Raw genomic sequence first — 144,179 nt, 5'->3', positions numbered from 1 at the left:
GGAAGTCGTATCCCTGCTGGAGAGCCACATTCAGAATCTGATCCAGTCCCGGAAAGTATCCTGTCACAAGTGGGGCACTTTTGGGGTTCTTCTGTGGAAGGTTCCGGGTTTGAGGAGATGAGGAAGTGGCTCTGGTTATTTGCTTCTGTACCAGGTCGGGAGGGTAGTTACGGGATGCAAAAGCTGTTTTCAGGATGTTGGTGTATTGGTTCAAGGATTCCGGACTGGAGCAGATTCGTTTGCCACGAAGACCTAGGCTGTAGGGAAGGGACCGTTTGATGTGGAATGGGTGGCAGCTGTCATAATGGAGGTACTGTTGCTTGTTGGTGGGTTTGATGTGGACGGACGTGTGAAGCTGGCCATTGGACAGGTGGAGGTCAACGTCAAGGAAAGTGGCATGGTATTTAGAGTAGGACCAGGTGAATCTGATGGAACCAAAGGAGTTGAGTTTGGAGAGGAAATTCTGGAGTTCTTCTTCACTGTGAGTCCAGATCATGAAAATGTCATCAATAAATCTGTACCAAACTTTGGGCTGGCAGGCCTGGGTAACCAAGAAGGCTTCCTCTAAGCGACCCATGAATAGGTTGGCGTACGAGGGGGCCATCCTGGTACCCATGGCCGTTCCCTTTAATTGTTGGTATGTCTGGCCTTCGAAAGTGAAGAAGTTGTGGGTCAGGATGAAGCTGAACTAAGGTAATGAGGAAAGAGGTTTTGCGTAGGGTGGCAGGTGATCGGCGTGCAAGGAAGTGCTCCATCGCAGCTAGGCCCTGGACATGCGGAATATTTGTGTATAAGGAAGTGGCATCAATGGTTACAAGGATGGTTTCCGGGGGTAACGGATTGAGTAAGGATTCCAGGCGTTCGAGAAAGTGGTTGGTGCCTTTGATGAAGGATGGGAGACTGCATGTAATGGGTTGAAGGTGTTGATCTACGTAGGCAGAGATGCGTTCTGTGGGGGCTTGGTAACCAGCTACAATGGGACGGCCGGGATGATTGGGTTTGTGAATTTTAGGAAGAAGGTAGGGGTGCGGGGTGTTGGTGGGGTCAGGAGGTTGATGGAGTCAGGTGAAAGGTTTTGTAGGGGGCAGAGCCATGTGTGAAAGCACCCACGTGATTTACCAACTGACCTGCCTACACTGTGAAGCGTTCTATGTGGGAATGACCAGCAACAAACTGTCCATTCGCATGAATGGACACAGGCAGACAGTGTTTGTTGGTAATGAGGATCACCCTGTGGCTAAACATGCCTTGGTGCACAGCCAGCACATCTTGGCACAGTGTTACACCGTCCGGGTTATCTGGATACTTCCCACTAACACCAACCTGGCAGAACTCCGGAGATGGGAACTTTCCCTTCAGCATATCCTCTCTTCTCGCTATCCGCCAGGCCTCAATCTCCGCTAATTTCTTATTTCAATTTGCCGCCGCTCATACCTCACCTGTCTTTCAACATCATCTTTGCCTCTGTACTTCCGCCTCGACTGACATCTCTGCCCAAACTCTTTGCCTTTACAAATGTCTGCTTGTGTCTGTGTATGTGCGGATGGATATGTGTGTGTGTGTGTGTGCGAGTGTATACCTGTCCTTTTTTCCCCCTAAGGTAAGTCTTTCCGCTCCCGGGATTGGAATGACTCCTTACCCTCTCCCTTAAAACCCAAATCCTTTCGTCTTTCCCTCTCCTTCCCTCTTTCCTGATGAAGCAACCATTTGTTGCGAAAGCTTGAATTTTGTGTGTATGTATGTGTGTCTATCGACCTGCCAGCGCTTTTGTTTGGTAAGTCTCATCATCTTTCTTTTTAGATATATTTTTCCCACGTGGAATGTTTCCCTCTATTATCTTCCTTATGACAGCTACATAAAACCTGAGAGTGAACCATTTCACAGACGTGTTGGATGTATTTGAAGGAACTGGAAAACAGAATATTGAGTAACGTTTAGCCAAAACCCACAATGTAGGTGAGGCAGTGAACAAATATATTGATTACTGTTTAAAAACAAAATACACATCTATTGCATCTGTTGATTTATAACATTCCTGTTCCATTTACAAATATTTGATGTATGGCTGCAGATGCAGTCTCACTAAAACAAAAATGGAACAAATGAAGTGTTGAATGATATTTGTTTCAAGAGTTTTCTAAATGAGTGAATATAGTAGTCAAAGTGTCCAGAGATGTGTTTCAGAAGTTTTTCAGTGCGCACTAAATTTTTTGGGAGGTTCATGGTGTAATGATTTACATATGCACCCCATGATAAATGTTTGTATTTAGAATTGGCATTTTTTAAAATCACATTTGTGGACCAAAATATCCAAGGCCTAGTAATTAGTCAGCCTTTAGCCTTTTTTCATTAACACAAGTGTCATTTTTTATAAACTATTTGACATATGCCTCACCACAGTGAGGTATCATGAAAATTATTCATGAAACATGAAAATAGGCTATAATAATGCACAGATGTGCATGGTTGTTGCAACTAATAAAAAATGTATGTTTCCATAATTTCACAGCACACAAAATTATTTAGAATCATTGTTACAGCATGTAACACCCAGTGAGTCCTGATAAAATGGGGTTTCTGCAGGTCTGTCCAGATCTGTAATATCACTCATGGTGAAGAGCCGCATATTCAGCCCACTAAATGTACGAGTTGTGGGCTCAGAAAAGTAAGCTGCTAATATTGCACTCATAGTTAAAATGACAGGCAAAGAGCAAACATTGCTGTCTGCCAATACTGAGCAGCTACTCTGATTCAAGATGCTTGACTCCTCAACTGCATGACACATTTTCATGTAAAGAGCCACTTGCAGTTTTCACCACCTGTTAGGTGCTGAAGGTTCTATGTTGTCTATGATGAACTTTACACAGTGCATCCTAAATACACAACTGTCTGTGGCTCATGTGCTGTCTGTGGGTCACAGCTGAGCGTCCAGAGGAAGCTGTTTTTAGAAGTAAAAGAAGGATTTAAAATCATGTTCCTGTATTCTGATAGTATGGGATATGAGGTGTGATCAAAAGTAATGGGAATTTTTGTTTTTCTTAAAGAATCTGTATTTATTATCAACATCAACTTTGTCCCCTTCAAAGTAAACCCCCTCAGGTGTAATACACTTGTGCCAGTGCTTTTTCCAATCTTGGAAGCACTTCTGGAACTCATTTTCTGTTAGGCACTGTCCCACTGTAATTGAAGAAAACAGTGAGAAGAACCTTCACATGTCATTTTTTCGGTCTTGGCTCTTCAGGCAGTTTCCACTAGGATTATTGGGTCTTGGTTTCAACATCTTACCTGTATGCTCATGTTCATCACCTGCTACAATTTTCTTTAGAATTTATGGATCATTGCCGACTTCATTTAGGAATTCTGAGCAATGTCTTAAGGGGCTCCGGAAAGGCTCAAAATCATGAAAAGTTCAATTTTTACTTTTTTGCGTTTTCTGAATCTGCAGACTATTACCTTTTAATAGATATATAATTTATTCAATTCCGAAGACTACAACTATTTTTAAATTTTTTTTAAAATGTGTTCTACATGGGCGTGACCCACTGTGGCGCTGTTAAACTGCTGTCAAATGGTGTTATTATTAACGTCCGTGTTCATCACGTACATTTTAGTGATGTGAGATAAAGTATGTGTTGTGGCTAACCTGTGATGGTTCAATATATATCGCTGGTGTGATTGTCGATTGTTTTATGTTTATTTACAATGAAAGTGTAAATAGTGTTATATGGTCGAGAATCCTCAAGACTGTATTTGTTGGAATAGAAAACTTCACTTTGGTGTGTATGATGCTGTTGCGACTTTCAATGATGGCAACATTGTAAGGTGCAAGGTATTTAGAAATATGGGAATGAAGATAGGTTCTAACATGGTACGAGCGATGCTTGCTTTAGACAAGGAACGCCTACTGGCTGCAGACAGGGCTGTAAAGAGTCTATAAATACAAGCAAGAGTAAACAGGAGGAGGAACAAGAGGAAGCTGGAGGAGGAGTTTGCAGAGGATGAAGATAATCCATCCTATGGACCTGGAATGCACTAAAAAGTTAATCCAATCTTTGTCGCTCGATTCCCAAAACTTTTATTTTCTCATACTAATTACATGTTTTCTAAGGATCTTCCAAACATATTTGTTTCAAACTTTCAGTAAATGTTACACAGTACCTTCTGCATAATTTAACACAGCCCTTTTCCAAAAAACTGTATATTTTTGAATATATAAATAAAAAGTTGCAAAAAAATGTTGTGAATTTTCATTACAATTGAAAAAAAATCATCTTTAATAACTGAACTAAAATTTGGTAAATCCCTGTGTTAAGTTGTAGCCCATATGCCAATAAATAATCTGTAAAAAGTTCAACTTCCTACCTCAAATACTTTGTGAGGAAAGATGTAATTTATAAGCGTTATTTTAACATTGAAAGTATAGGGCGTTCCGGAACCCCTTAAGTGACATTGTTCTTGGTCAAAATTCAACAATTTCAGAACAAACTTTGCTGCTACAACTTTCATGCCAAAAACATTCAAAAAAATTGTTTCGCATGAGCCAAAGGATATACCGACATCATCTGCATCTTCTCTGCTGGTGAACCAGCAATTTTTCAGAACCCGTTTCTTTATTTCTTCCATATTTTTGACAGAAATTGATGTGTTAAGGCATCTGGGGAGGTCAATCTTCAACATCTTCTCGAGCCCCTTTGACACATTTATACCACTCGTAAATTCTTGTGTTACTCACAGTAGAGTCGCGAAAAGCCACAGTCAACATTTCGAATATGGTGCTGCACTTTATTCCACTTTTCAAGCAAAATTTAATGCAAGTTTTTTGATCCATTTTTTTCTAAAGTAAAAATTTGCTGAGCATTTGAAAATAGCTTTTCAACTGTTAACGGAAAACTAAATATCCACCAGGGGGGCTTTTAGAGGGCCAGTCCCAGGGCAGAATGTGGTGTCACTGAAGTGTCTTGCTGCTACTGGGACGCTGATCATGCAGGTTTACAACCAGCAGCTGCCAATGTCCAGCATCCTGTTGCTCATTCTTCCACACCAAGTACTGGTATAGTTTATCCCATAACGATTCCTCCATCCTAAGAAAAATATGGTCTCTGCATTTCCTTTGAAAACTGGCTGTAACATAAGCAATAATTCATTTGTAAATATTTACACTTTGTGCCCTCTACTTCACTCACTTGGTCCTTTACACTATTTATGCTTCTTTACAACCCCACTAATGTTGGGCTTACACATGGAGTCTTCGTTCACAGTGGATTCTGTTCTTTGTCAGATAGTTTCTCATTGGTATTGTATTTCTCGTTTGAACCCATAGGTTGAAGGTTAGCAGTGATGGAATTTAGGCAATATTCCGCCTCAGCTGGTAGTTATCAACAGCTGTTATGGGCAAATTCATGATGGCAACTGAGGTCAAGGTTCTTATAGTTATGAGTTGGTGACAATGTTGTGTACGATATCTTTTTACATGATTTGAAAGGTGCTCTACTGACAGGTGGCCATTTTGCACAGCTAACATTTGATCTTCACAGCTGAGCAGGATCAGGTCTAATGTGTGATTCAGACAAGTCAGGTTTTCAGTAGTTAGTTAGTTATGTGTTCCAAAGATCATTTGAAGTGATGTGGAACAAGTCAGTTAAGAAGGTATGTATACGTGATTACTGTTTACATTACTGAACACGTTTTTTTAGTCTTACTTATGCAACTTGAAATACAGGGAGTTGTCCAGAAGAACTGATTGTAGGTTAAATTTTAAACTTGCTTTGCTAAGTATCAGACATTTCATGTTATTGGGCATTTTTTGAACTCCTTTCTGAGCCACTGATAGCTTTAATAATAAGTAACAAAGGTCATTTTTTTCCTTGAGTGTTTATATCTATACGTACTGCAACAGTGCAGGTAGAATGCCTAACTCCTTAAAGGTCCTACATGATGACTGTGGGTGGAAGCCACCAATTATTTTTACTTCTTGCTTTTGGGCAATCAATACTTTAAGTGGTGAGTTATTACACAAAATTATTCCATTTTTGAGCAGGAATATGCAAAATATGTCAAGTTAATTTGTTTCCAATATTAGCAATTATACAAAGAGCAAAAGTAGCTGAAATTAATTGTTTGAGTAGCTCAGTAATATCACAGTGTAACATAACAGTCGCGGAACTCACTGCTGTAAAAGCCGTTACCGTTTGACAGATTGAGCGACACTAGCGCTCCAAGCGACGAGTAGGGTCAACGTCAGACGTGCCGTAAGCATAATGTTTGTTTTGCATCCATTTCCTACGTAATTTACGCAATATTTGAGTTATTTTCTTGTCGCCAAGGGTTTGTATAGTAGTTTCTGAGAATGATTCTAAAATATGCGCAAGTATGGACAAAAACCATGAATCGAGTGGCAAGCTACAACACATTCGTGAAGAAACACTTCGGTCGTTGGATAGAATTGCAGCTTACCACGTTGATACGAAAAGAATAGAAACACACGGATTCACACGTAAGAAGCACAGACATCTACCTTTACAAGGAAAAGCCATCGACACTCATTTATCGTTCTGTAGACCCAGTGTGTTTGTGATTGTCTTCGCCTGCTGCCACAATACGACCTTCAGCTTAATATTATTCCAAGTGGGACAAGCAACTACCAAACAGTGGGAAAATTTGTTGAAACATTATAATGAGCTGATGACATTACATTTCACCCAAAACCAAATATCTGAATAATTTTCAAGCAGTCTGTCAGTGAACAATGTGCTAACAAAATGATGTCATCACATGAAGGAAGCAAGGAAAATTAAGTGACTAACAACAGAAGTGTATGAAATACATACCAAACATTACGCTTCTGTAAGACACGAAAAACTACATGTAATCTAACCACTTCATCGTCACAGCGGTCTGTGTTGATGATTCAGACGAATCTGGCACTGATACATGAGAGTTGAACTGACTGCTTCTGTGTCATAGGACCGTTTTACAACTTTAGATGAATTGTCGAATTTTAGTGGCAGTTACCTCTTCATCGTCAGTTGAGGTAGTTTATTTGGGATGTCAAACAGTGTGGCTACTGCATTCCACACGAGTTTATTATTGTCTGCGTTCATGAACTGGTTTTGTTCGAAATGTAGCGAATAAAACGAAACATTGATCATTAATACACATGTAGTTTCCAAGTGAATCCTGACGATACAGTTTAGTAACATGATGGCATATACTTCTCAGGATACTTAGGAAACCTAAAGTAGACAGCTGTGGTGTCTTCTTCCTGTTGTTGCTGCAATTTATTGCGCTACAAACGCTCCAGCTTGCAAAAACCATTGTAGAAATCAAAACAATCAACCACTATTCGCTTTCACGATCGCGCCGAACTCAGTTTAAGTTACTGGCCGCTTGGGGCGGTGCTGGCGCGGTAGTCAACAAAATTGAGGCGAAGTGTCGCGACTGTGATGTTAGACTGTGGTAATATGCTTCTTTCAGTTCAAGTTTTTATCAATACGTACACCAAAAAATTTGGAGCATTCTACCCGATTTACTGATTGGCATGTGTTACATCAGTTGTTGGCAAGGCTCTGTCTTTTCTATGAAAGTGAACATAGTGTTTTTATTTTAATTAAGAGAGAGTCAATTTTCAGAGAACCACTAAATATTTATGTATGTTTGGCATTGCTCATTCGTTGGGGTCAATATGAAGGTTATATTGTTCTTGAAGAACCAAGTTTGCCAGGATCGCTAGTAATTCTTTTTATTACTATTACTGGTTTTGACAGATCTATGCTGTCATCATCGGATCTTGTGATATTATTATATGTACATGCTTTTTATAACACTGAAAGTTACATAGTGATGTTGCGTCGAATTCTGATAAAAACTGGCAGCAGATAACAGCATGTCACAAATAAAATACCACACAATTAAGAAATACAACTTTTGTGCCGATGTCCTAGACTTCTGTTGTTAGAATAAGTGGTGAAAATATTAGTCCTGCATTATGAAAGGTTTTATTAAACGAATCATTATTCAAAAACACACAAATTCAAGTATTCACAATCATGTGTCAAACAATAACAACAGTGCCAGAGTTTAGTCCTCCAAGCACGCGTGCGATTTTATCATCAAGGAATATCAAGAGACTTCTTTTGAAATGTTGTCATCTGGCTTTTGGCTCTTAGAATTTTTTCGGTATTACGCCATTGTCAATCAATCGAAACATAATACAACGTAATGAGAACAATCTATAGTGGGATTAACAGAAGGTACAACCAGTCTTGTAGTTTGTTGACATTATTACACTGTACTTATAAGATTTTGACATATCTTTACGTTACGCTGAGATAACAATGTTATATGCACATCAAAGAACTATTAGTCAGCGACACTGGTCAATATTCCATTTCAATCGAGAAAATTTTTGTTGCTGAGATCTGTTTGTTCATTAAGCATGATTGTGATCGTTCTTTGAAGGCGCTATATAGATTACAATTTCTGTGGCCAATTCAGTGACGGATTTATCAAGAAATCGCGTATCTGTTACAAATCACAGTGAATGAGGAGTCATAGATATTACAATAACAACTTTACAGAATCAGTCACAACTAGGAGTCGCAAGTAGCATTTAACATTATTCGTTTTTTTTGCGACACGCTACCGAGTCTGCGATTTCTGTGACAAGTCGCAACTGGAAGTCCCAAGTAGCAAACAAAAAGCGCAGTTAATATTAGATGACGTATTCCATCTGTTGACCTACGTTCATTCTTCGTTATAAGAATCTTGTGTCTCATGATATGGATGTATTCCACACTTATGGTCGAAGAAATGAACCAAGAAGCTAATTTACTCTGAGAAAAATTTTATAATCAGTTGAGAATTGGTGGAACCGAAGAATATGAATTCCGAATAAAGATCGTGCTTATAGATAGACCTATTGTGTAGCTTGGAATTTTAGTGACATATTTAAAGACACTTTCCATCACAAACGCTAATACTGCAGGGTATTTTCAATAAACAGATAATGGATGAGGCTCTGATGAGTATATAGATGCGTATTACACACCTATATCGTACAGCAACTACTGAAAATGCAATCTTTTGCGCACTTATGCTATCAATTATGGTTCTCTACTACTGCACACGCTACTGCACACGACGCGACGCGACGCACTTGCGCTGTGGCTGCCGGAGTGTGCGGATGCTCTGTGCTGACGCTGCCGGAGCTGAACTCTCGCTCGTGATCTTGTAGCGAGCGGTTGCGCGTGTTCACGCACTTGGCTACTCGCCCTGCGTGTTCTCACTCACCAGCGTTTTCTCTTTTCAGATTCGACAACAGCCTGCAAGGGCCTTTAGGGACTCGTGTGGCAAAATCGACGTGCCGTGACCCCCCCCCCCCCTCCCCCGTCTAAGAAAGCAAAAACTGTCGTGGCTTTCTAAAGAAGCAAAGTTGTGGTGTTGGGGGTTACGACATGGAGGAGGAGCCGAAACGAGACGATCGCTCCGGTGAGACGCTGCGTGTGGCAGATAGCGGTCCAAGGCAGGTTTCCCGGACGACGGCAGCGTCTGGCCCCCCACCACCGACGAAGACGACGAATGAGAATGTTGCTCGCGGCCGCCGGATGGACGCGGAAATTTCCGCGAACGGACGGCGCCACGCCCACACACTCTCAGCACGGAGACGACGCATCGAGCCGCCGAACCCCCTGACAAAGGAGGAAATTGTCGCCGCTATCGCCAGGCTGACCCCCAAGGAGAGTTGCATGCAACGCTTGGCCATGGGCACCAAAGTGGACAGGCAGGAAGTAGTTAAGAGATTTGCATATCGCAGTCGCCACGACAGCTGCCGCGCCAGCAGTCGCACCAGCCATGCCAGCTACAGAAGCCGCCACGCCCTCGCCAACATCCAGGCTGCAACACCCGACAAGCCTGCAGAGGTCGAGCAAACCTCGCGGAAGCGCCCATCCGCGGCCGTAGAGGACACTCCCTCCCCCCAGGCAAGTTCCAGTCGCACCAGGCGGAAGAAGAGGAGGGTACGTTGCAGGACGACCGCATCGCCAAGGAAGCCTGACGAAGAAGGTTTCATCGCGCCCTCCTGGCGCCACACAGCGAGAGCCAGGTCGTTCAAACTGGTGACGCCGGAGCAGGTCAAGGCTGCAAACCGGTTTGCAGATCTGCCGGAAGTAGACGAGACCGACGGGGACGGGACCACGCCGACTACGACGACGAAACCACTCCGCCGCCCGCCGCTGATTACCATCCAGTGGCTTGAGGGCGATAGTGAGCTGAGAGAGAAGCTCTACTCCGTCGTAAAACCGCGAAAGATGATCGCAGGGACCGACACTTACAAGGTCAGAGCAGAGTGCATAGAGGACCACGCAAAACTCATGCAGCTCTGAGACCGAGAAGTGGAACTGCTTCACGCAGAGAACGGAACAGCTGAAGCAGCTGAAGATCGTTTTTCGCCGCCTGCCGCTGAAGATGGAACCGGCGTTCGGCTTCCAGACCGGCACGTCGGGCTGATGAGGTTGCCCAAGACCCGCAGGGACATGCCCTTGTTCATTGTGGTATTAGTTGACAAAGTTGGCAACCGGAAAATTTTTCAGGTTGAAAACATTGCCGACTTCGACGTGAAAGTCGAGCCACTCTACGCCAAAGGGAGACGAACCCAGTGCTTCAGCTGCCAGTACATGGACCACGTGGCAAAGTTTTGCAGGATGCCTGTGCGCTGCTGCAAGTGCACCGAGGACCACGCGTCGCGGGACTGCCCCAAGAAGAAAGAAGACCGGCCGACGTGACGCAACTGCAACGTGGACCACGTCGCCTGCTATCGAGGATGTGCCGCATTCGAGCGCGGGAAGCGCGCCAGCCGCGTAAACCCGAGCCGCAGGTTCGCAGACGTCGCTAAGGGGAAGCCGACCGCCCCCTCCGAGAGGCCAGGGCCTCTCGCAGGGAGGCCACACCGGCACCGCAGCCGTCACAGCTGCCATCGCCGGTGGCACCGCCTGCAGTCGGGGAGGCCGGCTTGCCGGCCCCTGCGGCTGCGGGGAGGGGTGCCACCCGCGCAGGGCGTTCTCAGCACGCCGCTCCGCTGCCGGCTACGGGAAACGTCGCGATGGGGTCAAACCTTCCTGAAACAGCGAAGGAAGACACCACCGAGCTGGCCGCGCTTCTGCGGTCGCTCAACCAGCTGATGACTCAGCTACCGGTGCACGTGGGAGCTGTGACGACGGCCCTCCAGGCCACCACCGGGCGAAGCCAGCCTTAAATTGGATAACGACCTTATTTATGGGTTAACCATTTGCACATTCAACGCTCGGGGTCTCCACCCCCAGCAGGGTGAGTTTCGCCAATTCCTGCGGGACGAGGCGGTCGACATCTCCCTTGTGCGGGAGACCTTCCTCAAACCCAGGGTCGACGTGCGAGCAGCAAATTTTTGCTTCTACCTAGATGACAGAGGCACCCACAGGGCTGGCACTACCATTTATGTGAAGAAGTCACTGCGCCACCACCGGGTTCAACTGCTGGCGTTCAATGCGCTGGAGGCCACAGGAGTGGCCGTCAACACCACCGCGGGGAAGATTGTTTTCGTGTGGGTGTACCGGCAGCCTGGCAGATCGCTAGACGAAGCCTACTTCGACGTCCTGCTGTCGCTGGAGGGGCGAGCTTTCATAACCGGGTATTTCAATGCGAAACACACCGAATGGAACTCGCGAACTGTCAGCCGCAGCGGGCACCGCCTATCCCGCGTTGTTCACCGCAATGGCGCGATCAGCGTGGGGCCGTTTGACCCCACGATCTTCCCGTGCAGGTAAAACCGGACATGCTCGATATTGCTCTTCTGAAGGGCATCGGGCATTTCGCGACCGCCGAGACGCATAACGTTCTGTTCTCCGACCACGTACCGGTCATTTTTGGCCTCGACGTGGTCGGAGCTTCTCTTCCAGAGAGCCGTCCGAGCTATCGCAGGCTCGAGGCCGAGCGCTTTCAGACGAAAGCCCTCGAACTGCTCGAGGTCGCGCCAAACCCCGCTGAGGTAGGGGCAGACGCCACCCTAGCATTCTTCACCTGAAGAATACTCCGAGTAGCAGAGGAAGCCACGCCGAGACATCGCCAAGGACCACAAAACTTCAGCTACTGCTCCCTATCCTGGACGCGATCACCGAGAAGAACCGACTGTTTCGTGAATGGCAGCTCACTCGCCAACCAGCCACGAAGCGCCGCTTAAACAGCATGAGACGGGAAATTAAGGCAGCAGTCGAGCAACACCGGAACCAGTAGTGGGAACACCTTGTGTCTACCCTCAATCCTGAGGATGGCAGTGCATGGAGGATGGTAAAATCCTTCCTACGCCGGCGACAGCGAATACCGTCCTTAAAGGTCGGGAACGACTTCGTCAGCGACCCCGACACGAAAGCCAGCGTTCTGGCTGACGCATTTGCAGCGAACTTCACACTGGTGGCCGACGTCATCGACAACGACCACATACGGCGGGTCCACGAGCAACTACCAACGTTCCGCGCCGCAAGGGAGGAAGGCGACGTTATCGAGCCGATAACGGAGGAGGAAGTTGCTGTGCAGCTTCGCTCGCTGAACCCCAAGAAGGCTGAGGCAGCGATGGCATCACAAACCTCCTGCTGAAGAACCTTCCGCCAGGACTACACCAGCAACTTGACGATGTTTTCAACGGGATCCTCCGATCAGGTATCTACCCCTCTGCGTGGAAACACGTGGAGGTCGTGGCCATTCTGAAATCCGGCAAGGACGGTACGCCAGGCATCGAGCTACCGACCCATCAGCCTGCTCCCATTCTTCTCGAAAGTTTTCGAGAGGCTGTAGGCGAGATGACTGATGCGTCACATCACCCAGGAGGGCATCTTTCCGGACGAGCAGTTCGGGTTTCGAGAAGAACATGCCACTTCCCACCAGCTCCTGCAGGTGGTAGAACAGGCGATGAGGGCACTGGAAACAAGGGATCCTGCCTCTCCGAGACAGGTTACGCACCATCCCCAGGAAGTGCTACGAGAAAGTGGGACACTCCCACAACCAGCTCATCCGTGGACTGGGTCAACAACCTCATTACAGGCCAACCACGCGTTGGCCTGACCTGCTGAGGGATTAAGTTTCACTAATCCCCCATCAGAGTGTGTCTTTCTCTTTTTCAAGTTATACCAGCAAGGACCAGTCAACAAGTGTAGTAATATATTTTTCTCTCTTTTACAGGAACGGAAGGAATGACAAATTTCGTCCAAACTGCACCATCTCGAGCCAAGGATAGGCAGTGTCAGCGTCATGCTACTGCATGCTTGACAATCACGCTTGCGCAAGCGTTCTTGCTCAAGCGTGCACAAATTCCTTGCGCCTCCACACGACTCAAGCACGTGCGTACAAGCATCAGTATGTTTACATTGGAAAATGTCGAGCACAGACGACGATGTGCTTGCTGTTGCAGCCTTTTAGCTTGTTTTACGGAAAAAAACAAAAGAAGAAACGCGATATGTGGAGTAAAGAGTGGCTTAAGAAACGAAAATCGTATTCTCATATAAATTTACGGAGCGAATTGAAGATATATCCTCGTAATTGGCATAATTACCTCAGGAAGAATGAGGAAACGTATTTGAATTTTTTGTCGCTCGTGACGACTTGTGGCTCAACAACAGAGCATTCTAATATGCTACCATTGCAAAGGTCTACTGCAGGAAACATTCCACTTGATGCTAAACATGTGAGATAGGAATTTATGAACTATTTTGTGAATGAAGGACAGATTCCTTGACAACATTATTTAGTGCATTAGCAGTAAAGAGAAATGTGTAAGAGAACAATGTGTATTGCAATATAGTATAAACAAATAAAAGCATAGGCATTTATCTTAATTGTAAAAGTGCTACTGTAACTAAATACCACTACCAACCTATCTCACTTCCTTGTAAATTACTCGAAGAGCATCTTGGTGTCTCCAGTTCATTTAAAAAAGCTGACAAGATCAAAATACCACAGAACAGGTCTGTAAATGTCGTCTGCTGCAGCCCCTGATTTGTAAGTGTTGTCATGTTTCCTTTTTTCTCGTCTGTAATTCGTTCGTAATGTATTAATTTTCTTAATAACAGTATCTTTAGTTGTTGATGGCTCTATTTCTTTGTACTTTGTGAGAAGCACCTCATATGCCCCGTCTCTTTTCATTTTATCGTGATATTCTTATTTTTAATATTCCATAAACATGGGTGTCTTTCGTAGCACCTAATAAATTCCTCCAACACTTCCCGGTCCAACATCAGAACGAGGAAGGAAACGACACAAAATCTAAGTAAACGAGCCCTCTCCACAGTCTGAGTCCGAATGGCAAAAGTGTGCTTGTTCAAGCCTCCCTACTCTAGGCACACACAAGCAAGCATGGACACGCTTGGAGTCTTGCACAAGCACACATAATCGAAATTCGGTCAAGCGTCCATCTGCTTGTGCAAGCCTGATGCTTGCGCTAATTTACCCTACACACTGTCAAGCAAACTTGCACAAGCCCGCTTGCACAAGCATGCTTGCACAAGAGTCATTGTCAAGCATGCAGTAGCGTGTGTAGGGGCATTTAAAGGCTTGGTTTGTCCATAAAGCGTCCTGTACATTTAGAATGTCATGACATTTGTATCACTAGAACAGATAGATTTTCTTCATAAGTGCCATGGATTTGCACAGACGTTTCATAAACTTCATAATAATTTGTATTTAGTACCCTAAAAGCAGAAGAATCAGCAAAGATCAATAGCATGAGGGTGCAGAAGGCAATGGAAACCACTGTATTAAAGACACATAACGTGTATCCACAGCGCACATGGCCTGGCCTGTAATTGAAAAAGTGTAATGATGATCACTCCATTTGCAAAAGATTCCGGAATAGTCCTTCATTTGGATCTCTGAGAAGGGAATGCCAAGGGGGATGAGGATGATGGTGATGATCGGTTTGTGGGGCGTGGGTCGTCAGTGCCTGTACGAAGTCCTGCTTTTACACAGTCCAAATTTTTTACAGGCCAATCTAGGCACTGTCACCAATGATGATGATGATCATGATGATGATAACACACTCAGTCACCAGGCTGAGAAAATCCCCAATATGGCCAGGAATCAAACGTAGGACCCATGATCCAGAGGCAGGAATGCTAGCCATTAGACCATGAGCTGTGGACACCAAGGAGGAGGTAACCAAGAGAAAAAGATTGAATAAACAAAGAAAGGATGACGTCCTACGACTCGGAGTGTAGAATTTCAGAAGCTTGAACGTGGTAGCTAGAAAAACTGAAAAACGAAGTTCAAAGACTCAGTGTAGATACAGTAGGGGCCAGTAAGTGAAATGGAAGGAAGATAAGGATCTCTGGTCAGATGAGAATAGTGTAATATCAACAGCAGTAAAAAATGGTATAACGGGAATAGGATTCATTATGAATAGGAAAGCAGAACAGAGAGTGTGTTGCTGTAAACAGTTTGGTGATGGGATTGTTCTTATCAGAATCAACAGCAAGCCAACACCGACAACAATAGTTCAGGCATACATGCCGATGTTGCAAGCTGAAGATGAAGAGCTAGGGAAAATATATGAGAATACTGAAAGGGTAATACAGTATGTAAAGTGATATGAAAATCTGTCATGGGAGACTGGAATGCAGTTGTAGGTGAAGGAGTAGAAGAAATGGTTACAGGGGAATACAAGCTTGGGACAAGGAATGAGAGAGGAGGAAGATTAATTGAGTTCTGTAATAAATTTCAGCTAATAATAGTAAATACTCTGTTCAAGAATCACAAGAGGAGAAGGTGTACTTGGAAAAGGACAGGTGATACAGGAAGATTTCAGTTGGATTTCATCATATAATCTAAGGAATGACGAGATACATTTGAAGTTCTTTAAGGCTATAGATACAGCAATAAGAAATAACACAGTAGGCAATACAGATGAGCAGGAATGGACATATCTAAAAGGAGCAAAAAGATGAAAGAAAAACGTAAGTATAAAGAAGATAACTGCAAAGAAACCACAGGTAACAGAAGAAATACTTCAGTTTATCAATGCAAGAAGGAAGTACAAAAATGTTAAGGGAAATTCAGTAATACAGAAATACAAGTCGCAGCGAAATGAAATAAATAGGAAGTGCACAGAAGCTAAGATGAAATGGCTGCAGGAAAAATGTGAAGAAATCGTTGTCAGAAGAACTGATTCAGCATATAGGAAAGTTAAAAGGACCTTCGGTGAAATCAAAAGCAGCCATGGTAAAATTAAGAGTGCAATGGGAATTCCACAGTTAAATGCAGAAAAGAGAGCAGATAAGTGAAAAGAGTACACTGAAGGCCTCTATGAGGGGTAAGATTTGTCTGATGTGACAAAAGAAGAAACACAAGTTGATTTAGGAGAGATAGGTGATCCAGTATTAGAATCAGAATTTAAAAGAACTTCGAAGGCAGAAGGGTTAGATAAATTCCATCAGAGTTTCTAAAATCATTGGGAGATGTGGCAATAAAACGACTATTCAAGTTGGTGTGTAGAATATATGAGTCTGGCGACATGCCATCTGACTTTTGGACAAATATCATGCACACAATTTCGAAGACTGCGAGAGCCAACAAGAGTGAGAATTATCGCACAATCGGCTTAACAGCTCACGCATCAAAATTGCTGACAAGAATAATGTACAGAAGAATTGAAAAGAAAACTGAGGATTTAGTGGATGACAATCACTTTCGCTTTGGATAATGGAAGCAAGAATAAAGAAAAATCAGGGTAAGTCTTTCACCTTTACTGTTCAATCTATACATCAAAGAAGAAATGATTGGAATAAAACAAAGGGTCAGGAGGGGATTCAAATTCAAGGTTATAGGATATCAATGATATGATTTGCTAATGAAGTTTTGTAATTCTGCTATCTAGGCAGCAAAGTAACCAATGATAGATGGAGCAAGGAGAACATCAAAAGCAGACTAACACTGGCAATAAAGGCATTCCTAGCCAAGAGAAGTCTACTAGCATCAAACTTAGGCCTTAATTTGAGGAACAAATTCCGAGAATATATGTTTGGAGCACAGCATTGTATAGTAGCGAAAAATGAACCGTTGGAAAACCAGGAGAGAATTTTAAGCATTTGAGATATGGTGTTTCAGACGAATGTTGAAAATTAGGTGGACTGATAAGGTAAGGAATGAGGAGGTCCTGTACAGAATATGAGAGGAAAGGAATACATGGGAAATACTGACAAGGAGAAGGTACAGGATGATAGGACATGTGTTAAGACATTGGGAAATGACTTCTGTGGTACTAGACAGCACAAACTCCAGAGGAAGGCAGAGGTTGGAATACATACAACAAATAATTGAGGATGTAAGTTGCACATGCTACTCTGAGATGAAGAGGTTGGCACATGAGAGGAATTCGTGGTGGCCTGCATCAAACCTGTCAGAGGACTGGTGACTCAAAAATGAATAAAAAGAAGCATGGAATAAACCGGTTTGAATTGCAGTGAAGGGAACCAAGAAGGTGAAATTGTGAAAGCTCCTTTGTGACAAGTGTCACAGCTCAGATGCACCCTTTTTTAGTATCTGTGTTAGCCACTGTAAATTTTCGGTATTATACAGCACTTAATAGCAGTAACGTGTGTGAGGTAAAATTTGGCCGTGATAGTATTGCAAAACGATTTGATAGCAAGCCAGTGCCTTTGAAATTGTCTGAAAACACCGAATTTGCCACATATTAGCGATTATACTACATGTTTTATCGATTTTTCTGTTTTTGTGGTTCATTTTCGTCTTCTTTGTAGGCTACCGCGATGTTTTGCTTACTGGTTACAGTTTGACATATATATTCAGCGCATTTGCTTCCCACTACATTACAGTCTAAGTAAGAAGTGAATAAAAAAATCAGATCGATGGTTAAATGCACTAAAAATCCCGATGTGTCTCACATATTATAAATCTATATGACACACTGCACTCCCCTCACGCCACTACTCCCTCCACCATCAACATACAGTATATTGTGTGAGCTTATAATTGCATTGCTCCTGTAAGATTTATTTTAGCTCTTCAGTGTTGGAGCATTTAACAGCATCAGGGGAAATGACCATCACATATGGATGACATCTTATGTATTATGCTTTTATTATGATTGTTAGTCAAATAGTTAAGAAAATAAACTGAAAGTAAATTTCAACAAAGCAGCTATTTTTGTAATTTGGTTATACTGTGTGTGTGTGTGTGTGTGTGTGTGTGTGTGTGTGTCTTTTTTTGTCTGATTTTTGTTTCTCATTATTATGATTCACATTCAGTCTGTTGTTATCTTATTGACTTACTTCCAAAGCAGAATTATGTGAGACTGCCAGTGTTGTGATAAAAATAAACAAAACAATTGTTCCATTTCAGACTTGTGCAGACAATGTATTTAAGATAAAAGCTGAAATTTCACTCAGTGCAAAGTATTTTCCAGCTGTCGTTTATTTCACATATCTTCATTTTACATTTGTATATTCCTGTTAGCATATATTTAAGTTCCTGTTTACTTTCAATTTTCTATACTCTAAAAATTTTGTGCTCTCTCTCTCTCTCTCTCAATCACTCATACATGCACATAAACAAATTCAGTTTTGCTTCTCTGTTTTGTAAAATATTCTATCCTACCAAGAGTGGAATATTTCATGAACATTTTGCTTGCGAATAAAACATGCAACTGTTTCTTCTTGTTACATAGTACCACATGAGAAGTATAATTAAGTTTAAAATAAAGCAGCCACAAATTAAGCTGGTGTGAGCTATCAGAAATGTATAAAGAGGAAAAAAGCAACTTCTACATTTTTTCTGAGGTTCACAACTGTCAAAAGAAATGCTCATTTTTCGAGCTATGGATCTAAATAGCCTTTTATGTGCATCACTAACACGAAATGACATATTTTGCACAGACTTTAACAGATTTAAAACATTTATTCTAAATGCCACCAGAACAGCACAGTATGTCTGCTTCCACGTATTTCTCTTTGCCCCTGTAGGAAAAACAGTAATTCACATTGAAATGATCATTAAATGGACGCCCTAGCTGCAAACAGGCGTTGATATACTTCATTGGGGACATGTTGAAAATGTGTTCCCTGACTGGGACTCGAACCCAAGCTCCTGCTTACATGGTAGACGCTCTACCCATCTGAGCCACCGAGGGCACAGAGGATAGTGCGCCTGCAGGGACTTATCCCTTGCACGCTCCCTGTGAGACCCACATTCCCAACATGTCCACACCACTACATTCGTAGTGTGCCAAATAGATGTTTGCCCATCATACTCATTACTCATGGCAGATTAATCTACCAAGTTCTGTACGATTTAGATTTAAGTATTTAAATATTATAAAATATTGTAAACGAATTGTGGCCATGTTTAGCGATTATTTTGACTACTGTGGTGTCATGTGACCCGACTCAGGACTGTGGATATGAGCGGGAAAATCGGGGTCTTTTGTCGTGGGCCGTTGTGGTAGTGAGTTGGGAGCGGCAAAGTGCCGCGAGTGCAAGCATGGATGCCAGGGTATGCGAAGGAACAAAGTGAAAGTGTGTGGGTGTGAGACAAACAGTGTACGAATTGCACCGATGATTATTTGTGAACTTAAAAATGCATGGCCACAACGTTAAAGTGTTTCTTTTGAATAAATAAGTTTCAATCTGAACGTGTATAGTTCAATTCACTGCTCTTCAAAAGCCAGCCAATATCAGACTCAATAATAGGGGCGATAATGCAACCGTTTACTACCAACCCCCTTTACAGATGAGCCACATGAAAAATAGGTAGTAAACGATCCCAAGTTCAGTTGCAAGCGATACATACAATGATTCCCTTAGTAAAGAATCACCATGGAATCACTGCGTGTAACAGAAGTGACAGCAAAAACACTTTCATGGAAATGTCCAACTGAATTTGCCTTAAACACACCATCAACTTCTGGCGTGGTGATGTTGGTTGTCTGAACCTCGAGGCCTTTTTTGTAATCGTGGACTAGATCTTATTTAGCAAGAAATGTATAGTGTATGGAACTCTTCGTCACTGTCTCTCCATTTCAATATATTTCTACCCTACATCCTCCCCAGCTGCATTTCTTCTTCTACATCAAGTACTATCGCAATCACTGCCAAACTTCTTAAATTAAATTTAGGTATCTTCACACTTCCGATAGCTCCTTCGTCAGTCGTCACACAAACTACAAATAAACAAAGCCACACTGGTGAGAACCTTCTGTGACGTCTCAGGACGTTAATTTGACGTTCGGGGTAGTGCAAATGCTCGGACGATCTTGTCGCAATTGACGTTCCGTGACGTGACAGAGACGTTCTGTTAAGTGTGAATCGACCTACACGTGTAATATTATAAATTACGAACTCTGCAGGAGGCATAAACAAACGGCGATATCCTGACGTCTCGTGACAATCCCACGGCATTACACTATCAAATTTCTTTGTCCAATATGTTTGCCAAATATCAATGTCAAAGAAATTTGATGGTGTAATAGGGAACTTTGTCAAAAGTCGTCAAATATTTGATCAAATCTAGGGCATTGATCAAAGAAGTCGCTTGTCTTCTGTTCATGTTACAACGTGGAGCGCTAGCATTGCTGCAGTGTTCTGTCATCTGTAGTGTTTTTATAAACATTGCCAGTAAATACAATTGGTGAGTAGTAACAACTACAAAATTAATAGAGATGTATAAAGCCGATGAGGCGCTTTACAACGTCAGGCACCCTGAATACAAAAACTGATTAAGAAGATTGGAGACCTAACCTAAAACCTCTTCTGTAGCAAGGAATCGGAGTGTTACAGTGAACCTGTCTTCTGCAGATATAGCAGTTCTTAAGTGAGTATTGTGCTTTGTGATATTAGTATACACTTCACTGAGCACATACAGAAATGTATGCTCATCCATTCTTAAGTAATAGATGTATGACTTGACGTCCTCCAGTATAAGCTCACATAACAAGTTTTGTTGAATGTTTTTATCATGTCGTCGTAAAATCCATGGCTTCACATTTCCTTTTTTTCCCCCGCTTCTCTTCCGCATGTGCACACAGTACAATTGTGGTACATGCAACTGCTGTTGACAAGTTTTTGTCAGCCATCTTGAGCTTTGACGAAAAATATTATGACAGTGTAAAACCGCTTTTTAGCGCCACATCAAAAATCTTTGTTTAGTGACAGTTTATATTCTACTATAGGAATAAATATAAAACCATGAGGAAAGTTAAAATGATAAAACACTGTATGCTGTCAGTCTACAATTGAGCATGGAATGTCATTCCATAAATTTAAGATGTAAATAACAGAAATTAAGAAATAATGTAAAGCCTGGAGGAAGTGTCTTGTGATAGAAAAACGTTGTGTTTCACAGAAAGCAGATCTGTAATTTTCTGCTAAAGTTGTCAATATATTTGAAACAAAGTATTTAACTCAAAACTACTGACCAAATTTCCCTGCTTAGTCAGCTTCAAGTGAATATTTACATATGTTCGTACTTGTAAGGTGTTAAGAGATCTTAACACTGTCGTAAAAGAAACAGGATATCAGAGACTACTCCAAGCGCATTGCAATTTCGTAAACCATACTAAAATGCTTATTAATACTTAAAGTGCACATTTGTATGGTTCAAATGGCTCTGAGCACTATGGGACTTAACTTCTGAGGTCATCAGTGCCCTAGAACTTAGAACTAATAAGCCTAACTAACCCAAGGACATCACACACACCCATGCCCGAGGCAGGATTCGAACCTGCGACCATAGCGGTTGCACGGTTCCATACTGTAGCGCCTAGAACCGCTCGGCCACACCGGCTGGCCACATTTGTATGTTCAGATTCACACTGAAGTACCTGATATGCAGCTTTTCTATGTGGTTTTCGCAATACCAGTTTTCTTGGGGCACTAGTATTCTATTATCTCATGTTTGGTTCTTTATTATCGTTTAATGCCATTCATGCCAGAAAAAGAAAATGTGCACTTGAAACTGAACGAAGCTGAAGCTAGCCAATAGTATAGAATGAAACACTTCATTTCGAATGAATTGAGTGCCTCGGCAGAAAAGATTAATAATACCAAATTTCTCCAGGAAACCGACAAAAATAGTTTAATTAAGATGATTAATAGTTGATTGCTAATAATGTGGAAATAATATAAAATCGGAAAATTGAAACCACTAACTTATTTTAATCTTCCATGATTATGAGAATGTATATTAGTTCACTTGATGACTCCCAGTCACAGAAATGTGTTCTGTTTTCATTTGACGTGGGTTCAAAAATGGTTAAATTGGCTCTGAGCACTATGGCACTTAACTTCTGAGGTCATCAGTCCCCTAGAATTTATAACTACTTAGACCGAACTAACCTAAGGACATCACACACATCCATGCCTGAGTTAGGATTCGAATCTGCGACCGTAGCGGTCGCGCGGTTCCAGACTGAAGCGCCTAGAACCCCTCGGCCACTTCGGCCGGCATTTGACGTGGGAGCTGTAATCGAAGAGTGAACAGCCCCCCCCCCCCCACTATAACTCAGGTTGCTCTGCACATGCGCGAATCTGGCGTCTTGGACACGCCAGAAAAATTTTTCCAGGTAGCATCTGACTACTTGCTGCTGCTGTTCGTACGGTAAACAGCCACATTTCAAGTAACCAGAAGCAGGAGACTGCACTGCTCATACGCAAAATCAGCTCTGCGCATGCCCACGAGCCCGCTGGCAACTGCTCAAATGAACCTGTTGACATCATGCGTGTAACACAATCCTCATTCCAAAGATATTTCTACTCTATGAGTTTACACGACGACACACTTGCTTCACTCGTTGCATCCCGATGGTTCCTTATATGTCCGCAGGCAAGGCACCACCAGTGTGCACTTCAGCTTCGTCGTTTTGTGACTGCCGTAATCATGTGTAAAATGAAAGTTTTGGCAGCTGTACGAGTTGTGGCGGAGTTAATGCTTGTTTGCTTGAGACAAAATATTAAAAAAAAGAAACGTGCCTGGGCTCCTGACTGGATAAAGAAAAGACGTCAGCTCGATTGCTTAGGGACCTTGCTGAAAGATATTGTATTGGAAGACCATACAAGTTATTTCAATTTCTGTACTACAATTTGTGAATAGGAAGCACTGCTGTGACATTTTAAATAAATTGATATTGAATAAAGAATTTGGCATGTCCAGATTCCTGTAGCCTTTTCTCCTGTCAAAAAAGAATTGACCAACTCGATTTTAGTCTTGTAGACATGAGCTGTTCTGCAGCCAGATGTTTTGCTTGTGTGTATTTTTCTTAGTTCATTTGTGTATGTACTTCTACAATTTTAATTGAATTGATTTTGCTTTACTCAGATATTGTCTACCAATCCACATAGAAATCGCGCGTGACAGTCTCAAGTGCAGCAAAAAGCCGCCGCTTGTTTTGGTAGTCAGCATCACTAAAATCCCACTAAACACCTATGCATAGCAGTGATACCCATAGAACGAACAATTTCCTCCGTTCCTCACTTCATATTCCAGTTTGTTTCCTCTCTACCTACACACCTAACATCAATACTCACGTAACTAGTGTCGACGGAATTGGAACGAACCGAAAATGTTTAGTTTCGCCAAAAAGTTGCGCAAATGCGCGTCACGCATACACAGTGGCTGGTAGCGCAGTTGCGTGCAACACAGTGTTGTCGTGTAAACTAGGCTTTATATACGTCGATGCTGGTGTGTACATTTGTATGAAAAATGACATTTATTGGTCTCAAATTGTATGCAGCTTACACGGACAGCTTGTATATTAGAGAAGGGAGACAAAAGAGCAAAACAACACAAAAAAGAGTGTAGGTCTAACAATGTCATTACATGGTACAGAAGGTGAATTTCACACACTACACAATCGGCTCAAGAAAGAGGAATCTGCACTTTATATTTTAGAAAGACGAAGCATCATTTTTTTCATTTGTTACATCAAATTGCATTCAGAAATACTAAAAATAACTCAATTTTATGAGCAGCCATCACATCCCATGAAAAATTGGTTTGTTGAAGGTTAAGTTTAGTTCCTAAACCAGTGCAAATTTTTGAGTAGTAGTCTTATCTCCCTCAATACCTTCAAAATTTATAGATTTTCTCTATATCTTGTATTTTCCTTTTAATCGTTCAAGTGCCTTATTTCTACTGGGCTCAGGATTAGCTAGTGAAACTACATACATATTGACCACCAGTGCTTGCAAAACTGTTTCACACACAATCCAGTGTGCTTGGGGTCATGTGATCAACAACAGATGGATGACATCAACCATCAAAACTTTCTTCAAAAATGGTTCAAATGGCTCTGAGCACTATGGGACTTAACATCTGAGGTCATCAGTCCCATAGAACTTAGAACTACTTAAACCTAACTAACATAAGAACGTCACACACATCCATGCCCAAGGCAGGATTTGAACTTGCGACTGTAACGGTCATGCGGTTCCAGGCTGAAGCGCCTAGAACCGCTTGGCCACACCGGCTGTCAAATTTCCTTCCCAAGAAACCTTGATAGTGCTGTGACATGATGTGACAGGGTGGCAAATGTGGACACTGCCATTTGAAATGTATTCTAGAACTTTTTGACAGCACAGAAGGTTACACAACATGACGTGACGATCTGTATGAATTGGTCTTGATGTCATTTGTCCATTGTTGATCACATTACGTTCCCAAGCTCATTTCCTACCGATACATGGCCATGTGCAGGTCTGCATATTTCGTTTTGTCATGGTTTTCATGGTAGATATGACTTGTTTGTAGTTAGTTATTTGTTATAAATTGTTTCGTTTCGTTATTTCTTTTGTTAACATTTATAATAAAAGATGAAAGATTAATTGAAGCAGTGAGGAATAGCAGTCTAAATTGAATGACATGAACATGCTAAATTATTTTCCCCCCCACTTCGTTAATGAAGTGGGCTTTTGTACATACCGTTACTGCATTTAATATTTCACAATGAAATGGACTGCAGTATATCTGTAACTTGAAGTGGAAAAAGTACTGTGAATAGAATCACATTGATTAGTAGGTGTGATTTATTTTAATGTTGTCAGGCATTCGTTGTGTTTTGTAAAGCAATAGGTTCAAATCTTCAGACAATGCGAGCTGTTTGTTTAAATATGTTTCAAAAATGATTCAAATGGCTCTGAGCACTATGGGACTCAACTGCTGAGGTCATTAGTCCCCTAGAACTTAGAATTAGTTAAACCTAACTAACCTAAGGACATCACAAACATCCATGCCCGAGGCAGGATTCGAACCTGCGACCGTAGCGAAATATGTTTCTGTGGCAGGCTTATTAATTGCTAAGTAGCTCTCTGGATTGTGTGTGAAGCAGTTTCGCAAGCATTGGTGGTCAATATTTATGTAGTTTCACTAGCTAACCGTCACCCTAGTAGAAATAAGTCATTTGAACTATTAAAAGGCAAATACAAGACGTAAAAAAATCTATAAATCTTAAAGGGAAGGGTATGACTACTGTATAAAAATTTGCATTGGATTAGGAACTAAACTGAACTGTAAACAAACCAATTTTTCATGGGATGTGATGGCAGCTCATAACACTGAGTTCTTTTTAGTAATTCTGAATGCGAATTTGATGCAACAAATGAAAAAAAAGATGCTTCGAGTTTCTAAAATATAAAGTGCAAATTCCTCTTTCTCAAGCTGATTGTGTAGTGTGTGAAATTCCCCTTCTGTACCACGTAATGACTTTTTTTGGACCTACACTCTTTTTTGGTGTTGTTTTGCGCTTCTGTCTTCCTTCTCTAATATACAAGCTATCCAAGCAAGCTGCATACCATTTGAGTCCAAAACATCTCATCTTCATACTAACGAACACTCCAGCATCCATGTACATAAGCTACCACATTGTGTATGTGAACTCTGCGTATAGAAACAGTTGAAAACCATCTACTAAAGATAGCAGTTCCCACGAAAAAGAAAACGGTTGCCATGCGAGTTAAGATCACGTGACTTAAACGGACTTGGCAGCCGTGATGTGACAGACAGTGTGAATAGACCTTGACATGATGTTTCCATGATGTTATGGTGCTGTGATGGCACACGCGGATTGGTATTTAATATTCCTTTCTCTACCCTATGTAATATCATTAAAGATTCCTTCATGCTTTTGGTGTTATGACTTAGTTTTGTAGATGTGCACTAAATGAAGATTTACATTTCACACTAATTTCTGTGTGCTCTCTGAATGTGGTGGAGAAACATCTACCAATTTGCCCCATTTTCGGGTTCGCCACATTGTATTTTTTCAGCCCCTGACAGTGTAAATGGTTTTGTTTTGTTGTCTGTGTCTTATTATTGTCCCTACTTCGTTGTTTGTGTGGAACAAAGCAATTCTCAGCATCCTGAACGTAATCCACTAAATTTTAACATGAAAAGGAGATATTAGCTTGGTCACGATGGTAATGGGACAGGGCAGTAGCAGAATAATAACAATAACAACTGGTGGAATTCCCAAATCTGAAATGGTAATTTGCCAAACATGAGCAACAGTCACTTGCAAGAAGGTCCTGTACGAAACCATACAACTGACACAAGCTGGTGAACACAAAATCCTGTTGCAAACATCACTGAGATGGTGGAAGGGCTCACATTACGCCCTCCAATGACAGTCATGAGATGGAGTGGGGGCATAAAAGAAATTCAGTAAACCTATTGTGATATAACAATGACTCAAATGTTAGAGATAAATTAACTGCAGCCCGCTATCAAAGCCATGATCACAGCAAAGAAATAGTTCAAGTTACTGTATATGCTATCATGGGGAAAGTACAGGCTACAATTGTTCTGAACACAGGTGCTATGGCGAATGTTGTGTCAGACAATTTGTGAGATCACAACGAGATTAATGTAACCCTCCACAGATTTGCAAGATTATTGGAGCAGTGTCAGGTCACAAAATGTCAAAACACAGACACAGATTGACGTTGTAATAGGAAATGTAGCCATAGTCTTTCCATTTCTGATAATTGTATGTGGACTCATTCCAATGTTCAAATGTGTGTGAATTCCTAAGGGACCAAACTGCTGAGGTCATTGGTCCCTAGACTTACACATTATTTAAAGTAACTTAATCTAACTTATGCTAAGAACAAAACACACACCCATGCCCAAGAGAGAAGTGAACTGATTGTAGAATGTATACTTGGCATAGAATTCTTAAAGGAGAAAAGTAAAGTTATCGACTTCTCCACAGGATATGCTTTCTGAATATCGATGTCAAAAATATTGCTGTTGACCTAGTAAAAACAAAAACTGAGCATGGTAAACACTGCAAAAGGTTAACCCGAGAATTTAGATGAACAGTTGCAGAAGTTTTATGGCATTAAGTACCTTACCAGCATCAATTTGGAACTTCATGTTGACAGGCGAGCCTGTCAAAAGAATCTAGGAAATACACTACTTTCATATTTGGAGGAAGATGTTATTAAATTTGTGTATTCCCATTTAATTGTTTTCATTATTGCCTTGGACACAGCCTTAGGACTTGACCTACTAGAAAAAGTAACTTTTGAGTTTTACGTTTACTTACGCTTTTATTACTTACTCACTGGACAAACGCTGAACAAGAAGTACAGAATCACACAGTCTGAGAGTAGCCTGGGTCCGAGGCAGTAGTTGTCATTAGAAGGCAGCCAGCACAATATGTGGATTATGTGGAGCATAAAAAAAATTGTTCAAATGGCTCTGAGCACTATGGGACATAACATCTATGGTCATCAGTCCCCTAGAACTTAGAACTACTTAAACCTAACTAACCTAAGGACATCACACAACACCCAGTCATCACGAGGCAGAGAAAATCCCTGACCCCACCGGGAATCGAACCCGGGTGTGGGAAGCGAGAACGCTACCGCACGACCACGAGCTGCGGACTATGTGGAGCATCAACAAGGACTACTGCTTCTGGCGAAGCGCCTGCTTATGTCAGGCAGGTCAGCCATGGGATCCCACTGGTGATGTGGCAATCACCTCAAGGGTGTGGCTTCATTCTGGCATTTATTTTGTGGCAGCCACTAGCAGCACCATCGACAGTGTGGGTGGCAAATAAAGATCGATTTCAGGCAGTTGTGCTGACTCAATCTTACTGTCTGAGCCATTTACACCACCTCCCCTAGTGACAGTACATAGGAGCAGAATCAACCCAACACTAGCATCTGTGGTGACATAGTGGTGGGACAGCTATCAGCATGGGGGCCGGGAAGCCTCAGCAGGTTCAAGTACAGGACAGTCTGCATCTCTATGTTGATAATCCTAGGACTGTCTAGAACAGGCACCGCTGTGGATGGAGCGACCAATGGGGATGAGGCCATCTCTGTTGGAACTGGAACAGACAGATGGGGTACCATGGTGCACTCCATGATTCCTGGGACGCTGAAGGCACAGTGAGGGTGAAGTGTGGATAGCGGTTGAAGAGGCAGGAAAGATGAGGTGGCAATGCATCTAGGGCTGGGACACTGACTGCAGCTGCTGGTTCTGTTGGTGCCATCAAAGATGGCCCCCAGTGGAGACCTTTCATACATCTGGCAACTGTGAAAGCCATGGACTGTAGCAGGAACTCAGGATGGACAGAGAGTGAACGATTGCATCCACATCAGGGCGCCAAGTTGGAATTGGTGACGGGTTCGAGGCGGCGGAGTCGTGCTCCTCAGCAGGGCTCTTCCTAGTGGTGGGAGGGACCCAATAGGTGGCTAAAACAGCGTGATGCCCTCATCTGTGGAAGCAGAGTGCACCATGGCTGATATCTTCTCCTTGAAAGTCCACAAAATGTGTTCCACCTCCTCATTGAATTGCAGATGGGCAGGTGGAATAGGGTGCTGAACAGGTGTGCGGTCCTTGGGGCTCGCAAGAAAGAGGCGAAATGTGCTATGGGAAATTGAAGGTCAATGTCTGAGACGATGGTCGCTGGGAGACTCTCAATAATGAAGATGTGAAACAAGGCCTGAATGACATCTTCCGACATGGAAGACGGGCGTGGGTGGACATAAGGAAACTTAGAGAACTAGTCGACCATAATGAGCCACATCCACTGAAAAAAGGTGCCACCAAAGTCAATTGAAGATGATCCCAGGAGCCTGTGTGGGACTGGGCATAAAAACCTTGGGGGCAGCTCGCTGCTGGCAGGTGCATGTGACACCAAACTGAACCACTGCCTCGGTGTCCCTGTCGATGGTCGGTAATTAGGCGTGTCAATGGGCCAGTTGCTTCATAAGCAAAACACCTGAGTGACCAGCATGTAGGAAATCAAGGAACTTAGGTTCCAGAGCTAGTGAAATAATGAACCAAAGCTGTTATTGTTCTGCGTGGAGGAGCGAATCCCGTCATGGAAGGGGAGTTGTGACCAGCGAGCGAAATATGTCTTCAGAGGACTGTGGGTGTCGGTGGGTATCTCTGAAGCCAACCATACGGAATACACTGTTGTTGGCCCTTGTCTGAGCCATGACTGCTGATGCATTGAGCAGCACCTCTTGGAGGGCCAACAATGAGTCACAGCCTAGTTGAAAAACGACTTCCTAAGCATCAAATTCACAACCTGGGACAGCCAGAGACAAGACAGACTGTCGACATTTGGATGGTGACTGGAAGGTTTGTAGAGTATGTGACATGTATAGGCAAACAGAAACAATGCCCATCTCTGAAGCCTTTGTGCCATTTTGTCTGGGAGTTCAGACCAAGGGCCAAACAATACGAGTAATGACATGTGGTCCATAATCAGCTGAATCTTCACATTGTACAGATGGCTAAGGAGCTTCTTCACAGCATAGATAACAGCTAACATCTCTTTCTCTGTGTGCAGGAATTATACTGAGTCTGGGTGAGAGTTTTGGAAATGAAAGCAATTGGGTGTTTGGAGAAATCGAGGTCCCAGTGGGAGAGCACCACGCTGACTCCATGTTGTGAGGTGTCAGTGGTGAAGAGAAGGGGCTTTCCCAGAGTGTGTGGAGTGAGGCATGGCGCCTCCCGCAGAGCCCACTTTACTGCGAGAAACGCCGCCACACACACAGGTGACCAGAGGAAGCAAGCCTCTTTCTTGCACAGGGCGTTGAATGTGGTGGTCAGCTTGGCAGCCTTGGGGATAAAACGACCATAATAGCTAATTTTCCACAGGAAGAAGTGTAGTTTAGTCAGAGTTTGGGGGCGGGGCACATTATCAACTGCCCAAATGTGGTCTATGGTCAGGTGAATCTCTTGTTTATAGAGGAGGAAACCAATATACTCCACCGAGGGCCGCCTCATACACAGGTGACCATATGAAGTGAGCCCCTTTCCTATGCATGGCGTTGATGGGGTCGTCAGCTTGCCGTCCTGCAGGATGAAACGACCATAATAGCCATCTTTCCCAGGAATGACAGTATTTCTTTCCGAGTGTGGGGTTGGTTCATGTTGTCAGTGGCCCACACATGGTTTTGGATGGATGTGTCATTTGCAGAGAAGGAAACCAAGATACTCCACCCTGGGCTGGAAAAAGTTTCTGTTACTGAGCTTAAATATGCATTGGACAGATCAGTCTTCATATAAGAGTCTCTGTCTGTTGCCTGGAGAACAGTTCTTCTAGTCGTTGAATTAGAAAAGAATCTATGCTCATCATGCATAGCCCAAAATCTCTTCACAGTGTGAGATAGTAATCCAGTTTTTTGATAACGAGCGTGGAAGAAGACTGGAAGAAACTGGGATGACCACAGCGAGGGTGACTAACCTGTCCAGTTCTGACTTCACCACATCCCAGAGGATGTGAGGAATTGAAGGCACCCATGCCAAGTGTGGGGCCAAACCTGGGTTCAAGTAAAGGTGTACCTGGTAAGATGCTACCCAGTCCAAACCTGGAGCGAACAGTTCCGAAAAGTAGGTCGTCAAATTTTCAATGCTTTCAAACTATTATCCAGGGATACCAAACGCACGTTCTAAGAAGTGAAAAACGTAAATGGTTTGAAGGCATCTAAAGCAAAAACGTTTCCTGCTGTGCCAGGAGAAACCATCAAAAATGAAAGTGGGGAAGACACAGTTCTATATGAGTTCCCCATCGAAGACACGCTCTGCCGGCCCCCCACCCCCCACCCAACCGAAACTTCATGACTGCCACAAGCCGTGACCTTCTTCTGACCAAGCGAGGTGGCTCAGTGGTAAGCACTTGGACGCCAGTTCAAACCCGCATCCAATCATCCAGATTTAGGTTCTCTGTGATTTCCCTAAATCGCTCCAGCCAAATGCCAGGATGGTTCCTTTGAAATGTCGCAGCTGGTTTCCTTTGCCATCCTTGACACAATTTAATCTTGTGTTCCACCTCTAATGATCTCTATGGTGATGGGACATTAAACTTAATCTTTCTTTCTTCTTTGACCATCCTCTCCAATGGGGACAGTAGAGGAGAGCCCAGCATCACATATTGATCAGAGAAGAATATACGCCAGTATACAACTGGAAAAGTACCTCCCATCTCACCACGTGCATTGTGAGCAGGAGCCTGGCGGGTTTTGCTGATGCCACGTTAAGTACAGTGTCAATAGTAAGGAGGAGGAGGGGGGGGGGGCATCTGGAAAAGATTAGTTACTGACGCACAAGAAACGCAGCTATAGTGCGTCCTATCAGTACACCCATATATTGATGGATAGTTTCGTGTGGCCTAATGTAAAGAACGCCTCAAGGCCAGTTCTAGGGTATGGAGGACTGCAACCAGACAGGACAGCAGGTTTTTGGGGCAGTGATATATTAAATATTAACATGGTTTCAAAAGGGTGGGCTAAACAAGACAATGAAAGTTTTGCATACATGAAAAATGCGAGAGTAAGTTGGAATTATGAATTAGTACAAATGTTAAGAGACAAGAAAGAGAGAGATATGAGCAGGAAGGCTCTTCACTTACTTTCTAAAACCAAAAAACTTATTGTAATCGATCCTAGACTGCCTATCACCATATCTTTGAAATATTATTTATGAAATTATAATTACATTTCACAAAAATAATGTACATAACTTATTTAGATGTGAAGTTATTTACAGTTAAAAAAATAGATTAGTGTGCATTTTAGTGCTTTCTATAGTTTTTGCGACCTTACATTTAAATTAAATTACCTGGGTCTGTACATATACTGCTTCAATACCATGCGATTTAACAAATTCGTTCCATTTTGAGCCTGTAAAATTGGTAGGATTGTCAGAGAGTATGGCTTTTGGCCTGTAGTCTCAAATAAAATAATCTCCTTCTATTCTCCTTATTATGGTTCCCACTGGAGGAGATATGGTAGCATACATTTTTAATTGTTTTGAAAATACGTCATATAAGGCGATTACGTATTTGACACCTCCTCTGGCGGTTGAAAACGGTCCAGCCATGTCAATAGACCAATATCTTTGGGTTTTGTTATGAAACACTTCTGGTACTAAATGTAACACTTCTGTCACTAAATGTAACTGAGTTTTCTCTTTTGATGCTGTCAATTGTCAGGGTGAGCATTCTAAAGCATTCTGTCAGGGTGAAAATATTAAATAAACTTTTCTCTCTTAACATGTGGGCAGGGTGGGTTCTTCCTTGGCTCGGGTATGAAGTAGAATGAAACAGCATTTTTACCTAAGATAACTTTTATTGAAAGTTTCGTACAACTGTATCTTACTGGATGTTCTGGTTCGGAGAACAGCAGCTGTGTCGTTTGCGTAGCCTTCTGCTGCGGCAGCGGCGGCGGCGGCGTCTGATTACGCGTAGCGGTGTGTATCTCGTGTCGCCGTCTCGCCCAGCTGACTGGAGACGCGCAGCGCGAAGTGGCCCGTTTAATTATTGCGAGCGAAGTCGTGCATCGGATGGTGATACCTTGGATGTGGCGTCCCAGTGTTTCTCTTCTCTAAGCGGCCGCGTGTGTTGTGCGTCGGCCAGCGGAGCGGCGCGGCGGGGGAAGGCCAGTGTCCCGGACTCGAACAACGGACTCCCGCTTGCCAGTCTTCGGCTGTCAAATCTTCATCCCAGCTCACAGGTGACTGCTGATGTGAGGCCGTCTCCTTCCCGTCCTCACGAGTCACCCGGATGCGTAAAATGAGACTTCAAATAACTTTTAACTACTGTCTTCTGGCGCTGAGGCTGCTGCTTGCTATTCCATTACAGCGGCGGACTTGGTGCGTCTGTGCATGATGTAGTCTCTTCTTGCATGACGGTCTTCAGCACCGAAACTGACTTAAAACAACTGCTACGCTTCTTCACTTCTTCGTCTTCTTCGTCGCACGTCTCCGTCTTCGTCTGTCGGGCCCACCGGGTCTCGCGTATTTATTCACTTCAGTTCACTGGAGGTGAACGACTTCACGGCCATTGCCTCTTCTGTCACGTTGAAAAGCTTCTCGAAGAATCTTCTTAACGTCGGTCATTGGCTCTTGGGATGTAGGCGAGGGCCTTTGCTCACATGTGACAACTGAGAAACACGTGAGCCGGTCATTGCCTCTTCTGTCACGTTCTCGAAGAATCTTCTTAACGTCGGTCATTGGCTCTTGGGATGTAGGCGAGGGCCTTTGCTCACATGCGACAACTGAGAAACACGTGAGCCGGTCGGGCGATGCCCTGACGGCTGAATCGACAGCGCCCGCTTATGTGGAACTTGCTGACTTCATGGTCATTGTCTCTTCTTTTCTGTCCGCTGTTTGCCAGTATGTAACTCTCTAAACTAAACCAAGTTTTTCATTTATATTCTAATTTCTACTTCACTTTGATTTCAGTAATTTATTTACTTAAGTACCACTCAACAGTTAGTATGACTGAGTGCAGTTCATCAAGATGTGATTTATTTGGGTGTTTAGACTTTTGACATATAATGCATCTCCTGATTATTTGCAGTACTCTTTTACTAATATTTGGGAATAACAATTATATGCGATTTTGCTAGTGCACTTTGTAATGCCATAATGTCCCCACACATTATGTGTATACTATATAAAGTAGTGATTCATTTTTCTGGCAAACAGACACCAGTTATGAGAATCAGGTTATTTGATAAAATAATACTCCATTTGCAATTTGGAATGTTTCCCTAGTTCAGAGTTGTTGTTGTCCACAAGCTGTTGCCTTACCTTATGCCAGCGTTCATCCTCTTCTTGTATCTGGGACATGTTCCTACAGATTTTAAGGTAATAAGGTCTTTAAAAAACCGTCATGCATACTGAGTTGTCTGAAATCCGATGTCTGCTCTGTGAGTTCCACATACTCTCTTAGCCATTGCGGAAGCCAAAATATTCTATTCACCCTTGACATAAATGATTTCAAATTGAATTCATGAAAGAGAAAGCACCATCTGGCTAACTGTTTGTGTAGTAATTTGCATGTCAGTAGGAATGAAAGCATTCGATGATTGCAGTATACCTTTGTGTGATTTCCCTATATAAAATACTGTAATTTTCGAAAAGACCACATTATTGCCAATGCCTCATTTTCAGTATCCGAATAAGCCCGTTCACTTTCTTTAATTGTACGACTTCTAAAACTGATCATGTTTATGTTTTGATGCCCCTGTTCTGTTTTGATTTGAAACGGTACTGCCCCCAGTCCTTGTGACGAAGCATAATTATTAAGACAGAATGCTTTTGCCATGTCTGGGTATGCTAAAATGTCTGAGTTTATAAAGCCTGTTTAACTCCTTCAAAATCCTCTTGGCACTTGGGTATCCACAACAATGAGCGCTTTTCCCAATAAATTCAGAAGAGAATCGCTATTTGACAGCTGTTTCGGCATGGATTTTTTTTAAAAATTATGCTAACCTTGGAAATGCCTTCAATGTTTCTTTGTCTGTGGTCTATGGAAATGTTTAATTGCGTCTGTCTTGTTGGGATCAGGTCTAACACCTTTAAGATTTCAGGATACATAAACTGAATATTAACCTTGTTTTTGTCAACATACAAATGGCACATAGCTTTGTCTAGATCAATTTTTACCTGATATTTCCTGAAAGATTCCATTCTTAACAAACAGTTAACTATTAATTTTTAGAATACTAAAAATGTGCATGTAAATATGGTTTCATTTCTGTTAATAGGGAAACAAGTTTGCAACCTGACAACTTTTGACTTAGTACCCAGTGCAATGGTAATGTGAGACTTTTGTACTGGTAATGTAGACAAACTGAGTTTGTTCCACTGCTCATCAAACAATCTTTGTGAAATTAAATGCGATGCTACCCCAGTGTCTAACACAACCTGTACATCTGTGTTGCCAATTTTGGCATTTACAATAGCTTGTAGCTCGTCCTCTAATACCTTAATATTACTCATGTCTTCAGCTGTATAAAGATCATGTCATTTATCTGATAATTTCTTATAAAATAGCTATTCAAAAGCCTTATGCCCCACGTCCGTCCCCAGCCGTTGGCAGGAGGCTTGGCGCAAATGATCGCTATTTCCCTGTCGCGGAGGTGGGGGGTTAATCCCTCAATCCGTCACATCGGTTATGTGCATCATGGGTTGAGAATTGTTCCATGTATGGCCTTGTATTTGACTGGGGGCGGCATGACACTGTTCTGGGTTTCTCCTGGTCCCATAGCCGGCGTTATTATTGTAGTTACTTGGTGGCTGGTTATTACTATTACCAAAATTTTGTTGTGTGTTGCTGTTCGGATCATAGACATTATTCCAATCCATTCTGGTTGTTACGGTTTTGAGAACCGCGATTTCGTTGATTGTAACCCTGCTGCTATGGCCAATGTTACCGTTTCTTCAGTTGTTTCTGAAATTACAGTTTTGATTCTTCTCGCCATTGCTTTTCCTGTCTAGTTTGTGAATATCAAACAACAGATAAATAATAATAATTATTAATAATATTAGTGATCAGTTTAAAACTTTGTGCGCTTGACAATGGCTTTTTGCGTATTGTCCATTCATTTGATATAATTTGTAACACAGAACCTTTAGCCTTGCCAGCCAGGACTGCTTTCAGAACAGAAAAGGTGCCATCTTCTCGGCAAGACAACTGGACTGCATAATTATTTTAATGTTTCAGCCTTTGCACGCCACAGTCGATACAACTGCTTACACTATTTAATACCTTATGTAATTCTTTATTTATGAACTTATATCTACGTTGTTGCTATTTATTCACACCCATCCTACAAATGTGCCTTTAATTGCTCCCTGAATTGCGATGCGAAAGGACGCACCTGCAGGCGAGCAATTTACCCTAAAGCACATTCAGTACAATATTTACATGCATGTTCAAATACAGTTCAGGATATACAATATTTTGATGAGGTGCGTGCACCCAGAAGATTTCAGTGCTTGTATTGCAGCTGCCACATGTGCGCAGTCTTGTGTATTTCAGCCTGGTGGTAGCCGTTAGTTGAACTCGCGACACGGTAATCACTGTTTATATACAGTTCGTATGTGCGTGTGTGCAAGACATCACTGTGACAGGACATTCCAAGAAGTTTTTTTTACGAAAAATATGCACTAACACCTAAAACAGGTACAATAATCTTAAAACTACTCCATATGTTGAAGCAAAATACTTTTCAATATTGGTCAATGTCTCTCATGGAAAGTATAGCATTTAAAATATCTTTCTGATTGAAATTAGCTCTCCTTGTACAACGTGTCGTCCTTTGCAGTTGCATACAATAATAACGTAAAGGTGAGCATTGCTTTGACAGTTTGCCTAACGTAAATTTTACTGCATATCGACGTCACTGTTCACAGATTGGACAACTGATTTGAGGGCATATTCACTCGTTGCACTGTTCTTCCTTGGTCATGTGTCGCGTGATTGAAGACCAGTGGATTTCCATTCCACACCATAAGTTTCGTGAAGGTATGGATGCAAGGCTTCGCAAGACAAACTGCTCGCATCGATCCTCAATTTTTCCAGGTAAGAGTGGTCGTCATATTCCGAGAACATTACATTCACTGAAATCCCGTCCAGAATTCCTCCTCCCATGGAGTTGTCTTCAATGCTTTTGTGTGTTGCGACCGTAGGTCCAGTGGTTTTTTCCTGATGCAAGTTCAATTCGGAAAATTTTGAGTCAAGTTCGGACACTTCGCCGCTCAGTCTCGTGTTAATCTCGTCTACTTTTAACATTTTTTAAATGTTAGGGATATTAAGTTGCCGTCTCTTCATCTAAGAATAGATGATGAATGCAGCTAGCCGCTAACTTTGTGTAATGTCTTGTCTGTATAGACGTGTATCTGTTGCCTTTAAGATTCCTTCATCTTCACACAAATCTATACAGTAAAGTAAGGGCCTCCTATTTCTTGGCTGATCCGTGATAAGACAGGCGAAAAGTTAGACTAATGGAGGATTATTAGTATTATCTCTATTTTCATTCGCTCTCTCTCTCTTTCTCTCCTTTATCTATGTACAGTTTTTAATATAATATTTCATTACGTGAAATCAGCCAAATAGGATCTTTGGTGGAGTCCTTCGTCTTGGTAATCAGCGGCTGGCTTGCTGTAAGAGATCTTTACATTTATTATTACTGTTAAACACTGCATTCAGTCGGGAAAATCAATCGTGTGGACAATTTGTTCCTCTTACGAAAGATTGCGAATTCCAGATGTGTACGAAGCCTTTTTGGACGATTTAACACAGACTCAGGCATTGCAGGCTCTCTTCGACACAGCTGAAACTTCCCCACTAATTACAGGGCCAACGTGATCATCAAATGATTCAGAAAAAACTTATTCGTTCATTCACTCCCGAACAAAAAAGTCACAAACCTTATTTATGAAGGAAATTGTGTATTAAAACCATCTCCATTACATATCCCGATCGTCGGTGATTCCACGTCTCAGTTATTTTCCGTTTACAGTCTCTTTCTCTTCAAACAAACTGCTAGCAGCACAAATGTTAATTGGCTCGCTTTAGCGAGAAGAAAAGCAGAATATGTATCTCTCAGAAACACGTCAATCCCTCAACAGATACTCCAGAAGCTGTCCTAGTTACCACTCTAACAACCATGGAGAATGCATATATATGCATCTCCGTTATTTCAAAGAATAAACGTACTAGAAAATACTTTGGCGTCGTCGCGCTGTCGCCGCCTATGTTACGAGAAAATCGGATCAGATACTTTTCCAAAGCGAATGAATGTGGATGGTTTTATTGACAATGATTAATTGGTGCGTGGTAGAGGGTATTTTCTGTGGGTACATTACATACTCTATCACACAAATTGTCATTACATGGTTTTAGTGCTCTTAATTCAGCCTTCATCTTGTCATGTCGCGTTTTTAAAACTGTCATGTGTTCGTAATGTCTTTTTTGTTTTCAATTATGTTATTATGTATGGATAACAATTGCGCGTCGGCCTCTTCCTTGTTTTTAGTAATTTGATTATGTATTGATAACATATGTGCGTCGGTGTCTTCCATATTTTTAGTCATTTGATTATGTATTGATGTCAAGTGATTATTGTTTTTAGTCATTTGCTTGATAATGGAGTGAAATGTGCTGGCAATATTTGTCAACTGAAATTGATCTGCCCCCGCCTCGTCGTTTGACATGACGTCACAGACGAGAGTGGGCTCCGAGTTGTATTTAGCTGCTTGACTAGTGGTTGGTCTATTTACAAGATTTCTGTCACTAGGCATGTTAACTGCTGATTAATCGTTAATATTGCAGACACCTCTGGAGTCACTGTCAATGTTTTGTCCAATGTCCAAGTTGATTTCAGTTTGCGTCTGTTCCATTTTTGCTAATTGTTTACGCATTACCACCACGCTACAAGTAATGTATATAGCAAAAAAAAGTCTTTGAACACGTTTGCGAATGAATTGATGAAATTAGTTTCGTATAGGAACAATGATGACTTAACTGAGCAAGGATTACCATTAATGGTGAAAAAATTAACATTGATGGCTGCTTGCCATTTTGCGTTGCACATGACACAATTCAGCCAATTTGTGGAATGGTATGACTGTATTGTTGTAAGAATCTGTATAATAAAAATAATTTGGAATACACAATATTGCGCAAAAATGACTGCTACAGTTACAGAAAAATTTCACAAAGTTGGGGAGCAAGCTACAATTACTGAAAGTGCCTGGACTAGCATGCTAATGTAAAAATGTAATGTCTTAGCCTGGATCCAAGTATGCAGAGTAGATTCCATGTTTCATTATCAGTTTCAAGGGTCCATCTTTTAGTTTGGTCTTTACAAATATTTAATGGCAGTGGCTCATCAGATATGATCCCATCACCCATGCAACAAAGAAAAACAATGTAGCAAATACAATAAAAGGTCCAGGCACGAAACCACAAATTTGATTCTTCTCGCTGTGGCTTATCCTGTCTGGTTTGTGAATATTAGACAGTAGATAAATAATATTAATTATTAACAACAGTAGTGATCAGTTTATACAAACTCTGTTCTCTTGACAATGGCTTTTTTTGTAAGGTCTGTTCATTGTAAGTTCGACCATGAGTGATTCTTTATCAGACTTTGTACAATGAATAATTCCCAAGCTTTGGTTCGTTCTGGACTTTTGATATGATTTGTCACGGAACCTTTTGCCTTGCCAAGACGCCGTTTAAATGGAACAATAGCTTGTAACACAAGATAAAATAATATCACTGTATGCACAAAATATTATGCTAAATTGAATAACACAGACACTTATATTAATTCTGTTGCCGTGTGCAACTATGAGTACGCCTAGTGAGATTGCGTCTCGATATATATATATATATATTAATGACGGTGTGCCCAATAATTACCTGCAGTGATGGCAGAAATGCTTCCAGTCAGGACGGCTTTCAGAACAAAAAAAGTCTTCTCAGCAAGACGACTGAACTGCGTAATTATACTAATGTTTCAGCAGTTGCACGCCACAATCGATACAACTGCTTACTCTAATAAATATCTTAAGTAATTCTTTATTTATATACTGAATGATATCTACATTTTTGCTATATGTCCACGCCCACCCTACAAATGTGCCTTTAAATGGTTCTCACTATACCCCTGAAGTGGTACATATGGATGATACACTTGTTACATCTAACCATATTGATTGCAGTGGTTGGTACCATTATAGTTGTGGTAGCTGCCCCACTGTCATTATTACCATTATTGTTGTAGCTGTTAAATTTCCATTTGCATGCGCGCCTGACATTATGATTGTAATGGTTTATTTTAGGGCTGCTTTCATATATGAGATCAATGGTATCGACTATGGATAAAAGTCGTAAGTCGGGCATTCGACCAGTTTTTCACATCTGTGTGTGGGTAGCCACTCTTTTAACATTCTTAATGCATAACATTACTCCAGTATGCATCGCATTACTCCAGTATCTTGTCTTGTTTAAATATTTTTCGAAATATTTTCACAACCCATTGTGTTTTGCATCGGAAGGTTGCTGGTCAAAGATCTCCATTAGAATTCTCTCTTGTATTTCCTGTGATCAGTATTTCTCTTAAAAGACTTGTTAGAATTCTTCATATGTGTGTCATCTTCTCCCACAGCCCATAATCGGGCGTCAACCTGAATCCATCCTACAACATATTGGAATTTTTGTTGTTCGGGCTAGTGTCGTGGTAATATGTTCCTAAATGCTTGGACAAATACTATTGGGTGTATCTTTTTCGATTCATGCAAAAAGTTAGGAATTTGTCTGTGTTTGAGAAAACCTTCAGCAATATTCCTTGTGCTATGTCATCTCACTGTGATATCACTCTCTCCCTCTTTGTTGATGGCATGGCAGTGTTCAACAACGCAGACACATTTGCGTAATTATTTGCAAATTGTACCAGTTACCCTGTATCGTACTCTGATTGTGCCAAAACCGTGTTAGCTCGTTTGTTTTCTATACCTGACCAATTTTGCTTTGTAGCTAAAGACGGACCATTTGGACTATTCTTTTCGCTTATTAGCTCAGAGCGAATTTTACATTCGATTGTTTTCATATCATTGTCAATTTTGACTAGGATTTTTGTTTCATGTTCACTAATTATTTCCTCTACAGCCTCGACATAAGTCCCATGTTCCAGCATACACTGTTCTGCGAGCGAATATTCGTGCTTCGGCTCTTTCGTTTTAATTTCTTTGCACCCTTCTTAAATACTTCACATTCAGATGTTAGAAACGTTTGACGCAGTTTTATAAGACCAATATCTTAGTGGCAATTCTCCGCAGCTCGATACAAATTCGGCTACGTTTGTTTGCACAGTTGTGACCAATTCAGTCAGCTTTCTGTGCTCATTTTGCAAGGCTCCTTACGCCTCTACTATCTTTTGTACTTGGTCCACATCTTTATTCTGTTCCTTGTAAGTTCATTTGTGGTTCCTAGTAGATATGTGGCCCAATTATTACACAAAGATTGAAGATCACCAACTAACTTATCGACTTTTTCTTCTACCACATTGACACAATTAGAAAGCTTTTGATTGAGATTGTTGACTTCTGTTGCAACAGTCTCGATTTTTTAAAGTAATTATGTATACAAGCTGCTAATTTCATATTATCTAACCGTACCCTGACAATTTCAGTACTTATTCTTGTATTAAGTGAATGTATGCCAACAATTTCTGAACATACTTTGGTCATTTCTGTACACATACTGGACATTTCTGAACTCATTTTTAACATTGCCTGCATTATTTGGGTACTCTCTGTCTCATTCCTAAGATTACACATTGATTAATCCACCTTACTCATTCTTGCGAGCTCACTTCATTCACTCAAAATTGAGATCCGAAAATTTCTCCATTACTATCACAAATTTCGCCTTCCAATATTGATCGAAGACTGGTCTCGTCAAGCCTAAACCAAATATTATCCCCAAAATGGACATGTGATTCACTAATAACAGTGGAGTATGGTTGAGTATTGTCATTATTTTGCAAATTACTGCCTTGTTGTGATTCCTTATTGTCATCTCTTTTCGGCAAATTTGTCAATACTTTGACATTTTAATTTTCACTGGTACGAATAGATATTTTTTGCTTGTTGTTGGGCTCCATTTTTGACAAACACACATTGTATCTGAATATATAAAAAATTCCTATAGAAAATATTTTTGATATTAGTTTTTGCTCGCAACAAGATGGTACTGTACTTGTGGCATTATTATCATAGCAAATACTACAAGAATACACATTACAAGGTTAGACTTTGTTGCTTGCTACAAAGGATAGGCGGTTGAACAAAGGACAGGATCATGGTGTAATTGCTCTCATACGCATAAAATTCAACAGTACTCTTGATCCTACCTTGAACATTGCCTTGTTCATGTTTTCTCATAATTCGGAATTTTGTAATTTCCATTATATTTCGATAGTTTAAATGTTTCTTGTTCCCAGTAATTATTAATTGGCTATTCCGACTTTCTCTCTCACATACCATGCACCAAAAAGTATTTATTTCTACAATGTCGATATCCAATAATGGAGTCTAGTTTTTATTGTACTTACATAGTCACCATTGTGTTGTCATTAAAAAATTATACGAAAATTATTTGGAAATGATGACAGAAATATTACTTAAAGGTTTAAACGATTTTAATGGTTATGTTGGAATATATTATTGAATGAAGGAGGGTTTTTGGTTATCTGAAGACAGTATGACTAATGAAGAAAAATTAACAATGAGATTTCGTTATGAATAGCATCATCATCATCATTTAAGACTGATTATGCCTTTCAGCGTTCAGTCTGGAGCATAGCCCCCCTTATACAATTCCTCCATGATCCCCTATTCAGTGCTAACATTGGTGCCTCTTCTGATGTTAAACCTATTACATCAAAATCATTCTTAACCGAATCCAGGTACCTTCTCCTCGGTCTGCCCCGACTCCTCCTACCCTCTACTGCTGAATCCATGAGTCTCTTGGGTAACCTTGCTTCTCTCATGCGTGTAACATGACCCCATCATCTAAGCCTGTTCGCCCTGACTGCTACATCTATAGAGTTCATTCCCAGTTTTTCTTTGATTTCCTCATTGTGGACACCCTCCTGCCATTGTTCCCATCTACTAGTACCTGCAATCATCCTAGCTATTTTTTAACCGTAACCTCAACCTTGTTGATAAGGTAACCTGAATCCACCCAGCTTTCGCTCCCATACAACAAAGTTGGTCGAAAGATTGAACGGTGCACAGATAACTTAGTCTTGGTACTGACTTCCTTCTTGCAGAAGAGAGTAGATCGTAGCTGAGTGCTCACTGCATTAGCTTTGCTACACCTCGCTTTCAGTTCTTTCACTATGTTGCCATCCTGTGAGAATATGCATCCTAAGTACTTGAAACCGTCCACCTGTTCTAACTTTGTTCCTCCTATTTGGCACTCAATCCGTTTATATTTCTTTCCCACTGACATTACTTTCGTTTTGGAGATGCTAATCTTCATACCATAGTCCTTACATTTCTGATCTAGCTCTGAAATGTTACTTTGCAAACTTTCAATCGAATCTGCCATCACAACTAAGTCATCCGCATATGCAACACTCCTTATTTTGTGTTCATATATCTTAATCTCACCCAGCCAGTCTATTGTTTTCGACATATGATCCATAAATAATATGAACAACAGTGGAGACAGGTTCCAGCCTTGTATCACCCCTGAAACTACTCTGAACCATGAACTCAATTTACCATCAACTCAATTTACCATCAACTCTAACTGCTGCCTCACTATCCATGTAAAGACCTTTAATTGCTTGCAAAAGTTTGCCTCCTATTCCATAATCTCGTAGAACAGACAATAACTTCCTCCTAGGAACCCAGTCATATGCCTTTTCTAGATCTATAAAGCTTAGATACAATTCCCTGTTCCACTCATAACACTTCTCCATTACTTGCCGTAAGCTAAAGATCTGGTCCTGACAACCTCTAAGAGGCCTAAACCCACACTGATTTTCATCCAATTGGTCCTCAACTAATACTCACACTTTCCTTTCAACAATACCTGAGAAGATTTTACCCACAACGCTGATTAAAGAGATACCTCTGTAGTTGTTACAATCTTTTCTGTTTCCATGTTTGAAGATTGGTGTGATTACTGCTTTTGTCCAGTCTGATGGAACCTGTCCCGACTCCCAGGCCATTTCAAATATCCTGTGTAGCCATTTAAGACCTGACATTCCACTGTACTTGATGAGTTCCGACTTAATTTCATCCACCCCAACCGCTTTATTGCACTGCAATCTATTGACCATTTTCTCCACTTCCTAAAATGTGATCCTATTTCCGTCATAATTCCTATCCCATTCTACCTCGAAATCTGAAACATTACTGATCGCATTTTCACCTACATTGAGCAACTCTTCAAAATATTCCCTACATCTGCCCAAGGCATCCACAGGATTCACCAGCAGTTTTCCTGACCTGTCCAAAATATTTGTCATTTCCTTCTTACCTCCCTTTCGAAGACTGCTAATTACACTCCAGAATGGTTTTCCAGCAGCTTGACCCATAGTCTCCAACCTTTTTCCAAAGTCTTCCCAAGATTTCTTCTTGGATGCTGCAATTATCTGTTTGGCTTTGTTTCTTTCTTCAACATAACTTTCTCTGTCTACCTGGGTTCTAGTATGTAGCCATTTTTGATACGCCTTCTTTTTCCTTTTACAGGCTGCCTTGACTGTATCATTCCGCCAAGCTGTTTGCTTCATCCTACTTTTACACACTACTGTTCCAAGACATTCTTTAGCCACTTCTAGTACTGTGTCCCTGTACCTTGTCCATTCCTTTTCCAATGACTGTAATTGATTACATTCAACTAACTGGTACCTTTATGAGATCGCTGTTATGTACTTGTGCCTGATTTCCTTATCCTGAAGTTTCTCCACTCTTATCCTCCTACATATGGACCTGACCTCCTGCACATTCGGCCTCACAATCCTAATTTCACTGCAGATTAAATAATGATCAGTGTCATCAAAGAATCCCCTGAATACACGTGTGTCCCTCACAGCCATCTTGAATTCCTGATCTGTTACTATATAGTCAATGACAGATCTGGTTCCCCTGCCTTCCCAAGTATACCGGTGAATGTTCTTATGTTTAAAAAAGGAGTTTGTGATTACTAAGCCCATACTGGCACAGAAATCCAAGAGTTGTTTCCCGTTCCTGTTGACCTCCAATCCTCTCCAAATTTACCCATAAACTTTTCATACCCTTCTGTTCGATTTCCAATCCTGGCGTTAAAATCACCCATGAGCAGAACACTGTCCTTGTCCTTTACTCTAACAACTACATCACTGAGTGCCTCATAAAAACTATCCATCTTATCTTGATCTGTCCCTTCACAATACGAATACACTGACACAATCCTTATTTTCTTGCTAGACACTGTCAAATCTATCCACATCAGTCGTTCGTTTACATACCTTATTGCAACTACGTTCGGTTCCATTTCTTTCCTGATGTAAAGCCCTACACCCCATTGTGCTATTCCTGCTTTGACTCCTGACAGGTAGACCTTGTATTCTCCCACTTCCTCTTCTTTCTCACCCCTTACCCGAATGTCACTAACAGCTAAAACGTCCAGCCCCCTATTACTTGCAGCCTCTGCCAGCTCTACCTTCTTCCCAAAGTTGCCCCCATTGATATTAATAGCTCCCCATCTCATTACCATTTGTTTGCCAAGTCATGTCTTAGGAGTCCCTGGTTTGTCAGTTAGAGGTTGGACTCCGTCACCTCCAAAGGTCCAAGGCATTTTGCTCTGATTGTTGCCAGCATAATATTTAAAGTACCAGGGAAGCAGGTTGCTAGCCTTACTTGCCCTGAGTCCCATTGGATTTTACCCCTAACGGCTGAGGGACTAACCGGTGGATTTGGTAGTCTTTGCCGTATGAACACAAAGGTGACCACGACTCATAATATGTCCGAGATGCCCAGCCTTATTCCAAAGTAACTGGTATCCCGACTGTCGGGACCACTTACTTGGCCACTCATACATTGCCTGTGGTTCATGAACTAGGACATGACTACAGGAACCCACACCATGAACCACAAATATGAATAGCATAGATATAAAAATTAAAAATGTTTTTATATCGCTCCTTCAAATGATTTCTTATAGCTCTTTGATGCTGCAGTGAAACGTTGGTGTTTCCCTCCATTATTACTCGTGTCCTTGTAGGTCCTCGTGATTGTCCAAACATTTATTACAACGTACTTTCATAGATTAATAAAAAATATTCAAACAACTTTTTAAAATTGTCCTGAGTATATTTTCACACACAATCTTTACGTAATACATTCACAAGACTAATAATGCTTGGTATGTGTACATTTTTTAGTCAAGTTATCAAATGCGTCTGCTCCTTTCAGATCTCAGCACAGACAAATAGCTACTAAGTAATTAGTGAATGCTGGATTGCTCATTAATAATCAACTCTGGTCTCACTATCTTTTATGGTTGTTACAGATGTTATCGCTATGTGGTGGCCAGAGAATGCCTTTGTTAATTAACTTAAAAATTACCTCCACAAGTGTTTCACCTTCTGACATATGATACATATTTTCATTACTCTATGCACCTTGTGGCACAAATTTGGAACGTAACAATATAACACAATTTCTTCACTCACTTCTTTACTCCATAATGACCCCACATATGTTGTGTAAACCTAATAAAATCAGTTGCATTATCAGCAGGTATACAGATGCACTAAGAGTCCAATTCTGGCTCTCACCAGTCAAATAGCACACCTCTGTATGTTGCATAATACTTTCCTATATTTCCAACTTCCTTGTATTCTGTTTCTCTTGTGATTTCCTCCAGTGAGGATCCGTTTCTTGTAAATTACCGTTTTCTGGACACAGTTTAAGTAATAAGGTTTATATTTTTCATCTTGTATTAATTAGATTCTAAAACATGAGGACTGTTTATTTAGTTTTGTAAATTCGTTTTATCCTTATGGAATACTAGAAAGTGCTTCAGCTATAATGTTTTGTTCCCCTTGTAAGAATAAGGACCATCAAACAGTACCCTTGTGTAATTTGCAAGTCAACAGAAACGACAAACCTTAGTGGCCACAATACACTTCAATGTGTTTTCCCCAGAAATAGTATTGAAACTTCTGAAAGGCCCAGACTACAGCTAAAACTTCAAATTCGGTAGCTTGAGTATGATCTTCCACACTCAGTGAGCGTTTTGCTGGTAAAACTGATTATACAATGTGTGCTCTTTCCATTTATTTCTATAATTTGAGACAGACAAGCACTGAAACCATGAAACACTGAATCTGTAAGCAAAAATCTTGTGCCATGTGTGGATGGTGTAAAATATTTGCATTTACTGAAGTGTCCTGTATGGTCTGGAAGTGTCTTTGGCATTCTTCAGTCTGTAACCACATGCTATTTTTCCATAACAGTTTCAGGAGGGGATCACTATATAACAATTATCTAGGTATGAACTTCCTAAAGAATGAAGTTAGTGCTAGAAATACCTTTAACGTTTTTCTGTTAAAAGTGTTTGATGGCCACAATCGTTTTGGACTCAGAAAAATACCTGCGGGGGAGATAATGCGGCCCAAAAATCTGAATTTTTCCCTTCTCAATTTGGACTTTTGTAAATTAACTGTAACACCACATTCAAGAGTTTTTTTTAAGTACCTCCTCGACATACATGGTTATTCTCTTGCTCAGCACTGGTCCCAAAACAGTGTCCAGTGCTTCTGTAGACACACCTGCACTAACATTGAGACTCGAAGGTAATAAACAAAAAAGGTAACAGTGATCAGAACATACAAATGTGGTATATTTCCTACTTTCCAGATGTGATGACAAATGCCAGTACGAAAAGCGTAAATCCAGCGAAGTTAAATACTTAACGCCATGCAATTTTAAAAGTTTTTTTGTAAATATTTTCAGATTTTGTCCTTAGAGGAACAATGATTTTGTTAATGGATCATGCACCAAGTACTAAAGGAAAACTACTGTTTGCTTTAGTGACCACCAATAACAGGCTATAATATGGAGAATTAGACAGTCCTGTGCAACATAACATTCTTTCGTCGTCGAGTGGTTCTAGGCGCTACAGTCTGGAACTGCGCGACTGCTATGGTCGCAGGTTCGAATCCTGCCTTGGCCATGGATGTGTGTGATGTTCTTATGTTAGTTAGGTTTCAGTGGTTCTAAGTGCTAGGGGACTGACGACCTCAGAAGTTATGTCCCATAGTGCTCAGATCCATTTGAACCATTAACATTCTTTCTGTTTTTTATTTATGGCCTCTTTCTTTGCCCAGGTGATCGGAAAAGACTTAGGACAGGAAGTTTGATGTGCATATACATTCATTTTGTAAATGTAATTCTTTACAATATCAGATTTTCTACAAAACACCTGTTGGGACTGTATGAGTAATTTACATACTGCTTCCTTTGTGGCTCAGCTAAATAACCTAACATGATGTGGTATCCGAGACATCGTATGTAACCAGGTTATCCAACGCCACCTTACTATGTAACTCATTTATTAAAAGTATTTCAGGAGAGATAAGATGAAAATTCACTTTATTGCTATTTCTTGTAAGATTTTTCTTCATCGTAACCAAATTAATTGAAAAAATCTCTTTATCAACATGCAAGCAGCATTAACCAGTACCCACGTCAATGTTTTCCTTAAACTGTTTGCAAAACTCTGTCTCTAGAATACAACTTACTGTTAATTTCTCGACCCCAAGGAAATTGTATTTGATCATGATATTATCTAGTGTAATACGAATGTAAGCTTGTAGCTTGACAATTCATGTCTTGTTGCCTATAGCTGTTAATATTTTGTAGTTCTGTGTAGGAAAAGTGGCTACTTGCACGTCCTTTGCTATTGTGTTCAAAGGGAGTCTTGGACAAAATGGTCGCAGGCATCCAGAATTATATGTACTGATATAGTGCCAAAATTTCATAAATGTTTGTCTGTACACTTCCTCATCAAACCACAAAAAATGAATAGTTGCTGAATGCACTCCCCTAAATCCAGGATCTGTTGGGCTAGGCAGCCGGCCACAGTGGTCTCGCGGTTAAGGCGCTCAGTCCAGAACCACGTGACTGCTACGGTCGCAGGTTCGAATCCTGCCTCGGGCATGGATGTGTGTGATGTCCTTAGGTTAGTTAGGCTTAAGTATTTCTAAGTTCTAGGGGACTGATGACCACCACAGATGTTGAGTCCCATAGTGCTCAGAGCCATTTGAACCATTTTTTGTTGGACTAGGCATTTTCTGATGGTATACTCTGATTACTATTAACCACCTCAAATATTTGAATTGGATGCTCAGGAGTACACCAGTTATTGCTTTGATTACTACAAAATGTTGGTTCACCTTGTCTAACATTATAACTTGAGTCTGGGGAGTTCCCCCGATAACCATGGCTGTTGCTTAGACTCCCATTAGAGGGTGCACCATACCACCTTTTTCTTTTCAAGTTATTACGATTACCTTGCATGCTGGGGTGACCAGTCATATCCATTCCATCCCACTTTCTGTGTGTTTCTATTTGCTTTAAAAGTATAGTATCAGGTTTATTATCTGGTATTACTGGCTGTCAACAGCCCTGGTGGTAGTTAGCATTACTGCTTTGGCCTGTCATAGTACTATTATGAAAACCATGTGGCTAATCTCTGTTTCTTGTATGTGTAAGTCCTTCTCATAAACGAATTGTTTGTTTTTCATGAATAGACTTTGCATCCAGCTATTTTTATATTTTATTTTTTCTGTTTAGAGATGGTACATAATGATGTTTACAGTAATATTCACAAGAATATAAATATTTTATCGCGACCAGGGATGTTTAAATCAATGGACATGTGTACTTTGAAAAAGAAACAATATTATATTTCTATATAGAACAATAAAGAGCTGCTACTTAATAGGATCAATGTTCATCATGTTTGCAATCAGTTATTGGGCATGCCAGAATGTCCTTATAAAAAAAATTCATTATTTTGATGGATGTATTGCACCACATTGCTGATGTCTTATAATTTTTTTTGAATTGATAGATATGTGAGTGTCAGCTTGCGACGTTGGTAACTATTAGTACGATGTTCAGAGATTTTTAGGAGTCTGAAGGTGTTACTTAGAAGCCTATCAATGTACATGAATTGCACTACATTTCCTGGTCCTTTCTGCTGTACACAAAATGTGGAAATTGGCTGACTGCAAAAGATTGTTTTTGTCGTTTGGAAGCACTTTTTCCCAAGAAGTCTACAGAAAGTTCATTTTTTATAATATTTTGTCCACCATCGTTTATAATCTTTGATGTCATTAATTTTCATCAGTATTACAATGAATTTACCGGAATTACTTTGGGTCGGTTTTTCACAAAACTCTCTTTATGATACTGAAATCACATGAAAGGAAAATGTGTTCCCTAATTACAAAATAAATAAATAAATAGAAATAAAATAAAATAAAGATACACAGATTCGAATCTGCCAATAACTGTTTTAGCAGAAAAGAATCGTATGAGAGAGTGAGTACGGTTTTGTCATCTGAAAAAACGTAAAGAGATCTTATTCTGTTAGGAATATAACTATTTATATATGTTGAATGAAGGTACATACTACATTTGGGTCTTTCCAGGCCTGTGCTTCATGATACAGAAATACTGCAGTCTTTCCTGTCTTGATTTTATGAATTCCAGATATATTCACTCACAGCTGCCAATAATAAAATTTTCCTGATTTGGAATATGTGGTAATGGCTAGTTCCGCATATAATCCACAACTATTCCACACACATTATCGGTGTTAGAACAGGGTTCTTTAATATCTTTGGTTCTGGCACAGAACGTTTGAGCACACTTCTTATGAACTTGTAGTTCAGCCAAAGTGGCCATCTTAGCCCTTTCATTCAATGAAGTGTTTCTCAGTCATACATTTATTTCTTCACATTTCGAACAACCGTCGGTTCGTGGTTTCCCAAATCGGTATCCATAGTTATCTTTGAAATACTTGTAGTAAAAGGCATAAGCTACTCTTCCATCTGGATGTCAGGACAAAATAGTTCATGCATTGTTGTGACAGTTAGTTAAGAATCACGATATTTCATATGTAAGCTACCATAGTGGATTTCTTTCACTGGAAAGGATTCAATTTGATCTTTCACGAGTTCATGGATTTTCACCAGGTACTACGTGACTTTTTAAAGTCTTCCCTCTTAAATAATTCAGAGATTTCTTCTGAAGCAAGACATCAGATAATCGACGAATTCTCTTTGAAGAAATATCATACAGACACGGTGTAGCTCATTTACACACTTGAAATCTACACCCTTTCTTGGAGAGATAATAAAGAAAATTAGAAGACCTAGGTTCATGTAATTCCACGTGAGTTCTGGTCGTGAACGATTTTGGTACACTGTTTGAGCCTCAATCAAACTCCTACAGAAATCAGTCAGACAGTACAAATAAGAATACATTTATAGTTTTTCATCATCACTGAACTGATTCAAGTAGTGTTTGTTACATCTGCAAAGAAGATACCTAAAAAGTAATCTATGACACTGTTATTTTCAATCTGACCCTGGAAAAGATCTGATTATAAACTCTGCTTACCCACAATCGTTCCTTGGTATCTTCACTGCTAAACAGTTTCTTCTGTACCTAACGTACTCTGCACTAGATAATGTTACTTTCTTTACCCCATTCACCTTATAGCAGTCTAAGTTTCTAACACCATGCTTCCTTATCCTTACAGAATTGCTGCTATGCTGCATTAAATCTGAAAGTGATCAATCTGCGAATTCACTGCAGTCTGGCATCTCGCAAATACTGCTTTTGGTGCCAGCAACATGAACTATTCCATCATCTGTGTTTTTCTAAAGCAAGAAAAATTTGTATCTGTGTGGTACTGCTCTTACGTGATTTTTTTCATGATTTTAGATGCAAAATTTATACAAAAATATGTAATCATTTTCAAAACGTACTCTGTATACTTGTCTTTAGTTTATTGACTAAAATAACTAATTACAAAAATTCTCTATCTTAATGAATAATGTATCGATATTCGATAATTATCATGAAAAATAACAATTACAGTATTCGATTATACAGTGGATTATAGCGAAGCAGCCACATCTGTGTATTCTGGTGGTCACAAGCTGCTGCTCACTGTTGTGGGCTACTACCACACTATCACATTGATTTGTTGATATTTTCGAAGTGATAGCCAACAGTTGGCAGCACTTTCGCATAATGAAAAAACTAAACATTCACAAATGCTTACATCAGGTTTCCATTGGAAAAAAATACTTCTGCTGCAGCTAAGACATATAAAAGTCGCCAGAAAATATGAAGTTTTAAAAACGAACATTGTTTTCCTGTTATTTGCAAATACACACGAGTTTGCAGGTAGAAGTGCCATTTCTTCACAGAGTGTGTATTTAAGGGCAAAATGTGTGCTAGGCGTAATAACTTAATTTTACAAAAAGTGAACAACTGCCACTTTAAAAAGAAACGATTCAAATGAGGTCAGTGGAACCAAATGTAGACAGAAAGTACTCTAAATCATTTTCTGTTATAGTGATTAACTTCTCTTTAATGTGTGCAGGTAGCCTAGCCTTTAAAGTTTTAAAAACATTTACATGCGACATATATTTACTCCAATAATGAGTCTTATTCAAGTATTTTTCAAACTATTTTCTTAGTTCTCCTTGTCTATTATTAAATGGATCTGCGTCAAAACGTACTCATCTGAATAGTTCTTGTACTACAAGTGGCCAAAACTCAGCACAAAAAACCTGTTCAAATTGATCATAAGTTTCACAAAGCTCAGCTATATCTGCAGCCCATAGCAAGAGGTCCTCTTGTGGATATTATATAACGAGTCTTTTCTGTTCATTCCAGCTATGCGGTAGAATATCTTGAAAAGATCTATTAATATTCTAGAACTTTCTATGTTTTAATACTCTTTCGTCTTTCAAGAATGTCAAAATGTATTATCATGTGTATACAATATAGTTACCAGTGTCACATTTGGATAGTTTCCTTGTTATACATAAGGTAATGATTGCTCACATGCCCCATACTCTCCTTCGCTTACATTATTGTTTTGCTTATTTACTGTTTTACCATTTGTCTTCTTGTTATTAACAGCAAACGGTTGACCTGAACCCAAAATTCCTACATTTATTTCATTACATATTTGTTGAACGGTATTCTTCAAACTGGTATCGAATTTGTTAACAATCTGATCTTCTCTTTCCATTACTATCCTTTCCACTTCCGCAAGGTGAGTGCAGTGTATTTCTATCCCCTTTCCTGTGAGTGTAGCCATTACTGATGCATTTCTGTTCTAATTTAAGAATCCCATATCCTCTGATATGTTTTGCACATGATCCTGTAACTCACCATATGTATTATGTAAACCTGACATGCTTGCTTGCACCACAGATACTGCTAAGCTATCATGTTCTGTCTGTGTACTATTTTATTTAGGGTAAGCTTATTTAACCCATGAGCAGTTTTCTTCTGCTCATCTGCAAGTTCATGCTTGTGTTCTAGCTTCTGCTCGAAACTCGATAATTCTGTTTTTAAACACGAAAACTTTTGCTCAAACTTAATTGTCATTTCTTCCAATTGATTAGAAAATATTTTTTCTAACTGCTTAGACATTTGCCCAAGATATTGCAGGACAAGACTGTCATCCCCACATGCCAAGAAGACTGGATTTTCTGCAATTTGTTGTTGTTCCTTTTCAGTGGGTATTTCCTGTTCCACTATCTGTGGATAAGGAAAGATATGTCATTCATGTAAGTTGTTACAATAAAAGCTGTCACGCGAGAATATGCCTATGGGCGTAGATCCAGATAGCCACTTAATATAGGTTATTATTGTATGTTTTATTGTATTGATTGTCCTCGACAAAACAAAGCACAGGGCTATAGACAGAGAGATACTAAAAGAAATGCTTTTGGCTGTCAAGAGAGCAGTGCGAGAAGCCTTCAATGACTACTGTAATAGAATATTGTCAAATAATCTTTCACGAAACCCAAAGACATTCTGGTAATATGTAATGGCTGGCAGTGTCTAGTCTCTAGCGAATCAGACTGGAACTGAAATTGAGGGTACCAAAGCAAAACCGAAATGCCTAACTCCATTTTCAAATGTTGCTATACAAAGGAAAACCCAGGAGAATTGCCCCAATGTAATCCTCATACCACTGAAAAGATGAATAAAGTAAGTATTAGTGGTGTTGAGAAACAGCTGAAATAGTTAAAACTGAAGAAAGGTTCAGGCCCTGATGAAATCCCTGATAGATTCTATACTGAATTTGCGGCTGAGATACCTCTCTTGTAACAATAATCTGTCGTACATCCCTCAAACAAAAAACTGTGCCCAGTTCTTGGAAAAAGGCACATGTCATTCCTATCTACACGAAGAGTAGTACAAGTGATCCACAAACCTACCATCCAATATCCTTGACATCACTTTGTTGTAGAATCTTAGAGCGCATTCTGAGCTTAAACATAAAGAGGTATCTTGAACAGAATGACCTCTTCCATACCAACCTGCATCAAGCCCCTAAAACGCCGTAGCGGAGAAGTGAGGCAACTGTCCCCTAATTGAAGCAGCTGATCGCTGCCATTTGCAGGGATGCATCCTAGTACTGGGGTTGTGATTTGAAGTATACGCGACGCAACAAGAGCAAATTGAAGCATAAGTTAAACACATGTTTGTTTAAAAAATACTGAGTATTCGATTCTATTTTAAAAGTGTACTTAAATGAATGAAGTTTCCTAATTTCCGAAATACGTCTGAATAGAGACGCGAAATTAAAGAATGTTAAGTTCTTTACTGACAAGGTGGAGCGTGTTACATCGTGTTATTTGCATTAGATAATTACATGAAACTTTTAAAGTAGCAGACAGAACGATTATATTTGCCCCTAACTCCCTTGCCATTGCAATACTAGTGGAAAGTCCATCACAAGTAACAGCTAACACACTGACATTTATATCATACAACATTGTAATGGCCATCTCCATTAACATGTCACTGTGAGTAGCATTAATAAACGATATCACTTTATCGTTTACTAAGTTTTTAGCTTTTAGTTCTTCTAAAATATTTGCTAATTTGAAAACCTTCTGCGTCTGTATTTTGCACTTTTTGTTCACTGTATTGAACTTAGTCTTATATTGCACAATTTTTGCTTCCTTCTTTCTTCAGTTTTTTCGAACTTTTCTTTCAGCTTACTTGGACTTGATGGAAATGAATAATCGTGGTCTCCAGTGTAACCAGAAACGTGTACATCCACACACACGTTTTCTACTATCTCAACATTTCTTGGCTTTGGCTTTGGAGGTTTCCTTGCCTTGGTAACCTGGAAAAGGAACGTTCAAAATTATACACACTGGCAGTATTTCCACACTACTTAACCTAGGCCTATAATGCACGATTTCAGGACACTATAACTTTTTTAAATGAGTTGGAAATCAAAATACTGTCGGTATAGCATCGTCCTTCAGTTGACGTCTATTTACATAATTTTCCATGTATCAATTCTCTTCAAAATGAAGAGAGCACAGCAAATGATTTGCTGTCGGTTGGACGTTCTCTCTCCGAGTAGCAATATTCATTTCCGATTTAGAAAATCATTTGTAATGGGAAACCTAAACAAAAACAAACGCTCATGATGTATTATTTCTCCATGAAAATATTATATACAAGTAATAGAAAGTAACAAACAACCAGAAATGACTGACCTGTGAAATATAACATTGTTTACATCTTCGTCTTTGCTTCCATTCTTACTGTCACAATTCAAAGCAGCACATGAACGAACCATTTTTATGCACTGTTTCCCTGCAAATGGCGGCTTCTATCACGTTTAATGTGGGGACGCGACACTAGCGCCAATGGGCGGTCTAGTTTCTATTTACTGAGTCTATGACCTGCATGCATTCCAAAAACACTGAACATGTGAAGCCTCCTCGCACTTTTCTTACAAGACAAACTGATAGCTTTGGATCAAGACAGTCAGATAAATACAGTATTTCTTGATTCCAGAAAATAATTTGAGTCACTCTCACATCTGCATTTATTGTCAAAAGTATTATCATATGGGGTAACAAGCGAAATGTGTGACTGGATTGAGGGCTTTTCGGTAGAGAAGACGCAGCATGTTATCTTGGATGGAGAGTCATTGTCAGATGTAGAAATAACTTTGGGGGTGCCCCAGGGAAATGTGTTAGGACCCTTATTATTCATGTGATATACTGATGACTTTGAAGACAATATTAATAGTAAACTCAGACATCTCACACATCATGCAATTACCTATAATGAAGTGCTGCCTCAAAGAAACTGCAAAATTATTCTGTCAGATTTGGATAAGATTTCAAAGTGATGCAAAGATCGGTAACTCGTTTTGAACGTCGAAAAATGTAAAATTGTGAACCTCTCAAAATGAAAAATCATAGTATCCTATGACTATAATATCGCTGTTGGAATCGGCCAACTCATATAAATACATCGGTGTAGCGCTTTGTAGGGATATGAAATGGAATGATCACATAGGTCCAGTTGTTGGTAAAGCAGGTGTCAGACTTCAGTGTATTGGTAGAATACTGGCGAAGTGCAGTACGTCTAGAAAGGAGATTGCCTACAAATGACTCATGCAACTCATCTTAGAATATTGCTCAAGTGTGTGAGACCCAAACCAAATGGGACTAAGAGGTATATTGAACGCATACAGAGAAGGACATCATGAATGGTCACAGATTTGTTTGATCTGCGGGAGAGTGTCACAGAGATACTGAAGAAACTGAACTGGCAGACTCTTAAAGATAGGCATAAGCTATCCCGAGAAAATCTAGCACCAAAGTTTCAAGAACAGGCTTTAGATGATGACTGTAGGAATATACTACAACCCCATACATATCGCTCACATAAGGATCATGAGGATAAAATTAAAATAATTACAGCATGCACAGAAGCATCCAAACAATCATTCTTCCAGCACTCCATATGTTAAAGTAACAGGAAGAAACCCTAATAACTGTTTTTTGCGATTTAGTGAGCAGCCCCTTCCTTTTGATGCGTCATCTATCTGCAAGTGTGTCCCACTTCAAACTTTCTATGAGATTTGTAATGCTCTCGCGATGGCTAACTGTACAAGTCACGAATCTTGCAGCTCTACTTTGGACCTTCTCAATCTCTTGAATCAGACCCAGCTGGTAAGGGTCCAGTGCAGACGAACAATACTCTAAGACTGGAATAACTAACGTATTGTAAGTAATTTCCTTTGTTGAAGGACTGCATCGCTTCAGGATTCTACCAATAAACTACAATCTAGATTTCACCTTACCCGTTGCTTGTGTAATCTGATCGTTCCGTTGAGATCATTTCGAATAGTCACACCCAGATACTTGACGGATGTTACTGCTTCCAAATACAGGGCATTTATTTTCTACCTGTACATTAATGGGGATTTTCGCTTTGTTATATGCAATAGGTTACACTTACTAACATTGAGAGATAACTGCCGGCCATTACTCCAAGCATTTATTTTCCGCAAATCCTCATTGATCTGCTCACAACTTTCGTGTGATACTACTTACCTGTAGACTACATCATCATCGGCAAACAGTCTAATGCCGCTGTCAATACCATCAACCAGATCGTTTATATAAATCGTAAAAAGCAGCAGACCTATTACGCTGCCCCAGGGCAAACTTCATGTTTCGCCGTGTTTCTCTTGAAGTCTCGTCATTCAGGATGACATACTGCTCCCTATGTGTTAGAAAACTTTCTATCCAACCGTGTATGTCATCGGATAGACCATAAGCGCGCACTCTTTGAAGCAAGCGACAGTGCGGAACTGAGTCGAACACCTTTCGAAAGTTGAGGAATATGGCATCAACCTGGGAGCTGGTATCTAGAGCCTGTTGTATATCATGCACAAAGAGAGCCAGCTGTATTTCGCATGAGTTTTCTAAAACTGTGGTGGTTTCTGCAGATGAGGTTCTCAGGGTCTAGAAAGGTCATTATGTCTGAACACAAAATATGTTCCATGATTCTACAACAAATCGATGTCAGTGAAATTGGCTGGTAATTATGTGCATCCGATTTTCTACCTTTTTTATAGATTGCTATGTCCTGGACCTTTTTCCAGTCCCATGGAACTTTCCACTGTTCCAATGATCTCTGACAGATGATGGATAAGAATGGTGCTATATTTGTAGCATAGTCAACATAAAGTCTTATGGGGATACTGTGTGGACCAGATGCCTTCCTGGTGTCTAAGGAGCTTAACTGGTTTACAATCCCAGATACACTAAACACTATGTCAGCCATCCTTGCGTTTGTTCAATAATTGAAAGGGGTAATGGTGCTGCAGTCATCTTCCATAAACAAGTTTTTGAAAGCTTGGTTTAGAATTTCGGCCTTCTGTTTATCATCACCCATTACATTACCCATACCGTCAGCAAGTGAAGGTATTGAATTACTTGTAGCATTCATAGATTTTACGTATGACCAAAATTTTTTGGGTTATTTTTAGAATCTCCAGATTAAATATTGCTTTCAAATTCGTTAAAAGAATCTCTCATTGACATTTGACAGCTGCTTTCATTTTGCATAATTTCTGTTTGTCAGCAGGGCAGTGACTACGTTTAAAACGACTGTGCAAAATTCTCTGCTTTCTCAGCAACTTCTTAATGTGTTTGTTGATTCAAGGTGGATCCTTGATATTCAGATATTATTATTGACTAAATTTTTACTCAAGTATTCCAAAGACAAATGCGTTCACAAATAATCATTGCCTGTAAATGTCTTGTTATGTTCTTCAATTATTTATATTTCAGTACTTATTGTGACATGTATATATGAAAGTTTTTCATGAAATGTAGAATAAATGGCAATTGCAAATCTACATTTAACCGACTGTGAAAAATTATATTCACAAAATGTATGTGCTTGTAAAGTAAAATTTCTTTTGTGATTCGAATGAAAAGAAAATAATTAGAATTTCATGCAGATCCTGTCATGGTCACCACTGGAATGTATTATCAGTATAGGTCAGTGGTGTCACTGGACTCGAGAAGCTAGATGTATGTTACAAAAATCATTACAATTGGCCCCTGAGACATTTTGGAATCTGTGTATTTCGGAAAGTTGTGTAATGTTTCTTATATTATCTTACCAAGCTCTTGCACAGTGAGTCTACTTCGCGTGAACGGGAAATTCTTCTGACATCTTTTCATAGCCACAACATTATATATCTTCTTTCTTGACCATGTCACCTAGATTTTAAAGTAATGAACTGTTCTTTTCAGCATTGCTTAATTAGAAGGACTAAACTTAATTTTTGTTTCATTTTCAACTGTATTCTTACAGCTATAGGTACACATGTGATACATTGCAGTTGATCCATTTATCACCTCCATGATAAAATAACTTTTGTATATTATTGAGAAATTACTTTTGGTGTAATAACTTCATTAGGTCTCATGGGGAAAAAAGCTAAATAATGGAATTTAGAAATCATAAGACTTCATGTAATAACATGCCCTAATGTGCAACTGTCTACAATGTAACGTATCGTCTCACAATAACTATTCTTTGTCATGGAACTTTTATGGAGAGACAAAGCAAATTTTACATTTTATAAAACTATAATTTAAAATATTCTAATGTGGTTTTCTCTTTCATTTGGTATCTTTTAGCACTCGTTCAACGAATTCCACAATTTTAAGTATGAGCCTACAACAGGCGTCACACAATTAGATGATAGATTATAAGATGACACGACCTGCCCTACATCCCCTACTCAGACCCCCAAAAAGTGGTCCGAAAAGTTTATCGAACTTTCCACATATTATTAAATGGAAAATCTACAACTATGTCTGTCAGCCAACTCAAACCAGTGTGGACACTAGAAGATGTTTCATCGGATGACAACACATGCCAAGTACCTCCATCTCTGACATGTGGCAACCCTCCCATCAGCAATGTATCGACAACCTCCTACTTACTGCTGTACATCTGTGACTTCCTTCTCGAGGAACATCAGTGTCAGACTCATAGGCAACGATCTTCTCATTGACAGTAAGCACACCGATTGCCAGATTGTAGAAAGCTTCATTGCATGGTGTCCATAAAATTGCCACATGACATTGATACTGCCCACCCTCACATCCAGCATTTGCAGCAAAGGTACCTTCACAAGCCTGTCAACATAGCTGGCGCCAAATAGCCCTGATGGCACACTGTCTGTCCTGACATCCCCAGATGTCACCACACACTTGCAGTACAGGTGCCCCACCACAAGCCCACCGCCTTCATGATTACCACCAGAATGCCATCTGGATAGACCACCATTCGATGATCTCACCACTGGAGATGGCAATCCACCTGGAAGACCAATCTCTCTTCTTGGAGTCCCACCACCATGTCACTCTACACAGCCATCATAACAGTTCTCCACACTAAGGGGGTGGGAGGGTGCGCTGTGGGAATATGGCATTGACAAATAGCATCGCTGGGGGTCGACCAGGACGCCAGGCAGAAACTCTCCGACAGTCTGGCGTATGGTTTTGCTATGTTCTGATTCTTGCCTTGTGCACGCTTTGTGTGATAATAAAAGTGTCCTACATTCTATCTGGGTTGTGTGAGTATTCGCCATCTACATCACCCTCAACCTTTAGAACTATACACTGTACACAAATAAGAACGCAAGTTGAGGAAGCAATTTTCATTAAATAACTTCTTAAGTGAAAATGTCAGCTGTAACGAAGGAGAAAAATACAACTGTTTCTGATATTATTGTATTACTTACATAAGAAAAAACGTAATGGGTAACGAAAACTGACGCTATTTAGTCTCTTAAAAATGTTGCTTGATGTAATTTTAGGTTTCTATTTTCGACATCAATTATATGTCGATGTTTGGAACTGATGTTACACTACTCAGCAATTTACCACACAAAGTTGACCAACAACATACGTTATGAAGTTTGTTTAGCCATTAACGAAGTTTATCGTTGTTACCTCCTCAATTCTGATGCCGTACTCTGACTTTTTGTATCAGGGATGGTAACTTATAACCTAATTTTTACCCTTTGGTACTGGGTGAAGTGAACTGAGGTGAGGTGGCGGACAACGTGAATACACCTCGACGTGACGGTGTCATATCGTGACGTGACTGCCAGTGTGAATAGGCCTTCATGGAATATTTGCAGTTTGCCACGATAACAAAGCATAATAATGAAATAAATGTTACAAAGAAACAAAAGCAGAAAATCCACTACTACAAGAGTGACCGCAGCAAACTGTGTTAACTTCCGATGTTAGCAGACGATGACACCCTCAAAACTTTCTTCCCGATCAACACAGATCTGTTACGACGGTCCGTTTTCGGACCGTTTGATTGCCGGTATTTGAAATCAATTATGGAATGTTTTTATGTGACTCGTAATGGCTTGATGTGTCGTGACGGTCTGTGTGAAATACCTTTAACGTGATCGAAAAACACAATGGGTGACTACATGACAAGTGAAACACTACATCATAGCTCGTTAGAACTGAACAAAACAGGCAGTGCGCGTTCTTCTAAGATGTAGAACTTGCTGATACACTGTAAAGATATTATCGAGCTTGATAGTATAAAATATAGAAGTTGCATCCGAGGTCGATGGATTTTGTTGCAAACTTTGTACAGAGATCTAGCACTAAATTGCTGCCAGAGTTTATTGATATCATTGGTGATTCCAGAGACAGTGTTGTGGTAGTGTTTTGATTAGAAACGTTTAAAGATTGAGATTTAGAGAAAATGAATAAGGGAATTAGTCCTGAAATTAGAATAACAAAAAATTTTTTGGAGGTAAGGTGCCCCCTTTTCCTACAAAGCGTCACTGTGCTGAAGTTAAATTTCATTTTCTAAAGCGGAGTGGAATAGATGCTTTACTAGAAACCATATGCTAATGGAAGACGTGTTTACTGCCATGTTAATGATCTGTCAAAGTATGAACAGGAAACGTATTGTTTTTGCCCCATGATATTTGTTATTGAAATAAGTAAGGTGTGATACGTTGAGCAGGGTACAAAGGAAGAATAGTTACTGTAGGTATTAGGTGATAATGTAATGTGATTATGTGACTGACACTGCTCCTTACAGATGTATTTTTTAGCCGGAATTAAGTTAATGGTTAGTTGCTACATAAGGAGCCAAATTCTTACGTTGTACTTGCGTTTAAATTGACTTCGATGTATCCCATTATTCAAAGAAGGCTTTTATATCAGTCATAAACATTGACACGCATACAGCCTCAGCAGAAAGAGCATTACAGTAAAAATGGACCATTACTTTCGAAATTCCATTTGTTTAACCCTCGGGCCACACCGATATCTATCCCTTACTTTGCTTTTTATATTTCCCAGATCTGTATGTAACAGTACTGGACAAGGAGGCAGCAGTGACTGAGTTTCGACCATTCTTGTATGTTTGGTTTCTTAGTGTGTTGGTCGTTTATGTTATAAGAATGACCGTTATGTGAAATTAACAAACCAAGTATAGCAATAATTATTCTATATGTCGTGCAGGTAGATAACAGATCAAGCAGAGATGAATATAAGTAGGGACTGAACACTGTAAAAGCACTATTGAGAACCCTCAAGCCACATGCAACAACAACAAAAGGAACTTAATAAGAGCATTTAATTTCAAACCCCAGTAAACAGATACATTCCAGAACAATCAGTAGGACCATTTCATGGACTACACACGATCTGGAATTATGTTTTTTCAAAACACTAATAAAGTTTTGATCATGTTGCATTGACAGTCTTCTCGAGAAAACCAAGAGTGGATGACAAAATATGAGCTATGTATGGATACAGAATGATAATATTATTGTGTGCAGCTTTTACATTGCTTCTTCAGTGCCACTAATCTCCTCAAACATGCACGCTTTTCCTTCTTGCACACGTAACAAGCACAGATTTTCTCATCGCTATCACCAGTTTTACACAATTGACTCTATGTCGTATGCACGACAGGTAGGATCGGACGCTTCGGTTGATCCCTAATAGTCACACATATTTCCACATTAGAGTAGGGGCATAATAGAATGGTTGAACCATATATTAGCACCTGGCCTTGCTTTCTGTAGCTTTCCCTATACTGCTCAGCACATCTGCAGCACAAAAAAAGGTGTAAACGACTCTATCTACACGAGTATGAAGGTCACAACCCTCAAAACATACAATGTAAATATTCATGATGATTATTTACTTTTTTGTTGGTTTCAGATATATAGGCTTTAGGCCGAGGTCTAAGGCATATTTCTGCACATAATGTTGCATCTCCTAATGCTGGAAACAGCTGCAGAGACTATAAAGACTTTGTTAGTTGTTACTCAGGCACAAACAAGCATGGAAGGCCAAACTGTTTGTATGCAACTGTGCAATGGTTGGGTTGTGATGTCATTCAACCACTGCTTAAGAACACAGAGTCACATCGAGGTGTGTTATGGAGCTTGTACTGCCGAGCAGTTGGTGCTGTTTTCTTTATTCAGCACAAGGCCCACCCCTTCACTAATTTTAGTCATTCTCCCTATTTGTTGAAGTAGTTTCTGTGGTTTGGAATTTCTATGGCTTGTCTGTATGTCCTAATGTGGTGATGGTTGGACTTTGATAAAACTGCAATATCAGAGAATCAAAATTGTTGGTTCCTTGGTCTCACTGCATGATTTGCAAGCAACAAAGTCTCTCTAACCTCTGAGGATGTCCCTAGCATTAGAAGGCAAAACACTGGGTACAGAAACATACCTGAGACCATGGCCCAATCTCTGTTCAACTACAATCACAGCATGGAAGTACTGATCATGAAAGCCTACATTGTATGTTTTGAGAGTTTTCAGATTTGTAATCATTGATATACAGAGGTATACATGTGTATTTTGCTTGCTGTAGCAAGTTTTCTGATTTCCACATCTACACAATTACCCTGCAGTTTACACTTAAGTGCATGGCAGAGAGTTCATCGAACCACCTTCTAGTTATTTCTCTACCACTCCATTCTCAAACAGCATGCAGGAAAAATGAACACTTAAATGTTTATGTGAATGCTCACATTTCTCTTTATTTTATTATGATGACCATTGCTCCCTGAGTAGATGGACACCAACACAATATTTTCCCTTTAGGGGAGAAAGTTGGTGATTGAAGGTTCATTAGGAGAACAAGTGCCACCCCAACTTGCCTATCATATTTGTGGTACTCTCTCCCATGTTTTTCAATAATACAAAATGAGTTTCCCACGTTTGAGCTTTATCGATGTCCTCTGTCAAGCCTACCTGACGCTGATCCCACATGGTGCGCTATACTCCAGAAGAGGACAGATGAGCATTATGTTGGCAAAAGTTTTTGATGGTGCTGAGCCACAGTCATGCACTGTTTTGAAAGAATAAACTGTCATTTGACTGTGTATTACTGTATTTAGCTTCTGTACCATCTACATTTCAGCTTTTATGTCATTATCTTGTACAATGCTAAAAGTTCTTAGACCATTAACATGTCATATCTGATGTGTTAGTGGTCGATAGTACTCGATAGTGGCAGAAAAGCTGAAATCTAGATAATGCATAAGATAAAGTAATACACAGTCAAATGGTGGTTTATTCTTTCAAAAAAATAGTGTAGGCAGTCTCTGCCAATAAATCCCAGCCTTCAGTTTGCTTCTCCCACAACATTGTGTGATCATTCCAATTTCAGTTATTTGTAATTACCATCCCTAAGTACTTAACTGAATTCACAGCCTTTAAATTTAAGTTATATTTTGAAGGTATCGTCTTTCTTTTGCAGTGAGAATTTACCATTGACCATTACCACTAAACTTGGAGAAAGCTGTAAAATAAAATAAGTACAAATTCATACATTTATACAAAAGTTGATGCGTGAAGCATATAACTTTAACTATCATACAGTAGCAAAAGATTGTACCGAGAATCCTAGTAAATTCTGATCACTAACTGGGTTGTGCAACAGACCTCTGTTTGACCACCACAAGGAGGACATAGATATGGGCATCTTTGGCATTCAAAAGAAGCTGAAAGAGTTGAAAACAACCAAGTCACCATTATTAGAGATGACACAGTTGAATAAGTAATAGTGAGTAAAAGACATTTAGTGCCAGTAACTATATTTGCAGTTCCAGGTAAAATACAATAAACACAAAAAAACACAACAATCAAGGAACATTATATTACACACACACACACACACACACACACACACACACACACACACACACACACACACTCAGAGTGTACAACAGCACCAGAGAGGTGTATTATATTCCACATGATGCATTTTGCCACTGTCTCTCACGAAATATATTGTTCACACAATTCCAACATCCCCCCCCCCCCTTTGAAAATGTATTTAGTGGTTTGCCTTCACAAGATAAACCAAATAGCCCCACAATCTTTTCAAACTTCTCTTTGTCCAAGGGTTTTATCAGAAGGTCAGCCAACATGTCTTCTGTGCGCAGGTAGTCCATGGCAATGTTCACTTGCCCCCTGCGGGTCCAGGGGTTAGAATAGGCCCAAGGTATTCCTTCCTGTCATACAGGGCAACTAAAAGGAGTTTCACGTGTTTCGACCTTTATGTGATGATCCCCTTTAGGGTTTGACCTCCATTCTTCAAAATTTTCCCGAAGAGCGAGCCAATTGGGGAAGGGCGCCTTACAAGGTGCATTGTGTCCATCATGCATTGGGATCTTTAACCCACTTTATCAGCGTCACATTGCAGTCCTGCCCATTCTCCATCTCTTGGGTGAGGATACTTTACTGGTTCCTGGGTGCGTTTTCCACCATGCACTATGCAGTGTTGATTTCTGCATTGACGATGACCATGGACTTCTTTGCACCTGATATCCAGCACAGTAGCCAACCCGTTGTAGTGGGGCCGCCATGTATCCTGTTGGTTGTAGCCCCTGACGACACAGGGATCACTCTGCTGATGCCTGCGCCGTTAACTCCCCATGTATGCCAAGGGAGGGGTAGATGCCCATCCCCCTGGAGCTTCGGGACTCCCGGCAATGACCATCCTGCCAGGTGTGGGTCGGAGTGGGTGGCATCAGGGTGGATGACGTGATGAAGCATAGTCCATCATCTCTTGAGGGTGGTGAAACACCAGCAGTCTCTAAGTGATCATGAGCTCAATCAACGCACAGAAGTATGACCCCAAATCGTTCCCCTCCCTGGTCACACCATGGGAGAAACGTCAAGCTAAGGATAGCAGCAGATCTTATTTGCCCTCCTACCTTGTATGTTCGAGAGTTGATGGGGAATCTTTCATGATGATGAAGCCTCAGTTTTTTGTTAAGCATTTAGAGGACAAGTTCAGGGAGGTGGAGGGCTTGTCCAACATGAGATCTGGGTCAATTTTGATCAAAACAGTGTCCTTCGCCCAGTCACTGGAGTTACTCGCTTGTGACAAGCTGGGAGATATTTCTATAACCATCACGCCCCATAAGAGCTTAAATATGATCCAGGGTATCATATTTCACAGAGACCTTCTTCTGCAGTTGGACAATGAGCTGTGTGTCAATTTAAAGTGGCGAGGTGTACATTTCGTCCATCATGTCCACCGGGATCCGAAGGATAATCAGGTCACCACTGGTGCCCTCATCTTGACAATTGACGGTGATACATTGCCTGAGAAGGTCAAGGTGGTGGTCTACCGGTGTGGTATAAAGCCCTATATCCCTCCTCTGATGCAGTGCTTTAAGTGCTGGTAGTTCGGCCATATGTCTTCCCGCTGTACTTCCAGCATCACATGCCGAGATTGTGGACGCCCATCACATCCCAATACTCCATGTGCCCCACCTCCCATCTGTGTCAACTGCGGAGAGCACCATTCATCTTGCTCGCCTGACTGCAGGATTCTCCAGAAAGAAAGGAAAATCGTGGAGTACAAGACCCTGAGCAGACTGACCTACATTGACGCTAAGAGAAAATTTGAACGCCTGCATCCTGCACATATGATATTGTCTTACGCCACTGCTGCAACAGTTGTGGCACAATCAGCTCTGCCCACCCAGGTCACCTCTCAGAGCCATAAGACTACACCTGCCTCCTTGATAGTGGGGGGCATTTCCCTCCCTGTTGCTCCTGCACCACCTACTTCGGGAGCAACACCCCCCCCCCCCCTCCCCCAACCATCGGGGACATCCATCCCTACTCCTAAGCTGGAGAAGCATAAGTCTTCTTCGGCTTCTTTCGCTAGGAAGGGATCCCTTGGGTCACTCGCTTCCCAGGTTTTTCTCATGGGAAAGACGACACCCGCTAGTGGCTGAAGAGCCCAAAAGCAGCTGGTCGTAGGGCTTCACACTCATCCTCAGTCCCGGAGACTGAGCTAGTGAAGTCCTCCTAGCCAGGTAAACCCAAGGAGCAGTGAGAGAAATCCAAAAAGAAAACCCCTAAGACCAAGGAAACTGCAGTGGCACCAACACCACCGCTACCTACGAGCTCTATGGCTGAGGATGGGATGAAGATTTTGGTGTCCGCTGAGGACCTAGATCTCGCTAGACCCTCAGACACAAATGGATATTGACTGCTCAAGCAATAAATAGGTGGCAGCAGGTGACTCTGAGGCATAAACTGCCTCATTGAATGTTCCATGCCTTCCCAGTCTCACAATGCCATACTCCAGTGGAACTGCGGCGGTTTTTTCCACCACCTGGCTGAGCTATGGCAACTGTTAAGCTTTACACCTGCTATCTGCATTGCCCTCCAGGAAACCTGGTTCCCAGCAATGCGGACCCCTGCCCTCCACGGCTATAAGGGATATTACAGGAAACGTAGCGACTATAATTGAGTGTCAGGTGGAGTTTGTGTTTATGTCCGAAACTCAGTCTGTGGTGAACATGTGCCCCTTCAAACCCCTCTTGAAGCTGTAGCTGTCAGAATGACGACACAGAAAATAACTGTCTGCAATGTATATCTTCCTCCAGATGGTGCAGTACCCCTGAATGTATTAGCTGCACTGATTGACTAACTCCCTAAACCTTTCCTACTTCTGGGAATTTTTAATGCCCATAACCCCTTGTGAGGTGGTACCATTACTTTCACAATTCGACCTCTGCCTCTTAAGTGCTGGGGCCGCCACACATTTCAGTGTGGCTCATGGCAGTTACTTGGCCATTGATTTATCAATTTGCATCCCAGGACTTCTCCCATCTATCCACTGGAGAGCACATGACTATCTGTGTGGTAGTGATCACTTCACTATCTTCCTGTCACTGCACCAGCGTCAGGCACACAGATGCCTGCCCAGATGGGCTTTGAACAAGGCAGACTGGGGAACTTGCACCTCTGCTGTCACTACTGAATCTCCCCCACACGGTAACATCGATGTGATGGTTGAACAGGTGACTAGCACAATTGTTTCTGCAGCAGAAAACTTGATCCCTCGCTCTTTAGGGTGCCCGAGGTGTAAGACAGTCCCTTGGTGGTCGCCAGAAGTCGCTGAAGCAATTCAGGAGCGTCAGCGAGCTCTACAGCGAGATAAGCAGCACCCTTCCCTGGAGCACTTTATAGCCTTTAAACAGCTAACGGCTCCGTGCCCGTGTTCGCTACCTTATCAAACAACAGAAGAAGAAGAGTTGGGAGAGATACGACTCCACCATTGGGTGCCACACGTCACCTTCCCAAGTCTGGGCAAAGATCAAACATCTTTTTGGATACCAGGCCCCAACAACTGTCCCAGTGTTACCATAAATGGCGAGTTATGTACCGTCGCAAACGTGATTGCCGAGCACTTTGCTCGAGCCTCTGCGTCGGAGAATTACCCCCAGCCTTTCGCACATTCAAACAGCGGCTGGAAGGGAACATCCTCTCATTCACTACATGCTTCAGGGAATCCTATAACTCCCCATTTACAGAGTGGGAGCTCCTCAGTGCCTTTGCACATTGCCCCGACACAGCTCCTGGGCCTGGTGGCATCCACAGCCATATGATAAAACATCTCTCATCTGACTACAAGCAACATCTTCTCATCTTCTTCAACCGGATCTGGAGCTATGGCGTCTTTCCATCACAGTGGCGGGAGAGCACCATCATTCCGGTGCTCAAATCCGGTAAAACCCACTTGATGTGGATAGCCATCGGGCTCACCAACGTTCTTTGTAAGCTGCTGGAACATATGGTATGTCGATGGTTGGGTTGGGTTCTGGAGTCGTGTGGCTTGCTGGCTCCATGTCAAGACGGCTTCCGCCAGGGTCCCTCTACCACTGATAATCTTGTGTCCATCAAGTCTGCCATCAGAACAGCCTTTTCCAGACAGCAACACCTGATTGCCATTTTTTTGACTTACGTAAAGCATATGACACGACTTTGCGACATCATATCCTTGCCACATTGTATGAGTTTGGTCTCCGGGGACTACTCCCGATTTTTATCCAAAACTTCCTATCGCTCTGTACTTTCTGTGTCCAAGTTGGTGACTCCCATTGTTCCATCCATATCCAGGAGAATGGAGTTCCGCAGGGCTCTGTATTGAGTGTCTCTCTATTTTTAGTAGCCATTAATGGTCCAGCAGCAGCTGTTGGGCCCTCTGCCTCACCTTCTCTGTATGCAGACGACTTCTGCATTTCGTACTGCTGCTCCAGTACTGTTGTTGCTGAGCGGTGCCTCGAGGGAGCCATCCGCAGGGCACAGTCATGGGCTCTGGCCCACGGTTTCCAGTTTTCAGCCTCAGTTATGTGTTGTACACTTCTGTCGGCATCATACCGTTCATCCGGAACCCACACTTTACCTTAATAATAATCCACTCACTGTAGTGGAGACTTATCAATTCCTAGGACTGGTTTTCACGCTCGATTGACTTGGCTCCCTCATCTTCGTCAGCTTAAGCAGAAGTGCTGGCAGCACCTCAATGCCCTCTGTTGCCTGAGCAACACCAAGTGGGGTGCAGATCGCTGTATACTTTTGCAGCTCTGCAGAGCTCTTGTCCAATCCCGAATTGATTATGGAAGTGTGGTTTATGGTTCGCACCGCCTTCAGCATTGCATTTACTCGACCCTGTGCACCACTGTGGGGTTCGATTAGCGACAGGAGCTTTTAGGACAAGTCTGGTGACCAGCGTACTGGTGGAGGCTGGTGTCCTTCCACTGCAGATCAGACGTGCGCAACTGCTCACCAGTTATGCAGCACACATTCATAGTTCCCCTGAGCATCTGAATTACCGTCTCCTTTTCCCACCTGCGGCAGTCCATCTCCTGCATCGGCGGCCCAGATCAGGGCTAACGATTGCAGCTTGCGTGTGGTCCCTTCTCTACGAACTGGAGTCCTTCCCTTTACCACCTCTATTTGCACTCCGTTCATTTACGCCTCCATGGTGTACGTCTCGGCCGCAGCTTCGTCTGGACCTTTTGCATGGCCCTAAAGACTCCGTTAACCTCGCCACTCTCCACTGTCACTTCCTCTCGATTCATGATGTGTTCCGGGGCTCTGGAGTGGTTTACACCGACGGCTCAATGGCTGACAGTCACATAGGTTTCACATATGTTCATGGAGGACATATTGAGCAACACTCATTGCCAGTTGGCTGCAGTGTTTTCACTGCAGAGCTGGCGGCCATATCTCGTGCTCTTGAGTACATCCGCTCATGCCCTGGCAAGTCATTTCTCCTGTGTACTGACTCATTGAGCAGCCTACAAGCTATCAACCAGTGCTACCCTTGCCACCCTCTGGTAGTGTCCATTCAGGAGTCCATCTATGCCCTGGAACAGTCCCGCTGTTCCATGGTGTTTGTGTGGACCCCAGGACACGTTGGAATCCCTGGCAATGAATTCGCCGACAGGCTGGCCAAACAGGCGACGCGGAAACGACTGCTGGAGATAGACATCTCCGAAGCTGACCTGCGTTCTGTCTTACACCACAGGGTTTTGCGGGTATGGGAGATGAAATGGCATAACAACATGCACAAAAAACTGTGTGTCATTAAGGAGACTATGAATGTGTGGAAGTCTTCCATGCTGGCCTCTCGCAGGGAATCAGTTGTCCTCTGCCAGCTCTGCATTGGCTATATGTTGCTAACGCATGGTTACCTACACCGTCAGAAGGACCCACCTCAGTGTAGCTGTGGCTCCCAAATGACAGTTGTCCACCTCTTGCTGGACTGCCCACTTTTAGCCGCTCTGTCATAGACTTTTAACTTTCCCAGCACCGTGCCTTCGGTGTTTGGCGACAATGCCTCCACAGCAGCTTTAGGTTTACGTTTTATCTGTGAGAGTGGGTTTTATACTTCTATGTAGGTTTTAGCGCATGTCCTTTGTCCCTCTGTGTCCTCCACCCTAGTGCTTTTAGGGTGGAGGTTTTAGGGGGGGGGGGGGGGGGTAGGACGTCAAACTGGCCGACTTGGAGCAGGAGAGGCATCACAGGACATTTTAATTTCCAATGTCTATACTTTTACAAATAAATTCATAAAACTTTGTTAGCATCACTAGGAAGGATTCAGGATTCACACTCATTGCAGTGGAAGTTTGAAAACATAACGAAGTAATTTTTTTTACATGTCAAATTTCATCATTTTTCTCACTTACTAAAGGCAGCATTTGTTGCTATAGGTACACTTTTCTTAATATGTTAGAGGTTCTTCGGTGAATTTTGCGCAGCATACATACTGTACTTACAGGTGTACGAAACTCTAGAATTTATTTAATTTATGAAAAAACAAATGAACTGTTATATTTTAAACTTCATGTTTACAAAAAACACAAATTTTATAGTTAATTACCTAAATTTTTACCACAGTTTTTAATAGATTTGGAAAATTCTAGAGTTTCATACACCTTTAAGTATGGTTTTTATGCTGTGCAAAATTCATCGAAGAATCTTTCTTACTTCTGAAGAAAAGTGTACCTACAGCAACAAATACTGTCATTAGTAAGTGAAAAAAATGATGAAATTTAACATGTAAAAAAAAAAATTCATTTCGTTATGTTTTTGAACTTCCACTGCTATGAGTGTGAATTGTGAATCCTTCCTGGTCATGCTGACAAAGTTTTATGAATTTATTTGTGAAAGTATAGACAGTGGAAAGCAAAATGTTCTGTGGTGCCTCTCCTGCTCCAAGTCCTACCCCCCTTAATGTGTTGCAGAGTGGCTGGCTTTCCCTTTTTATTCTCATGCTTGGCCAGCCACTGTAATCTACTCTCATGTTTTACTCTCTTCTGTTTCTAGCATCTCTCTGTTGTTTTCTTGTCCTCTCTCTCTCTCTCTCTCTCTCTCTCTCTCTCTCTCTCTCTCTCTCTAACTCTCTAAGTGTTCGTTGCCTTCCCTTCGTTCTTGTGGCTATTCCTTTCTTTCCGTTTTGTGTTATATGTTTCATCTGTTTTATTCTCACACTTGTGGCATTGTTTTATTAGGAACAAGGGACCGATGACCTCGTAGTTTGGTCCCTTCTCCCTCCTTTAAACCAACCAACCAACCAACCAACCAACCATGGCGATGTGCTGTCACTCTATGTGGTCCCGAATAAAATTGTGGCTTATATCAGTGTTTTGTCCTAGCACTAGTGACATCATTTTTAGCTAGGTTAATGGCTCCTTTATTGTCACAGAAGATCATTATAGGTCCATGATTAAATTGGGTTCTACTTCACATATTAATAGCCTTAGCTACAATGCTTCTTGTGTGGCGTAAGATAGTGCTATATACTCGGCCTCTACAGTACTAAATGCAACAGTTTTTTGCTTTTTACAGGACCATGAATGAGACTCCCCATTAATGTAAAGCAGCAGCCAGTAGTGGAGTAATTCAGTCCCCAGTCTGCATTGCTGTAGCGTTCTAGTTTAGCATTACCTTTTCTATGGTATCTTAATTCGTGGTTTGAAGTTCTTCTTAGATATCGGAATATCCTTTTCACAGCCTTCCAGTGCTTTTCCTCTGGGTCTCTGCAGTATCTGCTCACTGCCTTGGTGGCAAAAGCAATGTCGGGTCGTGACCTATGAGACAAATATAACAGACTCCCTACTGCTTCTAAATATGTAACATTCTTATGACATTCCACATCTGTTTCATTTATATTTACCTTCACTCTCACTTCCATTGGAGTAGTTATGGGTTTACGATCACTCATGCCAAACTTCTTTAAGATTTTAAGTATATGATGTTTGATTTAAGCTCAATTCTTGTCTCTCTCCATCCTTAGTGATCTGCATATCTAAATAATGTTTAACTTCTCCCAAATCATCCGCCTTAAACTTGGTTTGCAGCTGTTTCTTAAAAATTCTCGTTTGTCTTTTGTTTTCAGTCAGGATAAAGAAGTCATCCACCCATATTGCCATTATTATTATCCCTTCTCCTCCCCTTTTGTAGTATGTACTGGGATCTGCCTTAGATTGCTTCATATTCATATTTATTAGAGTTTTATGTAGACATTGATTCCAGCCACGTCCACTCTGTTTAAGTCCATAAATTCTTTTTCGCAAGCACCAAATCTTTTTCCTTTCCAATCTGGTTTCCATGACTTCTCTTTGTGGAATGACATATATCTCCTCCTCCACTTTCCCATTTAGTTATGCTGTTTTTACATCCATATGATGAATTGTTGAATTTTGTTTTGCTGCCAAGGCTAAAAGATATCTCAATGAGGCTTACTTGACTACAGGTGAAAAAGTTTCTTTGTAATCTACGCCTTGTTTTTGTGAATATCCTTTTATCACAAGTCATGCTTTATATTGATGATGAATTTTTGGGGCTCTTCAAAGTGAATACCCATCTTGCCTGTAATGGTTTCTTATCTGCCAGAATATTTGCACATTCAAAGGTTTCATTCTGAGATAAAGATTCCAATTCCCTTTCCATCGCTTCCTTCCATTCTTGAGAGTTTGGTGGCCACTCATTGCTTCATCTGCTATTGCTGGCTCATCATTAAAAGACTGGACTGCATACATCTCAAAATCTGGATATTCTTTCGGTTTTGGTACACGAGAAGAACGCCTTACATTGTTATCTTCATTTTGTTCATCCTCAAACTCATTGTCATAATAAATAGTCTCTATTTGCCTTTGACTGTTCTCTTCCTGTTCTTCACTTTCTCTTTCTGCACATATGGTTTCACTCTCAGAACCAGGTGCAGTTAAGTTAGTAGTCTTGCCCTCTTCAGAGTCCTTTCTATTTTCAAAGAATACTACATCTCTGCTTGTAACTATCCTTTTATACAATAGATTCATTAATTGGTAGACTGTTGAATTCTCACAATAGCCTACAAAAATATACTTTTTAGCTTTTGGGTCCCATTTTTCCCCTCAGCTGTTTTGGAATCTGCGCCATTGCATCACACCCAAAAACCCTTATATTGCTTAGGTCAGGTTTCCTTCCTGCCCATATCTCATAGGGGGTTCTGTTCCGTAACGCTTTTGTAGGTGATCTATTGTTCAAATATACGACCTTTAATACCGCCTCTGCCCAAAAATCTTTTTATAATTCAGGATCAGTTATCATGCTCCTTCCTTTTTCGACAGTGGTCCTATTAGCCCTCTCAGCAACCCCATTTTGAGATGGGCTGTACCCTATGGTAGTTTGGTGCCTGATTCCCATTTTTGCCAGAAGTGTCTTCAATTTCTGGTTAACATATTCTCTCCCATTATCAGACCTGATGATCTTTATCTTCTTTCCCATCCACCTTTCGACCACATTATGATATTCCTCAAAAGTGTCACTCACTTGGTCTTTGGAGCTAAGAAAATAAACATGAGTATATCGTAAATAATCATCAATAAACGTAAGAAAATAGTAAGTCCCACTTACGGATTTGCACTCCTCTTTATGGATTAACTGTAAGACCTCTGCAGATTTACTTTACTAGTCTTAAAAGGTAGCCTTACTTGTTTTCCTTTTATGCATATCTCACAAGGGTCCTTGGATACACCATAATTCTGTATTCCGTGTACCATATCCCTTATTAAAGACATAACCTTTCTATTTAGGTGTCCGAGTCTGCGGTGCCATAAAAAACATTCCACTGAGTGTACCGAATGACTAACATAGCTATGTTTACTGTCAGAGGCATCCAACTTAAAAATATCGCTTTCGTTACTTGCTGTAGACATAACTTCACTTCTTCATTGATTACTCTTGCTCCTTGCATGTCAAAAGTGACTGTATTTCCCTTCTTGACAATTTCCCCTACAGACAGTAGGCTAGTCACAACATTTTTTTTGCATAATGAACATCATGTGCTGTAACCATTGGGTTCACTATTTACACTTACATGTAGGGCTAGTTTCCCAGCCAAATGACATTGGAGCTTGCTCTCATCAACAGTAGATTTTCCCATATGAGTCTTATCTTTAACATCGTAAAGAAGAGATTTTTCTTTAACAATATTCACAGATGCACCTGAGTCTAAAATCCATTCCAGTTGACGATTACCCACATCTCCAAAAGAATAGGAACATGAGAGTGCCTTACCTTTATTAATGGGCCCTCGCTCTGGGCTATCAGCAACATACCTCTTTCGCTGCGTGTCTGACCTTGGGTTTTCTTTTTCTCTGCACTGAGATGCAATATGCCCCTTCTTCTGACATCTATAGCACCTCACTGATTTCTTCCTTTTGTTTTTTGAATAAAGAGCAGATGCAGTTTCCTTCTCCAATACATGACAGCTTGAAGTATCCTTTACATCCTGTAGGATTTTCACTTTAACACTGTCGCCTGTGATCAGTATACCTGAGCTTTCCTGCCCCATAATCATAGGCGCATACCTCTCAGGCAGTCCTATCCATTCTTCAGCGATCTCAAACCCAATATTTCTCAGTCAGTTCAACTTGGCTATTATTTTATTGATGTATTCATCTACACACTTCCATTTGTCCAACTGAGTGGTAATTAACTCACATAATAATCCTACTTTCCTTGTAAGACCATCCTCAAATGCACTTCGTAATTTGTCCCAGAGTTCTTTCGCGGTCGCAGCGTTTTCAACGTGGACATAATTCACTGAGTCAACCAGCAATATCAACTTTGATTTTACTTTCCTACCCTTACTTGAATAATTCTGATCTGTGGATTTCATTTGTCCCATCCACCACATCCCATAGGTCGTCCAAATGTAAATACGCTTCTACTGCAAATTTCTACATTGCATAGTTTTCGTGACCCATAAGTCTTTAAATCTGCAGAATTTGTGCTGTGCTCATTTTAACGTTAACTTTGATCTTTCTTAAGCTGAAGAATAATACAGAAGAGTTGCGTTAGTCTTCACGCAAGTGCACTACCTGAAACTCTTCCAATACTTTCTCACTACTATATTATGGATATAGGTATACCAAATGCATCGCTGTGCCCATAACTTATTAGAATCGACACAGTTGAATAAGTAATAGTGAGTAAAAGACCATTTAGTGCCAGTAACTTCCAGGTAAAATACATCGAACACAACAACCAAGGAACATTATATTACATACATAAACTCAGAGTGTACAATAGCACCAGGGAGGTCCATTATATTCACATGATACACTTTGCCGCCGTCTCACATGAAATATATTGTTCACACAATTTCAACAACCATGTCCAGACGGAATCCCATTTCAGTTTTATGGAGAGTACTCTTCGACATTGGCCCCATACCCAGCTTTCAGTTATCAAGAATCTCTCACTCAGCAGCAAATCCAAAGCACCTAAGGAAAAAGTTCCAGTGATTCCCATACATAAGAAGGATAAAATAATAGACCTAGAAGGATAACTAGCTCCACAGGTGATTAAGTAGTTGTAGTTACTCAGAGATGAAGAGGTTTGTACAGGATAAAGTTCCACAACAAAAACAAAGAAGGGTAAATTCACAAAATATAGACCATTATCCTTAGTTTTGATATGAATATGATCTGACAGATAGGGTGACCAGCGATCTGCGACGATTTACTGATGACACTACGGATAGTACTTCTGTGTGGTGTGATGAGTGGTAGCTTGCTCTAAATATGGAAAAATATACTTTAATGCAGATGATTTGGAAAAACAGTCCTGCAGTGCTCAGTTACAGTATACATAGTCTTGTTGATTAATTAAATATGTAAGTGTAATATCGCAAAGGTACATGAAATGGGATGAATTCATAAGGAAGGCAAATGGACAACTTTGGTTTATATGGAGAATTCTAGGAAAGTATACTCACCTATAAAGAGGACCGCATACAGAACACTTGTGCAACCCATCCTTGCGTACTGCTTGAGTGTCTAGGTTCCCCACCAGGTTGGATTAAAGGAAGACATTGAAGTAATTCATAGATGTAGTGCTGATTTTGTTTCCTGTAGGTTGAATAAATTTGAGGGTATTACAGAAATGCACTTTGAACTCAAATGGGGATTAATTTTTCACTCTGCAGTGGAATATGTGCTGATGCGAAACTTCCTGGCAGATGAAAACTCTCTCTCTTATCAAGACTTGAGTCTCGGTCTGGGACACAGTTTGAATTTGCCAGGAAGTTTCAACTCAAATGGGAATGCTTGGAGGGAAGACAAACTTTTTTTCATGAAAACTGGCGGTTGTGACATACTGCAGAATGATTCTACTGCCACAAATTTACATTCCATGTGAGGATTACAAAGAAAATATTTGAGAAATCAGGCCTTGTACAGAACCATATAGACCAGGGGCGGGCAGGAATTCTGCACGTGTGCAGTGCACATGCACGTGTGCAGTTAACAGATGTTCTGCGTGCACAAGGGGCAAGCTGGCCACCCGCTTCTCACCCCTCCCCACCATACCGTCTCTCCGCTTCTTCCTCTGTAATGCATTTTGTTTCCTGGCCTGCTTTGTTAAATGAAGGAATAAGGTTAGTAGAAGTGCTTGTCAGAAGTCATGGTTTGAAAGAGTACCTATTACCTACGATATGTTTTATTTAATTATCACAGGTGGAGTTTACAATACGTTTAATGTCTGGAACAAAATTTCTACATACAGACAAACGCAAACAGTTACATAAATTTTCATTACTGATGTTTGCTCTTAACCGAGACTTATTAATTTTCATAACAGAAAAAAAACTCTCACAAAAGTATGTCAAGCCCAACATTGACTATCTTCATGGCTTCACGATGGAGATGAGGAAACTCTTGCTGTGGAAAGTCGTGATAAAAATCTATTACACGTCTTGCCAAAAGGAACTTGTCTCTCAGACGAGAATTACACTGTAGATCTATTAATTCCATTTGCAAACTGAGATGAATATCATCTACAGAAACCAGATTCTCTCGAGAACTATTCAAAACCTTGGGATAAGTAAGATATATCCCCAAATCACTTGAGAAATTCCTCTTTTATTGGACTAAGAACGGCAACATACTGAAATTTATTATAATGACGTTCAATATTAAACTACCGCTCACCAGCGACAGTACTGTCACATATTATACATTTCCAATTTTCACGTTTTTCCACAGAGAACAAATGATTCTCCCATTCCTTTTTAAAAGATAGCAAATCTCCAATTCTCCGTTTCCTTGATTCACTCTGCATTTTCCGGTTATTGAAATACAACATTCACTACGTAGTGGTCGCTTCGCTTCAACGTCCGCAGCTTAGCCTGGTACTACACTGCCGCAACCTGCAGGCTGTCGGCACTGTCCCGTTCGACGATTGCACATGAGCAGCACACGTGCAGCGCTGTGTGCTCATGAGCCGCGTGCAGCGTTTGCCCGCCCCCGATATAGACAGTTTTTTTTTTTTTTTTTTTTTTTTTTTTTTTTTTTTTTTTTTTTTTTTTTTTGCCCACACTCAATTTGTGAGGGCACCGGGAAAGAGAAAGGCTTGCCATACTATAAGGTACCCTTCACCATCCACTGCATGGTGGCTTGCAGAGTATGTATGTAGATGTATGTGTATATAGATGCAGATCCAGCAGCTGTGAAACACTATATGTGAATTGAAGGGGGATCACTGCTGTCAGCTGCAGCGGGACATTTATCTGCATGGTGTCTTCTTTTGAAGGAACAGACACTGCACATTCAAGTAATTGATAAGCCTACCTGGGCAATGGATCCACTTTCCTCAATGTGAATGCACAAATATGTCTGACCTCCTGTGGTGAACAGGAGTATAATGGCCAGGAATTGCAAATTGGTGGCATTCGATGGGAGCATGGAACGGCCATGAGGTGTACTGAGATTATCAGTGCAGTTGCGATAATGGTGTGTCCCAGATTACCGCACATGCCTAGTAAGCAGGAGACCCTGGGTTTGAATCCCAGTCTTGTAGACATTTTCGCATGTTGCCACTGATTCCACAAAAATGTCCCGCTGCAGCTGATAGCACTGATCCCCCTTCGATTTACATATAAAAAATATTTCCCTGGCAGGGAAGGCATTCTTATTTGACGAGCCATGGAAATTATTTAATGATAGCGGAATGATGCCCCTTCCCCATTACTTTGAAGGCTGCTGCTGGAAGAGATGTAGAAATAATTCCCACAATTATTAGTATGAGTAGTTTAATGTTAGTTGTAATTGGTTATTAGCGTACTTTACAGAGGTAGCCTGCCAGTTGGTTTATAGTTTGATTCATTCCAAAAAACTAAAATGTCTTTTATGTGACATGAAATGTGAGAGAATGAATGTTCACTGCACCCATCCTATAGTTTCCATGGCGGCAGTCACCAATTCTACCATCTTGTTACAGAGGGCAGTAGCACTGGATGTACCAAGTGTTGGATGCCTGTATGGAATTAAAGAACACGATTATGTTTTGGTGCTGGGATTCTCCATTGAACAGAAACTGAATCCTAATAAAAACTTGCAGGAGAGTGACTTTCATGATAAGGCCTCATTCAGTGAAAGGAACCTCCCAGCAGGACTTACCTTGTGTGGTGTCCTGAGATCTGTGAATACCAATGAAGAACAGAATCAGAAACACAAAAGTGAGGTTAGTATTGCCTACTATAATCATCTTTTGATTATTATTGTTATTGTTATTAATTATTGCCACTGGTAAAAAAAAAAGCTTTTTTAGGCTAATATGTATTCTTCAGCTTATTTGTCATATTGCTGTCACAAATGGTCAGCATCTTCTAAGTGTAGTGAGCTACTGTAGCCATTTGCAGGCTGACACTTTTTCAAATGGTGGTAATTTTATTGATGAGTAGGTTGTAATGTTATTTATATGGTTATAATAGAAGGAAACATTCCATGAAGGAAAAATATACCTAAAAACAAAGATGATGTGACTTACCAAATGAAAGTGCTGGCAGGTCGACAGACACCAAACGAACACAAACATACACACAAAATTCAAGCTTTCGCAACAAACTGTTGCCTCATCAGGAAAGAGGGAAGGAGAGGGAAAGACGAAAGGATGTGGGTTTTAAGGGAGAGGGTAAGGAGTCATTCCAGTCCCGGGAGCGGAAAGACTTACCTTATGGGGAAAAAAGGACGGGTGTACACTCGCACACACACACATATCCATCCACACATATACAGACACAAGCAGACATATTTAAAGACCATTTAAAGACAAAGAGTTTGGGCAGAGATATCAGTCGAGGCAGAAGTGCAGAGGCAAAGATGTTGTTGAATGACAGGTGAGGTATGAGTGGCGGCAACTTGAAATTAGCGGAGATTGAGGCCTGGTGGATAACGGGAAGAGAGGATATATTGAAGAGCAAGTTCCCATCTCCGGAGTTCGGATAGGTTGGTGTTAGTAGGAAGTATCCAGATAACCCGGACGGTGTAACACTGCGCCAAGATGTGCTGGTCGTGCACCAAGGCATGTTTAGCCACAGGGTGATCCTCATTACCAACAAACACTGTCTGCCTGTGTCCATTCATGCGAATGGACAGTTTGTTGCTGGTCATTCCCACATAGAATGCATCACAGTGTAGGCAGGTCAGTTGGTAGATCACGTGGGTGCTTTCACACGTGGCTCTGCCTTTGATTGTGTACACCTTCCGGGTTACAGGACTGGAGTAGGTGGTGGTGGGAGGGTGCATGGGACAGGTTTTACACCGGGGGCGGTTACAAGGGTAGGAGCCAGAGGGTAGGGAAGGTGGTTTGGGGATTTCATAGGGATGTACTAAGAGGTTACGAAGGTTAGGTGGACGGCGGAAAGACACTCTTGGTGGAGTGGGGAGGATTTCATGAAGGATGGATCTCATTTCAGGGCAGGATTTGAGGAAGTCGTATCCCTGCTGGAGAGCCGCATTCAGAATCTGATCCAGTCCCGGAAAGTATCCTGTCACAAGTGGGGCACTTTTGTGGTTCTTCTGTGGGAGGTTCTGGGTTTGAGAGGATGAGGAAGTGGCTCTGTTTATTTGCTTCTGTACCAGGTCGGGAGGGTAGTTGCGGGATGCGAAAGCTGTTGTCAGGTTGTTGGTGTAATGCTTCAGGGATTCCGGACTGGAGCAGATTAGTTTGCCACGAAGACCTAGGCTGTAGGGAAGGGACGGTTTGATGTGGAATGGGTGGCAGCTGTCGTAATGGAGGTACTGTTGCTTGTTGGTGGGTTTGATGTGGACAGACGTGTGAAGCTGGCCATTGGACAGGTGAAGGTCAACATCAAGGAAAGTGGCATGGGATTTGGAGTATGACCAGGTGAATCTGATGGAACCAAAGGAGTTGAGGTTGGAGAGGAAATTCTGGAGTTCTTCTTCACTGTGAGTCCAGATCATGAAGATGTCATCAATAAATCTGTACCAAACTTTGGGTTGGCAGGCCTGGGTAACCAAGAAGGCTTCCTCTAAGCGACCCATGAATAGGTTGGCATACGAGGGGGCCATCCTGGTACCCATGGCTGTTCCCTTTAATTGTTGGTATGTCTGGTTTTCAAAAGTGAAGAAGTTGTGGGTCAGGATGAAGCTGGCTAAGGTAATGAGGAAAGAGGTTTTAGGTAGGGTGGCAGGTGATCGGCGTGAAAGGAAGTGCTCCATCGCAGCGAGGCCCTGGACGTGCGGGATATTTGTGTATAAGGAAGTGGCATCAATGGTTACAAGGATGGTTTCTGGGGGTAACGGATTGGGTAAGGATTCCAGGCGTTCGAGAAAGTGGTTGGTGTCTTTGATGAAGGATGGGAGACTGCATGTAATGGGTTGAAGGTGTTGATCTACGTAGGCAGAGATACGTTCTGTGGGGGCTTGGTAACCAGCTACAATGGGACGGCCGGGATGATTGGGTTTGTGAATTTTAGGAAGAAGGTAGAAGGTAGGGGTGCGGGGTGTCGGTGGGGTCAGGAGGTTGATGGAGTCAGGTGAAAGGTTTTGTAGGGGGCCTAAGGTTCTGAGGATTCCTTGAAGCTCTGCCTGGACATCAGGAATGGGATTACCTTGGCAAACTTTGTATGTGGTGTTGTCTGAAAGCTGACGCAGTCCCTCAGCCACATACTCCCGACGATCAAGTACCACGGTCGTGGAACCCTTGTCCGCCGGAAGAATGACGATGGACCGGTCAGCCTTCAGATCACGGATAGCCTGGGCTTCAGCAGTGGTGATGTTGGGAGTAGGATTAAGGTTTTTTAAGAAGGATTAGAGGCAAGGCTGGAAGTCAGAAATTCCTGGAAGGTTTGGAGAGGGTGATTTTGAGGAAGAGGAGGTGGGTCCCGCTGTGACAGAGGACGGAACTGTTCCAGGCAAGGTTCAATTTGGATAGTGTCTTGGGGAGTTGGATCATTAGGGGTAGGATTAGGATCATTTTTCTTCATGGCAAAGTGATACTTCCAGCAGAGAGTACGAGTGTAGGATAGTAAATCTTTGACGAGGGCTGTTTGGTTGAATCTGGGAGTGGGGCTGAAGGTGAGGCCTTTGGATAGGACAGAGGTTTCGGATTGGGAGAGAGGTTTGGAGGAAAGGTTAACTACTGAATTAGGGTGTTGTGGTGCCAGATTGTGTTGATCGGAATTTTGAGGTTTTGGAGGGAGTGGAGCTGGAAGTGGGAGATTGAGTAGATGGGAGAGACTGGGTTTGTGTGCAATGAGAGGTGGTTGAGGTTTGCTGGAAGTGTTGTGAAGGGTGAGAGAGTTGCCTTTCCGGAGGTGGGAAACCAGGAGATTGGATAGTTTTTTGAGGTGAAGGGTGGCATGCTGTTCTAATTGGCGGTTGGCCTGTAGGAGGATGCTCTGAATAGCCGGTGTGGATGTGGGAGAGGAAAGATTGAGTACTTTTATTAAGGATAGGAGTTGACGGGTGTGTTCATTGGCTGAGTTGATGTGTAGGTGAAGGATTAGGTGGGTGAGGGCAATGGATTGTTCAGTTTGGAACTGGTATAGGGACTGATGGAAAGAAGGGTTGCAGCCAGAGATGGGAACTTTAAGTGTGAGGCCTTTGGGGGTTATGCCAAATGTCAGACAAGCCTGAGAAAATAAAATATGTGAGCGTAATCTGGCTAGGGTGAAGGCATGTTTGCGGAGGGAATGTAAATAAAACTTAATGGGGTCGTTGTGGGGGTGTTGTGAGGGTGACATGGTATTAGAAGGTGGAAAGTTTAACATGAGGTTGAAATGAAAAAGAAAGATAGAAATATATGGGGAGAGATGAAGGCGAACTAGAAAGCAATTGGAGATCTGGTATGAAAAAAGGCGAAAAAGTGTTGGTTAAGTTGATCCTGTGGTGAACTTGGGTTGGTAGACAGCGATGTGCAAAAAGGTTAGGTGGTTGTGTTGCCGCTAAATCACGTTAAAAGACGGAGAAATTCGGGAAAATTTCGAGAAAATTTCGAAAAAATTTCGAAAAAACGTATTAAAGGAGTGGTGTTGTGGTGAAAGATTACGAAAATGGGGCTAACAATTGTAGAAATAATGACGTTAAAACCTGTGGGGAGCGGCTAAAATGATCAGTGATGTGCGAAAAACGGAAGTGGAAATAAAGTTAAAGTTATTAGAACTAGCCGAAATGGTTGTTAAATACGTGAAAGCAGCTGTTACTGAACTAGAAACGGTGGATATTATAGCAGCGGTAGTGTTGAAAGCGGAAAATAAAATTTTTTGGTTATGGTTGGGAAGTGGGTTACGTATTGTTGAGCATATATAGGCGGGATAAAATTGTATAGTAGATTACGGTAAAAGGGGAAGGTGAATACAAAGTGAAACTACTGGTAAAAACAGAAAGAGAAAATAAAGAGAAAAAAGAGAAATAAGATGACAGGAAAGATTTCGAAATGCAAAGGCGACAATAACAAACGTAATTGTTGGGTTCAAATTAATGATATGGTTATAATAGAAGGAAACATTCCATGAAGGAAAAATATACCTAAAAACAAAGATGATGTGACTTACCAAATGAAAGTGCTGGCAGGTCGACAGACACACAAACGAACACAAACATACACACAAAATTCAAGCTTTCGCAACAAACTGTTGCCTCATCAGGAAAGAGGGAAGGAGAGGGAAAGACGAAAGGATGTGGGTTTTAAGGGAGAGGGTAAGGAGTCATTCCAGTCCCGGGAGCGGAAAGACTTACCTTATGGGGAAAAAAGGACGGGTGTACACTCGCACACACACACATATCCATCCACACATATACAGACACAAGCAGACATATTTAAAGACCATTTAAAGACAAAGAGTTTGGGCAGAGATATCAGTCGAGGCAGAAGTGCAGAGGCAAAGATGTTGTTGAATGACAGGTGAGGTATGAGTGGCGGCAACTTGAAATTAGCGGAGATTGAGGCCTGGTGGATAACGGGAAGAGAGGATATATTGAAGAGCAAGTTCCCATCTCCCACCACCACCTACTCCAGTCCTGTAACCCGGAAGGTGTACACAATCAAAGGCAGAGCCACGTGTGAAAGCACCCACGTGATCTACCAACTGACCTGCCTACACTGTGATGCATTCTATGTGGGAATGACCAGCAACAAACTGTCCATTCGCATGAATGGACACAGGCAGACAGTGTTTGTTGGTAATGAGGATCACCCTGTGGCTAAACATGCCTTGGTGCACGACCAGCACATCTTGGCGCAGTGTTACACCGTCCGGGTTATCTGGATACTTCCTACTAACACCAACCTATCCGAACTCCGGAGATGGGAACTTGCTCTTCAATATATCCTCTCTTCCCGTTATCCACCAGGCCTCAATCTCCGCTAATTTCAAGTTGCCGCCACTCATACCTCACCTGTCATTCAACAACATCTTTGCCTCTGCACTTCTGCCTCGACTGATATCTCTGCCCAAACTCTTTGTCTTTAAATGGTCTTTAAATATGTCTGCTTGTGTCTGTATATGTGTGGATGGATATGTGTGTGTGTGCGAGTGTACACCCGTCCTTTTTTCCCCATAAGGTAAGTCTTTCCGCTCCCGGGACTGGAATGACTCCTTACCCTCTCCCTTAAAACCCACATCCTTTCGTCTTTCCCTCTCCTTCCCTCTTTCCTGATGAGGCAACAGTTTGTTGCGAAAGCTTGAATTTTGTGTGTATGTTTGTGTTCGTTTGTGTGTCTGTCGACCTGCCAGCACTTTCATTTGGTAAGTCACATCATCTTTGTTTTTAGGTATATTGTAATGTTATTTGTTTAATATGATATAGCAGACATTTGATATGGCAACACAGGTGTACAATTGACATTCACACCAATTTTAACAGCGTCTCTAAATAAACAAGCGTACAGTTATTGATTTTTTGTGAACTCTGGTGCTATTGAAATTCCTGCTTAATGCACTTTGAGCCATAGCAGAATTTTTTATATGTATTTATCTACATTGCTGTTCGTACTCTACAGTCCAACTACTTGCGGAACCCCCAGGGGGCTTGCCGCCCTTTGGTGAGTATGCACTTGGCTAGCATGGGGCCTCAGCCTTTGCAGCACTACTTCCCTTTCTGTGCTGCAAATCAAACTTCAGCAATCTCTTACCTCTTGTGACTCTGCGTCAGATGGTCCTTTTGGTGCAGACTCTGCCTGGACTTAGTTCATGATTTTGGTCTTGATTTCCGGTTTCGCTCTCGGCACTATCTTCACCTTCCATTAACATTTACACTGTCCCCATTATTGGATTTGACCTGGTATCTTTTCCAAATTTTACAGAAGTATGTGTCATGCAGGGAAGATCACCCACTGTGGTGTACACTCCACCTCTGTGCTTGCCCACTCTGGCACCCTTCCTTCGTGTTTTCATACACTCAAATGCCAGCACGTTAGCATCCTGATGTGGAGGATCATTAAGTACTTGCATAATGGTAGCCCCCTGACCACTCAGGGATCGCACTGTTGGTGCCTGCGCACTGTATGCCATGGAATATGTGCCCATCGTGACTGGGGCACAAGGACCACCGACAGTGGATTACTGGCCAGGTAGCCATTGCTGTGGCTGGGAAGGAAAGGCCTCATATGATGCAACAAAGTATGATCCCAATGCATTCCCTTTCCTTGCTGTGCTGTAGGAGGAATGTAGGACCAGACGACAAGGAGTAAATTCCTCCTCCCCCCCAATACTTGGTCTCTAAGAGAACCAGTGGGGACACCTGTTTGGCCACAAAACCTTAATTTTTTTGTGGAAATCTTGAAGACAAACATGAGGAAGTTATAGCCATCTCTAAGAACAAGAGCAGCTCCCTCCTAATTAAAACATCATCTTTTGCATAATCACAGGTGCTACACTCATGTGAAAGCAACTGTCACTCCCCACAAGAATCTTAATGTGGTCCAGGGCATCATCTTTCATCATGATCTTCTTCCACAATCTGATGATTAGCTGTGGGCCACCATAGAGTGATGGGTGTGCGCTTCATCTGTCATGTCCATAAGGGACCAAGGGGAAATCAGAGTTGTTGCTGGGGCCTTCATCTTGGCTTTCAAGGGTGTACATTGCCTGAGAAGGTCAAGGTGATGGTCTACTGGTGTTACATGAAACCATATACTACTCCTTGTACGAGATGCTTCAGGTGTATGAAGTTTGGACATACGCCTTCCCATTGCACTGCTACCCCTGTCTGTAGGGATTGTATCCGTCTGCTGCATGTGAATGTTCCTTGTGCCTAACCTCCCGTCAGTATAAAGTGTGGCGAGCTCCACTCTCCCTGCTCACCAAATTGCTCTGTTTTTAAGTGTGGGAAGAAAATCCAGGACTATCAGACCCTGGACAAGCTCACATATCAAAGAGGTCAGAAAAACGTATGAGCTTTTAATCCTAGACAAGTGATACAATTTTATGCTACAGCTGCAACTGTGTCACCTTCTCTGTCAATGCTACCTTCCTCTGTTGAATCTCTTATGGTGAGCCCTCAGAGTTGCCGGATGATACCTGTTCCCCAGGCGCTTGGGAGCCCTTCTGGTGCATCCACAACACCCACTTCGGGAGCATTGGCTCCCCACCTGCTGGGAACACCATCAGCTGGAGGCACCTCATCTTCCTCCAGCTTCTCTAGCTAGGAAGAGGGGCTTTGTGACCCTTCCTTCCATGGTTCCTGCTGGCCCGTAGCCAGACACTATCCAGTGGCTGAATGAATCGCAGCCTGCAGGCTGTCGGACTTCTCATTCTTCCTCTGCCCTGAAACCAATTCAGGAAAGCCTTCTCTGTCCTCATCTTCTGAGGAGGAGGAGGACAAAAAGAAGTCCTCTACCATGAAGTAAACTCCAGTTGCCCCTACATCACCGGACTCTACATGTACTCCTTCAGTGCCCAACGTGGAGATTGTGGTGGCCGCTGAGACACCAGATCTCCTCAGGCAGTGTGCCACAGGACCTATATCAGTGGATCCCCTGACATCTCACCTGGTGTTAACACTTGACACTGGGTCATAATCTGCCCCCTGACCATTTCATGACCTCACAGCATTGAGGCAGACTGATCCTCCAGTGGAAGTGTCACAGATTTTTCCACCACCTGATTGCTTTTAAGCATATACCCTGCATTCTGGATTACCATCCAGGAAACATGGTTTCCAGCAACCTAGACCCTCGCCCTTCGTGCCTACTGAGATTATTTTAAGAATCATACCAGCTATGAGAGGATATCGAGTGGAGTTTGTACATACGTGGTGGACTCTGTATACAGTGACCTTGTGCCTTTTGATACACCCTTGGAGGCTGTGTCTGTGCAGGCACTGGCACATCAGCAGGATGGTACCATCTTTAATGTTTATCTCCCTCCTGATGATGTCGTATCCCAGGATGTACTGTCTGCATTCCACCCCCACCTTTTGTAGTCTTGAGCAACTTCAACCTCCATAACTGTTTGTGGGGTGGAAAAATGAGCTCTAATTGTTGTAAGGACATCAAAATTTTACTGGCACAGCTCGATCTTTGACTCTCGAACTCTGGTCCCCCCCCCCCTCCCCCCCGCACACACATATCTTATTCGGCCATTTACCTCTCCTTTTTCAGTCCTGATCTTCTATCATTTATCCACTGGAGAGTCCACAATGACCTGTGTGGTAGTGACCGCTTCCCGATCTTCCTGTCCCACACTCAGTGTTGTTTCCCTGGACACCCACCCAGATGGGTTCTCCAGAATGCTGACTGGGACAGGTTCACCTCTGCAGTCGTCCTTCTCTCCCCATCACAAGACAGTATAGATGTGGCTGTTCAGCATATGAGACAGCCATTCTTTTTTTAGGAACCAAAGAAGCCTTCCACTCTTGCTCGGGATCCCCCTGTTGGAAGGCAGTACACTGGTGGACCATAGAGATCACCTCATTGCCTTTAAACGGCTCTGTGCCCATGTTCGCTACCTCACAAAATGACGAAAGCAAGAATCCTAGTAATGGTATGTTCCCACCATTGAATCACATACCTCTCTGTCACAGGTATGGGCAAGGATCAAACACCTCTACAGCTTCCAGTCCCTTGCAGATGTACCAAGTATTTCCTTAGATGTTGCTGTTTATACTGATCCAGATACTATTGCCAAACATTTTGCTGAGCATTACACACATGCATCGGCCAGCCTGCCTTGCAGCTCATAAAACAGCAGGTGGAGTGAATGCATTTGTCTGTCACTACCTACCACCTGGAGCCATATAATGCTCCATTCAGTGAATCGGAACTCTGTCCTAGCCCATTGCCCTGATACGGTCCCAGGGCCAGACCACATCCACAACCAAGTGCTGAAGCATCTCTCAGTGAATTGTCAGTGTCACAGTCTTGCACTCTTTAATCAGATCTGGAACAAAGGTGAGTTCCCAGCTCAGTGGCAAAACACAATAGTTCTGATACTGAAACCGGGTAAGAACCCCCTTGAGATGGACAGTTATCACCCAGTCAGCCTTGCTGATGTTCTCTATAATTTGCTCGAATGCATGGTGAGCAAGTGGCTGCATTGCCTCAGTGAGTCTCAGGGCCTTTTTGGCTGCAACTCAGAATGGTTTTCGCAGGGGCCACTCCACTGCTGATAATTTGGTTCACCTGGAGTCCACCATCTGGACAGCCTTTGCACCTCGTCAGCACCTTATCACTGTCTTTTTCGACTTACCGAAGGCTTATGACGTGACATGGCATCATCACATCCTTAGTACATTACATGAATGGTGTTTCCGGGGCCCACTTCCGATTTTCGTCAAGAACTTTCTCTCGCACTGTATGTTCTGGATTCAGATGGGTGCTTCACTCAGTACACCCCATATCCAAGAGAATGAGATCCCACAGGGCTTTTTATTGAACGTCCCCCTTTCTGGTAGTCATCAATGGTCTAGTGGCAGCTGTGGGGTCTTCAGTATTGCCCTGCTTATAGGCTAATCGTTTTTGCTTTTATTATAGCTCCTGTAGTATGGTTGTTGCTGAGCATTGCCTACAGGGCACCATACGAAAGACACAGTCATGAGCTCTCACCCATTCCTTCCAATTTTAAGCTGGCAATACTGTCACTGTTGTAGTGCCCACCCACACCCAGAGCTGTACCTAAACGATCAATTACTTCTTGTAGTTGAGACACACCACTTTGTGGGACTAGTCTTTGATTCCCTACTGATGTGGCTTTCCCACCTTCACCAACATAGCAAAAGTGCTGGCAACACCTCAGTAAACTTTGCTGCCTCAGGAACACTAACTGGGGTGCAGATTGCTCTATCTGTCCTGTCTTGACTAGGGGAGTTTTACGTAAGGTTCAGCATCACCCTCAGCATTTCGAATACTGGACCCTACTCATTATTTTTGGGTGTGACGTGCGACAGGAGCCCTCTGAACAAGTGCCTTGAACAGCCTACTAGTCAAGACTGGAGTCCCCCCAGTACCTATCAGGTGCCTAACCACTGTGTCCTTTTACCTGGAAGGGAGCTCCAACTCTCACAGCAGCGACCCAGAACTGGGTTTACAATTGCTGTACGCATCCAGTGTCTCTGTTCGGAACTGCAACTTCCTCCCTTGTCACCTCTGGTCAGGAAGACATCGCATCTGCCCCATGGCGTGCCCCAACCTCAGAGTTGCCTCGAAGTCTTCTTTTGTCCAAAAGATTATGTTGACCCCATGATTTTTTGCTGCCTATTCTTGACTGTCCTTAAGAAGTATACGAGTTCGGATGTGATATTCACCGTTGGCTCAACAGCCGACGGACAAACAGGCGTTGCATACACACATACACAGTGCAGTGAACTCCACTTTCTGCCAAATGGCTGCAGTGTCTTCACTGCTGAATTGATGGCCATTAAATTAACCATTAGCCATGTTCATTCTTGCATGGACAAGAGTATTCTAATCTGTAGTGACTCCCTTAGTAGCCTTTAGGCTATAGACCAGTGCTACTCTCCTCACCCATTGGTTACAGCTATCCAGGATCTCGTCTCTGATCTACATCAAGCTGGGCAGCCAGTGGTTTTTGCTCGGACGCCAGTCATGTTGGGATTTTGGGAAATGAATGAGCTGACCAGTTGGCCACCAAGATATCAATTCTGGAAATGGGGGTCCCAGAACTGTACCTTCAGCCATTTATAACTCATAAATTGCTGTCAGTCTGAAACTCAGAATGGTGTGTTCTGATCTACCCAAACTAACTGAGGCCAGTTAAGGAGACAACAACTGTGTGGCACTCTTCCCTACATGCTTCTCACAGGGAATCCATTGTCCTCTGTCGACTCTGCATTAGCCACACTTGACTGACCCATGGCCACATTCTCCAGTGTGAGGGTGCCACTCGCAGCCGATGCAGAGCCCACCTGATGGTGGCCCTCGTACTCGTAGACTGCCATAATTTGGCTACTTTGAGGCAGCATCTTAATCTTCCTAACATGCTACCTCTGGTGCTAGCAGATGACACCAACTCAGCTGACCTGGTGTTACATTTTGCTCGTGAAGGCAGTTTCTGTTCATCTTGGGCGGTGGGTGGGGCACCCCTCTCTGGATCCCAGCCTCACCTTCCCCAGCGGTTGCTTGGCGGCCCTTGCTGGGTGACCTGGCCTGGTCTCTACCCTTTCCACCTTTTTTTCCTCTTTATTCTTTTTCGTTTCTTGGTTTTAACACCTTGTCTTGATCGATATTTTAAATCCGTTACTTACTGTCCCACGTTTGTCAGATGAGTGTCATACAAGGAGATCCAGAAACATAACTGCTGCTTGTTCCCTGGGACACTGTGGTACAGTCATAATTTGTTGTTTGTCACAGTGCTGAATAGGATTTTCATCAGATGAAATAAAACTTATCAAGTAACTGTTTACAGAAATACAAAAACTAAAGATTTTATTTTTGGATTACATGAAAAGTTACCTACTCTCTGCAAGTCTCCGTGTCACGAAAAGTCTCTTGGAAAATCATGTAGATTGCTGTGGATTCAATCCCAAGAACACACTAACAGTTGCAGTTAATTTGTTCACCATGTTCCATCAATGAGTTTCCGTCAGTAGCAGCTGTTGCTGGATAACTTAGATTGGTGTTCAGCTTTGAGGGATTTTTTTCCACGATTGGATTATTGGTCTGATGAAAAATTGTGGTCATGGCAAGAGAACAGTTTCTAAATACCGAATGCAATTGTTCAAGGCACCAAGTTAACATTAACCAATCACTTCAAAATAAATAAGAAAGTAAAAAACAGTAATGTTATTGTTTCATCTGAAGTGTTTCACTCAATGTAGAAGACTAATTTGCTGATGAGCTGCAGTTACAGGATGTTATTTAGCTCACCATTTTATTTCTTCATGACTGAAAATACTAAAAAGCTCTGGCTTCTTCTCCATATTGTCCATCTGTAACTGAAAGAATAAAGCTTAGCGTAATATGCAATTTTGTAAAGAAATACAACACTTCTCCAATGAATGTGACATACATTCTTGCTCTCAAATAGAGCAGCTCCTCATATTGATATTTTTTTCAGAAGAAACACTACAAGGCTCACTCAATCTCAATGTAAAATGTCAAATTGACACCTTGAGACACAATAACAGAGTAAACAGTTTTTGACAGAGCTCTCTCAATGTCCATTGTCCACTTTGATCTCTCCAGCATTGTCATGACATGTCCTGTACTCAGTTGTGCACCTCGCTACTCCAAACCAGGATGTCGAAGCATAGACCAGATACCATGCCCAATATGTACTGCAACTTGTGGTAAAATAAAATTGCACCGTCCCAATGTGAAGACATGCAGTGTGTATCTGTATCTGTGCAAATGCACAGACAATCACAGCAAAATGTTTTCAGCTTGTGGTTTAGTGGCTAGCTTGCTGTCACTGGATCACATGGTCTCAGGCTCAATTCCTGGCGGCTGGGTCGGGGTTTTCTCCAACCGGAGACTCATCATCATTTATGAAAGTGGCAAGGCTGGACTGTACAAAGATTGGGAATTTGTACGGGTACTGATAACCATGAAGTTGAGCGCTTGACAAATCAAATATCTTCGTATATCACAAAAACCTCCAAACATTTTGAATTCTAAAATATTTATCTAATAAAAATGTGCTTTCACATGTCACAATCATCATTTATCGGCTAGGTAGATGTTCAGTTTGGTAACACATTACTGTTCCAAAGTGATATTCTGTGCTATAAACACAAGGAAAAGTAACTGAATACCTTACAGAGGGTGATGAGAATGTCACATCCCTTTTAATAATCTTAATTGGATGATACTATGTCACAATTTTATGTGGATCAGAATCCACTTTTTTCAAAACTTCTGTTGGTGTCCAGTTTGTTCTTTACTTAAAGCATATATAAGAGTTAATGTAAGTAAATATGTATTTGTTTTGTACTACACTGAAAAAGTGGTTAAAATGTGTTTTCAGAATATGTCAGAGTTATTCCTGAAGAAAGAATGTCTAATTGTGGTTGATAAATTTATTTTCAGAACACCAGTCAGCTGGATCACCATGTTTTAATAGTGTGTGTAAGAGATGAAACAAATGAGCTGAAGGCATACATGAACATTAATAACAAATATGTAAGCAAGACATATCAAGTTGTGGATGATTGTGAAGTCTGGAAAGAATATTTACATATAAGGGTTAAGGGCAGATTACCAATTACTTGTGAAATGTCAGCGGAAAGTGTTGTGGAAGCTATAGGATCATTACAGAAGAAGGTAAGTGTACATTTGTGTTATATGAAGTCTGCAAAATAAGAAAAAGTTTGCATTCGTGAAACACAAGAAACTCCTAGATAAAACGTGCAGGGCTACTGAAGCAGTATCAGATAGAAAGGAAAGAAAGGAGGCTTGTCACAAATGTTTCCACAACATTTATTACTTTTTCTCATTTTCCAGTCATCATAATAATGTAACGAAGGTATTAAAAGCCTGTTTAAGAACTGTAATGTTTGCTGTTAATTGCTCAAAAATTAAAAATGGTGAAGATTAGGTGGGTAGATCCAAAAGCTAATGAGATTTAACTGAATTGTATTAAGGACGAAAGACACTTAATGCACAGCCTGATTAGAAGAAGGAATTGGTTGATAGTGCACAACTTGATACGTGAAAGACATGTTAGTTTGGTACTGGCAGGAGGGGTGAGGCAGGGGGTAATTGTAGAGGGAGGTCAAGGTTCAGATATAGTAAGTCTGCAGTAGTTATACAAAGATGAAGAATCTTACACAGGAAAAACTAACATGGAAAGCTGCTGCATCATACCAGTCTTTGGACTAAAGACGCTACAAAAGCAATAACAGCAGCCAAATGATGACTAAAACCTCTTTTTTTCCACTCAATAGAGCTTGTGTAAATACACAGTCTAAATGAAGCATGTTTTAAGTGTCGTCAGACATGGTTGTCACTTGGATAGGTGACCATCTAGGCCGCCATGCGCTGTTGATCTACCGGGATGCACTCGGCGCAAGTTGTCAATTGAGGAGCTACTTGACTGAGTAACATCCGCTCCAGGTCACAACAACTAACAAATGCCAGGAAACTGTTGCGTTGACCCCACGCCTCTCTATATCCACGTCCGATGATCCTTATTGGCTGAGGATGACATGGAGTTTGTCAGAACCTTTGAGTCTTTCCAAGGCCTGGTCAGACGGAGTTGATTATTAGGTTTTTTAATACTGTTTTTTGAAAGGTAGACTTGATGTTTGTGGGAAGGAGATAAAATTCCAAGGCATCATAAAATTCTTTTTATTTGAAGAGTTTATTGTAAAGACATACCCTTCCGGAATTGTTGACATTTTGTAAGGAATCTGCTCCTTCATTTTTCAGAAGTTAGGAAATGAGCAGCTGTATTTTGATGCAAAAGGAGGCAGCCAGAGGTAGAACTAAAATTGATGTTTATTTAGTTGGTGACTAGTTTCGGACTATGCCCATTCTCCAACCAACAAATGCCTGCCAAGTAAAATGCCCATCCAAAATAGCAATAAATAAAGTAGGTACATATGTGTATGGTCCCAACTAATGTCCGTTCATTTTCTGTTGTGCCCATTCTTTTTTTAAAGTCATTTCACACGAAGGACATTCCTGTACCAACCAAATGTGAAAAGAGAGTGTCCACAGTATAGTACTGGATGATCTGAGATTATATTTATATAAAATAGCTGATGCAATAGACATATTAGAAGAAAGAACACAGTACTTCTTATGTGGAAAAATTATCTGAAAGGAGCTTTGCAAGATGAGTACTGCACTTGTAAAATGGTGCCTGAAAGAAAATGAGATACTTAGTGTTTCAGTAATTTTTTGACCGTTGATAAGGAGTCCAGTTGATTCCATGTTGCAGTTTATTACTATGGATAAGACAATGGCCTGCAATTTCATGTCTGAAATGAAAAAGGAATCAAGGCTGTGGTTGGAGCCTAGTGGCTCCACACCGGAATAAGCAAAATCAGTTTCTTCTGCCAAAATGGCTAAGAGCAGTGTTTCCTAGAATGAAAAAGGCAGTTATCTTATTGACTGCTTTTCAAACAGTAAGAAAAACCTGTAGATATTATGCAAGCCTCCTGGATTAACAGACTGAAAAAATTTACAGGCAGACATCCGGGTTGCATGATGTAAAGAAAAATCGTATTTAATTAGGATAATTCAGCTGCCCTCAAATATGTTTCAGTGCTGAGATAATTCATCAGATTTGACATTCTGTGGTGCTACCTATTCCTACATGTGAAGAAATTAATGGTTAGAAAGCACATTAAGTATGATGAAGAGGCTACAGCCCCTGTAGGTATAAATGGCTATTTAGAATTGACTTAAAAGAGCATTTCATTGTAAATTAAGTGCATTTAGCTGAAAACTTTTTCCTTTGTCCTTGTGCACCACTTACATTCATTGCACAGTATCCCACTTATCTTGTGAATGGATATACTGTTGGTAGGTATCAACACCCCATCTCTCAAGACGCCTTGTATGATGAGTCCTCCACATTGTAGATTTATTCTGGGTGGTTCAGTCTTTAGTAACAGAAAGCATGCTGAGCATCAGAATGTGTTTTTAATATTTAAATGATGAGAGGGAAGCTTTGAGAAAGTTTCCTCTTTCTATATTCAAAATGGTTTACAGGACACAGCAGGTACATTAAAATCTGTCAAGCATTTGTGCAATGGGGTACTATTGGTTGAAACCTCTATTTCTTAACAAGCAACAAACCTGCAGAACGCAAAAAGCCTCTAGGCATGTTCCACTGAAATTGAGCTACACACCACCTTGTGCTACAGCAAAGACTTTGTGTCGCGCAGGGATCTTATGGTCATTCACAAAGCTGAGTGTGCCCAAGAAGGCATTGTTGATGTGCAGTATGTCATGAAACGGGTGATTGGCAATCTGTTCAAATGTGACTCATTAATCCTCACTTTCAATAGCTTGAAACTGCCAGTGTGTCAAGGCAGGTTCTCCTTGCTTAAATGTGTGGTCTCATGTCTTCAACCCAGTGCGCTGTTTTAAATACCAGTGCTTTGGGCACATTACTCTTGAATGTAAGGCAGAAGCCACTTGTGGCAAATATGGTAAGGCCACCCACGACAAAGCCATTCATTCATCTCCTTTGAAGTGTGTGAATTGCTCTGCAGATTTTCCTGTCTGGAGTACAGACTGCAGCATATATCTTGAAGAATGGAAAATACAAGACCTTAAAACTATGGAACACATCCCATTTGGTAAGGCCAAAAAGATGTATGGCCATGCTGCCCCCCACTTCACTACTTTCTTTGCTTCAGCTCTTAAAAAACCTATTCAGAAAATCAGTGCTGCTACACAGAGGTTGCTAGTATCATCACTAGTACCTGTATTTGTCAGTGCATTTGTGCTATTGCAGTTATTTTGAACCCCCCTTCCCAGAGCATCAGAAAAGACTGGTCGCCAACGCTGCGGAGCTCTCTGCCCCTCCAGAGGTTCAGTCTGGTCCACCCTCCAGTTCTGATACTACCACTTCCACAATTGCAGCTCTAAAGCCCCCCAGGCCGAAAAATCAAAATCAAAAGATTCACGACTGACAGAGATTGGAAGTGAACAGTTAGATGATGTCAATGTCCTTCTGTGTGGTATCTCTCATGATTTATCTGCTGAACCGATGGACCTTGATGTTGGCCTGGGGTACTCATTATGCTTCAAGAGAATTGTGGGCTCCCCTCCCTGCCAGAGAAACTGGATGAAAGTGTAAACCCCTTGATAAATGGCTCCCATACTTCAGTGAAACATTAATGGGTTCAGGGCACATGTGAAGGAACTGAAACTCCTAGAACTTCCTTTGACTTCAATGCCCATCATGTATTGTGATGTGTGTCTCTACTTGCCCTCGGGGTTGGGTTTTGAGAACCACATGACCTCTCAAGAGCTGTGCATCCTCAACGCAGGCACTCCCACTCGTTCCTGTGCTGCTACTGAGTCATTCTCAGCCGTCAACCTTTTTCTGCTCTCCAGCCCTTGCAGTCTCTGTTTAGTGGGAAGGCATTGATGACCTTCATTGAATGATTGTGTTCCATTATCACATTCACTTACTGGCTGGAGCTGTCCCTAGTTGGACAGTCACAATGTATGATCAGCAGAACCAACTGGACACTGTTCAGCCAGCTGACTATGTTTGAATGCCATGACAGTGCCCAGGAATTGGTGGACCACATCAGCTGAGTGATCCACCTTGCCACTGACTTCTCCATCCCGAACTCCTTAGGTCATCTTAGGAGGCAACCTGTACCTTGGAAGACTGATTTAGTGTCGTTCAGTAATCTGGGTCAGGAGTACGGCTCTGCCACGGCTTAAGTGCTGCCCAATAGCAGAAAACCTTGCAGTCTATCGATTAGCAAGGGCAAGGGCTCAATACATCATCAAAGAGTGCAAGAGAATGTCGTGACAGGCATTCGTGGACGCTCTGAACTGCTCCACTAATTCTACAAAAGTATTGGAAGCCACAAGGAGAATGACAGGTAAAGGCAGTTGGATATGTGCGGTAAAGTCATTGAAACAGTGATGTCTCCAAACGACACCTGGAGACTTTGTACAGGCAATGGCAGAGCATTCTGCACAGACTACTGCCACTACAAAGCATTCTGTACAGACTACCAGGCTACCAAGGAGAGGCCCGAGTTGGACTTCCAGTCCACCCATTTGGAGTCCTACAACTGCCCGTTCTCCGTGTGGGAGCTGTATTTTGTACTGTTTGACACTCATGGTGCCCGGTCACAACAAAATCCAGTGCAGCAAGCTGCAGCACTTGCAAACAATGTCAGAGGAAGTCCTCTTGCAATGTTTTAATTTGATGTGGCTGTCAAGCCACTTTCTCGACTTGGGATGAGGGGCAATTTTGATATGCCTCCTCAAATGAGGAAGCACTAAACATGTCCCATTAGTTAATGAAGCATCGCATTAATGAGCCATGTAGGAAAGACCCCAGAGCGCATGGTCAGCATTGTCTGGTTTGGATATTAGAGATCAGACAGCTTGTTAGCTGCTCTCAGTGCAGATTCAGGACATGTCAACCAAATGTCGACAACCTAACTCTGCTAGAGGTGGAAATCTAGCAGGCTTTCTTAAGCAAACAGCATTGTGGAGGTATTTTTTGACATTAGTAAGATGTATGACTCTGTGTGGAGGCACAATATTCTCCGTCAGGTATACCAATCTGGCTTTCATGGTCACCTCACCATATTCATTTAGTCCTTCCTCTCAAGATGCCTTTTTAGGTGATGTGCTGTCAGATGGTTTTGTGCAGGAGAATTGTGTTATGTAGGGTAGTGTTTCAAGTATCATCCTCTTTGACAGTACAAGATTCACAGCACAGAGTCCTATCAAGTGCTCCTTATTTGTGGGCGATTTTGTGTTGTTCTGCTTCTCCTCCAGTTGCAACATACAGTGAATAGATAGGAGGTGTTGGGTGAAAAGACTGGTTTTACATTTTCTGCAGAAAAGTAAATGTGTGTGTGTGTGTGTGTGTGTGTGTGTGTGTGTGAGAGAGAGAGAGAGAGAGAGAGAGAGAGAGAGAGAGAGAGATTGATTTTAATCATTCTCACTGTCTTTTTACATTATCTGAATTGCGTATGTGGGATACCATCCTCCCTTTAAAAGAATCTGAGGTTTCTGGGCCTCATTTTTTACTTCAAACTGTTGAGATAGTTACACCTAAAGGACTTGAAGGCAGTGACCCAGTAGGCACTGAATATCTTGCAAGTGCCTTAGCCACAAGTCTCAGGGAGCAGACAGGGCACATCTGCTCCAGGTTTATACGGCCTCCATGCCATCACAGCTAGATTATGGCTGCACAATGTATGGGTCAGTGAGACCTTCTTACCTGAAGATCACTGACATTGTACGCCATGAGGGTGTCAGGTTGCCCAGGGGCACTTAAAGGACCAGTCCCATATCTAGTCCCTTTGCTGAGACTAGTGAACTGCCACTTACCATCCAGTACCAACTCCTCATTGTGTGTCAGGCATGTAAGTTCCTCACCATTCCCAATTCATCAGCTTACTGTATCGTTGCTCTGTCCACTGTGGAATGTCTCTTTACCATTTGTCGAAGGGTAACGAGATCGTTTGGGATCTACACAAAGTGTCTGCTGGAGTCCCTTGATGTAGATCACATGGAACCCCAAATCCAGGGTTTTAACCACATGCCACACTGGTTACCACACAGGGCCAAAATAATATTAGTTTTAGTGCAGTACAGGAGAGGTTTCATACCTGCATATGTTTTAATAAATTCTTTTATAATATTTTAACTGAAAATCACAACACTGTAGCTATATTTAGGATAGGTCTTAACAGGAGGTTATTCTGTTATTTTTTTGCCTGCACTGGAGCAGATGAGACGTGTTTCAAGTGCTAAATTCCTTGTCCATTCGGATTCCTTGAGTGTCCTTCAGTTTCTGCAACACTTGTACCCAGCAATAAAGCAGTCCAGAATATCCGTGACACCCTCTTACAACTATAGAGGATGGGGAAGGGAAGAAGATTTCTTTCTGCTGGATGCCAGGGCACGTGGGTATTGCGAGAAATCAAAGGGTGCTTGTAGCAGCCAAGGAAGCATGTCAATATCCTCAAGTAGTTCAGTGTGCCATTCCCCTGCAAGCTAGCACCTCACTGTTGATATACAGAGTGGTGCCTAAAAGGGAAGAACTGTGGCTGGGAGTGACAGACAATAACTATATCTGGTGAAGTGCAGAATCTGACCATAGCATACTTCCTTCCAGCCATGAAGGCAGGATGAGGTTCTTTCCACTCATCTTTGTATAGTGCTCAGCCCTTTGGTGCATGGCTTCTTCCTCTGGCAAGAGGACTCTTAAATGTGTGGTGCATGTGGCATTCGAGGCCTGTTCAAAAAATTCCTGAACGTAAGTAATTTCTCGCCAGTTGTGTGTCGGAGCAAAGTGTGGTTGGCATCCCTGCACATGCCTGTGTTTAATGTATAACTACCAGAAATTTCATTGTTGTACATCTGTTAGTTACAGTGTTAAATTGAGTAGAATGTTGTGTCGCACAGTTTGCAAATTTCGAGACGACACAGTTAGAGGAGGAACACGTCTGCATTAAATTTTGCGGGAAACTCAAGAAAACCTTTACAGAGACAAGCCAAATGATGCAGGGAGGCTACAGTGATGAGTGCTGAAGCCACACTCAATATTATGAATGGTTTACATGGTTTAAAAATGGCCTGATGAAAATTAAAGAAGACCCTTATCAGGATGCCCTTCAATGTCTACCTGTGACGCTCATGTCAGGGACATCAACAAAATTATGCATGCCAATTGAAGACTGACTGTCCAAGAGATCGCAGAAGAATGTAACATTTCAGAAGGAAATTGCCTGAAATGTGGTGGGACAATTCATGGCTCCTGCATGACAATAACACACCCACACATTCATCCTCGTTACTGCATGACTATTGCACATAAAATGAAATCACTGTGTTGCCTCTCCCTCTGTACTCTCCAGACCTGGCCCCTGTGGACTTTTTTTCATTTGCAAAGTTTCACCTTGAAAGAACGAAGATTTGCAGACACAGATGAGATAAAAGAAAATTCGCAAACGGCGCTTTGCATAATCCAGCAAGAGGCATACCAAGACTGCTTCCGGAAGTGGAAGTGGCATTGGCAGTGATGTATAAGTTATGGAGGGGAATATTTCATAGGAGTCCATGCACAATAAGTAAATGATAAGCATAGAAAAATTTTGTGGACAAAGTTCCAAAATTGTTTGAACAGACCTCGTACAGGCTGATATCTGCCACATTTTTCTACACTTTTATTTTTGGACCAGAGAGCACCGGCAGATTTGCCAACAGATCTGCTCTCTATTATAAGTGACAGTAGTTGGAATGTGATTAGAGTTTTAAAGTGTGTTATGTCCAACTTGTTTCTTAAAATTTTATGGAGAGGTTTTAGTTTGTTAACAGGGTGTCCTGCTCATCCATGTGTTTTTTAAGTGTTCAGCACAATCACTTTCCCTGTGCTGCTATTTTAGCTCTCTTCTTGTATTTCTTGTTTTAGTTTCAGTTTTAGCATCTTTAAAGGAATTTACCGACTGGCTCACTCATGTTTTTTTGTAATCGACCAGCCAGTCATATTTCCCTGTGCAGTTATTTTTTTTTAACTCCTCTTTCATTTTACCAGCTTTAATCCCAGGCATAGGTCCTTTCTTTGTTGAATTACGGTATGTGAGATAGAGTGATTGTGTGGGTCAATGCGTGTGAGTGATTGTGTGGGTCAATGCGTGTGAGTGAGTGAGTGTCATTTTGTGGGTTTACTCCTCGCTGTGTGACAATATTTTTAGCCGTTTTCTCCACATTCATTTTTTTATCATCTGTAAGGGCGCTGATAACCTAGCTCTTGAGTGCCCATAAACAGGGGTAGACAACTGGGAGATCCAGGAAAAACATGGGAATTTTTTCATTTGGGAGAAAACTGGGAAAAACCTGGGAATTTTTTAGAATTCTGGGAAATTTCATTGTTTTAGTTTTCATTTAAATTTTTGTAATGTTGACTAGTAAAAACTGATACTCTAACAAAGGATATTACTGTACCTTGCTACTGCAGAATAATGCTGCAGCAATAAAACATGAACAAGAGGAAAAAACAAAAATAAAACGGAAGTGCGCCATATACAACAACAATACTCAGTGCTCATACAAGCGCCTGCCAACAGCAAAGTGTGTCAAAGGATTTAGGAAGACTATGCAATGCTTCATAACAACAAATCGCTTCCGATGCACTTGACGCCACAGCTGTTGACATTAGATTCTTCTTAGCAGTTACGAGTGGGCTCATGTGCATGCACAGTAGTCGTTTATGAGTAGTACCTTCTCCCGCTTCTGGCTACATATATGTGGCTGTTGGCTGCGTAAGCAGTAACAGCAAGCAGCCAGATGCTACTGGGAAAAAATTTTACTGGCGTGCCCAAGCTGCCAGATTCATGCATGTGCAGCAGGCCCGTGTCCAGGAAGGATGTCATATGATTTTGAAACGCATCCCCGTTGGCTTTTGAACACATTGTAGGCTGATTTCTGAATGAATCATAAGTTCATTTTTGAATGCGTGCATAGTTTACATGATGTCTCTGTCAGGGGAATCCTCGTCGCATCTAGAAATAAACTTCCCTGCAGATAAAAGGGGACAGGGCTATACGAACTGACCGGAGTAAAGCCGAAGGGATGAATGCTAATCGCTGTCTGTGGAAATAAATGAAAAACAGGAATAACAGGTAAGAAAGATTACATAGTCATTACATAGACATCTTCTTGATGTATCCAAGAAAATGAAATTTTAACAGAAAAGTTTTGGCCAGATCGCTACACTAGTAAGGCCAGTTGTGCAGTCCCCAGCTAGCAGCCGCTTAAGTTCTATTCTTGAAGTTGCGCGGAAAATGCGTTGTACAATGTAACTTAACAATGGCAGGAATAGTTACAGAATTAGTGATGACAAGATTGTTTGTTAGAACAAGGAAGGAGAAGAAACAGGGACATCACACAAATTATGGAATAATATGATGATTCCAAATTTGTATAAAAATTTCATACTGCTACTTTTTGGTCTCGTGCTTGAGAAACTGGAGCCTATGAATGAAATGTGAAAGTATTTCCAAACATAAAGCTTTTTGATTATAGTAGGCCTAATAGGCATTTGATATTGGTACTTCGTTAATTATACACTCCTGGAAATTGAAATAAGAACACCGTGAATTCATTGTCCCAGGAAGGGGAAACTTTATTGACACATTCCTGGGGTCAGATACATCACATGATCACACTGACAGAACCACAGGCACATAGACACAGGCAACAGAGCATGCACAGCACAATGTCGGCACTAGTACAGTGTATATCCACCTTTCGCAGCAATGCAGGCTGCTATTCTCCCATGGAGACGATTGTAGAGATGCTGGATGTAGTCCTGTGGAACGGCTTGCCATGCCATTTCCACCTGGCGCCTCAGTTGGACCAGCATTCGTGCTGGACGTGCAGACCGCGTGAGACGACGCTTCATCCAGTCCCAAACATGCTCAATGGGGGACAGATCCGGAGATCTTGCTGGCCAGGGTAGTTGACTTACACCTTCTAGAGCACGTTGGGTGGCACGGGATACATGCGGACGTGCATTGTCCTGTTGGAACAGCAAGTTCCCTTGCCGGTCTAGGAATGGTAGAACGATGGGTTCGATGACGGTTTGGATGTACCGTGCACTATTCAGTGTCCCCTCGACGATCACCAGTGGTGTACGGCCAGTGTAGGAGATCGCTCCCCACACCATGATGCCGGGTGTTGGCCCTGTGTGCCTCGGTCGTATGCAGTCCTGACTGTGGCGCTCACCTGCACGGCGCCAAACACGCATACGACCATCATTGGCACCAAGGCAGAAGCGACTCTCATCGCTGAAGACGACACGTCTCCATTCGTCCCTCCATTCACGCCTGTCGCGACACCACTGGAGGCGGGCTGCACGATGTTGGGGCGTGAGCGGAAGACGGCCTAACGGTGTGCGGGACCGTAGCCCAGCTTCATGGAGACGGTTGCGAATGGTCCTCGCCGGTACCCCAGGAGCAACAGTGTCCCTAATTTGCTGGGAAGTGGCGGTGAGGTCCCCTACGGCACTGCGTAGGATCCTACGGTCTTGGCGTGCATCCGTGCGTCGCTGCGGTCCGGTCCCAGGTCGACGGGCACTGGCCGACCACTGGCGACAACATCGATGTACTGTGGAGACCTCACACCCCACGTGTTGAGCAATTCGGCGGTACGTCCACCCGGCCTCCCGCATGCCCACTATACGCCCTCGCTCAAAGTCCGTCAACTGCACATACGGTTCACGTCAACGCTGTCGCGGCATGCTACCAGTGTTAAAGACTGCGATGGAGCTCCGTATGCCACGGCAAACTGGCTGACACTGACGGCGGCGGTGCACAAATGCTGCGCAGCTAGCGCCATTCGACGGCCAACACCGCGGTTCCTGGTTTGTCCGCTGTGCCGTGCGTGTGATCATTGCTTGTACAGCCCTCTCGCAGTGTCCGGAGCAAGTATGGTGGGTCTGACACACCGGTGTCAATGTGTTTTTTTTCCATTTCCAGGAGTGTATTTTGTCATGTTATAAAAATGACCATTTGTGCCAAAATAGTCTTGTTCACTTGGTGTGTGTTACAATTACTGCAATATTGGAATGCCTATTTCGTTTTATTTAGCAGACTGTTAGAAAGTAGACGTAATCAGGTCGTGAAACCACACCAGTCTTGGGTACTATTTGTATTAACACCTTTTCCAGCATCGGACAACGATATTTCGATTTTTCGTATAGCAAAACTTTTGACGAACTTTGACGAGCTAATAGATTCTTTCACAGAAACGAACACGCCATGTAAAGCTGTAGCAAGGTTAGAGAGAAAAAAAATGCTAGGAGCTAAGGATTTAAGAAATGTGTACTGTCTTGCTTGTCTCTTGTCTGTACTGGTATTATGTATCCTATATTTAATTTTATGTCAACAAAGAGCAAGTTATTAGCTAATAGGCAAAATTTTCTGAGGAGTTCTTGTTCTCCCAATTACAAATAATAACATCTAGTATTAACTGGGAGCAGGAGAGGCACCACAGGACATTTTAATTTCCACTGTCCTGAATATAGTTTGATGGCATCCATTAGAAATTATACATTTTTCAATTCTACAGAGCGAAATACAGTGACTTGCGATAGAAGAATGCTGTGTGAAGAGGCGTGGCACTGCATTTTGACACACTTAAGACCAAATAACATATCTTACATTTCCTCAAACACATATGTTTTATGTATCAGACTCTTCAGAAATATGTGCGCTACAAAATGAACATATTTTTGAAAATTCGATTCTTTAACATTATTGACGTCTTGTCAAAAATGCTCGGGGGGGATGAGGGGGCGGGGGGGGGGGGGGGGGGGGTTGCCAGTATCTTGTATTGCCCCAGTTCGGAAATATCGTAGAGAAAACAAAAGGGATTCCTATGGCTGGGAGCTATCAAGTGAATTAAAATACATTCACATAATTACAGAAGGCTAAAACATGTTATTAGTTTCAGGTTTTATTTTATTTCCACCTTTCTGACAATCAAGCATTAATCACCTTGCAGAATAATGAAGTTATTTTTCTCGGTTTGCTACAGAAATTTCGCTTTTATTAATCGTGTCCTCTGAGGCAGTCAAGGTATTTGAAAGGAAGTGTTTAATTCCACATTATTGGCTAGTTTCAACTGTTCTCTTGCATTTCAAGTGCACGTTTTCATCTTCTAGCACATATGGCATTATGCCATTATAAAGAGATCATACAGTACTGGTACTCCAAGGAAATTTACATCGCGAAAACCACACTGAAAAGCTTAATATCAGGTCAAGGCGTACTTCAGTGGGAATCTGGACATAACGAATGTGCACTTCAAGTATGCACTTCAAATGTATCCTCTGATGTCTTGTTTCTTTTAAGACATAATGTTAGATCTTTTAATGTTTAACATGTATGATCATATGGACTTCCTCCATCATCCTAGCTGCGCAAGCAGGGTGGCATCTGTTATCTGGCGCTCTCTGGCAGTTGCTGAAATGAACCTATTTTTAACAGGCCAAAGGAAAATATTGCGAATTGTGGTTTGAAAAGCGTTACTTTCAAAGTAAATTTCCTTTTACGCAAGTTGAACTGTGCGCGAGAATGTACGATGAATTTCTTAAATCACAGACTATGTATGTTAATTGAAACCATTAACTTTCCCTGTTTGTGTGTTCTCGCTACTTAACGGTGATGTTGCTATTGGCTGACTACATCACGTGTTCTGATGATCTGATATCCACTGTCATCGGCTGGCGAGATCACGTGACATGAGCTATGACTGGCTTACAAAAGCTCATCGCAGTCTCGATTTGATGGAATTCGAATTTATACTTTCGTATATGAAAGTATGCAGTGTACATGTTGCTGCACATCAAAGATCTTTCCAAAACGTGTTTTTTTCCCCCTGAGTTTCTTTTTCTAAAGTGCCAGTAAATTCTACACCCATGTATAAAACCATAAACCGTTCACGGATTTTGATAAGTTTTACAGTTCTGAGGGAAAATATACTGTCACTTAACATGGAAAAAGTGTGCTTTCACCCAGGAGAAGGTGTATTTTTAACCGGGAAATCCAGGAATTTTTTTTCCTTATCCATCTGCGTACACAGCCTGATAAACTTCAGATACACACAACACCAATACATGACATATTTACTTACATTTCAACTTAAGTTAAAACTAATGTACCATCAGCTAGAATTCGAATGTATAATTTCTGAATAATCCGAATTAATAAAATCTTCACAAGATCCCAGCCATGCTTCTCACTTTTAAGTTCATGTACATCTACTTCACTATCACATAGTCATCTCTATAGAAGATTAATAATGCAGATAAATGGCTTCTTTGTCACTGTCTCTGTCAAACAGAAAATAAATGTCTAATGTATGGCCAAAGAGTAACATCCATGAAAAGTTTCTGTTGACAGAAGATAGTCCTAAAATGGAAAATCCAGGATGGAATGTAACAATATTATGAAAAAGATAAGTTTCTGCTCACCATCTAACAGATATGCTGAGTCACAGATTGTGGTCTGCAGTGTCATCTAGCAGGTCTAGATGACACCACATACCACAAGATTGACACCAATCCTACCAAGAGGGTCAAAAGGAAAACTTGGGCACTTCTCAAAGATTCCGGCTTCCCTAAAGAGGTCACAAAAAGGTTACAACCCAGGGCCCCTGTTCCTCCGAGGCTGTACACCTTACCGAAAGTCAACATTATATGTGAAAGCTTAGCTTCTCTTGCAGCTTATTAACCATAGAGACCAATATTAAATGTGAAAGCTTTTTTTTTTTCTTGTAGCGGCACTATGTATGTTAATTGAAACCATTAACTTTCCCTGTTTGTGTGTTCTCTCTACTTAACAGTGATGTTGCTATTGGCTGACGACATCACGTGTTCTGTTGCTCTGAATATTCAGTCATCGGCTGACGAGATCACGTGACATGAGCTGTGACTGAGCTATGAGCTGCTCAGCCCTCACATGGGGACATGTCCACACCATATTCGTAACTCTTTGGATTTCTTGGGACACATCAACCACCTCACAATTAAGGAATATGACATACTTGTGAACTTCGACGTGGTTTCCCTGTTTACTAGGGAATCTCTGGAACTCATCGGCCAGAAATTTGATGAGAAAACCACCAATCTTTTCAGACATGTTCTAACATCAACATATTTTCTATTTGATGGTGACTACTACGAGCAAACCGAAGTGTTGCTATTGGGAGTCCTCTCTCTCTCGTCGTCGCTAACATGTACATGGAACATTTCAAGGAAGAAGCCTTGGAGTTGGTGCATTTAAACCCTACCTGTTTCTTCAGATGTGTGGATGACATGTTTGTTATTTGGCCACATGGAAGAGACAAGATGATGGAATTTCTTGCACATCTCAACTCAAGACATGAGAATATCAAGTTCACTATAGAGCTAGAATCGGATGGAATGCTCCCCTTCTTGGATGATCTCGTCAAAAGATGAGATGATGGCAGGTTGGGGCAGAGCGTGTATAGGAAGAAAACTCACACTGACTTGTCAGCAATATTGGTGCCGTAACTTACATGCGGATAGCTGCCACCACCCTGCTTAGAAGACTGGTGTGCTAAAACTCTTGTACACAGAGCTCATGCCCTCTCTAACGAGGGCAGTCACCAACAAGAATTGGCCCATCTGAAGTCTGTGTTTCTGAAGAACGGGTACAAGGAAAGGAAAATCCGGAATGCTCTACGTCTGACACTTGCAACACAAATGGTGAAAACTAATTAAGAACCTGAGGAAAACATGGCCATGCCATTCATTCCATTTTGTGGAGCCTTATTGGGATGTGTTGGACGCATTTTACGCAAATCTCAAGTAAGTACCATCTTCTGCCCTCCAGCTAAAACCAGAGCACTTCTTGGCAGTTCCTTGGTTTACGGAATTCAGGGGTTTACAAAATACCATGTCAATGCGGTAAGGAGTACGGAGGCCAGACAATTCGCATCATTGAAGATCGATGCTGTGAACACCAACAGTACACAAGTTTGCAACAGCCTAATAAGTCTGCAATCGCCGAGCATTGCCTGTCAGAACTTCGTGGCATGGATCATGACAAGACCAAGATCCTAACACAGTCTTCGAGATATTGGGACTGTGTCATCAAAGAAGCTATAGAGATCAGAGTAAGAAAACCTGAACTAAATCGTGACAGCAGCTATTCCCTTAACCAAGCCTGGGAACCAGCCATTACCTGGATTAAGGAGAAGACAGAAATATCCCAGAATGTACTGACTTCGAGGGCAGGGGGAGGAAACTCCAAAATGCCACCAGCAAACCTCCCTGTGCATGGACCTACCAGGGAACATCCAGACGCTGGACCACAAGCCAGTTGTCAAACCCCAGCACGGACGGCCGAGAGAGCACCTGCGGCGCAGACTGCGGAGGGAGCGGGAGGGGGAATCTGATATATTCCTCATGCCTGCTGTCCCTTGGCAGTACATCAGCACACCTGATGATGGCAACAGGGTGGATTGCCGAAATATTGTGTCCTTTATAGACTCACACCAGGCTGTTAACCCAAGATTTATTTCATCATGAAATACACCTGGAGAAATTGAAGAATCACATCACATACCTCTACGGCGAGGAGATGCACCACAGTATGTAAAGATATGAGAAATTGTGTCAAGTATGAAAAGATATGAGAAATTGTGTCAGCAAAGAAGTCGACTACTGAGCTCGTTTGCTTTCCTTATGAGGTGGCAAGGAGAATGTGTGGTACCAAATTTTGCTAAGGTAAAGCACAACATTGACTCAGCAACAGCCCAAAAAATCAAGAAACATGCCAGCCTAGCTTTGGTACGAAGGATAGTTCACTACACTCGGTGGTGTCTGGACACCACCAATAAAGAACTCCTCCAGCTACATCTACAACTCGCCAACCAGTTCAATTCCTGCATCTGGGATTGGGTTGATGGTGTCACATGGGCCACAGCCGACTGTACTCAAAAGAAGTCCACCCAACGACAGACATCCAAGTTTGAATGTACATCAGAGAAAAGGCCCTCTGAAGGTAGGGGGAAGACCATTATCAATCTCACAAACATAGAACTGGATAATGACATGATGTCGGTTCTCAAGAAAGGATTGAACTTTGCTCTGACACCTAAAGATGCAAGCATCGCCGACATCATTAGTATAGTTGAACAGACAGCGGCTCAACTCTTACCAGAAGCAGCAGAAGAGGTGCATTGCGAAACCTGCAGGGCCATAACTAGAACTAGACCTATGAAAACGAATATTTCCAAAAAAGAGAGGGCGCACATCCAGAAGCTAAGAGAAGATCCATACATAGTGGTCTTATCGGCAGACACAGATAACGCTATGGTAATCTTGTCCCACTGGCATTACACCATGAAGATGTGGGACCTGCTAGATGACACCACATACCACAAGATTGATACTGATCCTACCAAGAGGGTTGAAAGGGAAACTTCGGCGCTTCTCAAAGATTCTGGCTTCCCTGAAGAGGTCACAAAGAAGTTACGACCCAGGGCCCCTCTTCCTCCGAGGCTGTACAGCTTACCAAAAGCTATAGAGATCAGAGTAAGAAAACCTGAACTAAATCGTGACAGCGGCTATTCCCTTAACCGAGCCTGGGAACCAGCCATTACCCAGATTAAGGAGAACACAGAAATATCCCAGAATGTACTGACTTCCGAGGGCAGGGGAAGGAGCCTCCAAATTTCCGCCGGTGGGAGTGTACAAAGGACACAATATTTCGGCAATCGACCTTGTTGCCATCATCAGGTGTGCTGATGTACCACCAAGGGACGGCAGGCGTGAGTTATATATCAGATTCCCCCTCCCGCTCCCTCCTCCGTCTGCGCCGCGGGTGCTCTCTTGGCTGTCCGGCCAGAGTTCGACGACAGGCTTGTGGCCCAGCGTCTGGGTGTTCCCTCGTAGGTCTGCGCCCAGGGAGATTTGCCGGCGGTGATTCGGAGGTTCCTCCCCGTGCCTTCGAAGTCAGCACATTCTGGGATATTTCTGTCTTCTCCTTAATCCGGGTAATGGCTTGTTCCCAGGCTTGGTTAAAGGAATAGCTGCTGTCACGATTTAGTTCAGGTTTTCGTACTCTGATCTCTATAGCTTGTTTGATGATACAGTCCCAATATCTCGAAGTCTGTGTTAGGACCTTGGTTTTGTCATGATCCATGCCGTGAAGTTCTGACAGGCAATGCTCAGTGATTGCAGACTTATTAGGCTGTTGCAATCTCGTGTGCTGTTGGTGTTCATGGCATCGGTCTTCAATGGTGCAAATTGTCTGACCTATGTATTCCTTACCACATTGGCATGGTATTTTGTAAACCCCTGATTTACATAAACCAAGGCCGTCCTTAACACTGCCAAGAAGTGCTCTGGTTTTAGTTGGAGGGCAGAAGACGGTTTTTACTTGATATTTGCGTAAAATGTATCCAACTTTTCCTTATAAGGCCCCACAAAACGGAATGAATGGCATGGCCATGTTTTCCTCAGGTTCTTCATTAGTTTTTGCTGGTTGTGTTGCGAGTGTCGGAATTAGAGCATTCCGGATTTACCTTTCCTTATAACCGTTCCTCAGAAACACAGACTTCAGATGGGCCAATTCTTGTTGGAGACTCCTTGTTAGAGAGGGTGTGAGCTCTGTGTACACGAGTTTTTAGCGTGTCGTTCTTCTGAGTAGGGTGGTGGCAGCTATCTGCATTTAGGTATATGTTTGTGTGAGTTTTCTTTCTATACACGCTGTGCCCCAACCAGCCATCACCTCATCTTTTGACGAAAACATCCAAGAAGGGGAGCATCCCAACCGATTCTACCTTCATGGTGAACTTGATATTCTCATGTCTTGAGCTGAGATGTGCGAGAAATTCTGCCAGCTTGTCTCTTCCATGTGGCCAAATGACAAACGTGTTGTCCAGGTATCTGGAGAAACAGGTAGGTTTTAGATGCGCCGACTCCAAGGCTTCTTCCTTGAAAAACCCGAGATTTATTTCATCATAAATGAAATTGACTGGACTTTTCTATTTAAAAAAAGTCACAATGAAGCACAAAATTTCACCATGTGGATCATTCTCTGACTGCAGCAAGTTGATATTGATGATTGCAATTAAAATCATTCCCCACATGAATCTGTAGTTTATTTTCTCCTTGGTTGTACTGCTGCTTAAGTCGCTGGATCTGCATGATATATTGGCAGTATGTTTTAGCTCTGTTCTCAGTTACATAAAAATAAGGAAATAACGAGGAAGAAAAAATTCAAGAGAAAGCACGAGTGTGAAGGCAAAACTTTCAGAACAGTTTTAGAGAAAGCAGCAAATACACACACAAGGTGATAAGGACAGCCATTCACTTTGTGTTTTTGCTGCTACTGTTTCCCAATTGTTTTTGTCACTGTGTCAGTACTGCCTTATCCTTGCATGCAATACATGTTTCTATTTTCTGTGATGATGTTATAAAATATTGTAGTGGATGAAAACATAATAAAAAAAGATGTAAAGATGTATCGATACATACTTTGTTGCCTTAGTGATAAGTGTCCAATGGTCGGTCACATAAAAAATAAATATATATTGTACTGGTTTCAGGATTTCATTTAACTTCGGACCATGTGCAGAGATAAATAAAACACACACACACACACACACACACACACACACACACACACACACACACACACACGTAAGTACGTTCTAGTGCCATAGTGTAACATGCAAGTCATGGTCTCAGTTGAAGAAGGAGAAAGAGAGACAGTGCAAGATTGCCTGAGGTATGACTATTCTTGATTGCTCAAGGAACAGTGAAGATGGAAATCTAATAACTACTCAGGTCTGACATATAACTAGTCATTCTTGCCATGCCCTGATACATACGGAATCTGTGGTATAATAAATTGGATCATTTCTGCTATATCCTCAAGTAACTGGATATCGGCACGCGTGGCAGAACCCAGGAGACAAATGGGTGAAACTGCAAGGTGGAACACAACACCAAGTGGTAGCTGAGCTAAACATGGCTGACTGGCAGTGGACCAGACACAGCAAGGATAAGCCCAAAGCAATCTAAGCAGTGAGATACAAAGTTAAAACCTTCACTACAACAGGCCAAGAGCAAAGGGGATTCAGTTTGAATCGTAAGCAGAGAGACAGAACAAGTGCTGATTGAGGTTGTTGTCAAATAATATACATCTATATCTTTACTCTGCAAATCACTGTGAAAACTGCGTGCCAGAGGTTATGTCCCATTGTACCAGTTTTTAGGGTTTTTTTCCATTCCATTCACATATGGAGCACAGGAAGAATGGTTATTTAAATCCTCCATGTGTGCTGCAATTAATCTAATTTTGTCCTCATGATTCCTACAGGAGTGATATGTAGGGGTTTGTAGTATATTCCTAGAATCATCAGTTAAAGCCAGTTCTTGAAACTTTGTAAGTAGGCTTTCTCAGAATAATTCATCTATATTCAAGAGTTTGACTTTTCAGTTTCTTCAGGATCTCTGTGACACTCTCCCAAGAATCAAACAAACATGTGACCATTCATGCCATTTATGCTGCCCTTCTCTGTATACATTCAGTATCCCCCATTAGTGCTATTTGGTACGGGTTCACTCACTTGAGCAATATTCTAGAATGGATTGCACGAGTGATTTGTAAGCAACCTCCTTTGTAGACTGATTGCATTTTCTCAATAGTCTACAAATAAACTGAAGTCTACTGCCTGCTTTACCCGTGACTGAAGCTATGTGTTCATTCAATTTCATATCCTTAAAAGTGTTAAGCCCCTGTATTTGAATGCGTTAACCAATTTCAACTGTGACTCATTGATATCATAGTCATAGAATATTAGTTTTCTTGTTTTGTGTTGTTAACAGTTTCATATTTCTGAAAATTTTGAAGCAAGTTGCCAATCTTTGCATCAGTTTGGAACCTTGTCAAGTTTTGACTGACTACTTATGCAACTTTCTTCAGGCAATAATTCAGTATACGAGGTGTGGCTAGAAAAAAACCGGACTAGTACTGGTGAAACAATAAAACGAATGCAATAAGGCTGAAAGTCGCGTGGCCTGTCACGTGACTCTCGCTCCGCCTACTGCTCAAGTTTCATCTGCCTCCTGCACTCAGTCTGCCCGTGGCGTCTGTTTTAAGTAGTTGACGTTTTGTCTGTGTGTCGGAAACTGTTGAGTGTACAGAAAGAACAGCGTGTTAACATCAAATTTTGTTTCAAACTAGGAAAATCTGCAAGTGAAACGTTTGTAATGTTACAACAAGTGTACGGCGATGATTGTTTATCGCGAACACAAGTGTTTGAGTGGTTTAAACGATTTAAAGATGGCCGCGAAGACACCAGTTATGACACTCGCACTGGCAGACCATTGTCAGCAAAAACTGATGCAAACATTGAAAAAATCGGTAAACTTGTTCGACAAGATCGCCGTTTAACAATCAGAGCAGTGTCTGAGTTAACAGGAGTTGACAAGGATCTTGTCGAACAAGTTTACCGATTTTTTCAATGTTTGCATCAGTTTTTGTTGACAATGGTCTGCCAGTGCGAGTGTCATCACTGGTGTCTTCGCGGCCATCTTTAAATCGTTTAAACCACTCAAACACTTGTGTTCGCAATAAACAATCATCGCCGTACACTTGTTGTAACATTACAAACGTTTCACTTGCAGATTTTCCTAGTTTGAAACAAAATTTGATGTTAACACGCTGTTCTTTCTGTACACTCAACATTTTCCGACGCACAGACAAAACGTCAACTACTTAAAACAGACGCCACGGGCAGACTGAGTGCAGGAGGCAGATGAAACTCGAGCAGTAGGCGGAGCGAGAGTCACGTGACAGGCCACGCGACTTTCAGCCTTATTGCATTCGTTTTATTGTTTCACCAGTACTAGTCCGGTTTTTTTCTAGCCACACCTCGTATGTAATTGCATCATCTCAAAAAGTCTGACATTACTTTGAATATTGTCCTCAAAGTTATTAATAAACAACGTGAACAGCAAGGGTCCAACACACTACCCTGGGGCACACCCGAATTTACTTCTACTTCTGTAGATGACTCCATCCATGATAACATGCTGCCTCCTCCCTACAAAAAAATATTCTGAATCCAATCACACATTTCGCTCGGTATCCCATATGATCATACTTTTGATAATAAGTATAAGTGTGGTACAGAGCCACATGCTTTTCAGAAATCAAATAATACCACATCTACTTGACTTCCTTGATCCAAAGCTTTCAGTGTTTCATGTGAAAAGGTAGTTTTGTGAATCATTTCTACTTCCCATCTTGGGACCTGTGGTAGATTATAATTAACAAAGAGGCTAAATGAGCCACAGGTTCAGTGTAGAATCTGATAGGGATTCCATCAGACCTTGGAGCTTTGTTCAATTTTAATAACCTCAGCTGTTTATCTCTGTGCCTTGGACATAAACACTTATTTCACTCATCTTTTCAGTGGTACAAGGATTAAATTGGGCCATCTCTCCTGGGTTTTCCATTGTAAAAGGAGTCCATAGTACAGTGGTGGCAGTAATCAGCAATATCAGTCACGAGTGCAGAACTGACAGACACCTGGTAACCCCCCCCCCCTTTCCACCATGAACCATGAACCTTGCCATTACTGAAGAGGTGTGCATGCCTCAGCAATATAGATAGCCATGCCATACGTGCAACCACAGTGGAATGATATTTGTTGAGAGGTCGTGCAAAGTGTGGTTCCTGAAGAGAGGCAGCAGCCTTTTCAGTAGTTGCAGGGGCAATGTTCTGGATGATTGACTGATCTGGCCTTGTAACATCAACCAAAATGGCCTTGCTGTGCTGTGCTTGGTACTGTGAATGGCTGAAAGCAAAGGGAAACTACAGCCATAACTTTTGCCAAGGGCAAGCAGATCTACTGTATAGTTAAATGGTGATGGCAACCTCATGGGTAAAATATTCCAGAGGTAAAACAATCCTCTATTTGGATCTCTGTGTTGAGACCACTCAGGAGGACGTTATCATCAGGAGAAACAAAACTGGCATTCTGTGGATTGGAGCATGGAATGTTAGATCCCTTAATCAGGTAGGTAGGTTAGAAAATTTGACAAGGAAATTGATAGGTTAAAGTTAGATATCTTGGTAATTAGTAAAGTTTGGTGGGAGGAGGAAGAGGACTTCTGGTCAGATGAGTACAGGGTTATAAATACAAAATCAAAGAAGGGTAATGCAGGAGGAGTAGGTTTAGTAATGAATAAAAAATAGGAATGCAGGTAAGCTACTATGAGAGGCATAGTGAATGTATTGTTATAGCCAAGATAGATATGAATCCCACACCCACCACAGTAGTACAAGTTTGTATGCCAACGAGCTCCACCGAGGAAGAGATTGAAGAAATATGTGAAGAGGTAAAAGAAATTATTCAGGTAGTTAAGGAAGGCAAAAATTTAAGTGATGAGGGACTGGATTTAGTAGTAGGAGAAGCAAGACAAGGAAAAATAGTAGGTGATTCTGGATTGGGGGAAAGGAATGAAAGGGGAAGCAACCTGGTAGAATTCTGCACAGAGCGTAATTTAATCATTGCGAACACTTGATTTAGGAATGGTTTAGGAATCATGAAAGAAGGTTGTACTCATGGGAGAGACCCTGAAAGGTTTGCGATTGATTATGTAATGGTAAGAGAGAGATTTTGGAACCAGATTTTAAATTGTAACACATTTCCAGGGGCAGACGCGGACTTTGATCACAATGTATTGATAACAAACTCTACATTAAATCTGAAGAAACTACAAAAAAGTGAGAAAACAAAATGATGGCACCAGGATAAGTTGAAAGAACCAAAAGTTGTTGACAGCTTCAGAGGCGGCATTAGGCAATGATTGATGAGAACATGGAAATGAATGCAGTGAAAGACAAATGGGTAGCTTTGAGAGGTGAGATAGTGAAGGCAGCAGAGGATCAAATAGGTAAAAAGACAAGGCCTAGCAGAAATCCTTGGATGACACAGGAGATATTGAATTTAATTGATGAAAGGAGAAAATATAAAAACTAAGCTGGCAAAAGGGTCTACAAATGTTTTAAAAAATGAGTGATAGGAAGTAGAAAAACGCTAAGCAGGAATGGCAAGAGGAAAAATGAAAGGATTTAGAAACATACATCACTAGGAGAAAGACAGATACTGCCTACAGGAAAATTAAAGAGGCCTTTGGAGAAAAGAGAAACAGCTGCATGAATATCAAGAGCTTAGATGAAAAACCAGTCCCAAGCAAAAAAGGGAAAGCTGAAAGGTGGAAGGAATGTCTGGAGTGTACAATGGAAGTCATACAGCCAACCAGTTTCACATCAAAAATTTATTCAAACTTTTACCTAGATTTCAACAGGTATAAATCTGTCTTCATCAGAAGAAGTAATAACACCTAAATGTAGGATACATTACAACCAGTAAATGGACATCATATGTGCAGCAAAAAGAAACATCAAAATTACATGTAATGGAAATATAAAATAAATGTTACATATTGCGTAAAAAGAGAAATGAAGTCATAAAGCTTAAACAACAGTAAAATGAGCCATATAAATGCTATGGCATAGCCATAAGGCTTAGTCAACAGTAAAATAAACCATGTAAAATCAAAGGCAGACATGTATCATACACACACACACACACACACACACACACACACACACACACACACACACACACACACACACACAACTAACTAGTTGTCTCTCTGAGGTGCGGGATTGGAATGACTCCTTACCCTCTCCCTTAAAACCCACATCCTTTCGTCTTTCCCTCTCCTTCCCTCTTTCCTGACGAAGCAACCATTTGTTGCGAAAGCTTGAATTTTGTGTGTATGTTTGTGTTTGTTTGTGTGTCTATCGACCTGCCAGCGCTTTTGTTTGGTAAGAAACATTCCACGTGGAAAAAATATATCTAAAAAGAAAGATGATGAGACTTACCAAACAAAAGCGTTGGCAGGTCGACAGACACACAAACAAACACAAACATACACACAAAATTCTAGCTTTTGCAACCAATGGCTGCTTCATCAGGAAAGAGGGAAGGAGAGGGAAAGACGAAAGGATGTGGGTTTTAAGGGAGAGGGTAAGGAGTCATTCCAATCCCGGGAGTGGAAAGACTTACCTTAGGGGGGAAAAAAGGACAGGTATACACTCGCACACACACACATATCCATCCGCACATACACAGACGCAAGCAGATATGTGTGTGTGTGTGTGTGCGAGTGTATACATGTCCTTTTTCCCCCCTAAGGTAAGTCTTTCCGCTCCTGGGATTGGAATGACTCCTTACCCTCTCCCTTAAAACCCACATCCTTTCATCTTTCCCTCTCCTTCCCTCTTTCCTGAAGAAGCAACCGTTGGTTGCGAAAGCTTGAAATTTTGTATGTGTGTTTGTGTGTTTTTTATTGTGCCTATCTACCAGCGCTTTCCCGTTTGGTATATATATATATATATCTCCTGATAGCAGATTATGAAGGTATCAGTGAATCCAAACCAGGCAAATAGTTTTAGACTTTTACTGAACTGAAAGGGAATCGTGTATATTGCGCTCAGATGTATGCTGAAGAGGAATCCATATGAGTTCATATGGCTGTGCCTTCTCACCTTCACATGAAAAGTGCCTTCACATGTCTTACTGTTCATTGCAGTGCTTTTTCTGCAAATCGATCATTATTATCTTACGTTTTGCCTTTCAGGTCTCATCGGATATGTTGGCTTTCAGCCACTCAAAGGCAAGATTTTATCTGTCAGGAGATCAGGTTATTACTGGTACAACTGAGTTGACAAGCAGTTCAACAGTTGAGGATCTTCAGCATATATATTCAGCAAATAGTGAAACAATAACTGCTAAAGGAGCAAAGCACAGTAACATCAAGAAATGGCCTGTAAGTTCAGTTTTTGCTCTGTCCATTTGGTGCCTGTAAGAGAAGATACATTGTTATTTAAAACTTTTCAGGAAACAGTAACGCTGGAAATGTTGAAGCGCCCCATGGCAGAGGTAAAACCAGAAACCCAAGTCCGTGCTGCTCCCATTATACAGTATGTAAAAAGTAAGTTTGAGAGATATATTATCAAAATACTTAACATGGTAAAACAGTTTTCTTACACCAGTTTCTCCCACAGACTACTTATTTATCAAATAATAAATTACAGTATTGTAAAAACAATGAAGCAAGTTATCTGCACCAAGTATACAACATGGAGTAGTAGCGATTGCGAGATTTTATTATGTGGCTCTATGGGCTTAATCTTCCTTGAGCAAGAAGTCACTTCTTTTATTGGAACCAGTAGGAACATACACTATGTGATCAAAAATATCCAGACATCTGGCTGAAAATAACTTAAAAGTTCATGGCGCCCTCTATCGGTAATGCTGGAATTCAATATGGTGTTGGCCTGCCCTTAGCCTTGATGACGGCTTCCACTCTTGCAGGCATACATTCAATCAGGTGCTGGAAGGTTTTTTGGGGAATGGCAGCCCATTTTTCACGGAGTGCTGCACTGAGGATAGGTATCGATGTCGGTTGGTGAGGCCTGGCACGAAGTCGGCATTCCAAAACATCCCAAAGGTGTTCTATAGGATTCAGGTCAGGACTCTGTGCAAGCCAGTCCATTACAGGAATGTTATCATCGTGTAACCAATCCATTACAGGCTGTGCTTTATGAACAGGTGCTCGATCGTGTTGAAAGATGCAATCACCACCCCCAAATTGCTCTTCAACAGTGGGAAGCAAGAATGTGCTTAAAACATCAATGTAGGCCTGTGCTGTGATAGTGTCATGCAATACAACAAGTAGTGCAAGCCCCCTCCATGAAAAACATGACCACACCATAACACCACCGTCTCCGAATTTACACGCTGGCAGATGACATTCACCGGACATCGGATCGCCACATTGTGTACCATGATTCAGCACTCCACACAACATTTTTCCACTGTTCAGTTGTCCACTGTTTACACTCCTTAGAGCGAGCAAGGGGTCATTTGGCATTTACCGACATGACGTGTGGCTCATGAGTAGCCGCTCGACCATGAAATCAAAGTTTTCTCACCTCCTGCCTAACTGTCATAGTACTTGCAGTGGATACTGATGCAGTTTGGAATTCCTGTGTGATGGTCTGGATAGATATCTGCTTGTTACACATTACGACCCCTCTTCAACTGTCGGCGGTCTCTGTCAGTCAAAAGACAAGGTCGGCCTTTACGCTTTTGTGCTGTACGTGTCCCTTCACATTTCTACTTCACTATCACATCAGAAACAGTGGACCTAGGGATGTTTAGGAGTGTGTAAATCTCACGTACATATACGTGACACCCAAATACCTGACCACATTCAAAGTCCATGAGTTCCACGGAGCTCCCTATTCCACGGAGCACTCCATTCTGCTCTCTCATGATGTCTAATGACTACTGAGGTCACTGATATGAAGTACCTGGCAGTAGGTGGCAGCATAATGCACCTAATATGAAAAATACATGTTTTTGAGGGTGTCCGGATACTTTTTATAACATAGTGTACTTATTTTCATTAATGGTAAAAGTGTATATCAGTGGATTGTAATGAATAATATCGGTGACCATTGTAAGATTATTTATTCAAACTTTTAATTATTCTTTTAACCAAGATATCACTTCACAGAATACATGATTTTCTTGATAATAAAGCAGTCTTGACTCAGCAACAGATTGTTACAAATCGGAACACCCTTTAAGACAACACTACATTAATTTAAATATTGAGTGTATTTGTTATTTGTGTGTTGTTTATCTTATTCCTAAATTGTTTGATTGTGTTCCTAAATTGTTTAATTGTGCATTGATGCCAAAACAAATCACCTCTGCCTTAGATGTAATGGGAAGGAAATTCTTATGTGCATTGCTCCACCTGGAAAATTTTTGAATTACAATTGGAATCTTTTTGGTTCCATTGTCACATTCCATTAAAACCATCTGAAAATTGAGGTTATTACTGGGTATTTTAGCTGAATGTCTTTGGCTATGGATGGGGAGCTGGCTCTTCGCACAGCCCCAGGAGACCAGGATTTGTCATCAGGATTGTCTTCTCTTGGAAAGACTGGCTTCCTCATGCCTCAGAGATCTTCCTACACTACAAAGATAAAGGTATGAAAGAAGTAACTAAGGATAGCAAGATATCCTAAGTTACTTAGTTCACTCATTGGCACTTTCAGATAAAGAAAGGAAAGAGAATGACAGGTCACTGCAGGAGACACTTTACCTGGCCCCACAGCCAGGGATTATTTGGCAGGGATTGACCTTACCAGTAGCTCAGCTACCACCAACATAGCACCCAGCCTCATTGGAATGCATAAATTTCCCTGCCCTCATGGACAGTGCTTCACTAAGGCAGTGTCCCTGGAGATGTAGCTGGAATGTGCCGGTCCTAAATCAAGTAGAACAACGCAGAAATCATAGCACTGTTGATTGTAAAGAATGTTATGAAATTTCTTTAAGGACAATGACACCACTGCAACCCAAACATTGTCAGCAGCATTGTGATGCACTGGTTTTACAGTTAGCCGCTTGTTATATTCGACAGACTTACGGAGGTTACTTCAATTCCAGGGATAGAATTGTTGTAATACCTTACAAAGAACTTCCTTGAGAGCTGCACCTCTGTCACGCATGTGCCAGTACACACTTCAAGCTTCTTCATATAACATAAAGAAACAAGTAAAACAAAATGTAGTACAACTGGGTCCATTAAATTTTCAGACATAAATATATGTATATATTGCCAGCAGCTCTCTCTCCCCAACTCTTTCCCCTTGTGTAGGGGTTGGCAGCCCATGTGGTGGGTACCATGCCGAACTTAGCTGGTAGCCCTCATCTTTGGTGACAATATTGTCATGGAGCCTTATTTCAGTAGTTTTGTAACCCTTTAGAGTGAACACACATACTCAAACAGCATGTGCCTGCATGGCCGGCCTAAAGGGGTCACCTCACATTGGCACAGATGGCGCAGAAAGTGCTGTGCCATGTGCAAAACAGCCTTATTTATGCCAGCACGCCGGGTCATTGGCCAGACTAAAGTTTATGTAATGGTTGTATGCTGACCTGTTAAGACTGTACTTTAATGTAGTCCATGTTAAGAGTTATTGTACCGATTCCTACTTCATCCATTTTCTTGGTGTATCCCTTCATGCAAAAGTGGAGTAAACTTTAGTTGGTGTAATTCTGATATTGTTTTTCTACAATGTTACAACATTTTTGATAATGAGGAGGTATTCTATTCCACTTGTTTCATTTCTTGGTCCACTATGGCCAGTATGTCAGTAGAAGAAATTCTTCAGTCTCTCGTTGAACAGCAGCGAGCTCTCACAATGAGCAGCGATCTCTCCAAGACACTAAACAATTCAGCAGCATCGTTGATGTGCCAGGGTTGACCACCATGGAAAAGCCCCCACCATTTCACCCATATAATGATTCTGCACAACTTTTGGAATCGTGTGAAAAATACGTTTGTCAATATTTTCTAGCTTTTGAAGTCACCTACCACAACATCTGTACAGCTTTCTTTCAGTCATGGATTTCTCGTACTGTTTATCATGTTTTGTGTCAGCTCCTCTTCAGAAACCTGCCTGTCATTGCAAACATACTCATGATTGCTGCTCGCATTGAATTATACCATTGTCAAAAGTGGCTGCAACAATCATACAGAACTTGTGCAACAGAACTTCATGGGCTTAGCCACCATTGGCAGTTTTTTACCAAAGCTGACTGGAACTCAAATTCTGATTCAATGATTCATGATGCTATAATATGCCTGGCATCCGAGAAGGAAGTTCGTGAACATGTTTAACAATGTGAAAATCCCTCTCTCACAGATATTTTAAACATTGCCCAGTCCTTTTAAGTATGTAGGGCTGCAGGAAATCAGATGGAAGCTTGGCATAAAGTATCTGCTGTTTCTTCTTCTCCTCCTGGGTTGCTGCCAGTTAGCTCCCAGGGGAAAAGACAATTTTGCAGTCATGCAACTGCAGTTTCCATGTCACATGGGGCAGCAGTTTGCTAAGCAGTAGCAGCCAGCATCACAACAGCAGCCAAGTGCTCTTTTCCTGTCATGCCCTTATTGTTTCATTCAGTGTGAATGGGCCATATGCCCAAAGCATTGGGAGGCATACAACCTTTGGGGGGAGGGGTCATTTCGCATCTTTGTGCAACTGTCAGCCTCCTTCACCAGATATGAACAAGGATGTGAATAGTGTTTCCCAAGTGATGATAGCCCCAAACTAACTCTACATTAAAAAACATGTTACAGACATGACAAGAAATTAAAAATGCAAATGGACATGCAACAGTGACTTACTCTCTTCTCTACATGGATCTTGGATCACCAGCATTGTCTCCTGTCTCTCATCAGTTGGTGAATTCCAACAAGCAACAGATACCCATACTGAGACAGTTTTCTTCTTCCGTAGCACATAAAGAAGTTGTTTGGCTTTTGACCTTCCTAATAGTGGCTGAGGCCAACACTGAAAATTTGTCTGGGTTAGATGCATTAAAATTTTTGGATTCTCTATTTCTGACACGGTGCATCTGGTATTAGATCAAGTTCAATACCAACAACTGGATGTGCTCTGCTTGGAATATTCCTCCCTCTTTTTGGAAGGTTTAGGGTGTGCTGTGAGTTTCAAGGCTCACATCGCAATGAAACTGACAATGCACTCCTGTTCTTTTGATGTCCACCCAATCCCAACAGCTTCATGAGTGCAAAACGGATTGGAACAAGGTCAGCTTATGTCTTGGGGTGTTATCATACCTGCCTCCTCTAGTTAATGGCCTATTTTGTTAATACTTGTCACAGAACCTAACTATAACCTCCAGTCCAATGATTAGTTGGAGCGGCTGGTCCATAGATTCAAAACCCAGATGAAAAAATATGTCACTCAGTCTTCTCCTGAGGAAGCCCTGGGCACTTTATTGAGTTCAAATAGGTTCACTACTGTTGGCAACCATAGCCCAGCAGATCGGCTTCACGGCTGCCAGCCATGTACACTGTTCTGTCTGCTCCAGCTGGTTCCTGGCCACCCACCAGTACCCATATCACAGCGATTCCGTCTGGGCCCAAGGGTTTGGCCTGTGCTCTAAGTGGATACCAGCAGTCATTCATCACTATTGAGACAACCGCCGCACCTCCAGTGGCTTGGTGTCCTGACACTATGACCAGTCCTGCCCACATTTGACCGCCCACAGCCAGAGAGCCCTCCGCACTGCCCTGGCCCCTACGGTGCAGTCCATGCCCCCCTCTGGCCCCTGTGCCATCGTCATTTGGGTGCCGCCACCACTGGGTAGAGCAGCCCCTGTTGCTGCCATCACTACCGTCACCACAATCTTCTCTGCCTCCTCCATTACAGATTGCGTGCCCGGATGTGGACATGGATACAGTGCTTCCGTCATCAGTGCTCCCTTATGACCTCTTGCAGAGGAGTGGGCACCACGCCTGTCCATGCCCATGCCACTTCAGGCCATATTCCCCTGTGATGGCATGACACATGTTCCAGCAATAATCCCTTTCTGATGAAGACTTGGACATCTCCACAGTGAACACTTTTCCCCAAGAGAGGAGTGTTGTAACGCTACAAGGTGAGTGCACATAATCAAACAGTGTGTGCCTCCAAGGGCAGGCAAAAGAAGTCGCCTCACATTGGCATTGACAGTGCAGCCTTTTATAAGTCGGTGCTCTGGATTCTCAGCCATGATGGTTGTATACTCACCTGTTAGACTGTGCTTTATTGTATTCTATGGATAAGAGTTATTGTACTGATTTGTACTTCATTCAGTGTCTTGATGTTACCCTTCATATGGAAGTGAAATAAATGTTGGTTGGTGGGAATTCTGATGTTGTGTTTGTATAAAGTTATGACAAATTGATTATTTACTAACGCTCTCCCAACAGTCATTAGCTTGGCACAACAGTTTTGTTTTCTCAAAGTCAAATGCAAGTCCTTCAGTGAGGCTGTTTCCTACCACTGCTGACACCTTAATGTCCCAGACATGTGATTCTAATCTGTTCCACGCAGTGTTGCAGGATGCAGCGCTGTGTTTGCCTGATGTACTGAAGGCTACACACTTGACAGATGTTGTGTATACTGGGTATTTCCAGTTGTCAGAACCAAGTACATCTTTTGTTTTTTGTGGTGGTCTGAAGATTGCCTTGATGTTTTTGTTTTCCAAGGATTCTCGCAGTTTTGGCTGAAGGAGGTCCAATGCAGGGGATAAAAGTGAGTTTATCTTCCACTTTCTTTACCTCTTCTTTGTAGATGGTTATATCACTCATTTCCTTCAATGCAAATCTGATCTGCCTTTCACTGTAACCGTTTTGGCAAAACACAACTTCAAGGTGTTGCATCTCAACTGGTAGGCTGCCTTTGCCATTAATGGTACATGCCCTTTGAACTAGAATCGTTACAACAGTATGCCACTGCACCAGATGATGACAGCTCTTTGCGTGAAGATCTGCGTTGGTCTTCTTTGTTAGATTGTGTTTCCTAGAGTAGTGTCTGCATTTCTTATTATTAGAGTGTCTAAAAATGGCAGGCATCCATTGTGTTTTAGGTCTGGTGTGAACTGTATGTTTTGATGGACACCCTTCAGATGGTCCAGGAACACATGGCCTATGAAGGTGTCATCTAGGTAATGAAAGAAGTATTTAGGTTTGAGCTGTGCATTCTTAGTGCATTCTCTGCAAAGTGCTCCTTATAGAGACTGGCAATCCCAGGCACAAGTGGCAAGCCCACGGCTAGTCCATTAATTTGCTCGTAGAACTCCTATCACATTTAAAGTACATTGTTATGAGCACATCTTCAAATAGCTTCACTGTTTGGGGCGCAAAATGATCTACTAAGGGTACCAAGGCATCTTGATGTGGTACTCATGTGAAAAAGAGATATTACGTCGAAGCTCAGTTCTGCACATGGTGACTGCAGTGTCCCACCATGACTATCAGAAGTGAGGCCAGATATTTGGCCACTTCATATGTCGGTGCATAAATGGTGTTGCATATTGGCCACAGTGATACACCTTCTTTATGAATTTTAGGCAGTCCGTACATTGATGATGGCGCTCTAGCCTCTAGACAGATTTGCTTTATATCTTCTATTGTTATGTGTGACTCATGAAACAAAGATTCTTCTTTTCACAAAGCACATTTTAATGATTCATGTGTTCTACAACTCCATAGTGTTATATCATATAGATACTTTCATTGTTGTAGTTGTTATGTTATCTGGATCATACATGGAAAATGCGAACTTGCTTGATGATCATGATTCCATGTTAAACTGCAGATCCCCCATTACTTCTTGGAAACTCATTCAGAGGACAGTTGATGGCTGATTGCAAGGATTTAACAATTATAAATTAATCTTTTTAATACTTTTATTTTTCAAAATTAATTCTTATGTACCGCTTTTTAATTTTTCTACATAAATAGTCTCTTTTTTGGTACACTTTTTTCTGCAAACCAATGTTTTAATCCCATTTTCAGATCAAGTATGAGAACTAGACTTAAGCCAGTTGGGCAGAAGTTTTTATACATATGCATTGGTCATGAAGTTCTGTCGATCACAAACTTCCTTCATTGCCGCAAACTGTGTGAAAGTTACATAGTGACAAGTGTGACCTGTAGACTAGGTGTTCAAGGGAATGATCAAACAATGGAAACTTCAGGTAGGACAATGAAGGAAAAGTTAGATTGCTACTTACTGTAAAAAAGACACATCAAGTTGCAGAGAGGTGCAATTAAAAGGCACTCACATAGTGCTTTCACCCATAGCTTTCATCAATAAAGAGGTGCGCGCACACGCACGCACACACACACACACACACACACACACACACACACACACACAAGCAAGCAACCTCATGCACACACGACTGCCAACTCCACCATCTCGGGCCAGAATGCAACATCACATGGGATGCAAGCAGCTATCTGGAGGGGGTGGGGAAGGGGAACGAATTGTGGTGTACGGATTGGGAAAGAGACGAATGCTGTCTGGTGGAGTGTGCAGGGACTAGACTGTCAACAGATGCAGTGTCACGAGGTTATGGGTCTAAGAGGTGGGGAAAAAGGAGCGAAAAAGGAGAGGAGCAGGGAAAGATGGGAGGACACATTGGCAGAGGGCTGCAAATAAACAGGGTAGGAGATAAGAATGGGAGGCGATGATAGGACAGTGGGGGTGGAAACTTGTGTGGAGGGTGTGGGGACAGTATGCTACTGTAGGTTGAGGCCGGTATAATCACAGGAGTGGAGAATGTGTTGTAAGGATAACTCCCATCCGCACAGTTCAGAAAATCTGGTGGGGGGGGGGGGGGGGGGGGGGGAAGGATACAGATGACTCGGGTAGTGAAGCAGCCATTCAATTCAAATGTGTTACGTTCAGCTGCATGTTGTGCCATAGGGTGGTCTACTTTGCTCCCAAGACCGGTGGCCTTTCATCCTCATCAACAACTGGGTGGTAGTCATACCAATAGAAAAAGCTGTGCAATGATTGCAGCAGAGCAGATAAATGACATGGCTGCTTTCACAGATGGCCGCCCCTGATGGGGTAGGAAAACCTGTGACAGGACTGGAATAGAAAGTGCTGGGTGGGTGTGTATTGTGGGCAGGTTTTGCACATGGGTCTTCCACAGGGATATGATCCTTGTGGCAAGGGAGTGGGATTGAGAGTGGCAGCCTTTGTTAATGAATCCTCCCGTCTTTCCCCACTTGTCGCCTTTTTTGTTCCTTTTTTCCCCCACATCCCTGCCCACAACCTCCTGACGCCGCACCTTTTGGCAGTCTAGTTCCTGCACACTCCACCAGACAGCATTCGTCTCTCTCTCTCTCTCTCTCTCTCTCTCTCTCTCTCTCTCTCTCCTCACCATACATTACACTCCCTTCTTTCCCTTCCCCACCGCCTCCAGATTACATCGTTGTTCAAGGGAATGACTATGCCAGCCTTCAACCATGAATTGGCTCTCACCAGTGCCCCCTCAACACTCCTTTTCTGCTCTGTATTGGCTTTCTTCAGTTTAGGGGTGTTGTAGTGGTGGTACCACATGTCACATGTGACATTGTTTGCCAAAAAGCATCACCGTTGCCCTCATTTCTCATGAGAAGTGTGTGAGAAACAGGAGCTCAAGTAGCTCTCTTTTTTTCTTTGTTATTTTGAAAAGTTTGCAACTAATGAGATGACAATTTCTGAAATCCTGACTTGTGCTAAATGACTGACTGAACATTTCTATAACTGATTTAAAGTGTCAGAGAGATTTCAAGGACAGTTAATCACCAGTCACCTGCATTGTCATGATGGTATGGGGACATCTAAGTGGACCATATTTTCAACACTTTCATCCTTTCTCAACCTCCCGTCACAAAGGGAGGGCCTGATGAATTTTTACAGCATTAACATTCATATTAAACAGAAAATTTTTTATGATGCATTACACCAGAGAAGTAATCTCTCTCTCACTCTGGTACTGCATACGAAAACAATGGAACATCCCAAGGTCAGCACTCCACTCCAGGCACTGCTCTACATGTGGCTGTAGAAGCACAAACATCTGACTTTTGCAGTGAGCACCAGTTCACAAATGCTCTTATAGAACCATACCTAAGAAAGCATTTTGGAGTTCAAACTAGCTTTAAGTAAATGATTTCTTCTCCTCCTCCTCCTCTCCCTCGCCCCCGCCCCCGCCCCCGCCCCCGCCCCCCTCCCCGCTTCTCTCTCTCTCTCTCTCTCTCTCTCTCTCTCTCTCTCTCTCTGTGTGTGTGTGTGTGTGTGTGTGTGTGTGTGTGTGTGTGTGTGGGTGGGTGGGTGGGTGGGTGGGTGGGTGTGTGGGTGTGTGGGTGGGTGGGTGTGGGTGTGCGCACGCACACTTGTCACTTGTATGTGTGTATGTAAAACAGTTGTTATATTACACATCCTAAGTACCTCTTTGACGACAAAACGAGACATTACTATGACAACTAGGGCTTTGTAACTGGTTTTCCTACCAGAAACAATTTTGTGGGTGGTGTCCACATTTTCTGGAACTGTGACCAATCGCTGATTCTGGAACAATCTTATACTTTGATGAAAAAATAAGAAGCTCAGTTCTTACATTTTACTAGAAATCATATGGAAATGTCTATTTTTAGATATGTTTTTTAATGCAAAGAACATCTGTAGCATTATTAATTTCCAGAGATATTATATTGTACGAAAACTAGCACCGTTTACTGCTAAAAATTTTGCTGCAATTGATAATGTCGAAATCAATTCCAACTTTTGATTCCTGCTCAATTGTGTACATTTTTATGCTATAATGTCACTTGTGACTCAGAGGTACAGACTGTGCATTGCATTCTGCCAGGATTTCTTTAGCCAAACTTATAAAAAGGAAGCAGACATAGGGCTTCTCTTTGCCTTACATTGTCTAAATCTAAATGTGTACCTGCTGTACGTAGGTTAGGTGCAAAAGCAGCTGAAGCCAACACCGGTTAATGAATTAAAAAATGAGAACGTAAATAGTGACTGGTGGCTGCAAATCCTTTCTTAGAAATACTACAGGTTTTTTTAGTCATGTCATTACGAAAGTAATACAAATTCATTCCTTGTGGAAAAAAATTACTTAATAACCGTTAATTTCTGCACTATGATTTATAATTAGCAGCTGCCATATTTTCTTCACCAGGAGGAAGATTGCTTGCCAGTGACAATAAGGCGAAGCTTGGCAAAGGAACAAATGAAAATTAATAACAATTATTACACTGGTTTTATTTTGTTGTGTCTTACCTAAGACAAAAGATGAATGGTTTAAAAAAATTATTAGTTTTATTTTAGTTGCTTTTTAGGCAGCAATCAACTCAAGAATACCTATATCTTCTTTGTTATGCATAGAATTTGTTTATTCACCACTGTAACATTTGTTAATTTTCAGAACATTATGAGTGTTTGAAGATATGGATCCACATAGATGGTCTGTCTATGGTAAACCGCAAGAGTTCCCTTCAGGACCTGTACAAATGCTTGCAGAAGAGTGTGAAGGCCAGTCTCCAGTTATCAGAAGATTCTTTAATTAAGCAGCTATCCCATGATTCAGGAGACAGCTCAAGATTTTCATTGCCATTACCATTTCACTTTATGCCCAAGAACTTTAGCCATTTTGTGACTTTGGTGTACCCCAAAAACTCAAAAGATGATGACCTTTGTAAGAATCAAGTTTTTCATAACTTTTCATTTTCCTTTGAAGTTTTTAATATTTGTAAAATTAAATCTCATTGAGTTTTGAGGACTTCTTTATCTTGAAGCCATTTAAATTCAATATTTTATCATTGAGTACTCTGAGCCAATAGTAAATACTTCATTTTGGTATAGAAATTGTCTATATATTTAGGATTAAAGGTTTCAATTAACAAAATACTAGAGGTGTTGAGGCATTGACAGGCACATAAATCAAACTGAAAACCACCTCTTTTTTCTTTTTCCTCCCAAGCTGAAGTGCACACATCCCCCCCCCCCCCCCCCACACACACACACACACACAGAGTATATTCAACCAGCACAGTGAGTGAGTGAGTGAGAGTGTGTGAGTGTTTGTGTGTGGGGGGCGGGGGGGGGGGGGGGGGCGCAAAATTATAAATATATAAAATAATAAGAACCGAAATCAACCAATAAAGGGAAATATAAAGTGTTAGAAAAATCATAAACATTAAATAAGACCAACAACAAAGGCAATCTAGTGACCAAAGTATAAAAAACACCAGCCTGGCGGGGGAGGGGGCATGCCCTTTAGCTCAAAAAAGCAAATTTTCAGTTTGATTTACATGGCTGTCGATGACTCCATCTGCTACTATGTGTGTGTTGAAGGCAAGGTGGGGGGGATGTCGTAGCTTATAAAAGACTTCCTCTGAATGCTAGCAAAGTTTGTCTTGCTTATGTGCCTATTGACAACTCAACAGTTCTCCTATATTTACATTCTATCATGACTTTCCATTACCATAGATATCATGTATTGATACAAAATACTCCATTTTGTAGTACACAATAAATGTTTTATGCTTTCTGCTATGTGAGGACAAACTCAGTTATCACTGTGAAGCACTAATAGCATTCATTAGAATGTATTCCGCCGTCCACCTAACCTTCATAACCTCTTAGTTCATCCCTACGAAATCCCCAAACTACTTTCCCTACCCTCTGGCTCCTACCCTTGTAACCGCCCCCAGTGTAAAACCTGTCCCATGCACCCTCCCACCACCACCTACTCCAGTCCTGTAACCCAGAAGGTCTACACGATCAAAGGCAGAGCCACGTGTGAAAGCACCCACGTGATTTACCAACTGACCTGCCTACACTGTGAAGCCTTCTATGTGGGAATGACCAGCAACAAACTGTCCATTCGCATGAATGGACACAGGCAGACAGTGTTTGTTGGTAATGAGGATCACCCAGTGGCTAAGCATGCCTTGGTGCACGGCCAGCACATCTTGGCACAGTGTTACACCGTCCAGGTTATCTGGATACTTCCCACTAACACCAACCTGTCAGAACTCCAGAGATGGGAACTTGCCCTTCAGCATATCCTCTCTTCTCGCTATCCGCCAGGCCTCAATCTCCGCTAATTTCTAATTTCAATTTGCCGCCGCTCATACCTCACCTGTCTTTCAACAACATCTTTGCCTCTGTACTTCCGCCTCGACTGACATCTCTGCCCAAACTCTTTGCCTTTACAAATGTCTGCTTGTGTCTGTGTATGTGCGGATGGATATGTGTGTGTGTGCGAGTGTATACCTGTCCTTTTTTCCCCCTAAGGTAAGTCTTTCTGCTCCCAGGATTGGAATGACTCCTTACCCTCTCCCTTAAAACCCACATCCTTTCGTCTTTCCCTCTCCTTCCCTCTTTCCTAACGAAGCAACCGTTTGTTGCGAAAGCTTGAATTTCGTGTGTATGTTTGTGTTTGTTTGTGTATCTATCGACCTGCCATCGCTTTTGTTTGGTAAGTCTCATCATCTTTGTTTTTAGATATATTTTTCCCATGTGGAATGTTTCCCTCTATTATATTCATATCATTAATTTGAACCCAACAATTACGTTTGTTATTGTCACTGTTGCATTTCGAAGTCTTTTCTGTCGTTTTATTTCCTCCTTCTGTTTTTGCCAGTAGTTTCACTTTGTATTCACCTTCTCCTTTTTACCATAATCTACTATACAATTTTATCCCGCCGATATATACTCAATAATACGTAATACGTAATAATACGTAACCCACTTCCAAACCATAACAAAAAAAAAATTTTTTTTTCCGCTTTCAACACTACCACTGCTTTAAAATCCACCGTTTCTAGTTCACAAACAGTTCCTTTCTCCTATTAAACAACCTTTTCGGCTAGTTCTAATAACTTTTGCTTTATTTCCAATTCTGTTTTTCTCACATCACCGATCATTTTTAGCCGCTTCCCACAGGTTTTAACGTCATTATTTCTTCGTCAGACTATTGTTAGCCTCATTTTCATAATCTGCCACCACAAAACCACTTCCTTTAATACATCTACACGTAGTTTTTTCGAAATTTTCCCGAATTTCTCCTCCCTTTAACGTGTTTTGGCGGCAACACAACCACCTAACCTTTATGCACATCATTGTCTACCTACACAAGTTCACCACAGGATCAACATAGCCCAGCTCTAACCAACACTTTTTCGCCTTTTTTCACACCAGATCTCCATTTGCTTTCTAGTTCACCTTTATCTCTCCCCATATATTTTTATATTTATTTTCATTTTCATTTCAGCCTCATGTTACACTTTCCACCTTCTAATACCATGTCACCCTCACAACACCTCCACAATGACCCCATTAAGTTTTATTTACATTTCCTCCGCAAACATGCCTTTGCCCTAGCCAGATTACACTCCCATATTTTATTTTCTCAGGCTTGTCTGACATTTGGCATTACCCCCAAAGGCCTCACACTTAAAGTTCCCATCTCTGGCTGCAACCCTTCTTTCCATCAGTCCCTATACCAGTTCCAAACTGAACAATCCATTGCCCTCACTCACCTAATCCTTCACCTACACATCAACTCAGCCAATGAACACACCCGTCAACTCCTATCCTTAATAAAAGTCCTGAATCTTTCCTCTCCCACATCCACACCGGCTGTTCAGAGCATCCTCCTACAGGCCAACTGCAAATTAGAACAGCATGCCACCCTCCACCTTAAAAAACTATCCAATCTCCTGGTTTCCCACCTCCGGAAAGGCAACTCACTCACCCTTCACAACCTTTCCAGCAAACCTCAAGCTCCTCTCATTGCACACAAACCCAGTCTCTCCCATCTACTCAATCTCCCACTTCCAGCTCCACTCCCTCCAAAACCTCGAAAATTCCAATCAACACAATCTGGCACCACAACACCCTAATTCAGTAGTTAACCTTTCCTCCAAACCTCTCTCCCAATCCGAAACCTCTGTCCTATCCAAAGGCCTCACCTTCAGCCCCACTCCCAGATTCAACCAAACAGCCCTCGTCAAAGATTTACTGTCCTACACCCGTACTCTCTGCTGGAAATATCACTTTGCCACGAAGAAAAATGATCCTAATCCTACTCCTAATGATCCAACTCCCTAAGACACTATCCAAATTGAACCCTGCCTGGAACAGTTCCGTCCTCTGTCACAGCGGGACCCACCTCCTCTTCCTCAAAATCACCCTCTCCAAACCTTCCAGGAATTTCTGACTTCCAGCCTTGCCTCTAATCCTTCTTAAAAAACCTTAATCCTACTCCCAACATCACCACTGCTGAAGCCCAGGCTATCCGTGATCTGAAGGCTGACCGATCCATCGTCATTCTTCCGGCGGACAAGGGTTCCACAACCGTGGTACTTGATCGTCGGGAGTATGTGGCTGAGGGACTGCGTCAGCTTTCAGACAACACTACTAACAAAGTTTGCCAAGGTAATCCCATTCCTGAAGTCCAGGCAGAGCTTCAAGGAATCCTCAGAACCTTAGGCCCCCTACAAAACCTTTCACCTGACTCCATCAACCTCCTGACCCCACCAACACCCCGCACCCCTACCTTCTACCTTCTTCCTAAAATTCACAAACCCAATCATCCCGGCCGTCCCATTGTAGCTGGTTACCAAGCCCCCACAGAACGCATCTCTGCCTACGTAGATCAACACCTTCAACCCATTACATGCAGTCTCCCATCCTTCATCAAAGACACCAACCACTTTCTCGAGCGCCTGGAATCCCTACCCAGTCTGTTACCCCCGGAAACCATCCTTGTAACCATTGATGCCACTTCCTTATACACAAATATTCCGCATGTCCAGGGCCTCGCTGCGATGGAGCACTTCCTTTCACGCCGATCACCTGCCACCCTACCTAAAACCTCTTTCCTCATTACCTTAGCCAGCTTCATCCTGACCCACAACTTCTTCACTTTTGAAGGCCAGACATACCAACAATTAAAGGGAACAGCCATGGGTACCAGGATGGCCCCCTCGTACGCCAACCTATTCATGGGTCGCTTAGAGGAAGCCTTCTTGGTTACCCAGGCCTGCCAACCCAAAGTTTGGTACAGATTTATTGATGACATTTTCATGATCTGGACTCACAGTGAAGAAGAACTCCAGAATTTCCTCTCCAACCTCAACTCCTTTGGTTCCATCAGATTCACCTGGTCCTACTCCAAATCCCATGCCACTTTCCTTGACGTTGACCTCCACCTGTCCAATGGCCAGCTTCACATGTCCGTCCACATCAAACCCACCAACAAGCAACAGTACCTCCATTATGACAGCTGCCACCCATTCCACATCAAACGGTCCCTTCCCTACAGCCTAGGTCTTCGTGGCAAACGAATCTGCTCCAGTCCGGAATCCTTGAACCATTACACCAACAACCTGAAAACAGCTTTCGCATCCTGCAACTACCCTCCCGACCTGGTACAGAAGCAAATAACCAGAGCCACTTCCTCATCTCCTCAAACCCGGAACCTCCCACAGAAGAACCCCAAAAGTGCCCCACTTGTGACAGGATACTTTCCAGGACTGGATCAGACTCTGAATGTGGCTCTCCAGCAGGGATACGACTTCCTCAAATCCTGCCCTGAAATGAGATCCATCCTTCATGAAATCCTCCCCACTCCACCAAGAGTGTCTTTCCGCCGTCCACCTAACCTTCGTAACCTCTTAGTTCATCCCTACGAAATCCCCAAACCACCTTCCCTACCCTCTGGCTCCTACCCTTGTAACCACCCCCAGTGTAAAACCTGTCCCATGCACCCTCCCACCACCACCTACTCCAGTCCTGTAACCCAGAAGGTCTACACAATCAAAGGCAGAGCCACGTGTGAAAGCACCCACGTGATTTACCAACTGACCTGCCTACACTGTGAAGCCTTCTATGTGGGAATGACCAGCAACAAACTGTCCATTCGCATGAATGGACACAGGCAGACAGTGTTTGTTGGTAATGAGGATCACCCAGTGGCTAAACATGCCTTGGTGCACGGCCAGCACATCTTGGCACAGTGTTACACCGTCCGGGTTATCTGGATACTTCCCACTAACACCAACCTGTCAGAACTCCAGAGATGGGAACTTGCCCTTCAGCATATCCTCTCTTCTCGCTATCCGCCAGGCCTCAATCTCCGCTAATTTCTAATTTCAATTTGCCGCCGCTCATACCTCACCTGTCTTTCAACAACATCTTTGCCTCTGTACTTCTGCCTCGACTGACATCTCTGCCCAAACTCTTTGCCTTTACAAATGTCTGCTTGTGTCTGTGTATGTGCGGATGGATATGTGTGTGTGTGCGCGAGTGTATACCTGTCCTTTTTTCCCCCTAAGGTAAGTCTTTCCGCTCCCGGGATTGGAATGACTCCTTACCCTCTCCCTTAAAACCCACATCCTTTCGTCTTTCCCTCTCCTTCCCTCTTTCCTGACGAAGCAACCGTTTGTTGCGAAAGCTTGAATTTTGTGTGTATGTTTGTGTTTGTTTGTGTGTCTATCGACCTGCCAGCGCTTTTGTTTGGTAAGTCTCATCATCTTTGTTTTTAGATATATTAGAATAGTCTCATAAACAGTGCTTAACTAATTAGTTGAAGTGCAGAGAAAATGGCAGGTGCAGAATCAAACAAGTTTCAATAAGTCTTCAATATTTTTCTAAATAAAGGCAGAATATTTTTGCTTCCTTGTTTTGATATTAAGCTGGGATACTCAGTGAAATAAATGAAGGCAACATTAAATTTTTCACCCAATCGGATGTCCAAACTAGTTTTAGATTTTTGTAAGTGTAGTTTGCTCTCCTACAAAGGATACCACAAAAAAGTTATAAATTATTATTAGTTATTATTCTTTTAGTGCTCCAACAGTTCCTGTGATGCTACTCCAAGGCATAATATTTTCGAATAATACTGTGAATGTTTATGAGGACATCTTCTGATCTTCATATGCTCTCCCTCATTAATTTAAATGTCAAATGAGTAACACTATATATATCAAATATATAATACCCTTTCTGACAGCTTATCTGTCTGCTGCAACTTAGGAATTTAAATGGGTGATGACAGTGTTAAATCACCCTATATATTGTATCCTAAACCTCTTGTCAAAATCATCAAAACATTTTACAAAGAAAGCAAGGCTTTATTGCAGGTAATCTTGCTGCCAAAATTGCGAGTAATCCATCGCTTGTGTGTGGGGCCATTTACAGTCATGTGTAAGTCTTTGACTCCTGTCCATCTTCTGGTCCATGTGTTTGTTTTCCATGTCTCTTAAGGTAATTTTGAACATACACCTCTCCATTCTTCACTGAGCAGCTTTCAGCTTTTGAATGGTTCCCACATTAAAAGTCCACGTGCTTTCCTCTCTACCTCAAAGAGAACCTTGCTGCCTAACAGTACAGTATTTTGATACAGAAGATTGAGACAGCATGATAAGAATGTTTATGATGTTGTGGAAAGAGCACTGCTGTAATTGACTTCTATAGAGAGAATAAAATATTAGTACATCTGTTGAGACTTCAGTTGTTAACTCATTCACTCAGAGCTGTTGAGCAAATAATGTGTGAAATTGAAATGCATAATTAATGGCGAATGAAGCTTTCAGATCACAGCAGTGTGTCCTTTACAACAAAACTTGCTGGAGGAAAAAAAGGTTTGTGCCAGATTGAGACTCATCACTTCATGGCATTTTGACAGTTGTGCATTACTTAAAGTATGTCTTTTTGTTCCTTTATATGCATTCTGAATGCTGTAATATGACAGTAATAACTCTGTGTCTCTGTTCAGCACAGATTCGATCGGTTTTGCATCAACAATTTCATCTCCCAGATGATAAGCCTTTCTTCCGGCGGGCAAATGCATTTGTTTTCCGTGATGATTTACCAAAACCGTTTCCACTGATTAATCCACATGAAGGCCTCAATCCTTCAGGAGGTAAATATATTGTGTGCCATTTAACATCATTTAGCAAATATTGGTAATAGTAGTTATTTGACAGTAGTTCATACAATGATTTGTTTAACACTTGTCTTATATGAAGTCTAATGCAGTACAAATTTATAGTTAAAGGTGGAGAAGTGGCTGTTGTTCGGGGGCTTTATAGTTATCATCATTACATGCAAGACCGAATGGATGATGATGGATGGGGATGTGCCTATAGATCACTTCAAACAGTGGTGTCATGGTTCAGGTATATTATGTAACATTCTGTGATTCAATATTGTGACTGTAAAGTACACATTTTATGTAGTTAAACTTTCTTTCACAAAAGTGATCAGAACTGTAGAGCATGAAGACATTAGCTGTTACAAGGCAGAGATGAAATAAAAACATCAATTTCTGATTGCAGGTGGCAAGGCTATACTGACAAACCAGTGCCAACGCACAAGGAAATTCAAGAATGCCTTGTTTCAATAGGTGATAAACCATCATCATTTATTGGATCAAAGCAGTGGATTGGCTCCACTGAAGTCAGCTTTTACTTGGAAACAGTACTGGGTGTGACTTCAAGAATTTTATCAGTGAGCTCTGGAGAGGAGCTTGCATATCAAGGAGGGGAGTTACTGGAACACTTCAGAACTCATGGAACTCCAGTAATGATAGGTATGAATTTAGTTAGCTCAGTACAAAACTACTAGATACATCTATTTAATTGATTCACATTTTTACATGGTAAATATTAATGTGTTTGGCGTATAGCCTTAAGTTCACCTCGGCTCAGTAAAAAACTACTAGATGCATCTATTTAATTGATTCACATTTTAAATGGTAAATATTAACGTGTTTGGTGTATAGCCGTAAGTTCACCTCTGCCCTTATTCTCATAAGAATTCATTAGCCCATGGAGATGAAAGATGAAAAGTCACTTTGCACAAGCTCAGTAGCCTCTAAGATGACATATTCAGCTAAGAAAGCCAAGTCCGTGTCTAAGAACCTAAAAGACAAAGGTAGGGTTTTATATCATTGTGATTTCTTTGTTATTGTTTTATAGGGAACAAACTATAATTTCCAATAATGCAGAATACATTAACATGAAATATTTTAAATATGATCAAGCGATTTTAGAAAGTACTAAATATTGTAAAGTAAATAATATCAAGTGGAGAGTAGAGAAGTGTCACACAGTGGCCACACTAAAGTCCGGAGACACAGCAAACAATTATCATACAGAAAACCCAAATTAATTCAGGAGAGCAGACAGTGAAATGAGCGAATTCATGTTGTTCTAGATAGTGAGGTGATACTTTAGGCTGCTACATGGTGCAGAAGTAGTGGCTGATCGTGAATGAGTCTGTGACTTTATGCTGTGGCACTTACCACGTAGTAGTGCATTGCTGTCGGATTTCTCGCATAAGAGCAGCCTTCAGTAGGATGCTTAGCTCTTTGCATTCCTTCAGTCTGTGCAAATTTCTGTAGAGTCATGTCACAAGAATACCGCATTCTTAAGAGTTGTCCTGCAGGAAAAGGAATGCTGATAATGAGCAAGCTTTATCAGGAAAGGGGGGAGAAGCAATTCAGTTATAGAGTGTAAGCACTTGAGAAGTAGAAAAGAGGAAAAGGGATGCTGGGAAAGGGCAGAGAAAGAAGACTGTAATAAGACAGATACAGATCAGTTTTCTAGACTATAACTGAAGTGAAAGGAAGAGCCAAAGTCAGTTGAAAGAAAAGAGCAACTAACAGCATCAGAATGATAGTCAAATGATTCAAAAGATGAATAGAGGGAAGATATTGATTAATAGAGCCACTTTTCATGAGTTATTGATTATTTATTGATTGTGGCCACTTCTTCAGCTCTTACATTCCGTTGGGCCCACAGCATAGTGTACTTTGACATAATGAAAATGAAAGCACTAAAACTAGCTGCAATAAGGTAATACTGTATATTCAATATTTTACAAGGCAGACCTGTTTCAGTTTAATTGCCATTATCAAGTGACCTGCAAAAATAGCATTGGTAAGATTATTTATACATAAATGATGGATGTTTAAAGACACCGTAGAAACAGTGATAGTAATCCATCAAGCTTCTATGTACATCTGAAAACTCAACAGTACAAAGCTGAGGAAACTGAAACTGTGTTAGAAACTAAACAGAATACCGAAACGAATAATTATGAACATTCCCAAACTAAAGCTGTACATACTTTGTAAACACATAGCATCATAGTAAATAACTGTCAAAATATTTGTCAAAAATATATTTTTTTCATTTTTTAACTACAAAATATCATACTTACGTAAACTTGTGAGGAAAAAAAATTACTATAGGTTCAGTATGGTTGTCATTTCCTACTCAACATAAGTACCAATCCAAATGTAAACATAAAACCGCCATGATTTTTGTGTAGATAATCTTATTGGTGTTACTTTCGCACTTCACTCAGTAATGGCAATTAAGCCGAAACAGGTCTGTTGTGTAAAATATTGAATATATTACATTATTGCAACAAGTTTTGGAACATTTGTTTTCATTGTCTTCAGATTTTGTTGACACTATTGTTTGGTACTCAATGAAGACAGTCATATTGAGTATCAAAACTGACATTATAGATTATTTTCTGTAATTATTTATATTTGTCAGCTGTTGGTCCTTGTAAGAAACTGCAATGTTGAATGAACTTTTCAAAATCTGTGACTTTGCAATTGTGCCTTTCAGCTGTCAGCAACCACCGGTCATTTCTTAGTGCACACTTTTCTCGTGTAACTTCTTAAGGTGGTTGGCTAAATATATGGAGTGAGATGGTGCAGCTGTTAGGATACTGAACATGCATTTTGGATTCAGAGATTTAAATCACTATTTGGCAATATAAATTAAGGTTCTCCAAAGTTGTTTAAGTCAAAAATCGTTCCTTTGAAAAGGACTTGGTTGATTTTCTTCCCCATACTGCCCCAATTCTTGCTTGTACTTCCTGCCTAATGACCTCGTAGTCGACATAACATTAAATCCTGTTACCTATTCGTACTCGGTGTAGGTAATCTTGTTCAGTATCACTCAGCACTAAATGTTGAGGTGACAAGTGGAAAAATGGCAGTTACAAGTAGTCAGTAACAACTAAGTTCTTGTCGTAAGATCAGTCCAGAGCAAATACAAATGAGAGAGAACCATAACGCAAGCAGTTGAACACTGTACCTGATGAAACTGCTGCAAACCTAGGTAAATGATGATAAGTGGAGGTGCACACACATTTAAGTGCAAAATTCTGCTAAAGGGCACACCCATTGTACTCTTGTCTTGTGCTATTAACAGAACCACGAGGAACTGTGTCTACGTGGCAATGGTGATATCTCGGATTCCGTATGAATGCTGCTGCGTGGCAGGGAAAAGGAATCGCCGTTAGATCATACTTATTGATGAAAGAGATGTTGTTGGTGGCATAAGAGATTGATCAAATCTTAAAACTTGCTGGCCTTAAGTGTAGTTATAGGACATATTTGAATTTGCCAATTTTCAACTTTCTTAAGCTTCATCTTCCTTTATTTTAACAGACTGACCCCAGCAGAAGTGATTAACCAACAGAGCTTCCAAATTTTTGTATACTTCTGACAAGGGAACCTCCCCATCGCACCCCCCCTCAGATTTAGGTATAAGTTGGCACAGTGGATAGGCCTTGAAAAACTGAACACAGATCAATCGAGAAAACAGGAAGAAGTTGTGTGGAGCTACGAAAAAAATAAGCAAAATATACAAACTGAGTAGTCCATGCGCAAGATAGGCAACATTAAGGATAAAGTGAGCTCAAGAGCGCCGTGGTTAGCATGAGCGGCTGCAGAACGAAAGGTCCTTGGTTCAAGTCTTCCCTCGAGTGAAAATTTTAATTTTTTATTTTCAGACAATTATTATCTGTCCGTCCGTCGATGCGAGGTAACTGCGCCATAGTATGGGGACGCTACACACGGAAAAATTTGGAAATGTTAAAAATATATGTTTTGACAGAGCACAGGGAAAACTGCAACTGTGAAACTGTTGCGTTCATTTGTTGCAGTTTATGTGACAAACTCTTATGTTTTCATCACTTTTTTTGGGCGTGATTATCACATCCACAAGAAAACCTATATCGGGCAAGGTAGAAGAATATTTTTACCCATTCGCCAAGTGTACAAGTTAGGTGGGTCGACAACATATTCCTGTCATGTGACGCAAATGCCGTCACCACTGTCGTATAGAATATATCAGATGTGTTTTCCTGTGGAGGAATCGGTTGATCTACGACCTTGCGATCAAATGTTTTCGGAGACGCACATCCTTTCGTCTACTAATCGCACGGTTTTGCGGTGCGGTCGCAAAACACAGACACTAAACTTATTACAGTGAACAGAGACGTCAATGAACGAACGGACATAACATAAACTTTGCGAAAATAAAGGAAGTAAACTTTTCACTCGAGGGAAGAATTGAACCAAGGACCTCTCGTTCCGCAGCTGCTCACACTAACCACGGGACCACAGCACTCCTGAGCTCACAGTATCATTGATATTGCTTATCTTGTGCATGGACTACTCAGTTTGTATATTTTGCTTCTTTTTTTCATAGTTCCACACAACTTCTTCCTGTTTTCTCGATTGATCTGTGTACAGTTTTTCAAGGCCAATCCACTGTGCCAACGTATAACTAAATCTGAGGGGGGTGCGATGGGGAGGTTCCCTTGTGAGTAATCAGTGTTTAGAGAGGAACTTTCAAACTATGAAATGTAATTTATATCAGAATATGTTATCAGAAATTGATCAGTTCCAAGGGAAGTTGTGCAAGCACTGTTTTTCTGAATGTTCAGTTTTGTGAAAAATCATTTATATTACACACTGAAGCAGTTGATTAATAAATGCAGTTCTTCAGGAAAATGAGATAGAGAAACATTGTAATCTGTTTATTTAATCTCTAATTCCTGGGTGAACTTGCTCAGACTTTTTTAGTGAAATTTGCTGTTATTAAAAAGACCACCATCAACCTAGTTTCCATTTCCCACGCTAAAGGTGTTTGCAGACAACATACCGTGGAACATTCCTACCAGATAGAGAGCAGAAAGTGTAGATGTAAGCACAGCACTTGAAGCCCATTTCTGATTGGAAATGTTCCTGCAGCCTTTATGCAGAAAGCATTCTTATGCAGAGCATTAAAAACAGTAATTCATAAACGACTGAGCTACATTGGTGGTTCAGGTTTGCAGGAGAGAGGCAGGATGATTCTGTTTTATAAAATTTATAATTCTTTTGAGGTTATATGCCTTACATTAATCTCTCTTTCAGGTGGTGGTGTCTTGGCTCATACAATCATAGGAGTCCACTATTGCAATGAAACTGGGAATTTGAAGTTTCTGATACTAGATCCACATTATACAGGAGTTGATGACCTAAGTATAGTTCAAAGTAAAGGCTGGTGTGGATGGAAAAGTGTTGAGTTTTGGTCAAAAGGGGCTTTCTATAACTTATGTTTACCACTGTGCCCTGTACTTATTTAAGTTATACACATTCTTTCAACTGTAAAGACTGGGCATGTTACTGCTGCAAACACTGTATTTCCTGTTCAGTTTTATAACCTTTCAACACATTTTTTTTAATGTCGATGTTCTTTTGTCTGTGTCAGTGAATTGCATTTGATCTTGCATACAGTTTTGAGTGGCATGAATGACTTCATATGTCTTGGTGTTAATCACCCAATTAATATATTTAACCTTGAGAAACTATGTTTGCAAGGCAGTTATGAAATAGCTGTTGCTGATAACTCTGTAGACTAGTTTGCCAGATCTGAAGGCCATACATACTCATCGTCCTTCATTATAAAATGTGGGTATTAACACTAATTTTTCTACTCATATATATTACTTTGAAAGAAAAGTATTGTGTGAAAAAAATGTGCTATGCAGGATAAATGCTTTTAAAAGAATTGTTTGTAAATAGTATCCATCATTTGTAAGTTGTAACATGTTTGGTTTCTCCAGTTATAACTGCATTTCTTTCTAAAATTATTTGTTGACATTTTTTATATTGTTGTTTGTGTAATGTTTTATATGGTATTGTTCTCTATTTTTCACAATGGATATTTAAGTTGTTGGTGTAAAATAAAATATTTTGTTTGTGAAAAATTAGTCTGATTTTCTGCTTTCTGGTAGTACCGTTAATTCTCTGCTGCCAGGAACAAAACAGGTTTTTTTGTGAAAAAGAAAATCATGGTAAAAAAATGTACAAATACCTGATGAGTTACACACCATCTTCAAACATTTTTGTAATGCACAAAAGAGAAGTCATGGTGGATTGAAAACTTGGAACATCTAAGTTACTGAAGATGAGAACAACTGAAAGTTGATGAAGTTCTTTCCAGATTCATACACCAGTTTGCAGCAAAACTTTTTATTTTAAGCTCAAGTGCATCCGTGTATCTTAAATAACAGAAAAAGATACCTTTCCTATCTTTTTTCATTAAAATAACAGAACTATGAGTCCTCCCTTCTTCTTCGAGTCTTGATAATGTGAGATTGTACTGTACCTGTAATTTGCATTTTGTTTGATAGTAATGTTATTTGGGCTATTTCCTCTTTGTTTGGGTAGCACAGTATGAAACCCTAGATTCCCACGCTAATGAAATTTATTTTGTTTAATTCTTAATGTGTAAATTAGTAGGAAATAATCAGTTCAATGATGCAACGATCACATGTGATGATATCTTCTTTCATATTTTGTAACTATACTACTTGTACCCAACCACCCTTTACTGTGGCTCAGTCTGCTTTAATGGAAAAGAAATAATATGGGAATTGAATATATGTCCTAATCTCCTTATCTCCCCTCCTCCTTCTTTGTCCTGCTCCTTCCCCTGTCTATGTCCATCTCCTTGTCCTTCCCCCTGTCTCTGTCCATCTCCTTGTCCTTCCCTTTCTCTCTCTCTCTCTCTGTCTCTCCATCTTCTCCTCCTCTCTCTCCATCTCCAGCTTCCCCCTCTCCCCCCCCCCCTCTCAGTCCATCACCACCTTCCCCTTTCTCTCTGTCCATCTTTTCCTCTTCTCCTCTCCTTCTCCTCCTGCTCCCTCTCTCTTTCCATTCCCTCCTTCCCATTTTCTATGTCCATTTCCTCCAACCCCTCGGCCCTCTCTTCTTGCCCCCCCCCCCCCCCCCCCGCGCTCTCTCTCTCTCTCTCTCTCTCTCTCTCTATAATATTGAGCCTTGTTTATTCTTGTTGCAAGTTCAGATTCTGATGAAGTATTTTAATCATAGACCAATAAGCCATAAATACAACTTTCCTGTTTGCTACCATTGTTTCACTGTTTTGTGTGTGTGTGTGTGTGTGTGTGTGTGTGTGTGTGTGTGTGTGTGTGTGTGTGTAATACATAGTCTGTATGTGTCTAAACGTTTATGACAGTTTGGTAACAATGTTTTCCCTTCATAAATTACATATATATTTTATGTGCATGAAAATATACATAATAAATAATTTATATACCTAAAAAGAAAGATGATGTGACTTACCAAATGAAAGTGCTGG

At 41.7% G+C, this 144,179-nt stretch overlaps 1 protein-coding gene across 1 annotated transcript; it reads left to right on the top strand.

The window, feature by feature from the left end:
• The first annotated feature begins 61,596 nt into the window (after window positions 1-61,596).
• LOC126095258 (ufm1-specific protease 2) lies at window positions 61,597-142,771 on the top strand. Its single transcript, XM_049910014.1, has 10 exons — window positions 61,597-61,746; window positions 79,553-79,795; window positions 93,065-93,298; window positions 117,903-118,091; window positions 118,163-118,256; window positions 129,134-129,403; window positions 136,496-136,642; window positions 136,772-136,898; window positions 137,058-137,311; window positions 141,950-142,771. Exons 1-10 carry the CDS (start codon window positions 61,696-61,698, stop codon window positions 142,159-142,161), a joined length of 1,821 nt encoding a protein of 606 aa, XP_049765971.1. The 5' UTR covers window positions 61,597-61,695; the 3' UTR covers window positions 142,162-142,771.
• The last annotated feature ends 1,408 nt before the right edge of the window (window positions 142,772-144,179 follow it).

Source organism: Schistocerca cancellata, chromosome 8 (assembly GCF_023864275.1).
Source record: "Schistocerca cancellata isolate TAMUIC-IGC-003103 chromosome 8, iqSchCanc2.1, whole genome shotgun sequence".
Classification (NCBI taxonomy): Eukaryota; Metazoa; Arthropoda; class Insecta; order Orthoptera; family Acrididae; genus Schistocerca; species Schistocerca cancellata.
The sequence above is the reverse complement of the archived record's forward strand: the minus strand, read 5'-3'. Positions and strand labels throughout refer to the sequence as shown.

Excerpts from the sequence above, each read along its gene's own strand:
- LOC126095258 (XM_049910014.1), top strand. The coding sequence starts at position 61,696 with ATGAATAAGGGAATTAGTCCTGAAATTAGAATAACAAAAAATTTTTTG. Across the intron at positions 118,092-118,162 it reads GTAACATCAAGAAATGGCCT|GAAACAGTAACGCTGGAAAT; the intron begins GTAAGTTCAGTT and ends AAAACTTTTCAG. Across the intron at positions 118,257-129,133 it reads CATTATACAGTATGTAAAAA|AACATTATGAGTGTTTGAAG; the intron begins GTAAGTTTGAGA and ends GTTAATTTTCAG.